This window comes from Mustela putorius, unplaced genomic scaffold, assembly GCF_011764305.1.
Source record: "Mustela putorius furo isolate JIRA1106 unplaced genomic scaffold, ASM1176430v1.1 tig00003846_pilon_pilon_pilon, whole genome shotgun sequence".
Lineage (NCBI taxonomy): Eukaryota > Metazoa > Chordata > Mammalia > Carnivora > Mustelidae > Mustela > Mustela putorius.
Genome location: NW_025421999.1, coordinates 6,782,401 through 6,926,579, shown reverse-complemented (window position 1 = coordinate 6,926,579; position 144,179 = coordinate 6,782,401). Strand labels below are relative to the sequence as shown.

The 144,179-nt window shown below is 35.9% G+C and overlaps 1 protein-coding gene across 1 annotated transcript; it reads left to right on the top strand.

The window, feature by feature from the left end:
* The first annotated feature begins 51,596 nt into the window (after positions 1 to 51,596).
* LOC101690996 (cyclic nucleotide-binding domain-containing protein 1) lies at positions 51,597 to 116,043 on the top strand. The gene is made up of 5 exons (XM_045063123.1): positions 51,597 to 51,721; positions 69,522 to 69,594; positions 98,031 to 98,141; positions 115,241 to 115,399; positions 115,746 to 116,043. The coding sequence occupies exons 1-5, from the start codon at positions 51,634 to 51,636 to the stop codon at positions 115,750 to 115,752; spliced, it is 438 nt and encodes a 145-aa protein (XP_044919058.1). The 5' UTR covers positions 51,597 to 51,633; the 3' UTR covers positions 115,753 to 116,043.
* Positions 116,044 to 144,179: the final 28,136 nt, after the last annotated feature.

The window sequence follows — 144,179 nt, the reverse complement described above, 5'->3', positions numbered from 1 at the left end:
TAAGAAACAAAACAAATGAACAAGGAATAAAAGAGACAAACAAACCAAAAAACCTCCAGACTTCTACATATAGAGAGCAAACAGATGGTAACTAGAGTGGAGGTGGGTGGGGGATGGGTGAGACAGGTAAAGGGGATTATGAGTACACTTACCATGGTAAGTGCTGGGTAAAATATAGAATTGTTGACCCAATATATCATATACCTGAAGCTAATATAAATTATATGTTAATTGTACTGAAATTAAAACTAAAAAATAAGTAAGAGTAAATTCCCTTCAAATGGGTTTCTAAAAATAATCTTTTGGAAATTTACCATGCCACATATATAACACTGTTTTTAAACCTGGACAAGAGAGGGCCCTTTCCTGCTCCCTTTTCTGTAGAGATCCTCTTCTGACTTTATAGCTCAACACTTGCCCAGAGATGTGTCTGGCTGGCACCTGCATCCCACCCCCACTTACCCATCAAGATTCTAGACTAGTTTCCAGCCTCCAATGTGATTAAGTCCAGAAACTGGGAGTAAATCTTTCAAAATTCTATGGCAATATGAAAGAGAAATTTTTTTTCTGTTTAATTTCATAATGAAAAAAACAATGGAATTATATTTATGTGTGTTTTTATTTCATTTTTCTAGGAATTTATTTATTACCTTATGTATACATAGTAGGCCCCTATAGTATTCCCTCTTAATTCTCTTTTTTCCAGGAGGAAAACAAAAACTATAACACCCCCCCCAAACTAAACCTACTCTTCTTTCTAATTTTAATGCACACTTGACTTCAATTTCAACCTCTCTCCATCCCCTGCAACATGGATTTCATTGCTCAACCACAACTAGCTGTCTATCTCTAAGCCAACTACAATTCCATTTTGTGCTTCTTAAAGTATGGTGGATAAAAAGGGCTAGTATTTTACAAGTTCTATCTGTTTGGTTATGTAACTCAAATTGTTTTGTGACTTCATTATTAACACCTCCTCCTACTAAAAAAGCTCAGCATTTTTATCTAGATGACAAGCCTGGTAAATATTTCACTATATTGGACTGATATCTTCCAGACATAATCTATAGTTCCTCCTATATTTCCTGGTGGTTTTATACCTGATAGTTTGGGTTTCATTAAATTTTAATATTGTATTAAAAATTGCTTGCCACAGAGCTAATCTGATCAGTAGATATATTTTTTTTTACTTAGTATTTGGGAAGAGCTGTGTTTCAAATAACTGAAAATTGCACATCGAAAATCTGAATTTGTGATTTCTTTTGACAAACTATCAATCCTAGGCCTGGATTCTCACATAGCAAAAACTGTCTGGGACCATCTTTTGCCCCCTTTAGAGAGAGCATAGGCTTTCCATGGATAAAGAAGATGTAGTATATAAATATAATGGAATAGTACTCAGCCAAAAGCAAAGAATGAAATCGCGCTATTCACAATAACATGGGTGAACCTAGAGGGTAGTATGCTAAAAGAAATAAGTTAGATGAAATAAGACAAATACCATATGATTTTACTTATACATGGAATCTAAAAAACAAAGCAAATTTACAAAACACAACAGAAACAGACTCATAAATATAAAGAACAAGCTGGTAGTTGCGGGGTAGGGGGTGCAGTGGGTGGTATAAACAGATGACAGATGGTAACTACATCTATCCTGGTGAGCACTTTGTAATATATGTAATTATTGAATTACTATGCTGTATACCTGAATCTAATATAATGTTTCATGTCAACTATAATTTTAAAAAATTGATTTCATGGATTTTGGCTCTGTTTCCCACTCCTTTATCCCAGTGGGTAAATATCTGTCATATATAATGTCAAGGAATGTGGAAAAAGTATTCAAATATTATAAAAATTTCTGGTATATTTAGGTATTTGTATCAAGTTAGAGAAAGATAAAAACTGTGTAGATTTTTGGTCCCAGAGATACTGATTCAGTAAATCACTTAGGGGGTCCAGAATTCTACATTTTAAAAAGTGGCCCAGGTAACTGTGATGCAAAAAGACACCATTTTGAAAAAATCAGGTTGATAGAGTCTGAACTGCAAATCAACAGTTATTAGGGAATTCTGAGAGAAACCATACTCTAAGCTTTTAGGTTCAAAGCAGAGAGAACAAAACATTTCTTCATGCCAGTATCATATACAGATTGTTGGAATGAATAGTCCAAGAACTGGGCAGTAAATAATTTCTTAACATTTGCCCTTTTTCAATATATGTTCATTCTTTTAAGTCACATTAAGAACCATATTTAGTCTATTTTAATTACCTCAACTCCAAGCATGGTTCATTGCTAACTATGTCAAATGTCAAACCACTAATAAACTCAACTCCAGTTCTTGATGGCTAGGTATGATTTTGCTACCAGTGAGTGAGTAGTACCCACCATCTTTAGTATCAGAGTCTCTGGGATCAAATTTATATTTGTTTTTCCAGTCTACCTTTTTTCTTTTTTTAAAAGATTTTATTTTTAAGTAATCTGTACACCCAACATGGTGAATAAGAATTTCATGCTCTACCAGCTGAGCCATCCAGGCACCCCTTTTCAGTTTACCTTTTAACTCTGTGGAGGCAAAAGTGTTTTCCAAAACAAGCCCAATCAAGCACTGTACAATTTCACTCTAGGCCTCTATTTCCAATGGGCTTCTATCTGGCAATGGATTCTAAGAAATTGTGTTTGGATTGAATACCTTAAGACTTATTGAGGAAGGACTAATAAATATACTATATATAAACTGATAATAACTAAGTTTCTATACTTATGTTGGTGGTAGTGGGAGAAACTAATGGAAGAAAAAGGGTTAAATTTCATAAAGACCTGATAGGTGAAGTCAAGAATGAAATATTAAGAACTTACATTTGGAGCACGATCTGGAGTCTCCAACTTCACCCCATCTTCAATTGTCAAGGTATCACAGCCTATCTTCAGATCAAATTCTTTGAAATTTATCTGGATAACCTAGCAGTGACCAGAAACAAACATATCAAATATATCACATTATAAATAAAAACAAAAGAAAGCAATGGCAGAAAACATTTAAAATGCACAATGCACATCAAACTATATATATCTACATATATATTATATTTGTACACCAAAGCAGTAAATGTCCGATTATTCCCAAATTTCAATCATTACTATAACTTAAATTTTACTAGCTGTATTGTACTTTCTGTAATGCTTTTCAATGAACTGCCATGGTTTCTATTTTAGGATGCTTTTATTTGAAGTATTTGAAGTAATTAATGTAAATTTACTTTAAGAAAGCTTTATAAAAATACATATAGGTGGACAGTGGTTCTCCATACACTGACATCAGGTATACGTTGTTTTATTGTGCTCTACATCATTATGCTTTGCAGATATTATGCTTTTAACAACTGAAGTTTTGTGGCAACCTGTGTCAAGCAGTAGAATTTTGGTAACAGCATTTGCTTACTTTGTGTCTCTGTGTCACATTTTGGTAATTCTCACAGTATTTCAAACTTTTTCATTATTATTATATTTGTTATGGTAACCTATGATGAGTAATCTTTGGTGTTTCTACTCTAATTGTTTTGTGGTGTTATAAACCATGCCCATGTAACAAAACAAGCAAAATTGATAAATGTTGTGTGTGTTCTGACTGCTCCAACAACTGGCTATTTCCCTGTCTCTGGCCCTCCTTATTCCATGAGACTCAACAATGTTGAAATTAGGCAGGTTAATAAACCTACAATATCCTCTAAGTGTTCAAGTGAAAGGGAGAGTCACATGTTTCTTACTTGAAATTGAACATTAGGAATAATTAGACTTAGTGAGAAAGACATGTTGAAAGCCAAGATAGGCTGAAAGCTAGACCTCCTGGGTCAGTTAGCCAAGTTGTTAATGCAAAGGTAAAGTTCTTGAAGGAAACTAAAAATGCTTCTCCAGTGAACACACGAATAATGATAAATCAACACAGGCTCATGACTAATATGGAGAAAGCTTAAGGGGTCTGGTTAGAAGATCAGAACAGCCATATTTCCTTAAACCACAGCCTAATCCAGAGCAGGCCCTAACTCTCTTCAATTTTAAGAAGTCTGAGAGAGGTAAGGAAGCTGCAGAAGAAAAGTGTGAATCTAGTAGAAGTTTGTGAGGTTTAAAGAAAGAAGCCATCTCCATAACCTAAAAGAGCAAGACGAAGGAGCAAGTGTTGATGGAGAAACTCAATCAAGTTATCAAGAAGATCTACTAAGATAATGAAAGTAGCACTCGAAACAACAGATTTTCAATTGTAGATAAAACAGCCATATATTAGAAGATGATGTCTGCAAGGACTTTTCATAACTAGAGAGGAGAAGTCAATGGCTAGCTTCAAATCCTTAAAGGGGAAGCTGACTTGTTAAGAGCTAAAGTGATGTGGCTAATTTCAGTGTTGTCTTAGTATAAATCATGCAACCTTCAGCAACCAGCATGCTGATCAGTCAGCAGCCATGAAGACTGAGACAAGACCCTCCACCAGCAAAAAGATTATAATTCAATGAAAGCTTAGATGACAGTTAACATTTATAACAATAAAGTGTTTTTTAATTAAGGCATGTACATTGTGTTTATACATAAATCTATTCACCACTTAATAATCTACAGTATAGTGTAAACATAACCTTTATATGCACTGGGAAACCAATTATTCATTTGACTTAATTCATCATAATATTTGCTTTTTGGGAGCTGATCTCACATGTCTCTGAGGAACTATAAAGAAATAACAAATGGGGATGCCTGGGTGTCTCAGTCGGTTGAGTGACTGCCTGTGGTTCAGGTCATGATGCCAGTGCCCTGGAATTGAGTCCCACATTGGGCTCCTTGCTCCACGGGAAGACTGCTTCTCCCTCTGCCTGCCACTCTGCCTGCCTGTACTCTATCTCTCTGACAAATAAATAAATAAAATCTTAAAAAAAAAAAAAAGAAATAACAAACAAACCCAAAGTTCGTAGAAGAAAATTAAAAAAAAAAAATCAGAGTGGAAATAAATGCAATAGAGGAAAAAAAATGTCACTGAAACTAAGACCTAGTTTTTTGAAAAGATAAACAAAATAGATAAACTTTTAGCTAGACTCACCAAGAAAAAAAAAGAAAGATGAACCAAATAAATAAAATCAGAAATGAAACAGGAGACATTAGTATTGGTATCAGAAATATAAAGAATCAGGTTGTAGAGGGTTGGTGAAATATGTGATGTGATTAAAGAGTACACTTAGCATGATAAAAAAATAGATAAAATAATATGAAAACTACACAGTATTCTTTGTCAATGAAATCTCAACAAAACTACAAAAACAAACAGAAAGAAATACAAAGAATTTTTATGAGAACTATGAACAATTATCTTACAACACCTTGGATAGCCTAGAGAAAATGGATAAAATCCTAGAAACATACAAGCTTCCAAAGTCAAAACGTGAAAAAAATTGACAACCTGAACAGATTGATTACTAGGAAGGAGATTAAATCAATTATCAAAAAACCTCCCAATAAGCAAAAGTCCAGGATCAGATAGTTTCACTGATGAATTCTACCAAACATTCAAAGGAGAATTAGTACCAATCCTTCTCAAACTCTTCCAAATATAGAAGAGGAGGGAAAATTTTCAAGCTCATTTTATGAAGCCAGCATTACACTGAAACCAAACCAGACAAGGACACCACAAGAAAAGAAAATTACAGGCCAACATCCCTGATGAACATAGTTGCAAAAATCCTCCACTAAATACTAGCAAATGAAATTCAACAATACATTGAAAGAATCATAGAGCATAATCAAGTGGGATTTATTCCAAGTGTGTAGGGCAAGTTCAACATCTGCAAATCAAAAATGTGCTAAATCATATAATGTATGACATTTTGCATCATACACAAATATTAACTCAAAATGCATTAAAGACTTGAATATGAGACCTGAAGCCATAAAATTTCTTGAAGAAAACATAGGCAGTAAGCTCCTTGACGTTAGTGTTGGCAATGGTTTTTGGATTTCAACCAAGAACAAAGGCAACAAAAACAAAAATAAACAAGTGGGGTCATGTCAAGCTAAACAAAGCTTCTGTGTAGCAAAGGAAACCTTCAATAAAATGAAATGGCAAATTATGGAATGGGAGAAAATATTTTCAAATCAGGTATCTGATAAGAGGTTAATATCCAAAAGATATAAAAGAACTCATACAAGTCAACAACAACAATAACAATAACAAAATAATCCAATAAAAAATGGGCAGAGTATCTGAATAGGCATTTTCTTTACTTTTTCTTTTAATTTTTTAGAGTAGATTTGACATGCAGTTACCTTAGTTTCAGGAGCACATCATATTGGTTCAGTTTCTCTATCCATTATGCTCTGCTCACCACAACTGTAGCTGCCATCTGTCACCATGTAATGTTATTACAATATCATTGACCATATTCCCTAGGCTGTGCCATTTATTCCTCTGACTTCTTCATTTCAAAACTGGAATTCTATATCGCCTACTCCCCTTTGGAAGTCTATATTTTCTTCTCCCCTTTTCCCATTTTGCCTGTCTTCTGACTCCCTCCCCTCTGGCAACCAATAGTTTGTTCTCTGTATTTGCAGCCGAATAGTCTTTTTTCTAAATATGACATAAAAATGGCCCACCAGTACATGAAAAGATGCTTAACATCACTAATCATCAAAGAACTACAAATTAAAACCCCAGTAGAGATCACTTCATACCTGTTGGAATGGCTATTATCAAAAAGACAAGAAATAACAAGTGTTGGTGAGGATATGGACAAAAGGGAGCACTTTTGCACTGTTCTTGGGAATGTAAATTGGAGCAGTCACTATGAAAAACAGAATGCGATTTCCTCAAAAAGTTAAAAATAGAATTACCATATGATCCAGCAATTCCACTCTGGATATTTATCTGACAAAAACCGAAAAAACTGATTTGAAAACATATATATATATATACTCCTATGTTCAGTGTAGCATTATTTACAATAGCCATGGAATGAAAACAACCTAAAATGCCCACTGATGAATGGATAAAGAAAACGTGTTTATATATATGTGATGGAATATTATTCAGCCATAAAAAAGAATGAAATATTGCCATTTGCAATAATATGGATGGACATGAAGTTATTATGCTAAATGACATATTTCAGACAGAAACAGATAAATACCATATGATCTCCCTTTTACATGGAAACTAAAAATAACCTCTGAGCTCATGGATATAGAGAAAAGATGGGTGGTTGCCTGAAGCAAGAGCATGTGAGTGGTTGAAACTAGTGAACTGAAGTAAAAGGTACAAATTTCCACTTATGAAATAAATAAGTAATGGGAACGTAATGTACAGTATGGTGACTATAGAACAGCACTGCATATTTGAAAGTTTCTAGGAGAGTGGATCTAGAAAGTTCTCATCACAAGAAAAAAAATTTAGTTGTGTATGGTGTTGGATGCTAACTGTATTTATGGTGGTGATCATTTTACAATATATACAAATATTGAATTATTATGTACATTTGAGACTAACATACTGTCACATCAGTTATACTTCAGTAAGTAAATAAAGGCAGCCGGAAATGGAAAAAAAAAAGAATTAAAAATAAAGATACTGATTTGCAAAAAAAAAAAAAAAGTAACCTGCTGTTTAAAAATAAGTTCACGTTAAGTTTTCCGGTGTTTTGGACATGCTTCCGAATGCTCAAATTAAAGGAATATTTTCCTTGATAAAAAGGGGGTGCAGGTTTGACTCAGGAACAGGAATGACCTCAGCATTATTGGGAGACTGAAACTATTTTCTGGATGCAAGGGGGAAGGTCTTTGCTTTACCTGAGGTCCTTACAAGTCTATGGTGGAGGCTTCTCTACAGCCCTGCAGTCCTTCCAGTCAGATTTGTACAGATGCCTGTAGTGAAACACACACACACACACACACACACTCACTTTGCCAAATTTAAATGTATCTTTCATGAGAAACCACCAAGTGAAGCAAGGATTGAATGGTTTAAAAGAAAAATTAAAAAAAAAAAAGAAAAAAGAACCTTTTGGATTTTGGCTTCGGCAAATTCCTTCTGTGTCTGAGGCGCTTCTATCACCTGGTACAGGATCCCCTCAAACCCGTCGGTGCTGTCCCCCATCTTCGAGGTCTTCAGGCGCAGCTCTTCACACTTGCTTTTCAGAAACAAAGACTTTTGTGTCGTTTCCACTGCTGTGGCCAAGTCCTGTGGCTGTATTGCCGCTTGTCCACCGTGAGTACCATGGGCAGCAGCAAACTTGTAGGCCTGAGAGCACACAAGGTTAGAGGACACACAGGACACAGGTACGTTTGAAGCTCGTAAGGGATCCAATTCCCAGAGCTTCGCCTCAGGAAAGTTCTTGAGGAAAGCGCTACCGCGTGGTGTGCAGTGCTTGTCTCGGGCACCACTGAGGCCTGTCTCTGAGCCCTGCCCTTCCGGAGCAGATTGACCTCGAGGTATAGAGACTGTTTCTTCAAAAGAGCCTCCTTAAACAAGAAGTCCCAAGGTGCTCCAGATAGTCTACCTCAGCCCCAGTGCCTAGAACTTTAGAGGGTTCTTTCTCCCTTAGGAGCACGGCAGGGGGAACCCTGCTGACAAGGCGGGGCTTTGGCTGAGCCTGCGCAGTGTGTGCGACTCTCCCGGGACCCGCTGGTGGGACCCCCAGCGCGGGAAGACTGGCGGGTCCCTCCTCTCCCGCCGCTGCCAAGGCACAGCAGCGGTCTGCACCCTGAAAGTATCATCCGCTGAGGCTCAAAGCACCGACTTGTGGAGAGGTGAGTCTTCTTCCTCCGCGGTCACCACACTCGTTTGGTCCGCCACAGGCCGCTCTGGGGGCGTCCTTGAGGCTCTGCTTCTCCACCACTTCCTGACAGATTCAAGTGTGGGCCATGCAGCTTGTCCCAGTGCTGGTTGTGAGATGCCCCGGGGAGCGGAAACGGGACCCTCTGCTGCCTCCTGGGTCGGGGGGGGGGAGGGGCCTTTCCCTGTGTGGCCTTTCATCCTGGGTGGGGCGAGGGAGGCCTTGAGTCTCTTTTGCAGTTTTCGTGATGGGGGTGGCTCTTTGCTGCCAGCGTGGTCAGAGAAATCAAATGCTAGGCTGATGGCCTGCGCCTTGAAGAGATGGCCATTTGGCTGTTGGCCCCTTTCTTCTGAGGACTTGGAGACGTGGCCCCTCAGTCCTTCAGAGGGTCCGCCTGGGCGGTGTTCCAGGACCAGAAGCGTCTTTGGGGCAGGTCTGCGTTCATTCTCTCTAGCTTGTTTTGGGACAGCACTGTCAGGCGCTCGGCCTAAGAAGTGGCCTCGGTCTAAGCATCAGAGACCTGGTGTGAACTTCCAGAAGCAGCCTGGTCAGGGTCCTCGGTTCTTGGGGCTCCAACCCCGGTAAGTTCTAATAGGATTCAGAAGGTGGATGTCAAGCTTTTCTCCAAGAAACGAGAACGACCTTTTCCTCCAAGCCTCGCTTAGGGCTGCAAGAGAGTTCCCTCGAGATGCCTCTTGGTTTTCAAGACTCCCCAGAGTCTGGGGAGAGCTTGAGGGTTCCAGGCCAGCCAGGAGAGCCCAAGGCAGGCCCACTGGAACCCTTGTCTTCAGAGGCCGGTCTTAACATCCCCTGGAGGGGTTCCGCATTGGTCACTGCTGGTTTCTAGAGAATTCCACTGATCCTTTTGGTGTGCACTTTTCTCTCCTTCTGGGTCCAGATTTGATGAGAGTTTTCTAATCCAGTGGTATCTTCCAGGGCAAACAGGCCTCAAGTTTTCTGTTTAAAATCCTGTGTTTTTTTACTGCTGCAGACATGTCTAAAGTTGTCTTCATCGCTTTGGCTATGTTCTTGGGTGGCACATTCTCTTTCTGCAATACAAGACCGTATTATCTTCTGGTGTGAGTGAGACTGAGAGAGAGAGATAGAGAGTGAGCCATGGAACATCAGAACAGGGGTCATAGGAGAGCAGGCATTCTGAGAGACCAGGTGGAAACTATGGTCTTCCCTGACAGAGCCTCAGAAACCACAGTTCCACTGCACTCTCTTGGTCAAAAACAGATCACGTAAGGAGTACAGATTCACAGAGGGGGCGATGGTAATTTGACTCCACCTCTTGATATGGGTGTGGCGAAGTGACATGTCAGAAGAATGGTGGTAGGGACGCCTGAGTGGCTCAGGTCATGATCCCAGCGTCCTGGGATGGAGTCCCACATCGGGCTCCTTGCTCAGCAGGGAGCCTGCTTCTCCCTCTGCCTCTGCCTGCTATTCTGTCTGCCTGTGCTCACTCTCCCCCCCCCTCTGATAAATAAATAAAATCTTAAAAAAAAAAAAAAAGAAGAATGGTGGTAGAAGGTGTTGTTGAAAAATTTAACTACATTCTGTCACCAGAGGCAACCAGCTAGTGAATATCCTTTAAAACGCTTACCAAAGAGACAATGCTGTATGTGCACTATGCTTCTTTTCCTTTACTGTTTAATCTTGGAAAACTCTTTTATGTTAACTGTAGATCAAATTCATTCTTTCTAATGATTTCAGGATGTTCTATTCCATGGATTACCATTATTATTTTGTTTATTAACATATGATATAGTATTTGTTTCAGGGGTACAGGTCTGTGATTTATCCTTCATACACAATTCACAGCACTGACCATAGTGCATATCCTCCCCAATGTCTATCACTCAGCCACCCCATCTCTCCCACCCTCCTCCATTATGTTAAAAACTACTTTCATACTTTTGGAAATTTAGCCTTTTCTTTTTCTTTTCTTTTCTTTTCTTTCTTTTTTCTTCTTTTTAGTTAATAGAACAGAATCTTGTGATGAATATCCTTTTAGATATTTTCACGAAATTTTTTAAGATCATCCTTTGGGTAAATTCTTTGAAATGAAATTGGTGAGTCAAAGCAAGCACATGCTGAAGTTTGTGATAGATGTTGCCAAATTTCCTCTCCAAAGGCCAAGCTAATTTACATTGTTATCAATAGTGAATGAAAGAACCTTGTTTCTCACAACTTGGGCTGTACTTGGTATCATGAAACTTTACATCTTTACTAATCTGACAGATGAAAAATAGTATCTCATTGTTATTTTGATTTCACTTTCTTTATATATGAATAAGGCTGAGCATTTTCTCATATTATTTCTTCTTAATAATATGAGCTTTTGAATATTAAAAATTGGTATTTTATCTGTCATGTATATTGCACACTTTCATCCATTTTTGTGATTTGTTAAGGTATTTATTTGTCATGATTTCAAAAGATTTTTCTGTGATTTAAGTGATTAATCTTATACTTTTTTTTTTGTTTTGTTTTGTTTTAAGATTTTATTTATTTATTTTAGAGAAAGACAGTGAGAGAGAGCATCAGCGAGGAGAAGGTCAGAGGGAGAAGCAGACTCCCCACGGAGCTGGGAGCCGGATGTGGGACTCGATCCTGCCTGGGACTCTAGGATCATGACCTGAGCCGAAGGCAGTTGTCCAAGCGTCCCAGTCTTATACATTTTGATGTATGGATTATAAAAACATAACTCTTACATTGCTAAATTAAAAACCCAACTCCATATGGTACATTTGATTGGCAAAATTTAGGTCATATGGTTATGCCTTAGGTATAAGGGATCCTGGGAATGCAGAAAATTTTCTGCTAGAAAATACTAGAATTTTCTAGCACACTATTGAGGTTAGAAAGTCCTCTCATGCCTTTTTATCAGGAGACAAAAAGGAACTTGAATACGGTAGTCCTCCTCTTATCTGTGGTTTCTCTTTCCATAGACTCACTTATGAGCAATCAACTGTAGACATATGGCCAAAAGGTCCGTAATAGCCTCATGCTTACATTCTTCACTTTACTACATCTACTGGGTGTCTTGAAACATATCTCCTAAAGATAAAGGGCAACTACTGTATATCTCTTGGTTTTGCCTCTAGTTTTCAGATGAGGTAAATATACTTATAGTAGAGAATTTTCAAGGTAAATAACTCAAGGTGAAATTGTGTTTTTAGAATTCAGCATAGACAGAGTTAATTCATGTATGATTTAGTTATTTTTATTCAAACCTAAATATTTGAAAACTTAGATCCAATTTAATACACCCTTGTTGAACATATATTATGAATAAGGCCCTATTCTGTTATCTATATTCATTGAAGTTAGAATTCTTTTATATTCTGTAATAACAATTTCAAGTTTTATAGCTAAGTGTTCAGGAAGAGGATAAGAAAATACAGTTGTTCATATTAAAAGCATCTAATTTTGGGGTGCCTGGGTTTCTCAGTGGGTTAAGCCTCTGCCTTCAGCTCAGCCTGCTTCCCCCTCTCTGCCTGCCTCTCTACCTACTTGTGATCTCTGTCTCTCTCTGTTAAATAAATAAATGGAATCTTTAAAGAAAAATTTAAAAAAATAAAAATATCTAATTTTGGCAACTTTTTGATGGACTTTTGAGCCAAAGTATATTTATTGCTGCCACAAAATAATTGAACACAGTCATAAAGAAAGAAATTATGTATATAAAATTAAGCATAAATGATTAATCTCTTAAAGCACCATAGTATATTGAATTAGTATTGACAGTACACTTACCAGCTTTAGACTGTACTTTACTTTGTGGTGCTGCTAAACATGAAATTTGGGGGAGATTTTGAGCCTCGCTAAGTCACAATTTAGACATTCATTTGGCTATATAAGATTTTTACTCTTAAATTTATTACCTTGACCACTTTTATTTATTCCTTTTATTACTTTCATTACATGAACAGACCTTGAAGAGCATCACATCCAGTTACTTGAAGACAGAAATAGTCTGTAATAGAAATACAATAAGAAATTCTTTTTTTTTTCAATTTTATTTATTTATTTGACAGAGAGAAATCACAAGTAGATGGAGAGGCAGGCAGAGAGAGAGAGAGAGGGAAGCAGGCTCCCTGCTGAGCAGAGAGCCCGATGCGGGACTCGATCCCAGGACCCTGAGATCATGACCTGAGCCGAAAGCAGCGGCTTAACCCACTGAGCCACCCAGGCGCCCCTACAATAAGAAATTCTAATTACTGTTCAACTTTTCTTAATTTTCATGGAAAATCTATTTTGAAATTGAATATCTTTTGACTAAAAAATAATTGTCATCAACTCTATTATCATATGTAACGTAAAGGTATTTTTAAGTGGGTGAAATAAAAAGTTAATCCACTTTTCTCCTCAATTATTAAGGGTATATATTTTTGTATGGGGGTCGTTTGGGGTAGGTCAGTTATGGTCAGGTGTACAACTAGGCTTCAGAGTCAATGCAGAGGAAAGGAAGTAGAGAAAACAGAAATAAGTTATGAAATATGACTTATAAAGACCACATACATCCTTTTTAAAAACATAGAATCATCATTTTAGTAAAAATTCAAAAGCCTTCAGAGTGTCACAAGTAGAAAGTTAATTCAGAAAAAGTAAAGCAGAGCTATGCATCTGTCCAGTCATTTATCCTATATTCCAGAAAAGTGTCATGGAATACACTTTATCAGTGTGGTGACTAAGGTTCTAGGATTACTAATATTTTTAATAAAATTACTTAAAAGGTATTGTCCTTTGTCCATAGCACAATGGTTGTGGCTGGGCTCTCATCAGATAGCCTCTCATGGAAGTATTCTGGACATTGAGAGTTTCTATGTTAAGTGACTAAGTGAAGAAAAAGGAGCAGACCATAGCTCACAATAGCTTAGTATGGAAGAATAGAAGACTAGGCTGGAACTGGATAGTTAAAATTGGATTGCATTTTAACTACCTCTTGTAGTAGTGATAATATGTAACTATAGTTAAAACTAACTAGTGCTTTGTAGCCAGCCTTTAGATGCATCTTATTATTCAACCTTCATCTTTATTCAACCTTCAGTAACCTTGTGAAAGTGGTGCTTTTATTATCCCTATTTAAGAGATGGGGAAACAAAATCTCTAAGAGTTTAAAAATATACCCAGTGTTATAGGGGCAGAAAATGACTGATCTAAGATTCAAATCCAATTTTATAAGACTGCAGAACTTCAAATCACTGAATTTTACTGCTCTTTCCATCACATCTTTATGTAATAAATATATCACCACTCTAGATCTCTTAAAGTGGGGGAAGAAATCAAGGAGAAACTTGTTCTACTTTCAAAATTAAAATTTTAGTCCCTAGGAGGAATAGACTACTCTAAATAAGATAGATCTAGCATTTATTTATTCATTTTAATTAACATTTATTGAACACCTACAAAAGCCAGGCCTCTGTATAGTTTCCCTCTTCCTAAAGATATTACAGTCTAATAGAGAGATTTAAAGACAAGTGTGATTGAATTTCAAGAGATTCCATAACACAGATCTGATCAGATAAATAAAGAAGCCAAAGGTAAAGAGTGTTTGTATCAGAATGTAAGTGGTAATGCTTGGAAGTGGGGTAAGAGTTTCCCGAGAAGGAAGTTTTTATGAGATAAGTTCTTGAATTGAGTGTTCACAGGAAAATATGTCTTTCCCAATCCATCTGAAGGTATGGGATAGGGTAGGATGAGGGTCGTTAGGTAGTGCTAGTCAAGGATACAGATGGGGTTAAGGAAAAAATTTTGGATAGAGGAAACTGTTAGAAAAGGTATGGGGACATGGAAGAGTGTTGACTGCTCTGGACACTGTAAAATCTAGGAACACCCTGTTTTAAAAGGAAGAAAAAGAAGATGAAGAAGGAGGAGGTGGTGGAGGAGGCAGCAGGGAGGAGGAAGGGGAAGGGGGAGGGAGATGGAAGGGAGTAGAGGGAAAAGAAGGAGGAAAGCCAGATGAAAAAGATGAAGAAGGAGTTGGAAAGAGTGAAAGATAAACCTGGAAAGCAAATCAAGAGTTTTGACTTTAATCTGTGTGATAAAAAGAGTTACTGATGAATTTTAAGTCATGAAAATAATCATCAAATTTATGTTTTGGAAATATCACTGATATATGAAAGAAGAATTTGAATTGTGGGGGAAGTGATATGGAGATTTAGCCTACAGAATAGAAGAGAGATAGAAGAAATATCTGTGAGGTATGAAAACAAGTTGATAACTCCCATCCCTATATTATGTAATCATTATAATTCCATACCTACAGGACTATATTTAATTAACACAGCACAATGTCTGGCAAATAACACATGCTCAATTCATATTTGGCTCAGAATTATGGCCTTGAGGCAATTTGAAGGAAAGAAATAATTGTTCAGTAGAAGGAATTATCAAATTATTTTAGGCAATCATGGGAACTTTAACACATTACTCTTCACAATTTTCATCACTTACTCTTGAGGAGTACCCCATTAAGGTGAAAGTGAACAACAAAAAAAAATGTATCATATTGGTGTTTCAAATGTCACTGTATGTGCCCAATAGGAGGGAATGGAAAGAGACTTAAAATTATCAATTTATGATTTTGTTTGCAAAAAATTCCCTTTGAAAATGGGCTTTTTAAATTACCTTCTAAAATCTCTAACCACTTTGGGAAATATGGTTTTCTGTTATAATACCACTTTTGGACCTGAAAGAAGTAAAAGGTTTAATGAGTCTTAGAATCATAGTTGCAGATCTTCATATTGTACTGGTTATACTCTCTAAAATGTATCCCCTCAGCTGTGTCAAATAATTTATTTGTTTTAACAGTGAAAAATGCTTCTGGATTAGAATGGCAAATCTTATTTCATTTCTCACTTATAACATCCACATATCCATTATTGTGCTGTTGTTGTTTATCAGTGCAATTGTGTAAAACTATTTCAGGGTTTTTAGTGAGTAAGTAACAGTTAAAAGATGATAGAGTTTGTGATACAGATTCAAATTATGTTAGAAATAATTATTGCTTCGAGGGAGTACGTGGCTCCCTCCCAAATCAAAGTGCATAGCCATTCAACAAGGAAGGCATGTCTGTAGACCCTCTTAGGTCTGTACACATGTAATGCATAATAGAACCATGAAGACTGGGCAGTACTCCTGTCTCAGTCCTCCTTGAAATCACCTCAACCTTCTAACAATTTACTATTTGAAAATAATGGCAGGTTTAGGCTGTGATCTTGTTTCTAGGTTGCAAGGAGACAAAAAAATTTTAAGGTACCAGAGATATTTCCAAAACAAAATAATGAATATATTTCTTCATAATTCATGTAGCCAGGCTGGAAGACATTTCCTTACTACTTACCAAGGTCATGATTTTCCTTTAGTACCTTATGTTAAAATATTGTAACCTTATGTTAAAATACTGCCATTTTGAATTTTCGTCTTTAATCATTCCCTCTTACTTGGCCTAGAAATATGCTCACATTTTGCATGTCTAAAAATTCTTTCCCTTCAGGGTTTTGAACACCTAAAATTAATATCCTTTCTCTTTCTATTTTTTCCTTGCTATAATAATTGCTAATAATAATATTAAAACAAGATATAATTTTATATTATATAACACTTATATAATATATAATGTATTAATATAATAATAATGATAATGTAAAACTACTACCACTAATAATAATATAATAATTCCCCAATCCCTTATTTCTGGGAGAAACAATAGTTTTCTTTCTTTCCTTTTTTTTTTTTAAGATTTTCTTTGTTTGACAGACAGAGATCACAAGTAGGCAGAGAAGCAGGCAGAGAGAGAGAGGGAAGCAGGCTCCCCGCTGAGCAGAGAGCCCGATGAGGGGCTCGATCCCAGGACACCAGGACCATGATCCTAGCCGAAAACAGAGGCCCTAACCCACTGAGCCACCCAGGCACCTGAAACAATAGTTTTCTATCTTTCAAACATCAAAACTGAGTCATTTCAACTCCTTTACCTTCAAAGTTCTCTTCCAATCAGACACATAATCTATAGATTTTTATCTATCAACCCCCCCCCCACAAGGAAATGTTCACAACGTCTTGTCTGAATTATTTTAATTGTCTTTGCTGGGGAGGAAAAATTTTACTATATCCTTCAAGCTTCTGGTTGGTCTAAGAATCAAATTGATATGAGACAGATGACAGGAGAAAATCGAATTTTATTTGTATGTATGGGAATTCCCATAAATATAAGATTCAAAAGATAGACGAAATGAGATATATATGTCATTCAGATCTAAGAAGATAGGGGTGTGGTCTGGGACTTCAAATAGAAGGAAAGCAATTCACAGGAAGATAAAAAGGAGTTCATGTTTGGTAAACAAATGTTTGCTGGGCCATACAGAAACAATGGGACATAGAGAGGAATTTTAACATAGACTTGGCTGAATTTTTTACTGTCTACTACCCTAGTTAATATTGTATTTATCTATGGTGATAGCTCTCTTCCTAGAGTAAGTTCTCCATCTAAATTCTTTTAGACAGTTGGGAGAAGGTCAAAGTTTCTTCCTGAGTCTTTTGGGCTTTTATTGTTTTCAGTTCAAAATAATCTGTATGCAAAAGTGACACATTTTGAGGTGACTGCTAACTCTTCAAACTGTTTTTTTCACTTGAGAACCCTCCCTTTGAGCTATTTTAAATAAAGCTGCAGGATTAATTCTCCTGACTATGCGCAATACTCATGCTAATACCAATACCAGTACCAATACCAACAACTACAAAATTCAATTGCTTCTCATTTTCTTCAGGATTCTTTGCCTAGCATCCATAACTCTTCCAATTCTGGAAGGTTTGAAACCTATTTTCACAGTTACATTTCTCACTTTTCCCTTTCATGCATCCTATTTGCTTTCTCATTTTATTCCCACTTTCCATCACCTCAGGCTTTCCATCCCCATGCTTTTTTTGTTTGTTCTTCTCTTTGTCAGAAATCCTGTGTTCTTCAGTTGAAATCTTATCTATCATTTAAGACTCATCCCAAATCCCATTTTCTCTGTATTTTTCCTCAAGTTCCTTGATAAGTTGTCTCTGTTCTATGAACTGAATTTTAAAAACAATTTTTGTTTTTGGTAGAAACACGTTATCTGGGCAGAAGTTTTCTTTTGATCTAATTATTTTCTTCTGCATAAGTTCTTTAACACAAGGAAATTCATAGAGATAGGCTGACTGCATTTGTTGGACTCAGAGAAAGCTTAGTTGTAAATGGAATATTTTGAGTATTATCATGATTCATCTACACAAGGCCCTCTCTTGTTTATTTATTCCCCTTATCACCATTCCTTTTTGCCATTTCCCTCTGCTCATGTAATAATTGCAAATAAATTGTGTCTATGTGTTCTTATAAAATGAGTACTGCTGGTACAAGTACATTTTATTTAAATGATTTTCTACTATGTACATAATTTTTTTTTTATTTTTTATCTATGTTGCAGTGTAACTATGTAGTTTACTTTTTCTAACCAATGCCTCATATTCCACATAGCTGTTTTTCAGATATACATGTGTATCTTCATAAAAGTTACTGAAATATAAAAAAGCCTTTATGTGGATTGATAAATAGCCTCTACTTAGGGTTTCCTGAGGGCTGTTTCACTGTATCTGTGGATCTGTCCACAATCCAGAATCTACAGGGTTAATATGGAACCCTCTTTTGGGGCAGGAATGTGGAAGTGGGAAGTCTCTAGGAAGCCACTCCACTGCTGAAGCTGGTACTCATTTTGACTGACTGGGGCTGCTGTTATGAAATTTGTTACATATTTTGAGCATCACCTTAACTGGTGTGAATCTATCATGTTTTGCTTACTTGTTCTTCCAATGACAGACAACTAGATTGTTTCCAATTTCCTGCTACCTCAAATAATGCTTGTGAACATCTTTATAATGTCCCCTCATGGACAGATGTGAGACTTTCTTGTGATATACTTTTCTTGTGATACAGAATTTCTGGATCATAGGTTTAAGCTGGGTTGTTGACTCATCATCATTTGCACAGGAGTGAGCAAACAAAGAAATCCCCAGAGAAGCAATCTCCTTCTAGGCAGTAAGGTGGGATTTTCATAAAATCTATTGTATAGAACTTAATCACATGGTCACAAGTAGCTGCGAGGAAAGATGGGAAATACTGTTTCTAATTGTCTTGCTATTTGCTCAGATAAAATTATTTCCATATAAGAAAAGGAGGTAGATTTTATATTACAATTAACAATCTGCCATGCAAGCAAGAAAGGGTTAATTTAGCAGGCCAGGATTGCTCAAATTCTGCACATCCTGAAGAAAAACTTGTCTTCAGGACTGACCCTTGATCACTTCTTGGGAGATGAGTTCTGAGTCCTTGGAATATTTTGCCTGATAAGTTTTTTTGTATGCCTGAGGCCTTAGTCCTTGAGATAACAGTTAGATCATTCAATTTATGTATACAGTGTGACAAGTGTATACACTTGTTTGTGCTTTGTGAGGCGCGAGACTCTAAGTAACTGAAGTCAGTCATGCAAGCAAGTACCACATGCCTTTGTTACTGCCCCCACTAAACTTGGATGCCAAGACACAGGTGAGTTTCCCTGGTTGACCGTGTTTGGCACACCTTTTCACACACTGTTGCTGGGAGAATTAAATGAATCCATGATTCCACTGAGAGAGGATACCTGGATACTTGTGTCTAGTTTCTCTTGTAGTTCGCACCATAAACCTTTTCCCTTTGCTGATTTCAGTCAACGTCTTTTTGCTGTAATGAACAAAATTTATTTTCTGAGTCTGATGATCTTTCTAGCAAATCATCAAGCCTATGTATGGTCTCAGGGATTCTTGACACAAACCCAAAGTTTATCCTAAAAATACTGAAAAAGAAGAAGTTGTAAGTACTTTAAGATACTTACAGCCTAATGCATAAATATATAAAATTTTTGGAATTTTTCTCCTCTCCCCCTATTCCCAATTTAAAGTTTCTGAGAATAAATTGAATATATGAAGCTGTATTAATTCTTTCAAATTACAGGGATACTCTGTGGCCCAGTAAATCTGATACTGAGTCACGTTAGAGAGTTATGCAGCATCAAATACATCCATAAAGGTCATTCAGAGTCAAACTGATCAGGTCTTTCCACTGAGGGTAGAGAACGGCAGGTATCTTCAAGTGCCAGTTTGCCACACTTGATTAGGTTCACTATTCACTGCTTGAGAGAGCTACCTTAAGGAAAGAATTGGAAAAACAACACCTTTTTACTAGTTATCATTTGAGTTGGCATGGAAACATTGTTATAATAACATGGCATGGTAACCATCTTCTTCATGATCCTGAAGAACCTGAAGAGTAGGGCTTGAAATTTTGGCGCACATTTTAGAAGTTTGCTAATCCCTGATACAACACAATACTTTTGTGATTTGGATTCCTATTTGTTCTTCTATTTATAGTTACATACTTTTCTTGAACAGAAATTCTTCTTGCTTATTATTCTGAATATATTACTCTAACTTGAACATCTAACACAATCACTTTGCATGATAATTGTCTTCAAAGTGATTCAATTTATTTATATACTGGTTGTAAAATTTTTTCCTCTTGGGCTAATGCTAATTTTTATTGGCCATATAGTCTATTTTCTATTCTCTATGTTTATTTTCACCTGTTAAAATGTACTCATTTTAATAATATCCAATATAAGACATGCCACAAAATTATTTTGTTTTGAGTCTTGCAGGTACCATAGAAATCCCAGTACTTAGGTAAAAGAAATAAAGGTGAATGCTTAGGGAAATAGAGGTTACTGCTGTCAAACACTCAATGCATACTCAGTTTGTGATATCTCTTATAAATTTGAGAAGAACGGTTATGGGAATAAAAAATGGAATGTAAGCTGCCTATGAACTCTCAGGATTTGATAATTTAATAGTTTATTTTTGTTTAGCCTAAGTTGTAGGTTGAATCATGTAAAATTGCCATTTTTTATAGGTGAAAAATGATTAACAATTAATAATTACATACAGTTCAAGTGAATATATTGACCTAATTTTTTCAGGGTATAGTAATAATAGTGTGATTCCAAAGCAATTGTGACTGTAAGTTTCTTAATGGGAGTATTCATATCTGGTTCATTCTTGACCTCTCTTCAGTTCTTTGAAGAAAAATTTGCCTACAATGTAATGCATATTTATGGGGAATATTTGTAACTTTCTGGCTGGTTAGCATTAGTTTCCTTTCCTAATGGCAGCCTGCCTTTGTTTTGTGGAATTTTCTGTCTTCTATCATGTGTATTCTTGGTGGGAATTAATACTGGTAATAGTCTTTCGCTATGAAGGCAAAAGTATTAAGGACCTCCCTCTTCCTGCTAAGTAATGGGCTTGTGAACATAAGCTAGGTTGATTGGGCACCTGGAGAACTTTAAAACATAAGCAAGTAATGCCAGAATGGGAAGAGTAGTTGAAGTAACTGTGGAGTAATCATCAGAATGTTTTATGCTCCCAACTGCTCTTTGGTTTTTGCTGCCTTTTCTCTGCTGCCTCTTAGCTCCTTCCCATTTCCTATTATGACCCTCCTAATACATATCTCATCAACTGCTTTTATTTTATTATTATATTTTTAAATATTTTATTTGTTTACTTGACAAAGAGAGAGAAAAACCGTGAGAGAGGGAACACAAGCAGGGGCTGTGAGAAAAGGAGAAGCCCAAAATGGGGCTCGATCCCAGGACTTTGGGATCATGACCTGAACTGAAGGCAGATGCTTAATGACTGAGCCACCCAGGTGCCCCAATTGCTTTTATTTTAAATTAGTATCTATTTCTATTGCTTATAACCAAGAACTCTACTAATGGACATTTGTTATTCAACTTATTGATTCATATTCATGAGTCATGAGTGGGTAAATATGGTAAATAATGAAATAGGTCATGTTCTCTGAAAAGTGAAGAAAGTACTCATTACCTAATAAGCCTCCAAAAATACGTAACTTACCCATAAAGCAAGTCTTACAGGAAAATTTTAGAGGAACAATCTACTACTCACATATGTTGAAGAATGATTTTTTCCTTCAGAATTTTTACAGCTGTCTTCTTTCTGATACTTATTTCAGTCAACTTCCAATGGACTAGAGAAGGACTAAATATAATTCCGAATAGCTGAATGATTAACTTCCTACTTCCTAGTATTCAATCATTTAATCAATCATTTGATCATTCAGTACACGTTTATTGAGTCCTTATTATGTCCCGGGCATTACGCTTTGCACTGTAGATACAAAGTTAAATAAACAATCGGTGATAATGACAGGGTACTTTTCCTAAGGAGAAATCAGTCTAGTACTGAAGCGAGAAGTATATATGATGAAATAGCCTAAGCTCTGTGTTGGAGTTTTGTGGAAATGCAATAGAAGTCTAATGAAGGAGACCTAAATGTCTGGGAAGGGTCTCATTCATGTCTTCTATTTTTTTCTCAAGCCGAGTGAGTATCCTTATGATGTTGCTTTAAATTCTCTATTAGGCATGTTACTTATTTCTCTTTCGTTTAGATCTCTGGCTGTGGCCTTATATCATTCTTTTATTTGGGATAAATATGTCTGTCTTGGAATTTTGTTTAAGTCTCTGACTTCTTCTTTCTGTTAGAAAAGCCAGTTATGTCTCCTGCTCCTGAAAGTAAAGGCCTTATGAAGAAGAGGTCATATAGTGCCTAAGGCCTGGCACTTCAGGGAGTGTCTCTGGTGTGTGCTGCTTGTGCTCTGTTATTGTGTTTTGGCTGTTCCATCCTTCAGGCCAGTGGTCTGCAGAGGCTCTCCTTGCCTGTTCTGGACAGTGTTTGGTCCCTAACTTGAATGTGGCTAGTTATAGCTAGGTGTGCTTTGGTCTGCTTGTAAAATGAGACCTGACACCAAGTCCACCAGAACTGAGGCCCTGCAGAACTCTCTGTTCAGAAGACATGGTATGGGCATTGGCTTATGCCAGTCTTCTGGGGGAGGGGCCCTACTGCATTGGGATTGAGGCAAGCTTGTCTGAGAAGGGCAGTTCTGTCAGAGCACAGGGGATTGGGGCTTGGTGTAAGCAAGTTAAGGGGCCAGTGTCAGTGTTCTGCTGCTTCCTGAAGGTGGCTCTATTTTTATGCTGAGGGGTAGATGAGGGAAAATGGCACCAGCCAGCCACTTTATTCCTGGAGGGGTATCTTCATGAATACTTCCATCTCAGGGATGCCCTCTGGAGAAGGAGAAGAGTGAATAATCTCCCCACTGTGTGCCCAGGCATTCTTCAGATCACTGCTTCCGTGCTGTCTCTGGGTTGTTTGCCTATCTGCTCTCCAGGAGCAAGGCAGTGCCCTCCAGGCTCTATCCCAGCCAAGTCTGCTGACCTTTAAAACTCCAGGCTTTAAGCCCTGCTGGTTGTAAGGACCCACAAAATTCAGCCCCTGTCATTTTCAAAGCCAGTGACTTTGGGGTAATGTATTCCTTCTATATTCCACTGTGTGTTCCTCTCTCTTTCTCTTTCTCTTTCACCCTTCTCTGCAACCATGGCTCCCTGCAGAGGAATGAATGGTGAACTAGAAGACAAAATGATGGAAAATAATGAAGCTGAATAGAGAGAAAGGAGAGTATGGAACATGAGAATAGACCTAGGGAATTCAGTGACTCCATAAAACATAATAACATTCATATTAAAGGGGTCCTAGGAAAAGATAGAGAAAAGAGGACAGGAAATTTATTTCAAGAAATAATAGCAGAAAATTTCCCTCATCTGGGGAAGGAAACAGACATCCAAATCCGGGAGGTACAGAGAGCTCCCATCAAAATCAACAGAAGAAGACCCACACTAAGATATATTGTAGTTAAATTTGCAAAATATGTTTATAAAGAAAAACTTTAAAAGCAGCAAGACAAAAGAAGTACTTAACTTACAAGGGGAAACCCATAAGGCTGGCTGGAGATTTCTCAACAGAAGCTTGGCAAGCCAGAAGGAAGTGGCCTATGCTGAATAGGAAGAATCTTCAGCCAAGGACACTCTGTCCAGCAAGGGAATCATTCAGAGTAGGAGTTTCCTGACAAACAAAAACTGAAGGTGTTCATAACTACTAAACCAGCCTTGTGAGAAATATTGAAGTGCAAAGGGGAGGCCAAAAATAACAAAAATAAGGAAGGATCAGGAAAAAAACCTCCAGAAACAATGACAAAACAAGTAATAAAATGGCAATAAATAACGTATCTACCAGTAATTACTTTGAATGTAAATGGACTAAATGCTCCAATCAAAAGACATAAAGTGTCAAAATGGGTAAAAAAACAAGACCCATCTATATGCCACTTACAAGAGACTCATTTTGGACCAGAAGATACCTGCAGATTAAGAATGATGGGGGTAGATGGGGTGCCTAGGTGGCTCAGTGGGTTAAGCCTCTGCCTTGGACTCAGGTCATGATCTCAGGAACCTGGGATCAAGCCCCGCTTTGGACTCTCTGTTCAGCAGGGAGCCTGCTTCCTCCTCTCTCTCTCTGCCTGCCTCTCTGCCTACTTGTGATCTTTGTCTGTCAAATAAATAAATAAAATTAAAAAAAAAAGTGATGGGGGTGAAGAAACATTTATCATGCAAATGGATGTCAAAAGAGTGCTGAAGCAGCAATGCTGAACAAACTAGACTTTTTGTTCTTGTGTTACTTTTATCCTGCTTTGGTGTCAGGTTAATACTGGTCTCATAGAATAATGTTGAATGGGTTCCCTCTGTTCTATTCTTTGTAAGATTTTGATAAAAATTGTCATTAGTTTTTTTTTCTTTTTAATGTTGGAATTCACCAAGGAAGTCATGTAATTTTGAGCGTTTCTGTGCTGGGAGATTTTGAGTCCTAATTCAACTATTTGTCTAAGAAGATTTCCTATTTCTTGGATTAAAGATTCATGATTCAGTTTTGGTAATTTAGGTGTTTTTAGGAATTATCTGGTTCCCCCCCCAAGTTATCTTATTTGTTAGTATATAATTGTTTGTAATAGTCTTTTATCACACTATCTATATCTGTAATTATCTGTTGGATTGTTTACTCTTTCATTTCTCATTTTGGATTTTAAATCTTCTCTCTTTTTTCTTTTCCTTAGTTAATGTAGTTAAATTTTGTTTATTTTTTTTGAAAAATTGGTTATTATTTTCAATGTTATGTTATTGTTTATTCAAGTCTTTATTTATTTCTGGTATTTCTTTATTATTTCCTTCCTCTACTAAATTCTAGCTAAGTTTCTTCTTTTTCTAGATCCTTGTGATATAATGTTATTTCAACTTTTTCCCTTAATACAAGCAATTATAGCATAAATTTCACTCTAGCATCTGCTTTTGCTGCTCCCTACAAAAAAGAATACATTAATTTGATAAGCACTGGGTAATGTATAGGATTATTAAATCATTATATTATACACTTGAAGCTAATATAATACTGTATGTTAATTATGTATCAATAAAATAAATAAAGTTAAAAATAATAAAAACAAGCAAGTAAATGTCTGGGAAGGAGGAAAATAAGTATGTTAAAGCAGAAAATGTGATAATCAGGTTCAGTATTGAATGAAGGAAAAGATTTTTACAAGTGGAAAGAACAGGAAGTAAGTGCATAAATTTGATTAGTCATAAAGGGAGGTATTATAGGTAATGGGCATATCATTGGTTAAAAAAAATCAGTGATTTAATACAAGTATTTTTTTCTAAAGATTTTATTTATTTGACAGACAGAGATCACAAGTAGGCAGAGAAGCAGGCAGAGAGAGGAGGAAGCAGGCTCCCTGCTGAGCAGAGAGCCCGATGTGGGGCTCGATCTCAGGACCCTGAGATCATGACCTGAGCCCAAGGCAGAGGCTTTAATGCACTGAGCTACCCAGGCGCCCCTTAATACAAGTATTTTAAAACAGATGAATAGATTGATAAATAACTGTGTAGGTTACACTGACATTTTGAATTAACTTTGATTTTTAAGGATTCTTACTCTCTCTTTTATTAATTCACATAGGTAAATTACAGATTCAAATTGAGAAATTTCCCTGGCTATGTTACATAAAAGCAATGTGAATATATCATAAATAAGCCTGGTATCTCTGCAGATTTTCTGTAGAAACTTAGAACTTTCCTTAACGTGAAAATGGAATTATCTGCAATGAACAAAATTGAATTTAAACACTAACCATATTATACTCTTCCTTCTCTATATGGGTAGGCATACTTCATTCCATAGTTCCAGCTTTTAGGGTAGATAATTTATCAATTTTATACGGCTATCCCTCTATCCAAATGACATAAAAGTACTAATAGTCTTAGCAAAAGAGGAGTTTTTTGCTGAGTACAGAAGCATTAAGAAAAAGAAAGTTTGGTTTGAAAAGGTCATAACGTGGTCTTTTGTGTAATAAACCATCAGAGGGGGTATATCTCTCAGCTTCCACATTTGCCTCCAGGGTGGAGCTTCATGTGTGTAATGTTACCCAAGGCAAATGTTTGGTGAGCATAGCCTAGTGAAAGGCAGCCAGAGTTTCAGTTATCCAGAGAACTTTTAGGCAAAGATCATCTGAATCCGTGTTTAGATGGATGCTGCTACCCTAGCCAACAGCAAAGACAAGAGGAGATGTTAGAGAAGTGATATGCTCTGGCCTTGACTGTATTTTTGGGAATAGGAGAGATATTAGAACTTTTCTATTTTGAACTAGGAGATACCTCTCTATTTTTCTTCTGGATCCATAAAACACTTTTTTGCTGAATATCTGACAGGGCTAGATAGAGAAAAACAACTCTTCAATAGATTGCCCAAAAGCTTCTTATGCAATGTTTCAATTTGTTCTGAAAATTAGATAAGCATATTCATACAGTGTTTTGGTAATATCTTCTTTTTGAACTTGAAATCAGAAAGAAACTAATATAAAAAGTTTAGTTTTTAAGTTTCTGGTCAAATAGTCTTGAAATTTTTACTTAAAGCTCAGTTCTTTAAATAGGTAATTTTTGATGTTTTGGTGCTCTTTTGCTTTTTTCATGTTGTAATAAAGAGTATAATATCAGGAAATTAGGTAGTTTTTGATAAATAGGATTTCTGTACCTTGAGTTAGCAAATAAATGGTCTCTTGTTCTGTACCTTGAGTTAGAAAATAAATGGTCTCTTGTTTTCTTCTCTCTTACTGATGTTTCTGGAAATCATATTATATATTCACATCTTGTTATTTTTTATTTTATATTAACATATAATGTACTATTAACCCCAGGGGTACAGGTCTGTGAATTGCCAGGTTTACACATGTCACAGCACTCACCATAGCACATACCCTTCTCAGTGTCTATAACCCCACCACCCTCTCCCGACTCTCCTCCCCCAAGACATTCCTCAGTTGTTTTGTGAGATTAAAAGTCTCTTATGGTTTGTCGCCCTCCCGAACCCATCTTGTTTCATTTATTCTTTTCCTACCCCCCAAATCCCCAACATTACCTCTCAACTTCCTCATATCAGGGAGATCATATGATAATTATCTTTCTCTGATTGACTTAATTCTCTAAGCATAATACCCTCTACTTCCATCCACAAATGGCAAGATTTCATTTCTTTTGATGGCTGCATAGTATTCCATTGTATATGTGTGTATATATACATATATATGTATATGTATATGTATATGTATATGTATATGTATATATATGTATGTGTGTATATATATACACAAAATCTTCTTTATCCATTCATCTTTTGATGGACATCTAGGTTCTTTCCATAGTTTGGCTATTGTGGACATTGCTGCTATAAACATTCAGGTGCATGTGCCCCTTCGGATCACTACATTTATATCTTTAGTAAATACCTAGTAGTGCAATTGCTGGGTCGTAGGGTAGCTCTATTTTCAACTTTTTGAGGAACCTCCATGCTGTTTTCAAGAGTGGTTGCACCAGCTTTCATTCCCACCAACAGTGTAGGAGGGTTCCCCTTTCTTCGCATCCTTGCCAGCATCTGTCATTTCCTGACTTGTTAATTTTAGCCATTCTGACTGGTGTCTGGTGGTATCTCATTGTGATTTTGATTTGTATTTCCCTGGTGCCGAGGGATATGGAGCAGTTTTTCATGTGTCTGTTGGCCATCTGGATGTCTTCTTTGCAGAAATGTCTGTTCATGTCCTCTGCCCATTTCTTGATTGGATTAGTTGTTCTTTGGGTGTTGATTTTGATAGTTTCTTTATATTTTGGATACTAGCCCTTTATCTGATATGTCGTTTGCAAATATCTTCTTCCGTTCTGTCAGTTGTCTTTTGGTTTTGTTAACTGTTTTCTTTGCTGTGCAAAAGCTTTTGATCTTGATGAAGTCCCAATAGTTCATTTTTGCCCTTGCTTCCCTTGCCTTTGGTGACATTCCTAGGAAGAAGTTGCTGGAATTGAGGTAGAACAGTTTGCTGCCTGTGTTCTCCTCAAGGATTTTGATGGATTCCTGTCTCACATTGAGGTCCTTCATCCATTTTGAGACTATTTTCATGTGTGGAGTAAGGAAATGGTCCAGTTTTATTTTTCTGCATGTGGCTGTCCAATTTTCCCAACACCATTTGTTGAAGAAGCTGTCTTTTTTCCATTGAATATTCTTTCCTGTCTTGTCGGAGATTAGTTGACCATAGAGTTGAGGGTCTATTTCTGGGCTCTCTATTCTGTTCCATTGATCTATGTGTCTGTTTTTGTGCCAGTACCATGCTGTCTTGATGATGACAGCTTTGTAATAGAGCTTGAAGTCCAGAATTGTGATGCCACCAACTTTGGCTTTCTTTTTCAATATTCCTTTGGCTATTTGAGGTCTTTCTGGTTCCATATAAATTTTAGGATTATTTGTTCCATTTCTTTGAAAAAAATGGATGGGATTTTGATAGGGATTGCATTAAATGTGTAGATTGCTTTAGGTTGCATGGGCATTTTCACAATATTTGTTCTTCCAATCCATGAGTATGGAACATTTTTCCATTTCTTTGTGTCTTCCTCAATTTCTTTCATGAGTACTTTATAGTACTGAGTATAGAATATAGTATAGATCTGAGTATAGATTCTTTGCCTCTTTGGCTAGGTTTATTCCTAGGTATCTTATGCTTTGGGTGCAATTGTAAATGGGATTGACTCCTTAATTTCTCTTTCTTCTGTCCTGTTGTTTGTATAAAGAACTGCAACTGATTTCTGTGCATTGATTTTATATCATGACACGTTACTGAATTCCTGTACAAGTTCTAGCAGATTTGGAATGGAGTCTTTTGGGTTTTCCACATAGAGTATCATATAATCTGCAAAGAGTGATAGCTTGACTTCTTCTTTGCCAATTTGGATGCCTTTAATTTCTTTTTGTTGTCTGATTGCTGAGGCTAGGATTTCTAGTATTATATTGAAAAGCAGTGGTGATAGTGGACATCCCTGCCGTGTTTCTGACCTTAGCGGAAAAGCTCTGTTTTTTTTCCATTGACAATGATATTTGCAGTGGGTTTTTCATAGATGGCTTTGATTATATTGAGGTATGTGCCCTCTGTTCCTACATTTTGAAGAGTCTTGATCAGGAAGGGATGCTGTACTTTGTCAAATGCTTTTTCAGCATCTATTGAGAGTATCATATGGTTCTTATTCTTTCTTTTATTAATGTGTTGTATCACATTGATTGATTTGCGGATGTTGAACCAACCTTGCAGCCCTGGAATAAATCCCACTTGGTCGTGGTGACTAATCCTTTTAATGTACTGTTGGATCCTATTGGCTACTATTCTGGTGAGAATTTTCGCATCTGTATCCATCAAGGATATTGGTCTGTAAGTCTCTTTTTTGATGGGATCCTTGTCTGGTTTTGGGATCAAGGTAATTCAGGCCTCATAAGATGAGTTTGGAAGTTTTCCTTCCATTTCTATTTTTTGGAACAGTTTCAGGAGAATAAGAATAATTCTTCTTTAAATGTTTGGTAGAATTCCCCTGGGAAGCCGTCTGGCCCTGGGCTCTCGTTTGTTGGGAGATTTTTGATGACTGTTTCAATCTTCTTACTGGTTATTGATCTGTTCAAGTTTTCTATTTCTTCCTGGTTCAGTTGTGGTAGTTTATACATCTCTAGGAATGCATCCATTTCTTCCAGATTGTCAAATTTATTGGCGTAGAGTTGCTCATAATATGTTCTTATAATTGTTTGTATTTCTTTCGTGTTGGTTGTGATCTCTCCTCTTTCATTCATGATTTTATTTATTTGGGTCATTTCTCTCTCTTTTTTTTTTTTTTTGATAAGTCTGGCCAGGAGTTTATCAATCTTACTAATTCTTTCAAAGAACCCAGCTCCTGGTTTTGTTGATTTGTTCTATTGTTTTTTTGGTTTCTATTTCATTGATTTCCTCTCTGATCTTTATTATTTCTCTTCTCCTGCTGGGTTTAGGCTTTCTTTGTTGTTCTTTCTCCAGCTCCTTTAGGTGTAGGGTTAGGTTGTGTATTTGAGACCATTCTTATTTCTTGAGAAAGGCTTGTATCACTATATATTTTCCTCCCAGGACTGCCTTTGCTGTGTCCCACAGATTTTGAACCATTGTGTTTTCATTATCACTTGTTCCCATGAACTTTTTCAATTCTTCTTTAATTTCCTGGTTGACCCATTCATTTTTTAGAAGGATGCTATTTAGTATCCATGTATTTGGGTTCTTTCCAAATTTCCTCTGTGATTGGGTTCTAGCTTCAGAGCATTGCGGTCTCAAAACATGCAGGGAATGATCCCAATCTTTTGATACCAGTTGAGACCTGATTTATGGTCCAGGATGTGATCTATTCTGGAGAATGTTACATGAGCACTAGAGAAGAATGTGTATTCTGTTTCTTTGGGATGAATGTTTTAAATGTATCTGTGATGTCCATCTGGTCCAGTGTGTCATTTAAGGCCTTTATTTCCTTGTTGATCCTTTGCTTGGATGATCTGTCTATTTCAGTGAGGGGAGTGTTCAAGTCCCCTACTATTATTGTAATCTTGTCGATGTATTTCTTTGATTTTGTTATTAATTGGTGCATATTGTTGGCTGCTCCCATGTTAGGGGCATAGATATTTAAAATTGTTAGATCTTCTTGTCAGACAGACCTTTTGAGTATGATATAGTGTCCTTCCTCATCTTTTATTATAGTCTTAGGTTTAAAATAGAATTGATCTGATATAAGGATTGCCACCCCAGCTTTCTTTTGATGTCCATTAGCATGGTAAATTGTTTTCCACCCCCTCAGTTTAAATCTGGAGGTGTCCTTGGGTCTAAAATGAGTTTCTTATAGACAGCGTATTGATTGGTTTTGTTTTTTCATCCATTCTGATACCCTGTGTCTTTTGATTGGGGCATTTAGCCCATTAACATTGAGATATGAATTTAGTGCCATTTGTATTGCCTGTAAGGTGACTACTGTTACTGTATATTGTCTCTGTTCCTTTCTGATCTAGTACTTTTAGGCTCCCTCTTTGCTTAGAGGACCCCTTTCAATATTTCCTGTAAAGCTGGTTTGGTGTTTACAAATTCTTTTAGTTTTTGTTTGTCCTGGAAGCTTTTTATCTTTCCTTCTATTTTCAATGATAGCCTAGCTGGATATAGTATTCTTGGCTGCATGTTTTTCTTATTTAGTGCTCTGAATATATCATGCTGGTTCTTTCTGGCCTTCCAGGTCTCTGTGGATAAGACTGCTGCCAATCTAATATTTTTACCATTGTGTGTTACAGACTTCTTGTCCTGGGCTGTTTTCAGGATTTTCTCTTTGTGACTAAGACTTGTAAATTTTACTATTAGGTGATGGGGTGTGGACTTATTCTTATTGATTTTGAGGGGTTTCTCTTTGCCTCCTGGATTTTGATGCTTGTTCCCTTTGCCATATTATGGAAATTCTCTACAATAATTCTCTCCAATATACCTTCTGCTCCCCTCTCTCTTTCTTCTTCTGGAATCCCAATTATTCTAATGTTGTTTCGTCTTATGATATCACTTATCTCTTGAATTCTTCCCTGGTGGTTAAGTAGTTGTTTGTCCCTCTTTTGTTCAGCTTCTTTATTCTCTGTCATTTGTCTTCTATATCACTAATTCTCTCTTCTCCCTCCTTTATCCTAGCAGTAAGAGCCTCCATTTTTTATTGCACCTCATTCATAGCTTTTTTGATTTCAATTTGGTTATATTTTAGTTCTTTTATTTCCCCAGAAAGGGCTTTTACTTCTCCTGACAGGGCTTCTCTAATATCTTCCATGCCTTTTTCAAGCCCAGCTAGCACCTTGAGCATCGTCATTCTGATCTCTAGATCTGACATATTACCAATGTCTGTATTGATTAGGTCCCTAGCCTTCGGTACTGCCTCTTGTTCTGTGTGTGTGTGTGTGTTGAGTTTTTCCTTCTCGTCATTTTATCCAGATAAGAATATATGAATGGGAGAATAAAATGCTAAAAGTGTGGTAAAGACCCAGGAAAATGTGATTTAACCAAATCATAAGAGACCCCAAATCTTGGGGGGAAGGAAGGGGATACAAAGAAGTTCAGAAAAAAAAATTAAAAAAAGAAAAAAATAAAGAAAAAATATAAAAAAATATATATTTATATTAGGGTGGTGAATAGAGCAGAGTCACCCCCCTTAATTTTGGGAATATTTTGGTCTCTTAGAAGAAACTACCTTCCAGAATTTTAAAGAATGAAAATACACACGGACACACACACTCATATACACACACAATAAGGGTAAACATGATGAAGAGATGGAATATGACTATAAAGGTGAAAGTTTTTTTAAAAAATTTCTTAAAAAGGTGATAATAAGAGAAGTTGGTTGGGAGAATAAAGAAAAAGAAAGTGGAGAGAATTTGCTCAGGCTGGATACTAGAACAAAGCCCTGGGCTAGATTTAGGGTATATTTTGATCTATTAGAAGAAGTTGTATCCCAAAATTTTGTAGAAGAAAAACTCTTTGTGTTTACAAAAAATAGATAGAATGAAGGATAAAATATGACTATAATAATGAAGTTTCAAAAAGATTTTTTCTTTATGAAAGGTATTGTTAAGATAAACTAGTTTAAAAAACGTTAAAAGAGGAAAGAGTAAAAGTTAAAAAAATTAGCTAAAAAAAGTAAAATTAAAGAAAATTAGTTAACTTTGCAAGATTAAAGAATCATGGGGAGAAATCCGTGAATTCCATGCTTTGCTTTCTCCTCCTCTTGAATTCTGCTGTTCTCCTTGGTAAGTGAACTTGGTCTTGGCTGGATTTCTTTCTGATCTTCTGGGGGAGAGGCCTGTTGTAGTCATTCTCAAGTGTCTTTGCCCAAGGTGGAATTGCACCGCCCTTACCAGGAGCTAGGCTAAGTAATCTGCTCGGGTTTGCTTTTGGTAGCTTTTGTTCCCTGAATGCTTTCTGTAGAGTTCTGGAGGATGGGAATGAAAATGGCAGCCTCCCAATCTTTGGCCCAGAGGAGCCAAGAGCTCAGGTCCCCACTCCTCAGTATGCCCTCGGAGAGAAGTGCTCAGTCACTCCCATCTCTCTGGCCTTTAGCTGAACTCTGAGCTTACCCAACCATGTACCTCTGTTTCTAGCACAGAGTCCTGCCTGGAATCTCCAAACCCAGCAGATTCCTGCACTCTTCCAGAGGGGTCTCTCCAGATCTTGTGGGGTCCCTCCTCAAAGAGCAGTGGTCTGACTGTGCCATAGATCACAGTTTAAGGTAATCCAGAGTTGAGAGCTTACTCCTTGGCTCCGTCACTGTAGCCAGCTTCCTTGCTCTAATACCTGTGAGTTCTGTGACACTCAGCCACCCCCGATCCTTCTGTGACCCTGCGGGACCTGAGTTCATCCTGTCCCCGCGTGGGCTTCACCCTGGCTTAGCCTCTGGTGTGATGTCCCTTAGTGGAGCAGACTTTTAAAAGTTCTGATTTTGTGCTTTGTTGCTCCACTGCTTGCTGGGAGCTGGCCCTTCCCGCCAGGGTCTGTCTTCCTGTTGCTTTGGATTCACTTTTCTGCAGGTTCTACCTTTTGGAAAGTGGTTGATTTTCTGTTTCTAGAATTTCTGCTCTTCTTCTCTTTGATCTCCTGTTGGATATGTAGGTGTTCGGAATTGGTTGATAAACTATCTAGCTGATCTCTATGCTACCTGATGTCATCTCAGCTTGCTACTCCTCCGCCATCTTGACTCCTCCCCCCACATCTTGTTTTTTTTAATCCTAGATTAAGTTAATGTCTTTTATTTTACTCGTTGACTCTTTTTAGAAAATTCCTATATTCAGTTAATATTCTATTTCCATTTGCTAAACATCTTATTTGCACTCTGCCATGTATTTCATATTGGGCTGAAGATGTCCCAATGTGTGAGAACTTACAGGAGGTTGGATATATGCTTTCCTTTCTCAGCCACCAGAATCAGATAGTCAGTGGAATTTTTTCTAACTTCAAACATCTGAGATCTACCACGGGAGAACTGCACTTAGAACCAACACCTCTAATTTCTAATTCCAGTTTCTCTACTTAGTCTAAATCAGTTGAAAGTCACTCCTTCTTTCTGAGAGTCAGTTTTTCACATCAATGGGATGATCATTATATTTAATATTTACTTCAGAATGGCTGTGAAGGTCAAATGAAGTAATATTGATTAGACTGTTTCACAAACTATAAAGTGTTATATATGCATTATATGCTATTGCTTTATTTGCTAATAAAGCAGGCTTTCCGCTGAGCAGGGAGCCCAAGGTGGTGTTCGATTCCAGGACCCAGTTTTGAACCCTTGAAGATATAGATAACCTCTAATGAGTTCTGGATGTGATAAGTAAAAATATTTATTGTTTATTATTTGCCAGGCACTGTTTTATGGACTGGGGACAGAACAGACAATAAAATATATTCTTTGAAATTTTGGCAAGATTATGTGGCCCTAAGTGCCTTTAAAGGATTGGAAATTACTCTCTTGTCCCTTAGGGATCCTTTGGAAAAAGAGTGGATCAGTCTAATTAGGTATAGGCCTCCAAAGATAAAGGTCATGGACCCTCCTCATCATTTCAGAATGACTGTTCTCATAGAGAACAAGCTTTTTTTTTTTTTTTCCTCCTACATTTTTCCTGTGACTCATTTTGTACCTGCCCTGGTTCTTTGGGTTGTAATGAATTCTGTTCTTTTAACTTTAATACCAGTTTTTTCTCCATGCCTTATCTGCTTTTGACTCTTTTTGATTTCAGTTGTGTGCTTTTATCTACTAATTGTTTGAATTCAGGTAGCAACTAGGTTAGCCATTTGTTCTAACACCATTGTTGAATTTCACAATCATGACCTACTCCACTAAACTCAAGGACCTAGTCTGTTTCCAATTTTGAAGTAATAAGATGATTGTAAATTCACTATCACATCTTTCTTAGGGGTGTTTATTTTAGCAGTTCAATTATTGGCAAAACACCAGATCACCTAAAGAACAATTTTAATTGTGGTGATTATATACACTCATGTGTTTAGGAGGATGTAGTGGTGACTTCTGGAAAATTCAGTCATGATTTAATTTTCTCTATTTTTCTGTAAAAGTGTGTATGATTATAATTTTAAAAAGCACAGATATTAACAGGGGCTAAGATTATCTATGGGAAATTTATATCTTTTATTTAATCACATTATTCTGAAAACTCAGGTGCTTATTTATGTTTCTCTGTGTTTATATTCACCTATGAAAGCAATCATATAGTAATTGGCTTAAGAAATACTTCCCTTATCTGATTCTTTGGGGACATCCTTAACTGTGCATGAATAATACCTTCTCTATTTTAACGAAGTTATGCTGGACCTTTACTCCTGTGTAAAGAATATTGTGTGGAATTACTTTGTCTTCTAAGATCAGAACTGTATGTTGCAAGCACTGAAAAGGATACAAAAGAAGAGAGTTCACATAGTTAAAGTGATGTATATAACTGATACCCAGAGGTAATTCGAGCTATCACTCTCTTAGATCTTTTCATTTATTCCAATAGTAGCCATAGATGATATCATAAAATAAAATATTTTTCAGTATTACGTTTGCACAAAGGATCAGAAATAATGTCAATGTGTGAGCCTTCCCCAGTTCTACTTGCGTTTAAATATACAGAGACCAGTGTGAACTTGGTTGTAAGAAGTTTCTTCGGAAGTCTTGGGTCCCTTTTTGCTGTAAGTGCCTTATACTGGTTAATAATTCTCTTTGACTTGCTTGAATCTTTGTTGTGGAGGCTCTTATTTGAGTTCCCGTTCTCTTGTGGCCTGCCTATTTTGCAAGTTCTCTGGTTCCTCCATTTCACTCAGTAGGTAGGATTTCTGATGACTATTCTGCTCCTTTCTTCAGCACTGTCATTCTATAATGCTCCCTGAATTGAATTGACCTGGGGAAAAGAAAATGACTTATCAGATTTAATATTTAGTTCCTCTCCATGTAGTTTCAAATCTAAGTTAAGTGCTTCTTAAGTACATCTTAATACTTGAAATATTCTGGTGATGAAGAGCACTGCAATGCCTCTTATATCAATTGGTCCATAAATCATAATTCTAAGCCTGTAAATCTCATGAGCTATCTCTTATGACTTAAAATTGTATATTGGTTTAATTCTTTGTTGTCTCAGATATCTGTTCTAACATTTTCAACTCATTCTGAAATTTGCTTTTATTGTAGAGTGCGATTTAGACACTTCACTAAAATGGTAAATGCTCATAGGAAAGAAAAAATATACAGTGACTTTTCTTTGATGAGAACTCAAATTCAAAGGCCAAAGTTTATTGGTAGTTTTTTTTTTTTGATTTTGTGGTTTTTTTGTTTGTTTGTTTTTTGACTTTTCATGAATAGAGAGATATAGCTGGGACCTAACAGTAATTCCAGACAGATTTGACAATTTACTAGGAGACTACAGAATGACTTTGATGCTTTTGAAAATATGGCTGAGAACAGATATCTCAACTAGGGTCATCATCAGTTAGCTGTTTAGCTTGACAGTCTTTGTCAATATTTAGTCAAGGCTGCACTGGAGTATTTTTTTTTTTTTCTTTGAAGAATCTTCATGATATTTTCCCTAGAGTATCTGCTTTTAAAACTTAAAAATAGATATGACATTCTAAATTTGGGGCTCAAACATGTTTTAGACTTGACTTTAGTTCAATAAGTGTAATTTAATATGAAATAAGCAAGTATAATATTGAAGATTTTAAAAAGATTTTTAAATGATTCATATTCTGCTTATAGATTCTTAGCAATGACTGATAATAATACAACCTCATTTATTCTCTCCTTGCCATGGAGCTCTTTCAAAATACTAATGACCATCATTATCATTATCATCATGCTCAAAACCTTTAGAACCTAATTACATGCAATTGTATGTAGAAAATTTAAAAGCAAGTGATCTATTTTTTTGAGTAGTTGACTAAGAAAAGTACTACTGTGAAGGTTATTTCAAAACATTTTCATTGCAATAGGATAATAGTGATAGGTGTCATGTCTCTTACTCCATTTCATCCTGAAGCCACAGCATGCCCAAGTAAAAAGACAGCAAGTTTTCGGTACACAATTCATTTTAATTGCCCAAGAAAGATGTACACTCAAGTTTAGAAATAAATTCCATAACCCCAGTGACTAACTGAAAAGACATAATAGAAAATTATATAACTAAGTATACCTGGGTGGTTTAGTCACTAAGCATCTGCCTTTGGCTCAGGTCATGATCTCAGGGTCCTGGGATCAAGCCCCACATTGGGCTTCCTGCTCAGTGGGGAATCTGCTTCATTCTGTCCCTCTGTCCACCCCCCCCCCACTTCTGTGTGTGTGTGTGTGTGTGTGTGTGTGTGTGTTCTCTCTCTCTCTTGCTCTTTCTCTTGCTTTTGCTCTCCACTCATGCTCTCTCTCTTAAATATATAAATAAAATCCTTGTTTATTTATTTATTTGACAGAGAGAAGGAGAGAGTGCACAAATATGCAGAATAGCAGGCAGAGGGAGGGGAAGAAGCAGGCTTTCTGCGGAGCAGAGAACCCTATATGGCATTCAATCCCAGGGCTTTGGGATCATGTCCTGAGCCAAAGGCAGGCACTTAACCTATGGAGCTGCCAAGGCACCCCTATAAATAAAATCTTTAAAAAGAAGGAAAAAATAACTCAGTCGAATTTCCTAAGAAACAGCTGACACAAAACTCCAATTGTAATGAAATCCTTTTAATTAAATTGCCAGTTAAGTCAAAAGCAAAATTAATTCTTATTTAATCAAGGAGCAGCACATTTATATAAATCATTAATAACTAAATAACTAGCAAAAATCATTAATAACTAAAAACAATAAAGTATGTGAGACGGTGGTCTTAGGATTTTAGAAAAATAACATGGTATATTCAGAATTCAGTTGTAATGTTTGGAAAAGATAGGTTTCATCAAATATAATGAATAAGAGTTTTGATATTTCAGGATGCTTAGGCAAACTCTTTTCTGAAATAACCAACCAATGATGTATCATCTCTCTTTCTCACACATGTTCATCTATCTGTCTATCTATCTGTCATTGGATATGAGCTCCAATGGAAAGGAGGCACCCGTGGGAGAGGCTGCTTTCTCTATAGCTGAGACTAAACCTGCTGCTGGGGCCAGTTTAACTGATATTCTTGGACAGTGATGGTTGGGAGGAACAAATTAAAGGGGAAAAGTTGCCACAGTAACAGATGCCAGAAATTACTGACAGGAAACTTTTAAAAATGTTAAAATAAAAAAAATTCTCTGAAGTTATTTAATAGGTTCGGATAGAATTATATACCCTAACAGTTTCTAAAGATACTATTATAATATGATTGATGGTCTTAATCATAATTCTGAATCAATAAGCCAAAAACTATTCATCAGTTTCTGTTATTTTGTCTGTCTGTCTGTCTGTCTCTCCATCCATCCTTTGGGAACAAGATGGTGAAAAATTAAAAAAAAAATGTTTTGCTGCTTAGGAGTATAAGTTCAGTTATCTAGAAAATTTTTATTAGTCTACCTGATGATACCCAGTTATCTTATGATACTATTTTCTGATCTGGCTGTGGGCAAAGTGAGAGGTGCAACAATGTGTGCTGTTCATAGAATCAGTGGAACACTTTGTGTGGCATGTTCTTGAGAGAGGGAATGAGGACAGAGTTGAGGGAGAAAGAGTCCAGAATTGAGCTGCTTATGAAGGAAGCCAAGTTGAAGTTGGGAACAAATTTGGAAAAAAAAAAAGAGGAGGAGTTGAACTGATGAACAATGGTTATTGGAGCACACATGAAAGATAAGCCTGAGGGAATACGCGAGGCTGAGGATGGGTGCTGATGGGGGTTTTTAGTGCACTTTGCACAACAGCCTGAAGTGGGTGGCACAGGATGAAGAATACATTTGTTTTTTGTTTGTTTGTTTTGTTTTTGTTTTTAAAGTTGGTGTAAGACCAAATTATGTGCTATGCTCTGTGATGAAGCATGGTTAGTGCATTAGTTTCCTAGGGCTGCTGTAATAAAGACCAAAAACCGGGTGGCTTAAAATGACAGAAATTTATTGCCTCACAGAGACTAGAGGTCCAAAATCAAGTATTGGTGGGGCTGTGCCCTCTCTGATGTCACTAGTGGAGGATCCTTCCTTGTCTCTTCTAGCTTCCTGCAATCCTTGGCCTTCTTTGGTTTGCAGATGCATCATTCCAGTCAAATGGTTCCTTGTGTTTTCTCGTTGTCTCTTCTCTCTGAATGTTCAAAAGCCACTTTTTTTTTTTTTATAAGAGCACCAGTCATACAAGATTAGAACCCACCCTGATGACCTCATCTTGACTTGATCATCTCTGTAAAGACAAATAAGGGCATTTACAAATAAGGCCACATTTTGAGGTACTGGGAAGTGAGATTTAATTGAAATACATTTCTAGGCTCTGGTTGAGGCTCACATCAGCAAACTGAAACTTAGATAACTCACATTTCTGTAAATGCTCTGCTTTACCAGAAATACAGTATATCCAACAAGCCAATCCCTGGTTGATTGCCAAGAATCGGTAATGATTTCCTGTTCTAAATAAGGTCAGATATGCAGCTCCAGCCAATCAGCTAAAGCCAAATACTATTTCCTTGTTCCCTGATTGCTTTCTTCTATAAAAACTGCAGCCTTGTTCCTTATTTTGCAGTTCTCTGGACTTTTGAGAGTGGAGACTGCTTGGTTCATGAAGTGTGAAATAAAATTTGCTTAGATCAACTAAATTGTTCTTTTTGATTATCATAACAGACTTAAACATATCATTTGGGGTGGACATATTTTAACCCATTACAGATAGATTTTCATCAGTTCTACTCCATATGCTTTAAAATTTCATAGAGTTCTTCCAGATTTTGTCATTATGGTATCTATCACTTTTAAGTTCCAGTATTACACATTTTGTCTTTTATGGAACTTTTTTGACTAGTTTATTGAAAGCTCAGAAGAACTATCTTAGAGTTGGTATCTATATACCATTTTGAACCATACTGTTGCTCTGTTTTCTTGAATGTATCTTGCATGGTGATTTGGTAGTTTCGCTTAATACTTCTAGGAGACTGTTTAGAGGAAAAATGGAAATCAGATAAGTTAAAAGATGAGCAGTGAGTTGATGAGATGGATTTATATTGTGTTATTGTGTAAGCTCAAATCTCTATAATAAATCCCTTATTTCATATATTTTCTAATAGTTCTGCTTTTCTGATCAAATGCTGACTGATGCAGTTTTAGAGGAAAGAGCTGATCAAACTCTGAAAAACTTGTAGGATTTTTTTTTGATCCAGCCCATCAAAAAAGTGAATCATGCACAATTTTGAAGGGCAATTTGATATATCACAGAAAACAGATAAAGCATCAGAATTGATGTGAGCCAAAGCCGTGTTTCAGCCAGCTTTTGCTGCATAGTTGCTCTTCTCTTGTATTTGACCTAGTAAAGTCTTGGATTTGCTTCAACTAAGCCATTTGTCATTGCCTATAAATCTGTACTGTTTGTCACAGATATTATGTAACAAAGTAATGATTAATAAAAATATTCAAATGGGCGTCAGCGATCTTTCATGTGAACTACTGTTTAGTAACATACGAATGCGTATTTTTTTGTTCAAAGATATTGTGTCTAGTAAACACTAAAGTGTTGTTTTAAACAATAGCAGCCACCAAACAACAGCAAAAAAAAAAAAAAAAAACCAACCAAAAAACAAAAAACAAAACTTGGAAATATATGACTGGTAACAGGCTTTCTTTCTGAACAATAAAATGTGACTAATAGTTCTCTAGAGAAAAAATGCATAACAATGGATATTTACCTAAGTTACATTTTATGCCAAAATAGCACAATGATTTATAATATTATAGGCCATTTCACAAGTTGCTACAGGACACCTCATGCAGAGAGTGTACCGTGTGGTGCAAATTATAGTGATTTGTGGAAGTGTAGATTGGAAGACTGGAGCAATAAAGAAAAAAGAATAATGTTCTTCTTTGAATCACTGGAGAAAAGCACAGCTCAGCACCTGTCCCCAGGCAACTTTGAATAGTACAGCACATTGAAGTTCAAGTCTCTAAAATGTCAAACCTAAATGACAATGAGATTACATTAGAAAAAAAATCAAAATGACTAGTGGCTCATTTGATGTTGTGAATGGTACCTTCATAAAAGCCACTTTTGGTGTGGTAAACTGAGAAGAATACAAGTTATTGAGCAAAGAGGGAAATAATATTCACTTCTTAAAAACCGAGGGAAGGGACACCAGTCAGGAGGGAGAATTTAACTAGGCAAAATCTGTGATCTGGGCTTCAGTCGTGACTCCCTTTATGATTCATTATGTAGCCTTTAGAATGTTGAACCTAGATTAGATGAAGTAGTGAGTCCAGTTCTGTTTGCTGCACAAATGAAAAGCAGAGTCATATGTTCAGGAAACAGAAGGTGTATAGTAAGTTCACCTCAAGAAGGAGACAATGCTTCATGCTGTTCACAGGCTCTATAAATGTTGCCATGTCCCTATTTTACTTCTCTGGCCTCGTAATCTCACAAGCTAGAAAGTGAGGCTGTGTAAGGAATAGGCAGGATTGGACAAGGAATCTTGTGCCATACACACCTGTTTGACCTTTCTAGATGTTCTTCTAGGCGGGTGTGAATATAGCCAAGTTAATCTTTGAGAATATCAAAGTCATACTAAAGAAAATGCCAGAAAGAAAGAAAGAGAAAGAGGCATTATTATTATTATTATTATTTTTGCTTTTAGATAAGGGAGACATGGTTTATGTCCTCCTGCATTTAAACTAGATACTGAATTTATACATTTAAATGAATTTTGAGCATCTGCAGGGCAAAATGTTGTGAATTCAATCTAATGTACCTGGAGAAAAGTCAAGAGAACGAATAGATTGTGCAGCTAAGAAACTATGCCAGTGAGTATTCACAGCATGTAAGGAAAACTGGGTAATGCACATCTTTGTTAAGAACAGTTACTTGCTTAAATAGGGGCTTCCTTTTAACAAGAGACATTCATATTTAAAATAGGTTGGGGGGGTGGCGGCTATGAGACATGTCTGGGTGGCACAGTCTATTAAGCCTCTGACTCTTGGTTCCCCCTCAGGTCATGTTCTCACCTTCTTGAGATGAAGCCCTTCCTTGGGCTCTATGCTCGGCATGGTGCCTCCTTCCTATTCTCTCTCCCTCTCCCTCTACTCCTTCTGCCTATGCTCGCTCTATAAAATAAACAAGTCTTTAAAAAATATAAAAGAGGTCTGGGAAAGTGATTGTTGGTCATGTTTTCCCTTCCTTGAGTGGTTGCTGAAACTATCAGTTGAAGTCAGCCAGAGAGTGAATCCTGAGATGCATTTCCATGGCTGGAAGACCTGGGAAATTATTTATTGGCACCAAGACTTTGTTTCCAAATCTGTAAAATGGGAATAGTATCCGTTTCTGCCTCATAGACTTTCACAAGATGGAATTGAATAGAAAATAATGCACGGAAATCACTTAGCTTGGCAATTGGAATATAGTCCACAGATGTTTTCAGTCATTTAATTCTTACTCTTGTGAGAATAGAAATATGAACAGAAATGCTTTGAGTTAGCTTTGATTCACCATATTATTGAGGTTAACTTTGATCAAATAAACTCAAAGAATTTTGTAGTAAGTGGAACACAAATGGATTTGTGGCTTCAGAGTGAATTTTGAACAGACATTAAAATACTAGGGCACTTCATAATCTAGTAAAGTGAATATCTTAACATGCTACTCTGGTTAAAATTCTTAGTAATGTAAAATTTTTGTACCCTTTATTCTATTTAGGAAAAATCTATCTTCAATAAGGAGACTCCATCTGTTTGTGACTGCCTATAAAGGGAAAAGATTTTAAAGTCAGTAAGATAAGATCTTTTTAAAGTTTTGTGATATAAATAATTTTATTTAAAAGCCATATTGGGAATTGTTAATAGCAATTAAGTCTGAGAAGGATTTCTGATCTCAGTAGTTTTCCAGACTACATAGTTATTATAATGTTTATTTCCTTGAACAGTTGACCTCATTTAAGATATATTTCGTTTATAATAATCAACAGTCGATAACATCTTGATCATTTTAAACAGTTATCCCTCAATATTAAGATCTCTGCTTTTTTGTGGAATATTTGTATTTCTTATAAAAAGGGATGGCTTGAAGTCTTACTTTGGTCCTGTTGGTTAAGACGATTAAGAGTCATTTATGACAGGGTGCCTGGGTGGCACAGTGGGTTAAAGCCTCTGCCTTTGGCTCAGGTCATGATCTCAGGGTCCTGGGATGGAGCTCCACGTTGAGCTCTCTGCTCAGCAGGGAACCTGCTTCCCCCTCTTTCTCTGCCTGCTGCTCTGCCTACTTGTGATCTCTCACTCTCTCTGTCAAATAAATAAATAAAATCTAAAAAAAAGTCATTTCAGACAAATAGTTACTATGTATTTTTTTACTTTTATTTTATTTTACTTTTTAAAAAATTTTTAATTTTTTATAAACATATAATGTATTATTAGCCCTAGGGGTACATGTCTGTGAATCGCCAGGTTATGTATGTTTTAAGAAAACATTTGTTATTATCATATTTGTTGAGAAATATCTTCTGTTTTAAAAAATCAGATTGCATTTGGATTCATCTTCATAGTGATTTCTATATTAAAATGACATTCTTTTTTCTAAATGAGATCTCAGTATTCTATAGTTATTTTTGAAAGGAAATAGACTGAGGAAATAATTGTTAGGTTTCCTGGATAAAATCAGGTTAATAATTTTGAGAAAGGAGAGAGGAACAGGTATCCCGTGTCTTACCTTTTCCTAACTTGCTCATTCTTTCACAAAGTAAGAATCCCTTTTCAGTTCCAGCCTCTCAGGTTCTTTTGCTATAGGTTAAAAGTAAGACCTGCTCTGCCCTTTATGACCTTCTTAAACTCCTCCATGTACCTCACTTTTCTTATCTATAAGATAGGCCTAATAAATTGTATCTACCTCATGGGGTTGTGAGGGATAAATGTGTGGAGTGTCCAAATTGATGCCTTGTAAGAAAGTGCCCATTAAATGTTGACTATGTTATTATTATTTTTATCATATCATCGTCATCATCATATCTTTTGGCCTCTGTTTGGATTAGTGTAGTTGCATCTACCCCAACATGAAATGTGCATCCTAGAACTTCAGTCACTCATTCTTCTCTCCAGCCTCTATTGCTCATCAGCCATTCTCTTTTCCTTCTCTGTTGTCTTGCCTTAGTTTAAACCTTCATCATTACAAATCCAGTAGCTCCTTACCTAGTCCCCTTCCCTCATCTTGTCTTCTTCTTTTTATGTTCCAGTAGCTTCAGAGTTCCAGCCCTGAAACAGACCTGATTAAGATTCCCAGTGACTTGCAGCTGTGTAGTTTTGGACAAATCACTTATCCTCGCTATTCCCCAGTTTCCTCACTTAAAAATAACTACTTGCCTTTCTCATGTGGAAATGTTATGGTGCTCAAATAGATGCAGAACCCTTTGACTGTATAAAGCATGATGTGACATGAGTTATTATTAAGATGTAAACTAGAAGAAGCCTATACTAGAAGAGATGTAAGTAACTATGAGATGTAATTGGGTTTATCCTTTTATTTTCAACATGATTTATATAAGATTGGGCTACATATACGAAAAAGAATGTGTCAGGAATGTGCAAATCACTCAATGAATTATTATTATTATATGCCAGTATTAGCCAGAACCAAGGACACAAAGCTAAGGAGCTCAAAGTGACTGTTTTGTTTTAATATTAGTATAAAGATGGTATACTCGAATTGGCACTCAAATTAGGTAGTGGATTCTACCTAAAATAACAGCAGATTTATTAGTTGAAGGAATGAATACTGCTATTGTTGCTGCCTTGGTTGCTACTGATAATACCTAATCACATCTATCACTTATTGGGTACTTAAATGTTTAAGGCACAGTGTTAAGGATTGTAAAATGTTATATCCAGGAATCATGTTACTTCACTCATATGTGAAATTTGGGAGACAGAGCAAATGAGCAAAAGGAAAAAAGAAAAAAGAGAGAGAGAGGTGAATCGAGAAACAGACTATTGGCTATAGAGAACAAACTGGTGGTTACCAGAGGTGAGGTGGGTGTGGGGATGGGTTATATAGGTGATGGAGGTTAAGGAGTATATTTGTTGTGATGAGCACTGGATATTGTATGGGTGTTGAATCACTATATTGTACACCTGAAACTACTATTACACTGTATGTTAACTAACTGGAATTTAAATAAAAAATTAAAAAAATTATCTCATTTAATCCTTACAATGATTGAGCTAATATGGTCACTAAACAGTAATATAAATATATAGATAGAGAGAACAACTAGAAAATTTAAGAGCTAACATTAGTTGGATGACTGCTATACCAGCTCGTGTTAGGTGATCTCTATTTTTTTTCTCTCTCAAAATAATGCTACAGATAGATATCTTTCCATTTTACAGGAAGCTAAAGCATATAAATAACTTTTCCCATATGGCAGAGCAATGTAGTGGCTGAGCTGGCATCTGAGCTTGTGTCTACCTGATCCTTCATATGATAATAATGTAAAAGCACATTGTGGTTTACTATAATTGATTCATTTCTCTATATTGGTTACTGATGAAACTCTTAACACTTAGGAGTGGCTAGTGTATTTTTTGTCCTTCTTATCCTTCTTTGTTCTTGGTTTCTAGTTTCTGAGTCAAATGCTGATCCACTTTCCCCATGTTTGGAGGTCATTTTCTATATGGTTGTTCAGATTTTTGCTTATTACCTTTCTAGGTTTTCACATTTTATAGAGTTACATGCCTGATCTAAGGGGTTACAGCAGCATTGGAATTGTGACTAATTAACATTCATCCAGTAAAGCTATTTGAATATAGCATATTTTATACTTGGGAATCTCTAGATCAACAGGGGAATTGTTTTGGTAAATCTTCTGAGATCTATTAAATTATGCAACTTTATCCTAATTCGACATATTTTTTCTAATGAATTAAGTTACAAATACATTATACTGGAAAGAAACATTGAAAATAGGTCTTAGTTCACAAGTGTAGTGATTAGTGCTGTTCTGGACAAACTATCTTAACTCTAGAGAAACAAATTATACAAATGTGTGTGGCTACATCTGTTGAGAAACTTGGTCCCCTCCTTCAGGTAAATAAATAACTCATTCAAATGGAAAATCTTTTGTTGTCTGTGTGATTTAAATTCAATATGTATTTAAAAGAATACATATATCTGTGGCAAGTGCCATGAATATTTGTATATGAATATACTATTACTTAGGCCACATGTGGTAAAAGACTTATATGAATCAAAAATAGGAAGATTTTTTGATTATAGGTAGTGTATTATTTATGTATTACAGACAGATAATCAAATGTATATACACCAATATATCATTGTCTATTGGATCTGGAAAATTGATTTATTTCTTTAATAACATTGATAAATTGGAGTTTAAGTTGTTCATAAATTAATCTCACAATAAAACCATTTGGGAGGACATAAAACATACTTCAAAGCAATTTAGAATAAATGAAACAGAAAAAAATTTGTTTAAGTCAGAAGTTAATGACAGTATTTTTGCATTGTTCATTTTCTATTACCAACTTTGACATACATGGAACTGAGCAGTGCAAATTACCATCTAATGTGGTATATGTATACAATGAAATATTATGCAGCCATCAAAAAGTGAAATCTTGCCATTTGTAATGATGTGGATGGAACTAAAGGGTATTATGCTAAACGAAATAAGTCAGTCAGAGAAAGATTATATCAAATATATCAAATATCATATGATCTCATTGATATGCAGAATTTGAGAAATAAGACCGAAGATCATGGGGGAAGGGAGGGAAAAATGAAACAAGATGGGACTGGGGAGGGAGACAAACCATTAAAAAAATTCTTAATATCAGGGTTACTGAGTGTTACTGGAAGGGAGGTGGGTGGGAGGGATGGGATGGCTGGGTGAGGGACATTGGGAAGGGTGTGTGCTATGGTGAATGCTATGAATTGTGTAAGACTGGTGAATCACAGACCTGTACTCCTGAAACAAATCAACATTAAATGTTAATATATTAAAATAAATGAAACAAGATGGGATTGGGAGGGAGACAAACCATAAGTGACTCTTGATCTCACAAAACAAACTGAGGGTTGCTGGGGGGAGGGGGTTTGGGAGAAGGGGATGGGATTATGGACATTGGGGAGGGTATGTGCTTTGGTGAGTGCTGTGAAGTGTCTAAACCTGGTGATTCACAGACCTGTACCCCTGGGGATAAAAATATATATTTATAAAAAATAAAAAATTATAATAAAATTTCAGCTATGAAAAAAAAAATCCCGAAAAACCAAATTACCATCTAAATTTCATTTCCATATATGTATAAATAAATAAATAAATAAATAAATAAATAAATATTGTGCTTTATTCATTACTTTATAAACCTTTATTTATATAAAATTATATGTAGATTATGTACATTTTGGTTAATTTGGATATTATTATTATATATAGCACATATTATTATATTATATAATCTATATTACATATAGATTATGTATATTTTTATTAATTTGGATATTATTATTACCTTTTTTTTTAAAAGAGAGAATGCATGCAAATGGGTGGGGCATTTGGAGGGCAGGTGGGGAGGACGGGCAGAGGGAGAAACAATCTTAGGCATGTTCCATCTTCAGAGTAGAGAAGGTGTGAAGTTTGATCTCTCAATCCTGAGATCATGACCTGAGCGAAATCAAGAGTTAGATGCTTGACTGACTGAGCCACCCAAGTGCCCCAATTTGGATATGATTTTTAACTATTTATGTGAATATGTATGTAATACATATATAATTTACTTTGATTTGGAGTCATTTTAGGCACGTGTACTTGTAATTTAAGGACTGTCCTTTCAAAGAACAGTGGCCAATGATGTAATATGTAGCACTCTATTTTATATAAGTGAGTTTTGATCTAATCAGTTTTAATTTATATAAATGTTTTGATAATTACATAATTTTAATTAATTAATAAAAACATTTTTATTGGAGTATAGTAATGTAACATAACACACAATGTTACATTAGTTTTAGATGGACAGTGTGGTGATTCAACATCTCTATATGCTCACCATAAGTGTAGCTACCATCTGTTACCATACAATGCTATTACTGTGGAGGTTCAGAAAAATTAAGGCCATCCCACCTCGGGTTTAGTCTTAGCATAAGTACAGCCATCTTAGACCCCTATGCCCCTATGAAGTTTCCCCTACTTTACTTTAGTTCTAGGAAGCCCCACCCTGCTTTAGTTCCAGGACACCCTGCTTTGGGTCCAGAGACCCCCATCCTGCGTTAGTAAACCCCCCCCATGCCGCAGCCTCTTAAAATGACCCATAAATACCCTTGCCTTAACTAAGCTCGGGGTCCAAGTCCCTACCCACTGCATCAAGTATACTTGGGCCCAAGCTTAAGCTTGTCAAATAAACCCTCATGTGATTGCATCAGTGCTTGGTAACTTGGTGGTCTCTCAGACGTGAAAACTTGGGCATAACAATTACAATTGATGATTATATTTTTAAATATAAATATGTGAATTAAAACAATTGTTTTAGGGCGCCTGGGTGGCTCAGTGGGTTAAGCCTCTGCCTTCGGCTCAGGTCATGATCCCAGAGTCCTGGGGTCCAGTCCCGCATCGGGCTCTCTGCTCAGCAGGGAACCTGCTTCCCCCCGCCCTCCCCCGTCTGTCTCTCTGCCTGCTTGTGATCTCTCTGTCAAATAAATAAATAAAATCTTTAAAAAAAATTTGTTTTAATTTTAATTGAAGCATTGTTTTTACGAACTAATTTATTTGGGAATGTTAGGTATGTATAGAAAATTTTCATGGTAAATTTGGTTATTATTATTACTGTTTTTTATGATACAGAAACAATACCTAAGGTATATCTTGGACAGTAAATTGTGATATACTACTGCTGACTATGTAAAAGGAGTGAGTGTGACCCATATGAAAACTATCATTAAGAAAAAATATTTAGGGCCACCTGGTGGCTCAGGGGGTTGAGCCTCTGCCTTCGGCTCAGGTCATTATCTCAGGGTCCTGGGATTGAGTCCCGCATCAGGCTCCCTGCTCAGTGGGGAGCCTGCTTCCCCCCTCTCTTTCTGCCTGCTCTTTGCCTGCTTGTGATCTCTGTCAAATAAATAAAATATTTTTTAAAAAGGGAAAAGAAAAAGTATTTAAAGTATGTAAAAAATACTTAATCCATGTGAATTTCTCAAGTTTACCTCAGAAAAATTATTACTAATCAAAATTATAATTGAATAATTACTATATTTAGAAGCTGTGCTAGGATCTTTAGATTCACTTTTAATATAATTTTAATAATATTTGTATGGTACATTATTATATACGTAGACTGCATGTATTGTAAAGTTTGCACTAATCTAAGTATCATTATATATATGATTGTGTTATATGTATAGATGAGGATATTGAAGCTAAGGCAAATTAAGTGACTTGACCAAGATAATTTTACAAATAAGTGTTTGAGAAGTGATCAGATTTATGAAGAATTCTCAGACATTGACAAACAACTTAATACATCTTTACATCAAATACAAATCATGTGACTATGTGATCATATTATTGTTCATAGAATGAATCTTAAGAGGACTCAGAATACATTGGAAGTAGTAATGGAAAACATTTGGAAGAACTGCATTTGTGATTTGATGGATTCTTTCTGGACATATATGGGCAGATACTAGCAAATATACAAAATCATGAAGATTATGTAAACTTAGATAAAATTAATTGAGATTTTTTAAACTGCTTTTCTGTATCCACCTTAATGTTCTTATTTCCTTGCACTGTCAACTTTGCATATTTTCTTTTGTTTTAAAGAGTTTTCAAGCAAGGTTGAGTTTGATGTGAAATTACTATGATATGTAGGTTTCATTGTATGTGTTTTTTAATATAGGAAATACAGAAGAAAAAAGAAAAGCTGAAAATTTAGAAAAGAAATTTTAAAAACTTAGAAAATAAATAAACAAAAATAAGAATTGATGAAATTGGAATCAGAGGAAATTGATCATTATAAAGTTAGGGCCTTTGAAAACTTCCTTTCTTTGATTTGTTTGATCAAAACTACTTGTCAGAGGAAAAAAATAATCTGTAGAGTCCCATCTATTCAAAATCCATGAAATATACAAAAGCACTTTGTGATTAACTTTTATAAAGAAGTCCTTGGTTCTTTGAGTTTTAAATGTGAGACTGGGAAGAGAATAGATCTGGGATAGTTCATCAAATGAAGGTTGTAGGAATTATCAAGGGGATACAGTAGGGATGGCAAGGTACCATTCTGTGATAGGATGATTAATATAAAGGAAACACAAAAGGAAAAGCAATGATAAGACTCAACAGATTTGAGTCTCCAGTAAATCCAGAGTTTATAAAACTGGGCACAGGAAAATATATACAATTGAAAAATTATGGGGAAGTAAGTTTTATTATGCAGATAGTATTTATTTATTTATTTAGAGCAGATACAATTTAATAGGAACTGTTGCAAGATAAATGTTACTTTTGTAGTACAACTAAAGCTTTCAATTCTGGTTATTGTTTTCTAGATGAGGTTGATCAATAAATGGTTACCATTCTAGCAGTCAGTTGCAGTCCTTTCGCATATTGCTTATTATAGTTATGACACCAGGAAAATATTTTTAAAGGCTTGGGAGATAACATAGAATCAAAAGATACATTAATTAAGACTCTAAACCCTAGTCATTGTACTGAGCCTTAAGTACTGTGAAGCAGCAGAAAATAACCAAAACATATACCAGACTCCAGTAGAATATGGTTACATATAAGCGGGGGGTGAGTTTATTGATATATAATTAGAAGAGGTATTTTACCCTATATATGTAGTAATGGAGAGCAGTATAAATACCCTGTTGGTGCTGCTGCAAATCAGGTCTCTAATAGCTCATGTAAACATTTAGTAGGCAGAAAAAAAAGGCTCTAGACTACGGATGACGTAAGAAATGAAATCTTTCATTTTATCTGGACTGGTGCGCTATTGAATCTGCTGTATCTGCCCTGTGGAATTTCCTTCTTCATTCTTAATACTCTCTATAGGTAGTAAAACCCCCTTCATAAATTCCCCGGGACTAGGACCAAGATATAGCTTTTCCTGGTCTATATTTAACTCTTGGAAATGCTGTGCACTCTACAAGAACTGTGAATATGAAGATTCCGTAGTACTCAGCCTATCAAGGAGTACCTTGAGGGTTCTGCTTTATGATGCCTCAAGGCAAAGAGGGATCATTCATTTGCCTCTCAAGTAGCCTTTGATCAGCTGCCCTTGAACCATCAAGATGCCTTTGTCTTCCCATCCAGCAGCTATTTTGTCTCACATGATAGCTGTAAACAATGTGCCTCCTCCCCAGCTCCACAGTTCACCAAGTGAGTGAGGATTATGTCAAGGGTTTGTCATTGTTTTTAGTAGTATTTAAACCAGATATAAGAAACAGGGCCCTTGTGAGTTGGGAGAGATGGGGGAATCCTTTTGATAGAGTAGTGAGATGGAAAAAACATAGATGGGCAAATCCTGCTTTGTCCCCCTGACATCGTTTCAATTCTCTAGATTTTTAAAGAGAAAAGGAAACAGGCTTATAAAATCCTATGGCTCAGGATTGATCAAACCCCTTGTTTCTGGGAGGTCTTCTAGTGCCTACCCAGTTAGTCTTACTGCCCTGCCCTTTGTGAGCTAATTAATACATAATTTTCACTAGGAGAATTCTCATTTAAATTTTCAAGGACAGAAAAGGGGGAGATAATGCCTGTTACTCTTTCTCTGAAATTTATTCCTATTCCATTTCATTTTTATTTTGTAGTATTTGATTTATAATATCATAGGAATTACAGAGTTAAATATTTTGAAGTTTATACAATTGACAGTATTTTCGTACTTTTATATAGTCAGTCTCTACCTGGAACATTTTTCTCAAGACTTCTTGTCATAACTGTCAAATTTACAGATCTATTATTTGATCACCCATAAACTAATAATATGGAAGATATTTGAGATTTTAAAAAGTCTTCTGAGTAACAAAGATAATAATCTTGATTTTTTTCAACTTCAATAAAACATTTACTTTGTGTTTTAAATATTTATTGGGTAATTTGTTGTATGATTTGGAAAAGCTAACCTGTATATTCTTTTATCTTCCTGTGATCGTTAACTCTTTCAATTTTTTTGAATTAGTGATCACAGTTCCCAGGGGAAAGGGTGCCAGAGGCAGCAGTTGATACTTTTTGAAGGGGTATACTTATGTCTTGAACAGTTTTAGACAAAGTCCTTATGTTAAATCAAACTAATTCTTATATATGCTAATTTTATGTTTTTATTATTACTGTGAAAAAATTCTTGAATGTAGTCACAGTTTTGTATTTCTAGGTGAATTGAAATAAATATTAAATGTAATTTTGCCAAAACCGCAGCTTCTACAGGACAGGTTTTATTTGTGCAAAAGAAAAAAAAGTCACCCTAAGACAATTTCTGTAGCTGCCTAGGAAGCACAGTAGCTGGGAGTTAAAAGATCAAATTAATTTATAATCAATGGGATGAAATATGTGCCACCCTCTCTAGTGTCTCCCAAGGACACTTAACTTGTATGAAGTGATAATAAGATGAAAAATCGGCAACAATTCAGACCTCAGAACAGAATAGAGTATTATGGAAAACAGTGGAGTTCCCAGTTTTGCCTTTAGAGGTTCTTACTTGATGTTGTATGTCTGTGACTTCTCTTTGGAGACGTGTCCTGCTTGCTTAGTAACTGTGTCTTTGTGCTAACTCTAGCCAATTGACAATTTCCCTTAGCAAACTCTGTCTCTGCTGAAACAATGATCTCATGAAAGCACATGTGAGGATGCTTTCAATCGATAATATGACTGAATCTGAATTATAAAGAAGATATAAATGGGAATGATTCAAAATGCAATGGGCATAAATAGGAAGGTTCAGTTAAGGACCTTAAAAAAATTCAGCTAAAATTGTCTCCATTTGCAGATGACATGATTTTATATATAGAAAACCCTAAAGACTCAACCAAAAAACTGTTAGAACTAATCAAGGAATTCAGTAAAGTTGCAGGATACAAAATTAACATATAAAAATTGGTATTTCTATACATTAACAATGAATTTTCTGAGAAAGAAAGAAATCAATCTCATTTAAATAGCATCAAAAGCAATAAAATACTTAGGAATAAATTTAAACAAGGCAGTGAAAGATCACCTCTGAAAATCACAAGATATTGATAAAAGAAATCAAAGAAGACATAAATAAATGGAAAGTTATTTTGTGTTTATGGAATGGAAAAAATAATATTGTTAAAATGTCAAAATAGTTCCAGTGACATTTGTTACAGAAATAGAAAAAACATTCCTAAAATTTATATGGAACCACAAGACTCCAAACAGCCAAAAATATTTTGAGAGAGAAGAACAAAGCAGAAGGCATCACACTTCCTGATTTTAAAGTATACTACAAGGCTATAGTCATTAAGACAGTTAGTGCCGGTATAAAAACAAATAGACCAATTGAACAGAATTGAGAGTTCAGAAGTAAACCTAAGCACAAACAGTCAACTAGAATTTGACAATGCAGCCAAGAATACCCAATTGAGAAGACAGTCTCTTCAGTAAATCATGCTGGGAAAACTGGATATTCAAAAATAAGAGAATAAAACTTGGCCACTATCTAACATTCACAAATATTAACTCAAAATGTATTAAAGACTGAAATATAAGACCTGAAACCATAAAGCTCCTAGAAGAACTCTTGGCATGGGTCTTGGTAATGCTTTATTAGATATGACACCTAAAATTTAGATATTAGATATAACACCTAAAATTTAAAATAAAATTTTAAAAAAGTGAGACTATGTCAAATTAAAAAGGTTCTACATTGCAAAAGAAACCACCAGCAAAGTGAAAAGACAACCTACACAATGGTAAAAGATATTTGCAAACTATATATCTGATAAGGGATTAATATTTAAAATATATAAAATATATAAAGAACTCATACAACTCAGTAGCAAAAAAATTAATAATTCAAAATAATTAAAAAAAATTCAAAAATGCCCCCAAATGGCCAAAGAATCTAATTAGACATTTCTTTACAGAATATATACAAAAGGCTAACAGATACTTGGAAAGATGCTCATAATCCCTAGTCATAAGGGAAAGGCAAAGTGAAACTACAATATCACATTTTAGAATGGTCATTATCAAAAAGACAAGAGATAACAAATGCTGGTATGGATGTGGAGAAAAGGGAACCCCTGTGCACTCTTGGTAGGATTGTAAATTGGTATAGCTACTATGGAAAACAGTATGGAGTATAGAACTACCATATGATCCAGCAATTTCACTTTTGGAATTTCCAAAGGTAATGAAAACATTAGCTTAAAAAGTTGCATCCTTATGTTCATAGAAACATTATTTATAATAGGCAGTGCATGGAAACACCTAAGTGTTCATTGATGCATGAATGGATAAAGAAGTTGTGGTATGTATACACAACTGAGTATCATTCAGCCATTTAAAAAAAAAAAAAAAAAAAAAAGGAAATCCATTTGCAACAAATGGATGAACCCTAAAGGCATTATGCTGAATGAAATAAGTGAGACAAAGACAATTATTTTATGATCTCACTTACATACAGAATCTTAAAAAAAGAGATTAGATTTGTGGTTACCAGAGGTGGGGGTGGAGTGGGAGTAGGAGAAATTGGAGAAACGTCATCAAAAGGTACAAACTTCCAGTTGTAAGATAAATACACACTAAGGATATGATGTATTATATGATGGCTATAGTTAACACTGCTGTATGATAGAGAAGTTGTTAAGAGAGTAGATCATAAGAGTTCTCATCACAAGGATGATTTTTTAAATTTTCTTTTTATATCTACATGAGATAATGGATGTTAGCCATACCTATTATAATCATTTCACAGTATATGTAAATCAAACAATATGCTGTACACCTTAAACTTATACAGTGATATATGTCAATTATTTCTCATTAACCCGGAAAAAAATCCAGCAATTATATATATCGTTGCTTGTTTTGGGTGAGGTTAGTTAGGTTATCTTTAGTGTCTTCCCTATCTATAAATTTTGTATGTGAATATTTGAGGGCTTTTTATAGGCAGTGTGTAAGCATTATTCATGTTTTATTGTTAAATTTATTTCTCACAAGATATTTATGAGGTCTGTAGTAAGCAAAATAATGGTCTCCAATGATATGCATATCCTAATCCTCAGAACCTATGAATAAACTATGCTAAATGGCTAGAGAAACTAAGGTTGTGGATGGAATTAAGGTTGCTCATCAACTGACCTTGAAACAGGAGAAGATTCTGGATTTTGTAGTGGGCCCACTGTAATCAAAGGGTCCTTTGTAAAGGGGAGAGAGAGGCACATGACTTACAGTCAGTGAGATTCAGAATGAAAAAGGCTCAACTGGCCATTTGACTTTGAAGATGGAAGGGGGACATGGGCCACAGAATTAGGGCAGCCTCTACAGGCAGGACAAGGCAAAGAAAGAGTCTCTCCTGGAGCTTCCAGCAGAAATGCAGCCCTGCTGACAACTTGATTTCAGTATAGTGAGATTTGTTTCAGACTTCTGACTTTCAGAGCTGTAAGATCATACATTTGTGTTTTAAGCTGATACATTTATAGTAATTTGTTTCACCAGTGATACAAAATTAACATATGGTCCATTTTACAGTTAAGGGTAGTGAGGCTTGGGTTTCATACCAAGGTTTACACAGTTGTCAAGTGGTAGAGAATTTTCAAAGTATCATTCATAAGAATTTTCTCAAAAAACACGTCAGTAGCAGTATAGTTTTCTCCTACCCAGCACCCTGAAATCCCCTCCACATTTTACAAGTTGAATGATATAAATGCATTTGTTGCATTTTGCCATTTTGACCATTGAGACACTCTTAATTTAAGGGAGAGAACATAACTTGCATCTTTAAACACCCCTCTAATATTCTCTCATGAACTTTGAAATCCAGATTCACTGGCACTCCCAGTAGTGAAGCTTGAATCCCTTATACAGTTTTTTTTTTTTTCCTTAAAACTCTCCAGTCTTCTTCTATAGTCTTTTTGATTGTGTCTCAGGATTGTTCAGAGCTTGCTAACCCAGAAGGAGTTGGTTGTTCTCAAAAGCAAAAAGTCATGCCACTTTTTATTCTGAATGAGAATTGTTATAAAACCTTACAGTTAGCAAAATCTACAGTAGTTTTACCACCTGGGTGAAATAGCATCTGAGTCTAGATACTCACATGACCTGTTATTATTAGAAGCTGATATTCTGAAGAGACAAAGGGAAGAAAAATATCTATTTTTTTTTTTTTTTTTAAATAGAAGGCTGGGAGCTGTCCTTTAGCTTATAACTGGAGAAAACGCCTCCCACACTTATCATTAGGAGTTTGTTCTAGTTGGCTACCTTTGGGTTGATATGCTGTGCTATTTTTTTCATGCTTAATAGGCTTATCCTTTTGAAAAGGATAAGTTGAAATATACACTTTACATTTTAACTACTGGTTTATCTGGGAGAAAGAATTTCTGTACTTTAACAAAAGGGTTTTTTTTTGTTTGTTTGTTTGTTTGTGTTTGTTCCAATAACAAAAAAGTGTTTCAGGTTCCCAAGATATTTGTAAGTACATCTTGCTTTTTCCAACATAGGAAAACATCGAAGGAAAAAAATGGCATTCAAGAGAAGACCAGATATAAGTTCAAGGAATTTAGAAACAAGATAGTACTCCTAAATGAATGTTTTCCTTGCCTTTTTTTTTTTTTAATGATGTACATTTACAGAAAACCTGAAAAAACTGTGTCATTATTCCTAACACTTCAAGGACATTTCCTGTAATTTGAGAGACTTTCAGTTTTTTAGTAGCTAAAGATGAAAGGAGTTTCAAGATATATATTTATCTAGAAAAGTAACTATTGCTCCATTTTAAAGTTTTAAACCATTCAAATCCTAGGAGTGCAAGTAAGAAAAAGGGTAGGCCTGTCAGTGGAGGAGAGAGACAGACTTGTGTACCATACAAGAAAACAAGGTTGAAAAACAGAGGTAAAAGATGAGAATGGATGTTCCAAGAAGGAATAAAAGATGGAAAGGGGGTTTGTCTCTGTGTTTATATAATCAATAATAGTCCCTGTGGAAAACGCCACTTGATTATTTTGGGAAAGAAGTATCAGAAAATTATTTTCTCAACTTTATTTTTCATTGTAAAGGTCACTTTTTTTAAAATCCAAAAGTAGAAAAGAGGAATGTTTTATTGAAAAAAAAACCAAACATTTATTATTTTTTTCTTTACTACTCATAACTATTTCAATGTACTTGCACTTTTTTGTCAGAAAATCTCGAGTGACCTTTAGAAGTTAAGTAATGGCAACTTAAACTTGAGCTCAAATCGTTTCTGGGTGTTCAGATAGGAAAAACCCTGCAGTAAGCTACGTGCATTGTAAATAAGATCTCTCCACTAGGTCACACCTCTTATTTCAGGCTATTGCTCTGTTCTAGGCAGTCTATCTCAGAAAACCTTTTGCATTAGTCCTCTGTTCCTTCAGCCACCTGGACTGGATATCCATTACCTTTGACTGAACTGATCTCTGAACTTCCTTCCAACGTATATTATGGACCAGATTCCTTTTTTATTTTTATTTTTTTAAATATGACGACTTACAAGGGAATTTGATCATGTTGACTGTCCACTCGAAAGCTGTCAAGGTTTTACTGTCTTCCAAAACTTAGATTACAATCCATTTTCTTCAATCTGGCATTTAAATTTGCATGCTTTGGCTAAAATCTGTTTCTCATGTTCTAGACTTTACAGTTCCGTTGGTAGAACTCTCCACTATAGCTAAAACTCTTTGACTGATGTTCTTGAAACCCATCTGCAGTGCTGCTCAGGGGGACAGGAGGGCTTTCTAAGTTCAAAGCAACATTCAGATGACCACTTACCCTCAGAAATAACTATCATGAAAAAACATTTTTTCTTGAAATTTTCCATGCATATTCAGGTATGTAAATATATATGCACAGATGTGTGTATCTTTTTGATATGAAAATATATTTTATATTTTCAATACATATGGTAGGGTATTTTTATTACTCTATATTGTACCTTTATTTTTCACTTAATAATATTATGTTTTATGAAGGCCTTTTCATACCCAAATGTAGATATGTACCTTATTCATTTTTGATGAATATTATATTATATTATATTTCATTGTTTGAACATACCAAAATACTACTAATGGATGTGCTATTTAATATATAGTGACTCACGTTAAAACCCACCCTTCTATTGTTGTGCCCAAAGACGACCACCAGAATCCAGAGTCAGAGCCAAATAGCAAGGGTCGTTTATTACGAGTTCCAACCCGGACCTCCGCGCACTCGTTGCCAGTGATGCTAAGAGGTCCCGAGCTCAGGATCACACCACTTTTTATATACTATTTTTGGGGAGGCAGGGACTTAGCATACATTATAGTATCTTGTAACAAATTGCCACATACCGCGGGAAAATCAAAAAGGAACTCTATAATATGACTGGCGCGCTATAGAGCGGGGAAAGGCTGGGAACAGATTATTGGTTAGGTCAAAGTGCTGTCATTCTTCAAACTGCTGAGTTGGCACCGCTAGGGTATGTGTCACCTCAGGATTGACCCGGGTCTTCCTGTCATGCCGCCGGGCGCCAGATGGTTGTTATCTCTCAGCCCAGGGCCGGATGGGGGGTCTGGGAGCAGTCACTTTGTCACGTCCAATTCCGGGTGGGGGTTACTCTGGCGTCAGATGGCTGTAAACTCTCGGCCCAGAGCCGGGTGGCGGCGGAGGGTCCAGGAGCAGCCATTCTGTCAGGTTCAATTCTGGGTGGGGGATGTGTGGTTACAGAGTGTCCATAGAAAGTCTGCTGGTGTTTTTCCATCTCCTCATGGGTTAGCAAGCGAAGGTACAGAAGCAGAAATAGCAGTAATGGTTATAATTTAGGCATCTCACTATATATTCTGCTTTATGATGCTGAGGCTGGGGCTCAGCAAACCAGTTTTTCCCAGAAATCCAGCTGGCTTCCCATTAGGATCTGTCGATAACAGGTGTTAGAGGGAGATTGGAAGGCAGGAGCAAAGATAAAGGAAGTGTTTATACTTTTGTTTTCTATTTCTGGTTTGCTTCCTTGTGTAGTTTGCTTCCTTCAGCAGTGTCTTTTTCATCCAAGCAGTGGCTGTTCATTCCAGCAGCAGCAGTTAATTTCATTTGCAGTTTTCCCAGTGTTCCCAGAAATAGCTTCATTGTACCCCCTCAACAATTCAACTCCAGCTGCTGGTGCTCTGTCCTCAGAGGTCGGAATCTCAGCTTATTTAGGACCACTGCTCTTCACTTCTAAGTTTTAGTAATTCAACCTCTTCCCTTGGCTTCATCAGCATAAATAGTGGTGGTAGATGCCTTCTGCATATTTGCTGCTTCCTTTTTGTGGCTCCAGTTCTGACTAACACTTCTTTGTATCTTTTTTTTTTTTTTCCATTGAAATTACTGGTGTGGTTTCAGTCTCCTGATAGCTGGATCCTTACTAATTTAGTGGGAATTTGTTTCGAGGTAGTTTTGATGTTAAACTCAAATAAACATTTTGAACTATGTTCTTTTTTTGCTAAGCAAGTGTATTAACAGAACTGCTAGGCCAAAGGATATGTGCATTTTAAATTTTGATAACTATTTACAAATTGTCTTCCAAAGGGGTGGCGCTGATTTCTGCTCTCACCATCAGTATATGCATGTTTCTATGTTACAATATTTATACTAATATCATGCATTATAAAACAAACATTTTGCTACTAAATTGGTTGGAAATAGTTTTAGTTGCTCTGTAAGTTTGTATTTCTTTAAGAAGGAGGATTAGAATCTTCTCATATATTTGTGGTCATGTGTATTTATGAGAACAGCCTATTTATATGTCCCTTGCCCATTCATTGAATTTTATTTTTCCCTTTATTTGAAAGAAATCTTCATATATAAAAGAAATTAGCCCTTTGGCATATACTTTATAGGAATTTTTCTCAGTTTGCATTTTTTTCATGTTTATGATTTTTATGTCATATATTTTAGATTGTGTAGTTTTTGTCCTGTTATTCTTGCTTAGAATGCCATTCTTCATGCGAAGATTTAAAAATAATTCTTCCATGTTTTCTTTTATTATATAGTTTTATTTTTAATATTAAGCTTATTAAATGTTTGGTGCATCTGGAATTTATTTTTGAATAATTTTCTTTAGAATAGTGATGTATGGCTGCACCTTAATATTTTTTCCAAATGACCAGTCAACTGTTTTAACACTATTTGTTGAGTAATCTATCTTTTTCCTACTAATTTGAAATGCCAGTTTTTATTGAATGCTAAATTTTCGTATGCATTCTGGATCTATTTTTGGAAACTATGATTTACTTTTTCACTTATCTCTTTTCTGTTTATGCATTTGTGTTGAATTGTTATAATTTTTGAAACATTATGTTGTATTTCAATATCTGGTAAGATTAACCTTTACTGATTACTCTTTTTTAAAAGACTTTTTCAGGCTTTTCTTCTAAGTTCATGTTTCCGTATGACCTTTAGAAATAACTGGGCTTTTTAAAATAAATAAACGTGGGTGTGTTAGTTGGAAATGTCTTAAACTTAAAAGATTCATTTATGGAAAATTGATGTCTTTATGATACTGAATATTCCCACTCAAGAACTTGTACTTTTGTAATATTCAGCCTTCCTATTTCCAATTTTTGCACATGTCCTTTTATGCCACAGTAAAATTTATTTTTGGACATATTATCTTTTTTCTTATTATTATGAATGATGACTTTTTCTCATATTTTCTAACTATAGAAGTCATAGATACTAAATTTTTGAAAATAAATTTTAAAAAGTTTGAAACTACAATCTTACAGAAATCTTGTAAGTTTAATGTAAAGAAACTTATTTTTTCAGAGCCATTTGATACTCCATTTTCCTTAAATATTTTAGTACGTATTTCTTAAAAACAAGGAAATACTTTTATCACATAATCAGAACACATCCATCAAAATAAAAAAATTAACATAGATACAGTTACTATAATCTAATTCCTAGACTCCTCCTATTTGAATTTAGCCAATTGTTCTGATAATGATTTTTATAGTAAAAAAATCCAATTCAAAATCTCGTGTTGCATTTCGTTTTCTTGTCTAGACTGAAGTAAGTTTCTCCATTTTCCTTGCCTTTCATGACCTTAATGCTGGGAGATTATAAACAAGGTATTTAGGAAAATATACTTCAGCTTGGTTTCTCTGATCTTTCCTCATGATTAGCATATCTTTGGCAGAACTGTCATAGAAGTGATTCTAGGTTCTTTTTCCATCTTATCAGGTGACATGTGATCTCATCAATCAGTTGATTAAGGTGATTATGTGGAGAACTCTCTGCAGTGAATTCACCTTTCCCTTTTGTAATTAAGTATTTTGTGAAGAGGTATTTTGAAAGTATAGAAATATTAAATTTTCATAAAATATTAAATAAATAAATGTAAAATTATGATTTCCTAATTTGTTCATAGGGTTTTAAAGATTTTATTTATTTATTTGAGAGAGAGAGCACAAGCAGGGAAGAGACAGAGGCAAAGCAGACTCCCTGCTGAGCAGGGAGCCTGACATGGGGCTTGATCCCAGGACTCCAGGATCATGACCTGAGCTGAAGGCAGACACTTAACCAACCCACCCACCCTTTTCCAAGCATTTTAATTAGTTATCATTATATATTTTGATGCCTGGATTGTTCAGTCTGAACACTGGAAATACCTTTATATTGGTGTAGCCATTTCCTTGCTTTCTAGCACAGTAAGATTTTTTAGGCTCATCTTGTGCTTTCCCCATCTGAGCCCTAGAACCAGCTCTCTTGAGTTTACTTTTCTACAGTTTTTCCTGCTTTATAAGCCCATTAATTTTTGATTTTCTATTTTCTCCCTTGAATTTCTCTTGTTTTAACTTTCTTTTCCTAAGTTTTTTATTCAAAATGCTTAATTCTTTTTGTTTTATTTTTCTCTCTTTTCTCGTAATATAAATATTTTGGGGAATACATTTTCTATAGAGAAAGACTAATTATATTCCTTAGGTTTATGAAAATATTCACTATTTTTACCTGCTTGATATTTTATAGTTTCAGGTGTGATAATACTCTTTAAGAATAAATTTGATATATGTTTAATATAGCTTGTTAATTATGTAATTTATATTTCTATCCCCAGTGATTTAATAACTTGTTTTGTAGGTAAGAAGGAAAGAAGGTTACTGTGGAGGTTATCCTGTCTCCATTTATTCCTGAAATTTTTGCTTTATGAATTTTAAGGCCATACAATTTGGGACACAAAAATATTTAATGGATTCCATACCTAAATGTATACTTCTTGAGTTATCGACTTTAGACAATGAACATTCACAACCTAATATAAAATGAGAAAAATTTCCCTCTTCACAGCATGCTTTGATTAGTAAGAATATTATTGTCTAAGTCTTTGACTAGTTGCATTCATACCTTCAAATATTATTATTAAGGTCCCATTATTTTAAAATATTCTTTAAATTTTAAATATTAATTATTTACTATGTGAATATAAAAATATATTTTATGCTTTCACTTCTCTGCTGAAACTTCCAAGTTGTTACTCATTACTATTTATACCCTTTTTAATAGCATCTATGAAGAATTTATTATTTGTGTTAAGGCTTACAGAATTTACCTACCCCTTACTATATGGTGTCCGTACTATTTAACCTTCAGTTGTATGTTTATCAAATTGTATTTTTCAAAGAGATTTTATGGTATTTTATATTCTCTGAGGTCTTATATTTGTTTATTACCTTTATAGTTATTGGAGAATAAAACTCATGATATATCCCTCCACCCCCATTTGTCTTACTATTTGCCAAGACTTTGCTATAGAGAAGACTAAGACCACACTGAGTTTTGGCTGGGTGCTAATAAAATAATTGTTTATCTTCAAAACATAGTAACATTTAATTATTCACCCACTCCAGAATATCTGGTCTCTTTGTAAATTATGTATTATGCCTTCTCTTTCCCTTTCTGGATCATGGTATTAAATTCTTCATATTCAAGTCTTTGTATGAGAAAAGTGTTCTTATGTGTTTGAGCACTTTTTCCCTATACCATTATTTCTGTTTCTTATTCAGGAAAAGTTTTCATATGTAATATCAGTTTCATTTATTATTTTCTCTTTTTCTTTTCTCTATTTGAATGTGTTAGCCTTTATGTTCTGATTATATTAAATATTGTCATTTTTGCTATTTCTAACATAAATTTTGTCATAATGTTATCTTTCTCTTTTTCCTGAATTTAGCCTGTTTGTAATATCTTTCTATTGTCTTAACTATATTTAATGTCATGTAGCTCTTTGTTTTTCTTTTATAAGAGGTGTGTGTGTGTGTGTGTGTGTGTGTGTAATTGTGAGAGCTTTCTTCCCACTTCCACTGTTTCTTCTGATGCATATTATTTGACTTTTATTTGGAAAATTAATTGTTTCACATTATTCTTCACACCTTCCCTTAGGGTATGTTTTGCCTTGGTACCCAGATTATTGAATGGTGGTTATTGTTTGAAGATAGGTAACTTGCTTGAAAAAAGATAGCAGTAGTACAGCAGACAGAATGAGTTTTCTTGTGTGTTAACGTTGAATGCTTTCTTTGAATACTTTGAATACTTTCTTATCAACTCTGTTCTGTACTCTTCCTTAAATGATATATTGCTAATTAGTACTGTCATAATTTATATTCCAAAGGTTTCTTGATAGTGACTTGACATCTATTTTTGAACATAGTTGACACATAATATTAAATTAGTTTTGGGTGTATGACTTAGGGGTTTGACAAGTTTATACATTATGATGTGCTCACCACAAGTGTAGCTACCATCTGTCCCGGTACATCGCTATTACAATACCATTGACTGTATTTCTTATGCTGTTTCTTTGGCCTCTCTTTCTCTTCACTGACTGAGACAAGCTGCTTCTTTGTTGTTTGGCACTTAACATTTGTCATTCTACCACTACAACAACCTGATTCTTAAAAAATATGGTTATTTGTGGAATCCTTGCTCAGCTCTACATTCCATATATGTCATAGGCTTCAGATTCCCGTTAGTCTGTCTAAGTCTCAAGAACTTCCCATTTCAAGTAAGATTTCATTAGTTATATTCTTTAGGTTTATACAACCTTCCCCTAAAGAACTCTGCTTATTTTCTCAAGCGAGATAAACTTTTGTACCTCTTAAAATTTATTGAAACTACACTATTTAGCTGATATTTTTCAGTTTGTAGTTTGGAAATATGGTAAATACTTAGTATTTTTTCCTTTTTCAAGTTTTTATTTAAATTCCAGTTAGTTAATATACAATGTAACATTGGTTTCAGCTGTATAATTGAGTGATTCGTCACTTATATCTAACACCCAGTGCTCATCATCAGTGCCCTTCTTTTTTTTTTTTTTTAAGATTTTATTTATTTTTTTGACAGAGATACAAGCAGGCAGAGAGAGAGAGAGAAGAGGAAGCAGGGCCCCTGCTGAGCAGAGAGCCCAACGCGGGGCTCCATCCCAGGACCCTGGGATCATGACCCGAGCTGAAGGCAGAGGCTTTAACCCACTGAGCCACCCAGGCACCCCCATCAGTGCCTTTCTTAAGACCCATCACCCATAAACCCCATTCCCCCACTCACCTCCTTTCCAGCAACCCACAGTTTGTTCTCTATAGGTTAGAGTCTCATAAATACTCAGTTTTAATGAAGACCAAAATTACTTCCTCTTTTCACACTTTGTTATTTAGTGGGCACTTTGCCATGGTGATATTTTTAATGCCCCAAACGACATTGATGTGATCTTCAACCTTCTGTAGGAGAGAGGTAATATGATTAAAATTTGATAACCTGCGAGGGGCAGGAAGTGTGTTGTGTGTGTGTGTGTGAGAGAGAGAGAGAGAGAGAGAGAAATTTTAAGTAAAGTTTCTGTTATCTTGAAATTGATTTTCAAGGATGATGTTCATGTGAGTATTAGTGGAGTACAGGTTAGAGTTTTGTGCTGGAGAGATTGATTCAAGGACCATAAGTGTATGTAAAATAAGTGCAGGTAAGATCATGGAGGAAGAGGATCTAAGCTGAAAAGACAGAGGGATCGAGAATGGATTCATGGACAAGGGAAATGAGCCAGGACAGCAGTCTAGTGAGGAAGAAGCAAGCAGGGAGAGAATAGTGTCACAGAAGCCTAGTAGGGAGGCTTCACCAGGGCCAGATGTCACACAGAATTTAGTGTAAGGAAGACTGAAAAGGTTTTTGGACTTGAAACTCTAGGATTTCCTATATTCTTAATGAAACAAATTTTAATGAATAATGAAAGTGGAAGATAAATTATAGTGAGTGGAGAAGTGAATTTGAGTTGAAGAAGTAAAGATGAATGTAGATTACTTTTCCAAAGTTGTTGGATATAAAGGGAAGTTATTTTGATAATTTGTTGCATAATATTCCCCTCTTCTCTTCCTTTCTCAGGTAATATATGTATATTTTAACATCATAGCCTACTTATACAAGGGACAGGAACAACATAAACCTACTTGTGTAATTGTCTATGTTGTACATCAGCTTTTAGTTATAGAAGTCCTTGATTAGGCTGTATTCCTTTGCCTCTTGAAGGTTTATTTCATTGACATTTTTCAGGTCTCTTATGTTCATTCAGTGTTATTTTGAAGGAGAATTTACTTGGGTATTTTAGAAAACAAAATTAGTTGAAGGGAAACAAAGACACTATTTTTTTTTTTTAAAGATTATTTGTTTGAGAGAAAGAGAGCACTCAGGGAGAGGGGCAAAGGGAGAGCGAGAAACTTAAGCAGACTCTGTGGTGAGAATGGAGCCTGGTGTAGGGCTCAATCTCACGATCCTGAGATCAAGACCGGATCTGAAACAAGAGTTAGATGCTTAACCAACTGTGCCACCTACATGCCCTGAAACAAATGCAATATTAATCATCAAAGTAGGAATGTTTAATTCTCTACTATTATACAAATCTAGACTTACTTAAAAGCATTGAACTGGATCACTTATCCACGTATATAGAAAGAATTAGTCATGCTTATAGTGTCTAATGGATCATTTATTTTTTCTGTGTTCTATACTTCAGTCCTATGTTAGATTTCACCACCTGCTTATTTGTAGAAGTACTGCTATTCTTACCATAAAAAAATTATTGATAACGTTTCTGTTGCTATTGCTGCTGAACCGTTTCTTTGTGCTCTGAATTTTGCATTAAACAAAGTTATCAGTGTATTAGTTACTAGAGTGTAACTTCAAAGTACTTTTGAAGAGGTCTCAGCTTTCTGTTTTCCAGATAACCATACCCTGACAATTCCACATGGTCACTGTCACATTTTCTCTTTGGCTGTGCTGTCCATCTCTTTTATGTTACCCAGTAGCCACTCCAATAATCCTAATTTCCCAGTAAATAGTAGTTTTGCATTTATACTTATTCTTAGCTTTTAAACCCCCCCTTTTTTTAAAAGATTTTATTTATTTATTTGTCATAGAGAGAGAAGCGAGAGCAAGCACAGGCAGACAGAGTGGCAGGCAGAGGCAGAGGGAGAAGCAGGCTCCCCGCCAAGCAAGGAGCCTGATGTGGGACTCGATCCCAGGACGCTGGGATCATGACCTGAGCCGAAGGCAGCCGCTTAACCAACTGAGCCACCCAGGCGTCCCGCTTTTAAACCCTTTTAAAGGAAAGTTTATTGGAGAAAAATAGTTTAATTTTATTTTAACACTCACAAGACCCATTTTAAAAAATTTATATAACCCCCACAAAAAACATACATAATTGATTCTATTGCACAAATATAAAAATACATATCTACCTCTGGACAGACATTAATGCATATAAACAAAAGATCACCAATGTATCACTCAGGTAAAACATTGGATTTTAGTTTCTTTATTTCAGTAATATACAGTGAACACTCTATCTGTAAAGAAAATTGTTTTTTTAATTGTGCCATGAATTTCTTGTTCTTTGTCTCTAGTTTAGGATTACTTTTTAACCATCCTTTTGTATCAGCTTCTAATCTTCTTTCAAACAAACTGTGGTCAATAATCTGTGATTTCCCATCAAAGGGTTAAGCCCCCTCTGCTTCTGTCAAAAGCCCAGCTAAAATATATTCATGAGGGAAAACAAGATTAGAAAACAAATGTAAACTTAGTCCCTCTGAAACTCCTTAAGCTTTATCCTGGTATTAAATTTGATCACCAGAAAAGCTCAACTTCCAGTCTCTACAAAGTTACAATTTCATGTTGGAATCTATTGAGTTTTTATTTTTAATGAAACTGCTTCAAAGACAAGATTCATTATATTATTCAACACCCTGTATGTAAAGTTCCTTGTCACAAATACCTCCTGAAATGAGAATCAGCAAAGAAATTTTTTGGTGAATTGTAAGATGTCCTTCTAGGCTGTGCATACTTAGTATACAGGCTATTCTGGTTTTGAGTTTACTTGGCTGTGCCAATTTTAGGGCAAAGCCTTTACCATCAAGTGCTATAGCTTTTTACAGGCAAGTTGATGTCTCAATTTTTCTGTTCTCTGCTAGCAATTCTTGGTCTTATAATATCCATCCTGTGATTTCTTTTTTGTAAGCTGTTTTAACTGAAGGATGAAGATATTTACTTTTTAAAATCCCCCCTTGAAGCCAGAATTTCTCAAACCTTGAACTTTTTTTTTGGAAATATCTATGGCAACCATCCCCTTTTCCTGTCCATACCAGATATCAGGGCTATTTCTGATTCTATTTTTAAACTGGGTTGGGAAATTGTACTAAACTAATATTTCATAGAAGTCTTTTCTTAACCCATAATCTAAAAATCTACCATGATTAGGATTTTATACAGTATCCTGTATTAGAAATATAAGTATACTTAAAAGTATTTTTGATAAAATGTAGCTATAACTTGGATTAATTAAAATAATTATTCCATATGTTGCTAAAATGCTATTAGGTAAGTTTCTGATTCTTAAGCCTTAACTAAGTAATATAGTAAGAAAATACCTAAATCATGTAATTAGTATTTTCAAGTTTATTAAATGGTTATGGTTTATGTGGGTAGCAACTAGTTTTCTGTTTAAATTTATTTTATTCCAGTTTCATTTTTAAAAAGTATATGTTATTGGTTATTAATTTTAGATCACAGAAGGCTTAAACAAAATGCCAAATTTTGTAATTCAATAATTTGAAATTAAAAATTGATAAGTTGGACATGTCAAATTCTACTGGGATGTGGTCAGTCAGTACATTTTAAAAAGTTTAGAAGTGTGTTAAGCTGCTGATTTTCTCAATACTTTTTCACTAAGGGAAGGAATAATGTGCATGTTGGTATTACTGTTTTCTGTTTTACAACATTTCTAACAGCATGCATTCTCCTGGAGAAAGAGGAGGACCTGTGATGTGAGTGATGGTCATTGTAATGATGCTTATCACATTCAGTACTCCATCTTCCTTTTCATCTCCTTTGAAGGATGTCAGTTCTTTCTGGCACTGAAGGAGAATTGCAATTATTTTGCTTCTTGGCTATGACCTTGGCTATCTTCCTGCTCTTAAGGGATATTGTGTGATTTGCTTACACATTAACTTCAGATGGAATTGCAAACTGAACCCAGAAATTGGAAGGTGCTTTGAAGAGGGGCTAGTGAAAAATGGGGGCCTGAATGGATGAAATAAAACTTTGTAGTATTCCAGAGAGAGAGACAGAGACAGAGACAGAGAGACAGGAACCTCAAGAACACTCTTCTTTGAATTGTCATGGTATTGTCAATTCACATTCTAAAGGTACAGGATGGGGATTCTAAAAGGCTTTCTCCCAGAGGAGAAACCTATAAACTCCTATAAACTCCCAACAAACAAATGTCAGACCAGATTTGACATCAATGAAAAACATTACATTCTTTGTGTTATTTAATCACCTTATTCAATTCTGCTTTTATATCAAGGACTGATAATACTTCACTTCCATGGTCACTGAATTCTTTTACTATAATGAATGTTTGGAATTAAATTCTATTTATAATCTTGGTTAATAAGATTATAGAAAATTACTCCGATTTCTAATTGATTTTTTTCAGGGTTGAAAATGTCTAAGTACATTGATTATGGCCAGTTGAATGCATTGTGCCACATAAGGGGACTGCAATCCAGGTAAGTTATTCACGTGTGGTTTCTTTTTCTTTCATTCAAATGAATATGAACATGTCTGTTTTATGTATTAAAGTATAGTTTTATGAATTTAAAGTATAAACTATAGTAAACTATTGTTGACTCCATATGTACTTAATTTACCACATAGATAAAAAAAATTTGAAAAACTGGAGGTTATTTCTCCAGGTTAAAGGGGCAGAAGATGTGTTATATTTTGAGGAAACAATTGAGTGTGAAGCAATTCATGCCTGTAAAGAAAGGACAGTTAATTCATGTCCTTTCTAAGACTTAAAATTTTAGTCATAAAGGGTGAAAGCTTTAAATGGTTGAAAACACATTTCTGGAATGAAATAAGTACTTTAGCTGTGCATGGGAGATACCTGGTTGAAAGATGGAGCCAAAGAATTAGGAAATACTAGGGCTTAAAGCTCAGGAATCCTAAGGTACGTGATACTTGAAGATATAATTTGAAAAAAAAATTATTGTCTTGCCAACTCTGTTTCCCAGGTTGTGTTTTTGAAATTATAAAGCTAGTTAGTTTTTTACGTATCAGTCAGTATCTATCCACTCTTCCACTTTCCCTTATTAAGAGAGGACCTTACTTCATCTTTAATGGGACTGCTGAGAAAATGCCCCTATATATTCTGTTGTATTGTATTGTATTGTATTGTATTCTGTTCTATTCTGTGGTTTATGATAAGTGCCCTTCTTAATCCCCCAGGCTCCATCCACTTCTCCTCTGGTAACCATCAGTTTATTCTCTATAGTTAAGACTGTTTCTTGGATTCTCTCTCTCTCTCTCTCTCTCTCTCGTTTTCCCCTTTGCTCATTTGTTTTGTTTCTTAAATTCCACACATCTGTAAGATTGGATGGTATTTGTCTTTCTCTGACTGACTTATTTCACTTAGCATTATACTCTCTAGCTCTATCCACTTTATGGCAAATGGCAAGATTTCATTCTTTTTATGGCTGAATAATACTCCTCTGTGTGTGTGTGTGTGTGTGTGTGTGTGTGCCATATCTTCTTCTTCCATTTATCCATGATGGACATTTTGGGGGCTTCCATAGTTTGGCTATTGTAAACAATGCTGCAATAAGCATAGGTGTACATGTATCCTTTTGAATTTATGTTTTTGTATTTTTGGGGTAAATACCTATGGATCATAGGTAGTACTATTGTTACTTTTTGAGGAACTGTTCCATACTGTTTTCCACAGTTTGTATTCCCACAAATAGTGTAGCAGTGTTCCTTTTTCTCTACATCCTTACCAACACTTGTTTCTGGTATTTTTGATATTCTTGTATTTCTGATTTCAAATTATTTCTATATCTTCACCAATCCTGTCATTTCTTCTTTTTTTCAGAGAAAGGGAGGAGGATGTCCTTCTTTTTCGGATTTCTCCTAAGAAAGATTCTTTTTCTTAGGCACTTACTCCTTCTCACTCTCAGTGCCTTTCTGCAGAGGAAGAATCAACATGCACTCCCAAGTTATGCCACTTGGCTTCAAACTTGGCTCAGGCACTTGCAAAATGTGTGACTTTGGATTGGTTACTTAATTTCTCTTTACTTCAGTTTTCTTATTTTTAAAATGGAGATAATAATAGTACTATTTTACAGAGTTATTGGGATGACTAAATGAGCTAAACATATGTAGAGTAAACAGGGTCTGGCACATAGTGAGAGTTATGTGTTATTTTAAAATGATTATTGCTATTCAAAAAGGCTCATCCAAGTTTTTAGGTGTTGAATATATTTTATATGCTGGACCCTTTTCTAACACCTAAGAAGCTAGTTCAGGTTTTGGAGCTGAATGCCTTTTGTCCTGTCATTTCCTTTTGCTTTTTTGCCCAGACATAAAAAACAAAAAACAAAAGAACCAAACATGGGGCACCTGGGTGGCTCAGTCTTTAAGCATCTGCCTTCTGCTCAGGTCATGATCTTGGGGTCCTGGGATTGAGTCCCGCATCTGGTCTCTGCTCAGCGGGAAGCCTGCTTCTCCCTGTCCCACTCCCCTTGCTTGTGTTCCCTCCCTGGCTGGCTGTCATTAAATAAATTCTATTCATTAAATAGAATCTTTAAAAAGCAGACAAACAAATAAAGCGTGTTTCTAGACCTCTCCTTCTACTCACCTTGGGTGATCATAGTAAGAGAGATTGAATCATCTAGATGTGGAACTGCCGAAGTATCCATTTTACATAAATCTTATACCTTTTCGTCTTCCTGGTTCGATTATCCCTTCTAAGTAGAGTTCTGTCACAATCAGCTGCTCCAAGCCCAGTCTGGTTGTCCTGCTTGACTTCCTTCTATTAAAGTCTTATATTTATTGTGCCTTTCCTTAGACACCAAATCCTGTGAATTTCTTGGGTGTTTTCTTTTGACACTTTGGTATACACCAGGGATCTGGGAGAGGGCATGTTTTGGGTGCCTGTATATATATATATTTTGGGGGGGGGGTTTAGGGTTTAGGTTTAGGTTTTAGGGCTTAGGTTTTAGAAAAAGAATATATGATTACAAATGCAAATATAGATTTGAAAATGAATATCTTTTTAGAATAAAATAATAAATTACAACAAAATGATGGTCTGGCAATACAGGTCCTTTTCCCACTAAGATTTCTTTCTACAGATTATCAGAAATATATACATTGAGTTCTCCAGAATTACAAAGCTTTCAGTTGATTTTCCATATTTATTTATTCTTTATCTATTATATGTTAAAAATGACCAATGAAATATTCTTCTATAATAAAAAAAGAAAAGCTAAGAATTAAATGACTCAAGGATTGACATTTTTGAACATGAAAACTACCGAGGGTTTGATTATATTATATATATGTGTTTGTATATAAACCCTACCAAGGATTTGATGATATATATTTGTAATATATATAATATTTACATATTTTATATACATATACATATTAACTACATATATATAATATCTTCTTTGTCATTGTCCTTCCTTTGGCCCATGGTGGAAGGATAAAGGAGAGGCGGCTACTCTCTACCACTTTCTGTGTGCCTCCACCCTGTACTCGGTCCCAGCTGTTGAAGCTACTCCTGTCCCCTACCTAGGCGTATGAGAACTCTTCTCACTGGATTTTATACCCTTGTGCCTGTGTGTTTGTATATGCATAAACTTTGTACAAAAAGCAAGCCCCAGTGTGTGGTGGCTGCACCCAAATGCATGTAGTCAGCCAGTTGGTGTCTGTCTGATGTTTCTTCTCCTCTGAGAATAAAGGCAATATATTAGTATGTTATTCTGGAATTTTTCAAGTAAAAGAAAAAGTGTGTAACGAAGAGGAATGATGTCACTTTGGATTTCTAAATTCTTGGATGTAAGACTTCTCATCTCTAGCAGACTATATATTCCATGAGGGCAGAAGATTTGTTCATCTTATTGCTTCCTACCCCCAGACATTTGGCATAGAGTTCAATGTTTTGAATTGAGTTACATTCTAATGTTGAGAGAACTAATTATCTTCTTGGTGCTTTAAAAATGTATAAGGGTTTTCTACGTGTCAGTTAGGAGGAAAGCTGTGTATTTATAGTGTGATTATTTATTTATTTATTTACTTACTTAAAAGATTTTATTTATTTGAGAGAGAGAGAGAGCGAGTGAGTGCATAGGGGAAGCTGCAGAGGGAGAGAGAGAAGCAGGGAGTCAGATGTCGACCTGGATGCCAGGACCTGGGATCATGATCTGAGCCGGTGGTACTTGCCTAACTGACTGAGCCACCCAGGTGCTCTTTTATTTATTTTGGTACTGTTGTCTAGAGAGCTAATCATTTTTAAATATTTTTTTAAAAGCACCTTCTGTTGGTTTGACATTTCATGCTTTGGAGATTTTTTTCCTTTTAGTCAAAGTACTTGATGATCAGTCAGCTCTTACGGTTAAAGTTCAGTTTACATAGTAATAAACAGAGTAATATGGTTTAAAAGGAAATGTGTGTTCTCCTAAGTTTCAAATAAACAAACAAACAAACATGAGGCTACCTGTTTGCAAATGCATTTTCTTATGTGGCCTATTATTCTTGTAATTTCATGCAAAAACATTTAAACATGTCTAAATTTGGAAATATAAAAGATAAACAGTGATGATGCATATACATTTGTACATTTGTGTAAGAGTGGTGCTTGTCAGTTAGCTTTGTGACTGGGATATAGAGTTCAGTACTTATTAGTGATTAATATTACTAATACATAGCCACTTAACCTCAAATACAGAGGACTATATATATATATTGTGCTGACTATATATTTTTTATATTTACAGAGATTATAACTCATAAATGGGTTTTACTCCAAAGTCCATTTTTAAGTTGACTATCTAGCATCATTTCCTCATACACACAATATTATAGAGTCAGAAGATTGTAGTCAGAAGTCATCTAGTGGAAAGTCCTCAATTTAAAGATGATTAATTTTGCCTCATTTTCCCAAACTGTATCTTTTATTTTGTACTTTTACATTAGAAAAGATGAAAATGATATCATTAAAATTATAGTAATTAATTAAAATATTAAAAATGGCATTCAGTAATTGTTTCTCATTGCATTAGGTTAAGGTAAAGTACACTAAGTTACTAGACTATTTTAGAGGTTGATGGAGACAATAGAAATTATTTTAAGGAGGCTCCTGGATCAGTTTAAGGCTCTTAGGGTCTATTGATAATGGTTGGCTCTTCATGATAACTATGTATATTGCAAAATATATTATCTTTTTCTTAGTGAGGGTGTTTTGCTAATTCTATTAGTGTATCAGGCAAAAGCAAACTTTTTCATGTAAAAACTAAGATAAAAAGTGATAGGTGATTTTTATTTTTAAGGAAATAAAGTGTAGAAGAGAAAGGAGACAAGAAGATCTTTGAAAATAGTTCTTATGATTGGAGCATTTAGTCCATTTACATTCAGTGAGAATCCTGAAAGATACGAATTTAATGATATCATGCTGTCTGTAGAGTTGCTGTTTCTGGTGATGTTCTGTAGTCCTTTTTAGTCTTTGTCACTTTTGGTCTTTTCTTCTCACTCAAAGAATCTACTTTAATATTTTTTGCATGGCTGGTTTACTGGTCTCGAACTCCTTTAGTTTTCTTTTCCTGTCTGGGAAACCCTTCTTCTCTCCTGTTCTGAGTTATAGCCTTGCTGGGTAGAGTATACTTGACTGCATATTTTTCCCCTTCAACATGTTGAATATATCATTGCCACTCTCTTCTGGCTTGCTAACTTTCTGTGGAGAGATCTGCAGCTGCAGAGATTTGTAAGTTAAGGACTTCTTTTAATGTTTGCTTTTTGGATTTTTTCTTTACCACTATATTTTGCAAATTTAAATACAGTATGTCTTGGTGTTGGCCTGCTTTGTTGATTTTAATAGGAGTTTTCTGTGTCTCCTGGATTTGGATGTCTATTTCCTTCCCCAGATTAGGGAAGTTTACAGGTATTATTTCCTCAAATAAACCTTCTATTCCTTTTTCTCTCTTTCTCTGAGACTTCTTTGATATGAATATTATGTGTGATGGAGTCACTGAGTTCCCTGTCTACTTTCTTGATCCATCATTCTTCTTTTTCTCTTTTGTACAGATACATCATTTTCCATAATTCTATCTTCTGTATCACTTGTTCATTCCTCTGCTTCTTCTATCCTTGTGGTCTGTCTGGTTTTGAATCACAGTTACTGCATTCTTCATTTTGGGCTGATTGTTTTTTAGCTCTTTTATATCTGCAGTAAGGTTCTCCCTGATGTCTTCCACGTTCCTCTCAAGCCCAGCTAATATTCTTATCACTATTGCTTTAAATTCTGGATCAGGCCTATTTCTTATATCTGTTTCAATTAGATTTCCGGCCATTATTTTTTCTTGTTCTTTCTTTTGGGATGACTTCCTGTCTTGGAATTTTGTCTAGGTCTCATCTTCTGTGTGGTAGAAATCCTGTTATGTTTCCTGCTTCTGAGAGTAATGGTTTTATGAAGAAGAGATTATATAGTGTCTAGAGTCTGGTGCTTCAGGGAGGGTCTGTAGTGTGTGCTTTGTGCACTCTGCTGCTGTGTTTTGCTGTTCTGTCACTCAGGTTAGTCATTGGAAGAGGTTCTCCTTGCCTGCAATGGACAGTGTTTGAACCTCGGCCAGAGTATGGTGGGTTTTAACTAATTGTGTTCTGATCTACTTGTTAAATGAGACCTAATGCCACTTTCACTAGAACTGAAGCTTTGCAGAGCTCTATGGTTGGTCAGTAGACATGGTGCATATGGGGGGTTTTGCTGCTTTTTTGGGGGAAGGGACTTGCTGAACTGGTCCTTAGGAACACTTAGCCTGAGAAAAGCAGTACTAGCGAAGCCTAGGGGTAAAGATTTGGTGTAGGCAGCCAGTGTTGGTGCTGTGCTGTTTTATTTAAGTTGGTTTATGCTGAGGTTTATGGGGAGGGACATGGTGCCAGCTAGCTCCTTTGTCCCCGGAGATGGGACTCTGTGCTTCCTGCTCTTAGGGAAACACTTTCTGTGTACAGTACTATAAATGTACACAGTACTATAATGTACTATAAATGTATTTTCCTACATTTTTTCCCCTTTAGTTTACTTTATTGTAAATATACAGCATATACACGTCTGACATAAAGTTATGTATTAATTGGCTTTTGTTATCAGTAAGGCTTCTGGCAAACAGTAGGCTGTTAGTTAAGTTTGGGGACATCAAACGTTCTACATGGATTTTCAACTGCAAAGGGGGTTGTTTGGGGGGTGGGGAGTGCCCCTAACTTTGCTATGAGCCTCTGTAGCAAATTAATCAAACCTTAACTTGGAAAGAGTCATGGAAATCTGCCCCTGTGACCAAATTGAACAGAGTTGTTCATAATCTGGGGTTCTGCTACATGTGATTGGCATCTGAAGTGAGATGGGAACAGTCTCGTGGAACTGAACCCTTAATCTGTGAGATCTAGCACTACCTCCAGGCAGTGTAAGAACTGAGTTAAATTCTCAGATACCTTAGTGGTATCCCCAGAATTGCTTGGTATTTTGTGGAGGGACCCCCCACCCCAAATACACATTGGAATTTGCTCCAGGAACCCATAATCCCCTTCTTCTCTTAATTTCTTGTCCTCTTAAGGAACTTTGTTCTAGAGGATGTTTTCTTAGATAGGCCTTCTCAAGTTAGAGAAGCTATAAGTGATCTCTAAGATGTGATTAACCCTCAAATATGTCCCTGTATCTTGATTTAAGAAACAAACTCATATTCTTATGAAAACTTGCTTCTCATCTCCATTCCTTATAATATTATCACAATTAGATTCTGAATTCCCAGAGGGAAACAATCATATGAGTTTGGTTCACCACGGTATTTTCTTTCTTTCTTTTTTTTTTTTTTTTAAATTTTATTTATTTATTTGACAGAGAGAAATCACAAGTAGATGGAGAGGCAGGCAGAGAGAGAGGGAAGCTGGCTCCCTGCTGAGCAGAGAGCCCGGTGCGGGACCCGATCCCAGGACCCTGAGATCATGACCTGAGCTGAAGGCAGCAGCTTAACCCACTGAGCCACCCAGGCGCCCCTCTTTTTTATTTATTTTTTTTAAGATTTTATTTATTTGACAGAGATCACAAGTAGATGGAGAGGTAGGCAGAGAGAGAGAGAGAGAGAAAGAGAGAGAGAGAAGCAGGCTCCCCGCTGAACAGAGAGCCCAATGTGGGACTCAATCCTGGGACCCTGAGATCATGACCTGAGCCGAAGGTAGCAGCTTAACCCGCTGAGCCACCCAGGCACCCCACCACTGTATTTTCATTGCCTATTTCAGTTCAAGGAACATAGCTGGTATTCAAAAGATATTTGCTGAGTGCCTACCATTTACCTAGTAATTGAAGCATGAAAATCTTGTAGGCATGTTTTATACACTTGTTTCTTTATTTTTCCATATGTTATACTTAGATTTCACTGTTCCTTTGTATTTCTAATACTTGCTACTTATTTTTTTATCCAGTACTCAATTCTAGTTACTTGTCTAGTTACCTGTCTAGTTACCTGTCTCCAGGACTACTACATTTACAATTAAAGTTCCATTCTCAAGTCTCTTCTTATCTTAATTCCTCATTGTGTACTACAACAAAGTAAATATGTTTATTTCATTCATATTTAAAAATTTTTTTTAAAGGTTTTATTATTTATTTGATAGACAGAGATCACAAGTAGACAGAGAGGCAGGCAGAGAGAGGGGGGGAAAGCAGGCTCCCTTGCTGAGCAGAGAGCTGGAACGGGGTTTGATCCCAGAACTCTGGGATTGTAACCTGAGCCGAAGACAGAGGCTTTAAACCACTGAGCCACCCAGGTGCCCCATTATTCATATATTTGTAATAGACTTTATTTTTTGAGCAGTTTTATGTTTGCAGAAAAATTGAGCAGAAAGTAGAGTTTCCAAATACCCTTTACTCTCTTAGTTTCCCGTATTATTAACATCTTGCATAAGTGTGGTATATTTGTTGCAACTAATTAATCAATATGGTATATTACTATTGACTAAAGTCTATAACAGGTTCACTGTGTTGCACATGCTAGGGTTTTTGACAAATGTATAAGGACATGTATTCACCATCACAGTATCATAGAATATTTACTGCTCTAAACATTCCTTGTGTTTCACCTGCTCTTCCCTTCTTCCTTAATCTCTGGTAACCACCAATCTTATTTCTATAGTTTTACTCTTTCCAAAATGTTACATACTTGAAAAAATACAGTTATTAGCTATTTAAAATTGATTTCTTTCTCTTAGCAATGGTACATTTAAGATTCCTTCATCTTTTTTCATGACATGGTAGCTCATTTCCTTTTGTCACTGAATAATACTCATTATATGGATGTACTTCAGTTTATCTATTCAACTGAAGAATAGTTGCTTCCAAGTTTTCGCAATTATGAATAAACCTGCTATAAATATTCATGTACAGGTTTTTGTGTGAATGTTAAGTTACCAACTTGGGAAATACCAAAGAGTGCAATTGCTGTATTGCATGGTAAGAGTATGTTTAGTTTTGTAAGAAACCACCAAACTGGCCTCCAAAGTGTGAGTACCACCACCTTTCCACCAGCCATCACTGAGAGTTTTTGTTGCTCCATTCATTGACAGCAATTTGTGTTGTCAGTGTTCTGAATTTCAGCCATTCTAATAGGTGTGTTGTGGTATCTCATGTTTTTCTTTTTTGTTTTGTTTTGTTTTGTTTTTTAGAGAGAGAGACATACACAAGTGGGGGTAGACACAGAGGGAGAGGAAAAGAATCTTGAGGAGGGTCTACGCTCAATGCAGAGCTCTACCTGGGGCTCAATCTCAGGACCCTTTGATCTTGACCTGAGCTGAAATCAGGAGTCAGACACTTACCCGAGCTACCCACACGCCCCTGATACCTTGTTATTTTAATTCGCTTGTCCCTGATGATCTGTAATGTGGAGCATCTTTTTATATATTAATTTTCCATCTGTATTTCTTCCTTGTGAGGTGTTTGTTCATATCTTTTACTGATTTTTTTAATTAGGTTGTTTGTTTTCTTATTGTTGAGTTTTAAAAGTTATTTTTATATTTTGGATATCAGCCCTTTATCAAATAGGTGTTTTGCAAATATTTTTTCCCAGTATGTGTATTATCTGTTCATTCTCACAGTAGTGTCTTGCAAGCAGAAGTTTTAAATGCTAATAAAGTTTAACTTATTAATTTTTCCTTTCATGAATGATGTTTGTGGTGTTTTTTTTTTTTTTTTTTTTTTTTTTTTTTTTTTTTTTTTTTTTTTTTTTTTTTTTTTAATTTTTTTATTTTTATAAACATATATTTTTATCCCCAGGGGTACAGGTCTGTGAATCACCAGGTTTACACACTTCACAGCACTCACCAAATCACATACCCTCCCCAATGTCCATAATCCCACCCCCTTCTCCCAAACCCCCTCCCCCCGGCAACCCTCAGTTTGTTTTGTGAGATTAAGAGTCACTTATGGTTTGTCTCCCTCCCAATCCCATCTTGTTTCATTTATTCTTCTACCCACTTAAGCCTCCATGTTGCATCACCACTTCCTCATATCAGGGAGATCATATGATAGTTGTCTTTCTCTGCTTGACTTATTTCGCTAAGCATGATACGCTCTAGTTCCATCCATGTTGTTGCAAATGGCAAGATTTCATTTCTTTTGATGGCTGCATAGTATTCCATTGTGTATATATACCACATCTTCTTGATCCATTCATCTGTTGATGGACATCTAGGTTCTTTCCATAGTTTGGCTATTGTGGACATTGCTGCTATAAACATTCGGGTGCATGTGTCCCTTTGGATCACTACATTTGTATCTTTAGGGTAAATACCCAATAGTGCAATTGCTGGGTCATAGGGCAGTTCTATTTTCAACATTTTGAGGAACCTCCATGCTGTTTTTCCAGAGTGGCTGGACCAGCTTGCATTCCCACCAACAGTGGAGGAGGGTTCCCCTTTCTCCGCATCCTCGCCAGCATCTGTCATTTCCTGACTTGTTGATTTTAGCCATTCTGACTGGTGTGAGGTGATATCTCATTGTGGTTTTGATTTGTATTTCCCTGATGCCGAGTGATATGGAGCACTTTTTCATGTGTCTGTGTGGCCATCTGGATGTCTTCTTTGCAGAAATGTCTGTTCATGTCTTCTGCCCATTTCTTGATTGGATTATTTGTTCTTTGGGTGTTGAGTTTGCTAAGTTCTTTATAGATTCTGGACACTAGTCCTTTATCTGATATGTCGTTTGCAAATATCTTCTCCCATTCTGTCAGTTGTCTTTTGATTTTGTTAACTGTTTCCTTTGCTGTGCAAAAGCTTTTGATCTTGATGAAATCCCAGTAGTTCATTTTTTCCCTTGCTTCCCTTGCCTTTTGCGTTGTTCCTAGGAGGATGTTGCTGCGGCAGAGGTCGAAGAGGTTGCTGCCCGTGTTCTCAAGGATTTTGATGGATTCCTTTCGTACATTGAGGTCCTTCATCCATTTTGAGTCTATTTTTGTGTGTGGTGTAAGGAAATGGTCCAATTTCATTTTTCTGCATGTGGCTGTCCAATTTTCCCAGCACCATTTATTGAAAAGGCTGTCTTTTTTCCATTGGACATTCTTTCCTGCTTTGTCGAAGATTAGTTGACCATAGATTTGAGGGTCTATTTCTGGGCTCTCTATTCTGTTCCATTGATCTATGTGTCTGTTTTTGTGCCAGTACCATGCTGTCTTGATGATGACAGCTTTGTAATAGAGCTTGAAGTCCGGAATTGTGATGCCACCAACGTTGGCTTTCTTTTTCAATATCCCTTTGGCTATTCGAGGTCTTTTCTGGTTCCATATAAATTTTAGAATTATTTGTTCCATTTCTTTGAAAAAGATGGATGGTACTTTGATAGGAATTGCATTAAATGCGTAGATTGCTTTAGGTAGCATAGACATTTTCACAATATTTATTCTTCCAATCCAGGAGCATGGAACATTTTTCCATTTCTTTGTGTCTTCCTCAATTTCTTTCATGAGTACTTTATAGTTTTCTGAGTATAGATTCTGTGTCTCTTTGGTTAGGTTTATTCCTAGGTATCTTATGGTTTTGGATGCAATTGTAAATGGGATTGACTCCTTAATATCTCTTTCTTCTGTCTTGCTGTTGGTGTAGAGAAATGCAACTGATTTCTGTGCATTGATTTTATATCCTGACACTTTACTGAATTCCTGTATAAGTTCTAGCAGTTTTGGAGTGGAGTCTTTTGGGTTTTCCACATATAGTATCATATCATCTGCGAAGAGTGATAATTTGACTTCTTCTTTGCCGATTTGGATGCCTTTAATTTCCTTTTGTTGTCTGATTGCTGAGGCTAGGACCTCTAGTACAATGTTGAATAGCAGTGGTGATAATGGACATCCCTGCCGTGTTCCTGACCTTAGCGGAAAAGCTTTCAGTTTTTCTCCATTGAGAATGATATTTGCGGTGGGTTTTTCATAGATGGCTTTGATGATATTGAGGTATGTGCCCTCTATCCCTACACTTTGAAGAGTTTTGATCAGGAAGGGATGTTGTACTTTGTCAAATGCTTTTTCAGCATCTATTGAGAGTATCATATGGTTCTTGTTCTTTCTTTTATTGATGTGTTGTATCACATTGACTGATTTGCGGATGTTGAACCAACCTTGCAGCCCTGGAATAAATCCCACTTGGTCGTGGTGAATAATCTTTTTAATGTACTGTTGAATCCTATTGGCTAGTATTTTGTTGAGTATTTTCGCATCTGTGTTCATCAAGGATATCGGTCTATAGCTCTCTTTTTTGGTGGGATCCTTGTCTGGTTTGGGGATCAAGGTGATGCTGGCCTCATAAAATGAGTTTGGAAGTTTTCCTTCCATTTCTATTTTTTGGAACAGTTTCAGGAGAATAGGAATTAGTTCTTCTTTAAATGTTTGGTAGAATTCCCCCGGAAAGCCGTCTGGCCCTGGGCTTTTGTTTGTTTGGAGATTTTTAATGACTGTTTCAATCTCCTTACTGGTTATGGGTCTGTTCAGGCTTTCTATTTCTTCCTGGTTCAGTTGTGGTAGTTTATATGTTTCTAGGAATGCATCCATTTCTTCCAGATTGTCAAATTTATTGCCGTAGAGTTGCTCATAGTATGTTCTTATAATAGTTTGTATTTCTTTGGTGTTAGTTGTGATCTCTCCTCTTTCATTCATGATTTTATTTATTTGGGTCCTTTCTCTTTTCTTTTTGATAAGTCGGGCCAGGGGTTTATCAATTTTATTAATTCTTTCAAAGAACCAGCTCCTAGTTTCGTTGATTTGTTCTATTGTTTTTTTGGTTTCTATTTCATTGATTTCTGCTCTGATCTTTATGATTTCTCTTCTCCTGCTGGGCTTAGGGTTTCTTTCTTGTTCTTTCTCCAGCTCCTTTAGGTGTAGGGTTAGGTTGTGTACCTGAGACCTTTCTTGTTTCTTGAGAAAGGCTTGTACCGCTATATATTTTCCTCTCAGGACTGCCTTTGTTGTGTCCCACAGATTTTGAACCGTTGTGTTTTCATTATCATTTGTTTCCATGATTTTTTTCAATTCTTCTTTAATTTCCCGGTTGACCCATTCATTCTTTAGAAGGATACTGTTTAGTCTCCATGTATTTGGGTTCTTTCCAAACTTCCTTTTGTGGTTGAGTTCTAGCTTTAGAGCATTGTGGTCTGAAAATATGCAGGGAATGATCCCAATCTTTTGATACCGGTTGAGTCCTGATTTAGGACCGAGGATGTGATCTATTCTGGAGAATGTTCCATGTGCACTAGAGAAGAATGTGTATTCTGTTGCTTTGGGATGAAATATTCTGAATATATCTGTGATGTCCATCTGGTCCAGTGTGTCATTTAAGGCCTTTATATCCTTGCTGATCTTTTGCTTGGATGACCTGTCCATTTCAGTGAGGGGAGTGTTAAAGTCCCCTACTATCATTGTATTATTGTTGATGTGTTTCTTTGATTTTGTTATTAATTGGTTTATATAGTTGGCTGCTCCCACATTGGGGGCATAGATATTTAAAATTGTTAAATCTTCTTGTTGGACAGACCCTTTGAGTATGATATAGTGTCCTTCCTCTCATCTCTATTATAGTCTTTGGCTTAAAATCTAATTGATCTGATATAAGGATTGCCACTCCTGCTTTCTTCTGATGTCCATTAGCATGGTAAATTCTTTTCCACCCCCTCACTTTAAATCTGGAGGTGTCTTCGGGCTTAAAATGTGTTTCTTGGAGGCAACATATAGATGGGTTTTGTTTTTTTATCCATTCTGATACCCTGTGTCTTTTGACAGGGGCATTTAGCCCATTCACATTCAGGGTAACTATTGAGAGATATGAATTTAGTGCCATTGTATTGCCTGTAAGGTGACTGTTACTGTATATGGTCTCTGTTCCTTTCTGATCTACCACTTGTAGGCTCTCTCTTTGCTTAGAGGACCCCTTTCAAGATTTCCTGTAGAGCTGGTTTGGTATTTGCAAATTCTTTCAGTTGTTGTTTGTCCTGGAAGCTTTTAATCTCTCCTTCTATTTTCAATGATAGCCTAGCTGGATATAGTATTCTTGGCTCCATGTTTTTCTCGTTTAGTGCTCTGAAAATATCATGCCAGCTCTTTCTGGCCTGCCAGGTCTCTGTGGATAAGTCAGCTGCCAATCTAATATTTTTACCATTGTATGTTACAGACTTCTTTTCCCGGGCTGCTTTCAGGATTTTCTCTTTGTCATTGAGACTTGTAAATTTTACTATTAGGTGACGAGGTGTGGGGCCTATTCTTATTGATTTTGAGGGGCATTCTCTGAACCTCCTGAATTTTGATGCTCGTTCCCTTTGCCATATTGGGGAAATTCTCCCCAATAATTCTCTCCAGTATACCTTCTGCTCCCCTCTCACTTTCTTCTTCTTCTGGAATCCCAATTATTCTAATGTTGTTTCGTCTTATGGTGTCACTTATCTCTCGAATTCTCCCCTCGTGGTCCAGTAGCTGTTTGTCCCTCTTTTGATCAGCTTCTTTATTCTCTGTCATTTGGTCTTCTATATCACTAATTCTGTCTTCTGCCTCATTTATCCTAGCAGTGAGAGCCTCCATTTTTGATTGCACCTCATTAATAGCTTTTTTGATTTCACCTTGGTTAGATTTTAGTTCTTTTATTTCTCCAGAAAGGGCTTTTATATCTCTCGAGAGGGTTTCTCTAATATCTTCCATGCCTTTTTCGAGCCCGGCTAGAACCTTGAGAATTGTCATTCTGAACTCTAGATCTGACATATTACCGATGTCTGTATTGATTAGGTCCCTAGCCTTCGGTACTGCCTCTTGTTCTTTTTTTTTGTGTTGAATTTTTCCGTCTTGTCATTTTGTCCAGATAAGAGTAAATGAAGGGGCAAGTAAAATACTAAAAGGGTGGCAACAACCCCAGGAAAATATGCTTTAAACCAAATTAGAAGAGATCCAAAATCGTGAGTGGGGAGAAAGGGGATAAAAAGAGGTTCAAAAAGGAAGAGAGAAAAAAAAAGAAAAAGAAAAAAAAAAAAAAAAAAAAAAAAAAAAAAAAAAAGAAAAGAATTTTAAAAAAGAAAACACCTAAGAAAAATGTAAAAAAAATATATATATATATATATTAGATAAACTAGTAAAAAAATCGTTAAAAAAGAAAAAGGTAACAGTTAAAAAAAATAAAATTTTACCCGAAGGCGAGAAAAAAAAAAAAAAAATGAAAAAGAAAAAATTAAATTAACTGCAAGACTAAAAAAAATCACAGGAAAAAAGCCATGAGTTCCGTGCTTGGCTTTCTCCTCCTCTGGAATTCTGCTGCTCTCCTTGGTATTGAAACCGCACTCCTTGGTAGGTGAACTTGGTCTCGGCTGGATTTCTTGTTGTTCTTCTGGGGGAGGGGCCTGTTGTAGTGATTCTCAAGTGTCTTTGCCCCAGGCGGAATTACACCGCCCTTACCCGGGGCCGGGGTGAGTAATCCGCTCGGGTTTGCTTTCAGGAGCTTTTGTTCCCTGAGCGCTTTCCGTAGAGTTCCAGAGGACGGGAATACAAATGGCGGCCTCCTGGTCTCCGGCCCGGAGGAGCCGAGAGCCCAGGGCCCCACTCCTCAGTGCGCCCTCAGAGAACAGCGCCCCAGTTACTCCCGTCTGCCTGACCTCCGGCCGCGCTCCGAGCTCACCGAGCCTGCGACCGGTTCAAGGTAACACGGAGCTGCGAGATTACTGTCGGCTCTGTCTCTGTAGCCGGCTTTCCCGTTCCAATACCCGCAAGCTCTGCGACACTCAGACACCCCCGATCCTTCTGTGACCCTGCGGGACCTGAGGCCACGCTGACCCCGCGTGGGCTTCGCCCCGGTTTAGCCTCTGGAGCGATGTCCCTCAGCGGAACAGACTTTTAAAAGTCCTGATTTTGTGCGCGGTTGCTCCGCCGCTTGCCGGGAGCCGGCCCCTCCCCCCGGGGTCTATCTTCCCGTCGCTTTGGATTCACTTCTCCGCTGGTCCTACCTTTCAGAAAGTGGCTGATTTTCTGTTTCCAGAATTGCTGTTCTTCTTCTCTTCGATCTGCCGATGGATTTTCAGGTGTTTGCAATCTTTAGATAAGCTATCTAGCTGATCTCCGGCTAGCTGAAGCAGTCTCAGCTTGCTACTTCTCCGCCATCTTGACTCCTCCTGTTTGTGGTGTTTAATCTAAGAAGTCATCACCACACTGAAGGTCACTTAGATTATTTTCCAGTTTTTTTTCCCTGCAAGTTATAAAATTATGGCTTTTACATTTAGGTCTGTCATCTATTTAGAGATAATTTTGTGCAGGGTGTAAAGTCTGTGTACCCATGCATTTTTTTTTTCCCAGAGAGATGTCCAGTTGTTATAATACCATTTTTGGAAAAAAATATCCTTTCTGTATTGAGCTGCCTTTGCTCTTTCGATTTGATCATGTGATTGTATACATGTGGATCTATTTCTGGGCTTACTGTTCTGTTTCATTGATCTTTTTTTTTTTTTTTAAGATTTTATTTATTTATTTGGCAGAGAGAAATTACAAGTACACTGAGAGGCAGGCAGAGAGAGAGAGAAGGAAGCAGGCTCCCTGCTGAGCAGAGAGCTCGATGCAGGACTCGATCCCAGGACCCTGAGATCATGACCTGAGCCGAAGGCAGCAGCTTAACCCACTGAGCCACCCAGGCGCCCTCATTGATCTTTTTGTCTACACTTTTTTGCCCATATTATTTCTCTGATGTGTTTGTGAATTTCTACAGATATATCTTCAAATTTAATTTCTTATTCAACTCTCTCTAATTTGATCTTTGTCCTTTTCATTGTGTTTTTAATTTTAATAATTATAATTTTCATTCTGAGATGTTCCACCAAGTTCTTTTTTCAAATTTGTCTGGTCATTCCTGATAGTCTTTTGTTATTGATCATCACTGTTATTCTATCTTTTATTTCTACAAATATCTTATACCATTCTATACCCTATATCTAACATACATATAGTCTTTAGGAGTATAATTCTAATGCTCCACTCATGGTAACTTGTCTTTGCAGATAATCTTTCTGTGAAAGATTTGCTTATTCTCAACATATAATAACATGTGACCTAAATTGTGGATACTTTCCCCCAGGGAGAATTTATAACTTTCTCTTCCTAGAACCAGGATATATGAAGAAGCTGACATTCTTTCATTCTCCTTCAAGAATCTCTCTCTAAATCAAGGTCCTCAGGCTGGGCTCCCCTCCTTTTTCCTGGGTCAAGTTGCATTTTCCTCCCATTGCCCTCCTCAAAATCCTACCCCTCCTGTCTACTTCTTGTTCACATCTCAGGTATCCACTCACTTTCATTTCCTTTTTGTTGCAATATGGTGCTCCTCAGAGACATCACTTCCTCCTTGTCAGATGAATAATGTAACAGAAAGTTCTTTTGCATGATATGTGCAAGAACAGAGTTCTTTAGAGAATCAAGACTGTCATGATTTAGAAACTGTGAAGATCTTTTTTCTAAGGTGTGATGTTCTACACTACAAGACAATGGGTGCCAGATATTTTCTTTTTAATAGTTCTATTACAACAATGAAAATTTCCCTTAGACTCATTGTGTAGGTCCTTTAAATAAAGAAGTAGAGTTTATATCTCTACACTTAAAAAAAAATACTTATCTGTTTTAAAGAGAGAGAGCACAAGCAGCAGGGGCAGAAGGAGAGGGGGAGAAAATCTTAAGCAGACTCTATACTGAGCATGGAGCCTGATGTGGGGCTGGATCTCAGGACCCTGAGGCCATAAATTGAGCTGAAACCAACAGTTAGATGCAAAACTGACTGAGCCACTGGGCCACCCCTCTATCTCTACATTTTTAAAAATTGAAGAATTTGTTACTGTATGCATATATTCTGTACCTTGGTTTGTAGTAATAGTTATTATTTTTACATGCCTAATATATTATAAATGGTGGGTCAAAGCTTTGCTTTTATTACTTCTAACTAGTACAACAGTCCCAAAGGTAGATATTCCTTTTCTAAAGATAAATAAATGAGAAGTTGGAATTGTTTATAAGAGACAAAGCACAACTTCAGTTTATATGCTAATTGAGTATTTATTCTGGAAAAATTTTATGACAGGTCAATATCCCTATAAAAGGTTTAGTTTGGGTCTTCAAGTCATATCTTTACAGTTGGCTTTGTCAAAACATATCTTTTAATTTTTTTTCCAGAAACTTTATGAAAATAAAAAGTATAGGGATTAATCTTTATGATTAATGTATCTACTAATCAACTGTAGTGGCATAGGAGTAGAGCTCCTTTGAAAAAATAATCAAATAATTTTGAAGCCATGAAGTCATTGGAGGTGAGCTGTATCCGTAGATAAGGAAGCTGATCAAATGTACTCATAACTAGATACTAACATTTCAAAAAATTTCAGAAGTTAAGTCAGAAGAAACTGAATAGAATGACACTTTATAGTGGCATTATCTGAAGATTGCTGATTGATTGATCTTTCCATTTAGTAGCTAGGGTATGTTAAATACATTGACCTTATAACAGAACATTTTTTTCTTTAAATTACTAGTGTAATAAAATAATGAAATCCATTATATACAATGTAATATATAATAAATAAAAGAAAACATAAATCCATTTTATATAATGTATAATATATTATCTCTTTCTCTCTCTGTGTGTGTGTATATATATATATATATATATATATATATAAAGTGAACTTAATTTGTATTAAATTACAACTGCACCTTCTTCTAGTGCAGAAGAATAACATTTATATTCTTTTTAGTTTTCATCAAATAAATGTATAGATGCTATAATATATAAAAGAAAAATTCAGGAGGAAAAAATCTATAAGAGGTTGAATAGATTCAACTTTTTATGACTTGTTTTAATTAATTTAAAATGAAAAAATGTAAATTGCCTTAGGGAAATCACATAAATATAATTCATCAATAAGTATTTTATTAAAAGTGTATTTATTATTCCCAAATTTGTAAGCAGAACTAAACAGAATGCAGAAGATACATGCAGAAGATATAAGTTGTTAGGGTATATAAGTTGTTAACAACTTATAAGATATGAGTTGTTAGCAGTTATAGACAAACCCTAAATCTCAGTGGTTTAACATAATAGAAGTTTTTTTGTTTCTCAGCTCAAACCTTATAGGTTGATTGGTAGGCTGTTCCCATTTTGTTCTCCCATCTTTCTGTGTGGTTTTCACATCTACCCTACTCATTTGCTTCAAGTTGGAAGGGAAAAAGACATGGAGAATCTTAGGTAGGAAGGTTTTTTGGTGAGGTTGGGAGCAGATTTTGATGGGCCTGGTCTGGAATGGTGCATATTACTTTCACCCTCTCTTCCATGTTCCATTGGCTAGAACTCAGCCATGAGACTACATCTAAGTGCAAGAAAGGTTGGGAAATGTACTTTTTAGCTCTGTGCCCAGGAAGAAAAAGACATGTTTTTTTGCAACATAGAGAAATTTTTGAGATGGATATAAAATCATTGTATATTAAAAATTGAATTGTTATTTAGACATGTATCTATTAATTGATATATAAGGAACTGAGGCATATAAAGGATAAATGACCTGCTTAAGTTTATATAAAGTAGAAAAATTAATGTACAAATTTAGATCATTTTGAGCCCACGACTAAGATTCTTTTATTTCTTATCATAGGCACAACCTAGTAGAGAACGCAAGAAGTAACTACGTGTCATGTAGTTAGGAACACCATCAAAGCTATTAACTGGGGCTCCTTCTTTGGCCTGAGATAGTATAATTGGTGTACAGCCTGAAGATTATTTTGATTGATTCACACAGTAATTTAAAACTTTTTAAAAAGTAAGTTATGGTCTTAGGCTGCTTAGGCTGCCATAACATAAAACCATAGATTGTCTTAAATACCGGAATATACCAGGCCTTCATGTGTACATGTGGAGAGAGAGAGGTCTTTCTCTTCTTCTTAGAAGACTACCAGTCCTATCGGATTAGGTCCCTACCCTCATGATCTCATTTAACTTTATATTCTTTTTTTTTTCTTTTTTAAAAAAATTTATTTATTTTCAGCATAACAGTATTCATTATTTTTTCACCACACCCAGTGCTCCATGCAATCCGTGCCCTCTATAATACCCACCACCTGGTACCCCAACCTCCCACCCCCCTGCCACTTCAAACCCCTCAGATTCTTTTTCAGAGTCCTTAGTCTCTCATGATTCACCTCCCCTTCCAATTTACCACAACTCCCTTCTCCTCTCTAACACCCCTTGTCTTCCATGATATTTGTTATGCTCCACAAATAAGTGAAACCATATGATAATTGACTCTCTCTGCTTGACTTATTTCACTCAGCATAATCTCTTCCAGTCCCATCCATGTTGATACAAAAGTTGGGTATTCATCCTATCTGATGGAGGCATAATACTCCATAGTGTATATGGACCACATTTTCTTTATCCATTCGTCCGTTGTAGGACATTTTGGTTCTTTCCGTAGTTTGGCGACCGTGGCCATTGCTGCTATAAACATTGGGGTACAGATGGCCCTTCTTTTTACGACATCTGTATCTTTGGGGTAAATACCTAGGAGTGCAATTGCAGGGTCATAGGGAAGCTCTGTTTTTAATTTCTTGAGGAATCTCCACACTGTTCTCCAAAGAGGCTGCACCAACTTGCATTCCCACCAACAGTGTAAGAAGGTTCCCCTTTCTCCACATCCCCTCCAACACATGTTGTTTCCTGTCTTGCTAATTTTGGCCATTCTAACTGGTGTAAAGTGATATCTCAATGTGGTTTTAATTTGAATCTCCCTGAGGGCTAGCGATGATGAACATTTTTTCATGTGTCTGATAGCCATTTGTATGTCTTTATTGGAGAAATGTCTGTCCATATCTTCTGCCCATTTTTTGATATGATTGTCTGTTTTATGTGTGTTGAGTTTGAAGAGTTCATTATAGATCCTGGATATCAACCTTTTGTCTGTACTGTCAATTGCAAATATCTTCTCCCATTCTGTGGGTTGCCTCTTTGTTTTCTCGACCGTTTCTTTGCTGTGCACAAGCTTTTGATTTTGATGAAGTCCCAAAAGTTCATCTTCGCTTTTGTTTCCTTTGCCTTTGGAGACATATCTTGAAAGAAGTTGCTGTGGCTGATATCGAAGAGATTACTGCCTATGTTCTCCGCTAGGATTCTGATGGATTCCTGTCTCATGTTGAGGTCTTTTATCCATTTTGAGTTTATCTTTGTGTACGGTGTAAGAGAATGGTCGAGTTCCATTCTTCTACATATAGCTGCCCAGTTTTCCCAGCACCATATTCTAAAAGCTTCATCTCCAAATACAATTGCATTAGGGGCTGGGACTTCGACATATGAATTTTGGGGGGACAAATTCAACCTACAGCAGTTACTAATATTTAAAAATAAAAATTTCACATGAAACTTCAGACTTCTGGCTTCTGTAAAAGCAAATTAAACAAAACAAAAACAAAACAAAAGCCTGCAGAGTCTGCACTTTGGACTTTTCTTAATACGTGATAAAAATGAGAAAACAACAGCAGAGAGAGAGGAGGGTTGTGGCTTTATGGGCATTCTTTCCAGTTTAGCGTAGTCCCCACCTTTTAATATGTGCTTGGCTATTATAAGCATTTAATTTTGTGACCTTTGGATATAGAGCACCCTGAAAGTGTTCTAGAGCTCTTGTGAGTAAATCTATAGGTTTTGGATGTATCTCCCCTTCATCTGCTTGAGGAAATTGAAGTTCTTTTTTTGTAGGGGAGTTTCCTTGCAGGTGAGCATCAATAAGGTAATGAACTTTGTCAATAGACAGTGTTTACTCATAGCCTAGGAAATTATGAAAGTTATTTTGTGGACAGTATTCAAGTGTCAAATAGCTATTTGGATCCATAGTCATCCTTGCCATAATTCTTAATCTTTCTGTGTTCCTGGCTGTCTAATTATATTTATATCATTTCTCTTAATCTATTCTGCTATCCATATTTAGAAGCAATTATTTGCAGACATTACATAGTTTTAGACAATAATACATACCTACTGAATGCAGAGAACTATATGTTTTTATTTCAAAAGAGATACAGAAATAGGAATATGCTGTCAAGTTACTTTTTGTGATGTAGAATATACATCATAGCATCATAGGGCACTTAGGGCCTCATTCTGAAAATTGTACCATTCCTAGTTCTAACATTTGATTCTTCCACTTTAACGTTTCACATCTTTTGCTTCTTGATGATACTACTTTGGAGACAGATCAGAAGCACTGGCCCATGTACACCAGCCACCAAATCTTGAAAATTCTCAGCATTAGTGAAGCAAGCAACTCAGTCATACATATAGAAAATGACAACAGTGAAGGTCTTAGCATTTTGGTGTAAACTTCTCAGTTACTCCAAAGATGATATATCCAGATCACAGATTGGGGTAAGTTTCCAAGTCTTGTAGAATAGACTCCATGTAGACAAAGGAAAGAGGTCCGACTTTAGTATTTCTTGGCTCTCAATTACTTTTTCTACAAAATGGGGATGATAAGAATATCAGCTAATATAGTTGTATAAGGATAAATTATCTGAAACATGTAAACTGCCTAGAATAATGGCTGTCACTTAGTAAGAACTAACATGTTTTATTATTTTGGGGGTGCAGTATATCCAAAAGGTTAAGACAATTTTTTTTAAAGATTGTTTTATCTACCTACCTACCTATCTATCTTATTTAGAGAAAGAATGTGAGAGAGGGCTCATAAGGGGAGGGGCAAAGAGAAAGGGAGAGAGAGAATTCTTTTTTTTTTTTTTTTTTTTTTTTTTTTTTTTTTTAATTTTTTATTTTTTATAAACATATATTTTTATCCCCAGGGGTACAGGTCTGTGAATCACCAGGTTTACACACTTCACAGCACTCACCAAATCACATACCCTCCCCAAGGGAGAGAGAGAATTCTTAAGCAGACTCCCTGCTGAGCATGGAGTCCGACCCAGGGCTCCATTGCAGGATCTGGTGATCATGACCTGAACCAAAACCAGGAGGCACCCTGAGAATGGATTTTCAAGTCAATTTAGTTTTCCTTTGTATTCTGTGTCCTCTACTTCCTAGTTATATTAATCAAGTTTGCAGTTTCTTTATGTGTAAAATGGGCAGTAAAGAATAGCAACCTTGTCAGGTTATATAAATATATAATGAGACAAATCATGTAAAGATCTTAGTCTAATGTTTTGCATATAATAAGTACTCGACATATTACAAGTAGATGTGTAAAATAAATGATTGTAAAATGCTAGTTCCAAATGGGGAGAAAAAAAAGATCTTGGAAAAGCTTCTAATGATATCAGTGACTAGATTTTAAAAAGAGTGGATTCTAGGGGTGCCTGGGTGGCTCAGTTAGTTAAGCGTCTGCCTTCAGCTTGGGTCATGATCCCAGGGCCCTGGGATCGAGCCCAACATCAGGCTCCCTGTTCAAATGAAGCTTGCTTCTCCCTCCTCCCTGCTCCTGCTCTCTCTTGCTATCTTGTCCCTCTCTCTCTTAAATAAATAGATAAAAACTTTTTTTTTTTTTTTTTTTTTTTTTTTTTTAAAGAGTGGATTCTTGGGACGCCTGGCTGGCTCAGTTGGTTAAGCAGCTGCCTTTGGCTCAGGTCATGATCCCAACGTCCTGGGATCGAGTCCCACATCGGGCTCCTTGCTCTGTAGGGAGCCTGCTTCTCCCTCTAACTCTGCCTTCCACTCTGTCTGCCTGTGCTTGCTCTCACTCACTCTCTCTCTGACAAATAAATAAATAAAATCTTTAAAAAAAAAAAAGAGTGGATTCTTGTTCTGTGTATCTCTGTAGTGTGAGATTAGGCATGAAAATACCTAATGTCATATTAAATCAAATCCACATTGCATTATGTGAATCAATTAACTTACATAACATTCTTAAAGTATGGAATATTTGTTTTATGTAAAGAATTAATATTATGTTTTAGGAAACTTTGGCCAGGAGGAAATAAGCTATTATAAATATTTTATAGTGTGTTGATATTATTTATATTGGCAGTGAAACAAGAAAAGCCTTCTTGAGGATTTTTATATTCATTGCCATGTGGCAAATATTGACTAAGTTGTTTGTCAGTGTTCATTTTTAAGTATTATCATTTTTTCCCCATTTTATTTTATTTTATTTTTCAGTGTTCCAAAATTCACTGTTTATGCACCACACTCAGTGCTCCATGCAATACGTGCCCTCCATAATACCCACCACCAGGCTCACCCAACCCCCAACCCCTCCCCTCCAAAACCCTGTTTGTTTCACAGAGTCCACAGTCTCTCATAGTTTGTCTCCCCCAACTTACTTCTCCTCTCCATCTACCAATGTCCTCCGTGTTATTCCTTATGCTCCACAAGTAAGTGAAACCATATGATAATTTTTTTAAATTAATTTATTTATTTTCAGCATAACAGTATTCATTATTTTTTCACCACACCCAGTGCTCCATGCAATCTGTGCCCTCTATAATACCCACCACCTGGTACCCCAACCTCCCACCCCCCTGCCACTTCAAACCCTTCAGATTGTTTTTCAGAGTCCATAGAAACCATATGATAATTGACTCCTCTGCTTGACTTATAATCTCTTCTAGTTCTGTCCATGTTGATATAAAAGATGGGTATTCGTCCTTTCTGATGGAGGCATAATACTCCATTGTATATACGGACCATATCTTCTTTATCCACTTGTCTGTCGAAGGGCATCTTGGTTCTTTCCACAGTTTGGTGACTGTGGTCATTGCTGCTATGAACATTGGGGTACAGATGGCCCTTCTTTTCACTACATCTGTATCTTTGGAGTAAATACCCAGGAGTGCAATTGCAGGGTCATAGGGAAGCTCTATTTTTAATTTCTTAAGGAATCTCTACACTGTTTTCCAAAGTGGCTGCACCAACTTGTATTCCCACCAACAGTGTAAGAGGATTCCCTTTCTCCACCTCCTCTCCAACACTTGTTATTTACTGTCTTATTAATTTTGGACATTGTAACTGGTGTAAGGTGGTATCTCAATGTGGTTTTGATTTGAATCTCCCTGATGGCTAATGATGCTGAAAATTTTTTTATGTGCCTGTTAGCCATTTCTATGTCATCTTTGGAGGAGTGTCTGTTCATGTCTTCTGCCCATTTTTTGACATGATTATCTGTTTTGTGTGTGTTGAGTGTGAGGGGTTCTTTATGGATCTTGGATATCAGCCCTTTGTCTATAGTGTCATTTGCAAATGTCTTTTCCCATTCTGTGGGTTGCCTTTTTGTTTTGTTGACTGTTTCCTTTGCTGTGCAGAAACATTTGGTCTCGATGAAGTCCCAAAAGTTCATTTTCACTTTTCTTTCCTTTGCCTTTGGAGACATTATCTAGAAAGAAGTTGCTGTGGCCAATGTCAAAGAGATTGCTGCCTATGTTCTCCTCTCTGATTTTGATAGATTCCAGCCTCATGTTGAGGTCTTTTATCCATTTCATGTTTATCTTTATGTATGGTGTAAGAGAATGGTTGAGTTTCATTCTTCTACATATTGCTATCCCATTTTCCAAGCACCATTTATTGAAGAGACTGTCTTTTTTCCACTGTATATTTTTTTCCTGCTTTTTCAAAGATTATTTGACCATAAAGTTGAGGGTCCATATCTGGGCTCTCTGCTCTATTCCACTGGTCTATGTGTCTGTTTTTGTGCCAGTACCATGCTGTCTTGGTGATCACTGCTTTGTAGTAAAGCTTAAAATCAGGCAACACGATGCCCCCAGTTTTGTTCTTCTTTATCAACATTTCCTTAGCAACTCGAGAACCTTCTGGTTCCATACAAATTTTGGGATTGTTTGTTCCAGCTCTTTGAAAAATACCTGTGGGATTTTGATTGGGATGGCATTGAAAGTATCAATTGCTCTAGGCAGTATAGACATTTTAACAATGTTTATTTTCTGATCCATGAGCATAAAATACTCTTCCATATTTTTGTGTCTTCTTCAATTTCCTTTATGAGTGTTCTGTAGTTCCTCGAGTATAGATCCTTTACTCTTTGGTGAGGTTTATTCCCAGGTATCTTATGGTTCTTGGTGCCATAGTAAATGGAATCGATTCTCTAATTTCCCTTTCTATATTTTCATTGTTAGTGTATAAAAAAGCAACTAATTTCTGTACATTGATTTTGTATCCTGCCACATTACTGAATTGCTATATAGTTCTAGTAGTTTGGGGGTGGAGTCTTTTGGGTTTTCCATATAAAGTATCATGTCATCTGCCAAGACTGAGAGTTTGACTTCTTCTTTGCCAATTTGAATACCTTTTATTTGTTTTTTTATTTCCTTTTATTTCTGATTGCTGTTGCTAGGACTTCTAGTACTGTGTTGAACAACAGTGGCAAGAGTGGACATCCTTGTCGTGTTCCTGGTATCAAAGGGAAGGCTGTCAGCTTTTTCCCATTGAGGATGATATTCACTATGGGTTTTTCATAGATAGATTTTATGAATTTGAGGAATGTTCCCTCTATCCCTATACTTTGAAGATTTTAATCAGGAATGGGTGCTGTATCTTGTCAAAAGCTTTTTTTTTTTTTTTTTTTTTTTTTTTTTAATTTTTTATTTTTTATAAACATATATTTTTATCCCCAGGGGTACAGGTCTGTGAATCACCAGGTTTACCATGTGGTTCTTCTGTCTTCTCTTATTGATTTGTTCTGTTACATTGATTGATTTGAGAATGTTGAACCACCTTTGTGTCCCATGGATAAATCCCACCTGATCATGTGGATAATTTTTTTTAAGATTTTATTTATTTATTTGAGAGACAGAGATCACAAGTAGGCAGAGAGGCAGGCAGAGAGAGAGGAGGAAGCAGGCTCCCTGCTGAGCAGAGAGCCCGATGCAAGGCTTGATCACAGGACCCTGAGATCATGACCTGAGCTGAAGGCAGAGGCTTAACCCGCTGAGCTACCCAGGTGCCCCGTGGATAATTTTTTTAATGTACTATTGGATCCTATTAGCTAGGATCTTGTTGAGAATCTTGGCATCCATGTTCATCAGGGATATTGGTCTGAAATTCTCCTTTTTGGTGGAATCTTTGCCTGGGTTGGGGATCAGGGTAATGCTGGCTTCATAAAAAGAGTCTGGAAGTTTTCCTTCTGTTTCTATTTTTTTGAAATAGCTTCAGAAGAATAGGGATTATTTCTTCTTTGAATGTTTGATAGAATTCTCCAGGGAATCCATCAGGTCCTGGGCTCTTGTTTCTTGGGAGGTTTTTGATCACTGCTTCAATCTTGTTACTAGATATTGGTCTATTCAGGTTGTTAATTTCTTCCTGATTCAGTTTTAGAAGTTTATAGGTTTCCAGGAATGCATCCATTTCAGCTTCCTTAACTCATTGACATATTAAGTGTGATCATTTTTGATAATTATTGAAAAAAGCTGTTAAGATGAATGCTTAACATTTAAAAACAGTTGACCAACTATTCATGGTGGTTGTCAATTAAAAATGGAATGAAGCACATTTTCCAGAAATATAAGTCATTATGTGACACTGAGTGATAATTTACTATATCCAGTGGATCTTGCTATTGGCATTTTTAGTATTTGCCATGGATTGCAAAACTGGCTACAATTAAGAATCACCTGGAGAAGGAAATTTATTTATTTATTTATTTGACAGAAAGAGAGGTAAAGAGAGAGCATAAACAGAGGGAGCGGCAGGCAGAGGAAGAGTTAGAAGCAGACTCCCCACTGAGCAGGGAGACAGATGATGCTGGGCTTGATCCCAGGATGCTGGGATCATGACCTGAGAGGAAGGCAGACACTTAACCAAGTGAGCCATTTAGGTCCATTGTGGAGTAGGATATCTAAAATAGAGAAGTCCACACTGACTTCCATCTTTGGAGATCTTGTTTCCTCAGGAAAAGGATCAGAAATCTGTACTTAAAAGAAGCATCCCAATGATTCCAGTGATCTTCTGGATTGGGAAGTTCTGATCTTTTGCTCTAACACATCATTATTCCGGTCCTAAAAATACAGTGCATGAGATTTTCATAAATCATCACAAAGATTCAGATAAATATACTTTTTGGTAATGTATATGTGAACTCTATTTGAATCATTTTGGAGGAATTTAATTATGTGGCATATTTTATGTAAAGGCTTTCATCAATTACAGAAATAAAATTTTTAAGAAGGCTCAACTTAAAATTAAATTTTTGGAATTGACATTCCCATAAATCTGATGTTCATAAAATATTTCTTACTGAGGCACACTATGGACAATTTTTATAGTGGATAATTTTAAAGCATAGAGTATTTAGGTTTCATACTTTTTTATTTGCTTTTTAGGGTAAATAGTTGTATGTCTGAAGTTAAAAATCTTTTTCTCGGAAACTATTATCTGATGATATCTAAACTTTAATTTTTCTCTCTTTATATTTTTAAAACAGGAGTTCTAGCAGTGTGTTCTCAGCTCACACTATGTTTATAAAGCAATATCCTAAAATATTCCTGCAGAAAAAACCCAGACTGCCTAAACTTTTCAAACTGGAGGAAAAAAGGTAATGATATCTTCTTTTGGAAGCAAGATTGGTGTGTGTGCACATTAAAGAACAAATGAAACTCAAATAATGAAAGTATTTGATCTGTTTCCAGCATTCCGTGCTAGGGAACTCCCAGGCAAATGGAGTTTGATAGGAAAGAATAAATTCACACAGTTGTTTTGAAGGAATTTTAATTATATGGTATGATAATTAGTACTAATAAATGTATGTTGCTCCTTTAGTTTTATCATTAAAATAAATAAGCAACTAGCCCTATATAATAAACATAATAAAAGAAAATACTATTAAGAATGTGAAAGATAATACAGTAAATGATACAGAAAACTAAGAAAATTATAAATTATGATAGAATACCTTATATAGCTTGAGGCTAATTTGATAATCTAGATTTTATTGGTTAATTTTCTAAAAAACTGTGGTACTGAATTTATTCAAGAAGATAAAAATTAAAAAATTATTACAGTATAAATAGAAATTGTGCAAAGCATTCTTCAAAAGTATTTTTTGAAGCAAAAAAGAACAAAAGCAAAAGTTAAAAACCCATAACCCAAGTGATATCACTAGAAGTTCTTTTCAAATGTCCAAGGAAAGGTAATTTCTGTGCAATTTAATTTTCCTATAGTGTTGAAAATAAAAAATAGTTTGTGAATTTGCCATGTATGTATAACTCTGATATCAAAATTTAACAGGAGTGGTTACAGTAATAAAGAAGAAATACCAATTTTTATTATGAGTATATAGGCAAACATACACAAAATTTAGCACAATAGTGTATTAGATTTATATATCATGTTTAAATTGGCTTCATCTCATGAGTGTAAAGAAGGTTCATTATTAGAAAAGCTATTATTATAACTTTATAATATGATTAGCTCAAGGAGAAACTGTATGATCTATCAGTGCATAAAGGTATTTGATGTAATTCAGTATCTATGTCTCATTGTAAAATAAAATCATGCTTTTACGTGTAATGTGTATAGTAGGTGGCTATTAAATAGTACAAAACATTTATTTTTTCATCCAGAAAGAAACTACTCTAAAGTAGCAATAAAAACACCTTAAGCTGAATTAAAATAAAATTTCATAAAATGTATTAAGAAATTATAAATCTCTAAGCTTAGCTTACACTGGTCCTTCATGTAATGTGAGAAACCCATATATGCCTGGACGATGGGACTAGAGCTTGGGTGATTCAGAGAAGCTTTCGGCAGAATATAATTGATGAGGAAACATGAATCTTGGCAGACACTAAATACCTACGCTATTAAAAGTATTCATCAGTAGCTTTTACCTATTATCATTATTGCTGTATTCAACACTCTATAATTCATTTAACATAAATGTCATGTGAACACAAATGTCATGTGACAGATACAATAGTAAGACTTTGAAGTATGGCATGTGCCTGATTGTGAACGTCTGGTGAGAATGCCTGATGGCAGGCATTTGCTAAATATTGAAGAGCGGGAGAGTAGAAGAAATGCTTCATACAACCATTAAATTCGCTTGGAGCAATGCCACATTAATGAAAATAAATGGAAAACCTGGCTGAGACATAGGGAAACAGTTCTACCTGAGCAAAAAATGTGAATACAGAGAAAAAATGAGATCAAGGACTGGTCAGAACTATAATGATTATCTAAAATTTATTTTATTTATGAATTAAGTAGAGGGAAGGTAAATTTTTGGTAGATTCACAGATACAGAATATCAAATAGACAGCATTTCTTTTAAAAAAGCACTGAATTTTCACCCAAATGTCTTGGATTTGAATTTCTGTTTTGTCCAATTGTGGCAGCATGAATTTGGGATAGTTTCTGAATATCGACTGCTCTGTTTTAAGTCAGGAAGAGAAGATAATATCCTCCTTCAGAGTTATGCATGGAACAAACTTTTTAATTGTACTAACTCTTATTATTCTCATGGACTTATAGATATAGGCAGTGATGTTTTATATAGATTTATACCAACTGTCAAGAAATTCTGCCTCTTTTCAAATGAGTTTATCAACAATGACAATAATGAATTAATACATATAATACATAACAAATCACTGCATTCTTCACTTCAATAGGTTTAATACTTACCCTTTTTTAAACAAAAAAAGACAGACTTAAAAAATCTTCCTAATTAAAATATGCTTGGCATACAATATTATATTAGTTTCAGGTATAAAACAGTGATTCAGCAAAACTGTACATTTTGCTATGCTCACAAGTGTATCTACCAACTGTCACCATACAATGGTATTATGGTACCACTGACTATATGCTCTAGGCTGTGCCTATCATCCCTGTCCCTTAGTCATTCCATAACTGGAAGCCTGTATCCCCCACTCTCCTTCACCCATTTTGCCCTCCCTCCCAATCGGGAAACCACTAATTTGCTCTTTGACTTATGGGTCTCTTTCTGCTTTTATTTGTTTATGTATTTGTTTTATTTTTTAGATTCCTTATACGGTATTTGCCTTTCTCTGCCTGAGTTATTTCATTTAACATAACACCCTCTGGGGCCATCCATGTTGTTACAAATATGGCAAGATCTCATTCTTTTCTTATGGCTAAGTAATATTCCATTGTATATATACCACATCATCTTTATCCATTCATCAATGGACATTTTGGGTTGCTTCTTTATCTTGTCTGTTATAAATAATGCTTCAATAAACAGTAATGCATATATCTTTTTTAGTTAGTGTTTTCATTTCTTTTGGGTAACTGTCCATTAGTGAAATTATTAACTTGTATTTCTATTTTCAATTTTTGGAGGAAACTCTATACTGCTATCCACAGTAGCTGTACAAATTTTTATTCCCATCGACAGTGCATGAGGGTTCTTTTTTCTTCACATCACCACCAACACTTGTTATTTCTTAGAAAAGACATAGACTTTATTATTTTTTTTTAAGAGTTTATCCATCTACTTGACAGACAGAGATTACAAGTAGGCAGAGAGGCAGGCAGAGAGAGAGAGAGAGAGAGAGAGAGGAAGAAGCAGGGTCCCCGCTAAGCAGATAGCCCGATGTGGGGCTCAATCCCAGGACCCTGGGATTCTGACCTGAGTTGAAGGCAGAGGCTTTATTAACCCACTGAGCCACCCAGGTGCTCCAAAAAGACATAGACTTTAATCAGTACACCTGCATATCAGCTCATTTCTGGAGTAAAAGAAGTTTAAGGAAGTGATAGCAACTGAGAAAACAATAAGCATCACAGAATGTGTTAATCTTTGTTGAAGATATATTTATCAAATAAGTAATGTTTTAGGAGGTTAAGAATTCATGTATTTATAAGGAAGCTTGTATTCTTATTTGAGTTTTATAAATCTTTTGACTTACCTTTTTGGATAGTAAGGTTTTTTTTTTTTTCTTTTAGAGAATGAAAAATAAGTGTCTAAGCTGCAACTTTTATACTGGGAAAATTTAGTCCACAGTTTTAACCATTTTTCATTTGTCTGTGGGCTTATTTTAATGTTAAACTACAAAGTTGTGTATGGGCTTTGGTTATAATGTACTCATCTCATCAAATTTAGCATCAAATCAGAAATTGCACTTAATATGCAGAGTGTGGCATTTTAGAGTTTTTTGATACATTTTTACTCCACATTTTAATGAAGTCCAGTCAGTATCTATTATTTAAAAAATTTAATTCTCATTAGACATAGGATCAAATAAGGACAAAGAAAAAGGAGTAACTTGCTATGTTTAGAAGGAGTTTCAGGTTTATAACTAATAACAGGTTATAACAGGTTTATAACCAGATAATGGTAAAATTCAGTAAAACCATTTTAACTTAGCTTGTGTTATATAACTTACAACTGAATAATTTGATTTGGGAAGAGTAAAAGGATTTTAGTAGCATGCCATATTGTGGTTCCTGCCCATCAACCCCAGGATTTTACTAAGAGTATTTTTTCAACGTGCTAGAGGCATCCTGACTAGAAGAGGTCTGCTGGGATGCTTCTCATGGGCCCAGAAGTCTGGCCATGCTCAGTTGGACAAATTACTAATTAGTCCAAAAGCTGTCAAAGCATGTTTTGTATAAGGAATTAATGCCTCAGTTTGGACTTCAGATTCTAAAGAGACTAGGATATCTCAGCTGCTTGAATTGAAACTCAAAATTTTACTTCTAGTTCTAAAAGCAGCAGTAACATGTACCTTTGATCTGGGTCAAAATGATGTGGAACTTTTCTGTAATAAATACATTTTTTCCAAACACATTTTAAAACAGCCATTTGGCATAGTACACATACTACCTTGATGGATTATAAATTCTCTCTGAAACTGTAAGTGCAGAAAATGCTGGAAAACAAAGATGAATATCTGGAAATGAAGCAACTGAAAACCTATAGCAAATGGATTCTGATAGTCTGACTCAAAAAAAAAATCTCTGCAAAATTACTTTCTTAGCTTGTGGTTTTCTTTTGAGATTTGGACTTCATTTCATTCCCTAACATTGTGAAAATTATCCATGTGCTACAGCTACATCTAAGTAGTGCTTATTTCATGCTAGCTTGAATCTGGCCTCAGGGTAATTAAACATAGGGTATTTGAAAAATGTGTATTTAACATTAGAACAAATGGAACTCTCCTTTTTATGATTATAAACCCCCTATTTTCTCTGAAGTTCTGAAGTCTATCGAATGAGATGTTTCCTGTGTCTTCTTAAAGTCAGAACTATCATAATTCTGTTGTATTATTTTTCTCTAAAAAGAAAAGCAAAAATTTACATTATCTGGAAGAAACCTTACGATAATATTTTATCATTTGTTTATTCATTTAAATAATATCTACTGAGTACTGACCGTATCTTAAGTATAAGTGACACGAGGTCTGTACTCAGAAGATATGGCTTCGTAGCACTGGCAGGCACAAAGAGGTAACAAAAAAAAAATATATATATATATATAAGTATCAGAAGTGACAGAGGTGATTGGGAGGTGGTTTCCACTCAGAGTACTTACGTTAAGTGCAGACAATGTACTGGAAGATCAGCGCAAGGATCCTTGAGGAAGTGTTGTTGAAGTTCAGGGTTAAGTAAGAGTTGGCTAGGAGAAGATAAATGGTCCCTGAGACAAAAACAAAAGAAAACAAAGCAAAACCAAAACACCCAAGTGCATGTGGTGGTCTTCACACTGTTTATTATATAAATGCTGGTGAAGCTATTTTTCTCGTATACTAATTGCCTAGTTTAGTAGTTGCCACCAGAAAGTTGTTGAAAAAAATTTTTTTTAAAAATCTTTAGTCAATTTCTTCCATATATATCAAGATGGGGGTGCTGGTGGCTGAGAGTGCAGGTAGAGAAGATAGGAGGAAAGAAAACAGAAGGAAGGAAGGAAAGAAGGAAGGAACGAAGAAAGAAGAAAGGAAGAAAAAGGAAAGGAAAAGAGAAAGAAAGAAGGAAGGAAAGAGAAAAGGAAGGGGAAAAGGAAAGAGGAAGAAAGGGAGAAAGGCAAGGGAGAAATGAAGGGCTGTGATGCTAGCTCATGAGAGCAATATTTGGACCTTTTAGAGAATTCTATGAAGGAAAGGGGAGGGAAGTTTATAGAAATCAAACTAAGCCTCACCCATGTTCTGATGTCTTTTGTGGCCCAAATCAAAGCCTTTACTGTGGCAGTATCGTAGCAAAGTGGGGTAGGATTTTCCTGCATTAGAGTGGACTGTTAGAAGGAAGTTTCAAGTCTGAGTTTAAAGAAACCTACCATCCATGTTTACAACTGCCACTGAGGAATGGCTGATTATGCTAAAAGGTAGGCCCTTTTGTCACACTTCCTTCCTGATCATTTTGGTTAGAATTGTCTAACTAAATTTGACAATTTGGTTAGATTTAGATCGTTTTGGTTAGAATTATGGGAATATCTGCTGAGGAAGGTTGAATGGCTCTGCCTGGGGGAGAGGCATTTTAACTTGGAGTTGTGGAGCTATCCAGGAGAAAGGAAAGGTAGAGAAAACAAGGGGCAGACAAGAAGCAAGAGGAGCCAGGAAAAAATTGGAGAAGTGTGTACAGAGTAAGGAGAAACCATTGATCCTAGGCATTGGATTGAGGACATTTAAGAAAGCCCTATTTATGAATTTCAAGTGTGCTGTGCTATATGTGATACAACATCTCTTTAGGATAACCCCAGTGTTTGATGAAATCTATTAAACTTACAAATTCTCTAAATATTTGGTTTAGTTTAGTTTTGTTGAGGAAATATAGTCAGAGCTGGTTTTATTTCTGGATAAATAAGACATGGAGTAAAGAGTATTTAAGGAAGAAATAGTACAGTCTGGGGAAATATTTAAATCTTGAGAGCTTTGTTCTTCTGTGGATTTGCATGGGACTTTATCTAGATTTTAAGAGGCCAGTAGAATACACCTTTCATAATTTGTATTGCATGAAATTCCTGACCAATATCCTGATAATGGAAAAATGTGATATCATCAGTTAAGAGACAGGTAGTAGACGTGGTACAATTATGAGTTCAGCTGGAGGAGTATTGTAAATGTTGATGTATTTTCTTATAAATCCCATTCATCAAAGACTATATGCAACTAAGGGGGAAAGCCATCTTTGATTCAAGTGGAGTCTTTTCTATGCTTTAAAAGGCTATAGTTGAATGTTTGGATCTTCTTCCACATTATGTACTATTGGTGGAGGAAATTTGCCTCCCTGTGCTTCCAAATTGGCCTTTCCGTTCTTCAAAACTAGATGCTTCATTCATTACTTAAAGTAGCCATATGAGGCTGAGATTTCTTCAAAGAGATTACTTTATCTCTTTGGTTAGGTTTATTCCTAGGTATCTTATGGTTTTGGGTGCAATTATAAATGGGATTGACTCCTTAATTTCCCTTTCTTCTGTCTTGCTGTTGGTGTAGAGAAATGCAACTGATTTCTGTGCATTGATTTTATATCCTGACACTTTACTGAATTCCTGTATAAGTTCTAGCAGTTTTGGAGTGGAGTCTTTTGGGTTTTCTACATATAGTATCATATCATCTGTGAAGAGTGATAATTTGACTTCTTCTTTGCCGATTTGGATGCCTTTAATTTCCTTTTGTTGTCTGATTGCTGAGGCTAGGACCTCTGTGCTGGGAAAATTGGACAGCCACATGCAGAAAAATGAAATTGGACCATTTCCTTACACCACACACGAAAATAGACTCAAAATGGATGAAGGACCTCAATGTGCGAAAGGAATCCATCAAAATCCTTGAGGAGAACACAGGCAGCAACCTCTTCGACCTCAGCCGCAGCAACATCTTCCTAGGAACAACGCCAAAGGCAAGGGAAGCAAGGGCAAAAATGAACTATTGGGATTTCATCAAGATCAAAAGCTTTTTCACAGCAAAGGAAACAGTTAACAAAATCAAAAGACAACTGACAGAATGGGAGAAGATATTTGCAAACGACATATCAGATAAAGGACTAGTGTCCAGAATCTATAAAGAACTTAGCAAACTCAACACCCAAAGAACAAATAACCCAATCAAGAAATGGGCAGAGGACATGAACAGACATTTCTGCAAAGAAGACATCCAGATGGCCAACAGACACATGAAAAAGTGCTCCATATCACTCAGCATCAGGGAAATACAAATCAAAACCACGACGCGATATCACCTCACACCAGTCAGAACGGCTAAAATCAACAAGTCAGGAAATGACAGATGCTGGCGGGGTTGCGGAGAAAGGGGAACCCTCCTACACTGTTGGTGGGAATGCAAGCTGGTGCAACCTCTCTGGAAAACAGCATGGAGGTTCCTCAAAATGTTGAAAATAGAACTGCCCTATGACCCAGCAATTGCACTACTAGGTATTTACCCTAAAGATACAAACGTAGTGATCCAAAGGGGCACGTGTACTCGAATGTTTATAGCAGCAATGTCCACAATAGCCAAACTATGGAAAGAACGTAGATGTCCATCAACAGATGAATGGATCAAGAAGATGTGGTATATATACACAATGGAATACTATGCAGCCATCAAAAGAAATGAAATCTTGCCATTTGCGACAACATGGATGGAACTAGAGCGTATCATGCTTAGCGAAATAAGTCAAGCGGAGAAAGACAACTATCATATGATCTCCCTGATATGAGGAAGTGGTGATGCAACATGGGGGCTTAAGTGGGTACGAGAAGAATAAATGAAAGAAGATGGGATTGGGGGGGAGACAAACCATAAGTGACTCTTAATCTCACAAAACAAACTGAGGGTTGCTGGGGGGAGGGGGTTTGGGAGAAGGGGGTGGTATTATGGACATTGGGGAGGGTATGTGTTTTGGTGAGTGCTGTGAAGTGTGTAAACCTGGTGTTTCACAGACCTGTACCCCTGGGGATAAAAATATATGTTTATAAAAAATAAAAATTATATTAAAATCTTAAAAAAAAATAAAATAAAATAAAACCTAAAAAAAAGAGAGAGATTACTTTAAAAAGAGGAATAGAAATTCTAGAAATTTACTGGATACATTTTCTCTGCATTTTAGTTTTCTCTTCAATAAATTAAGTCTAGGGTGAATGACAGTATTGCTGAATGGTTATACTGTGTTTTATCATTGTTTCTCAACAGTCAGTAATCATTAATTCCTATACAGAAGTCAGGTAGAGAGCCTTGGTACTGAAACAATGTTTTCTATAGAATGTGGAAATGAGATTAGAAAAGAAACTTGATAAAAGCCACTGAAGGGATGTGTAAGAGCTTAACAAAGCTAATTTGAGAATGCTGAGAATAATTAAGGATCAGGAAAATCAGATAATGTAGATTTGTAATCACCAAGTGTGTTACCAGTTCATCAATGTTCTGTGGGTGGAAAAAGTAGGGTGATTAAAAAGGAAAAATTAAAATGATATATACCTGGGAACTGAGAGAGTGAACAAAATAAAAGCTTCTTTGTTTGGGTTTGGAGGTTAGCAAATGTTTGTTGAATTGGATTGTGAATACAGGGAGTTTAGGTTATAAGTGAAGACAGAGTATGGTATTTGATTACACTTATAAATATATTTTAATATATTGTTAGATTAAAGGTTGTCTTTAGACATCCCACATTTTAAAATCTGAGCTTATTAATTTCAACCAATCCTTTGTAAGCAAATAAGCTTTTTGAAATAATTTCACTTTCTTGCATTTTCGTATGGCTTGTCATATATTATGGAAAATGTATTGCTGTTTTATTACATAGAGTACATGTTAAGTCCAGCTGTTCACATTTAACTGTGGATTTTCTATTGCTCTTTGGAAACGAAAAGAGGAGACTGAGTTTGGCATAGACATTTTTTTAGTAGAAACTAGGGAAATATTGCTTACCTCTGTCTAATCTTAAAATATTCTTTCTTATATTATCAGAGATGACAGGATTCCAATGTTTGCTGTCAAGAGTACATAATGGAACTTGCCTTTGAATCCTCAGTTGTAACTTTGGATATGTTGGCAACGTGTAGGACAAAGTCAGCACTATTATACAGCATAAGACAAAGCTTGCAATTTATGAACTTGTATCTTGGGGATGGCATTTACCCATAATTATTTCCCTGGTTTGTCATTAGTGATAATTAAGCTAAGCTTAATAAATGGAGTATACATAGTACACTTAAAGTGACTGTATTTATTTGTATTTTTATGAGTCAGGCTGACCTTATTTATAAAAAAAAAAAAAAAGGATCCGAGAATCCTCATATTTTACTCTGGCTCTAACTACTGCCTAGTAAAATTTATAAGATTTACAGAAAAGTGGGGGATGGAGTTACAGATTTGGGGAAATGATTTTTTTTTTGATTTAATTTATTTATTTCACAGAGAGAGATCACAAGTAGGCAGAGAGGCAAGCAAAGAGAGAGGGGAGGAAGCAGGCTCCTGCCGAATAGAAAGCCTGATGCGGGGCTCTATCCTAGGACCCTGAGATCATGACCTGAGCTGAAAGCAGAGGCCTAACCCACTGAGCCACCCAGGCGCCCTGGGAAATGATTTTTAAAAAAAGTTTGTAAGACCTATAATGCAAGAATACACAGATTGCAATGTGTTGTTCTGATGGCCTTTGGACTACTCACATCTGGGTTTGTTGTTCTGCAATTTGGCAATTGCGTTGCCTTAGCAAGATTACCTAAAACTTTGACTGTTAGTCTCTTCATCTAAAATGGAGACAATTAATACGTACTCTATAGTCATGTTGGAGGACTGACTGAGATAATGTATACTAAATGTTATTTTATTTTGCTTGGTGGTGGTGCTAAATCCCAGTCACCTGTATTTATTGAGGCCTTTTTTTTTTTTTTTGGTCTTTAATATGGCCAATTTAAAAACATTGATAGCTACAAAAACTATGATGTTGCATAAAACTATTATTTTACTAGTGCATGATTGTGGAATATGCACTGGCCATTTAGAAAACATTGGTTCACTGGGTTATACAGATCTTAAAAATGTTGACATGTTTATGCAATATATGAAGATCACAGTTTTTTTTTTTTTTTTTAATTTTTTATTTTTTATAAACATATATTTTTATCCCCAGGGGTACAGGTCTGTGAATCACCAGGTTTACACACTTCACAGCACTCACCAAATCACATACCCTCCCCAATGTCTATAATCCCACTACCTTCTCCCAAACCCCCTCCCCCCGGCAACCCTCAGTTTGTTTTGTGAGATTAAGAGTCACTTATGGTTTGTCTCCCTCCCAATCCCATCTTGCTAGCGAAATAAGTCAAGCAGAGAAAGACAACTATCATATGATCTCCCTGATATGAGGAAGTGGTGATGCAACATGGAGGCTTAAGTGGGTAGAAGAAGAATAAATGAAGATCACAGTTTTTAATAACATCACTAATCATCAGAAAAGGCTGAAGTGTTAGGAATTTGTCAAGTTTACAGACGTGGATACAAGTTTTCCAAAAATCAAATTTTACTTGAAAGCTTGAATTTTATCATAAGTGACAGATACTGTATATTTGAAGTGACAACTGTACTTTACTCATTTTTGAGAAAATATATTCCAAACATCAAAGTCATTTATTATCATTTGTTTTTTGGCTATTCTTTCAAGTAAATATGAAGTGCAGTGAAAAAAGTGGATAGTTTAGCCTACAAATCAGGTAATAGCTCACTTTTGAGAAAATAATCCATTTGAAATGCTGCAAAAATTCTTTATTCTTTTCATTTCGTCACACAGAATATCACAAAAAAAGTGTACTCAGGGTTAGAGGATTGAGTTTTAATAAAATTAATATTTTTTCTGGCTTTTTAAAGATTGCAAGTGTGTGGCAGTGAAGAATTCAGTGACTTCTAATATAGTTTGATCTCATTACTCTGAATCATGTTTAGTTGCAAATAGTTTTACCCATCATTATTTTTGCATGATTAAACTTCAACACAGCAAAAAGAGGGAAATCATATCTTAGTGATATTTTGATCTTTTTAAATAATATTTTTTCTCTTTACAGTTACTGAGGAATTAAATAACAGTGATTTCCTATGGTCTATATAACTTAATAAATGCAGGAAACATGATTAATATTTTACAATTAGATTCACAAAAGTCAAAAATTTAATAATATCATGGTGGCAGTGAGAATGTAGAGCAACTGAAATTACACCTGGACTACTGTTTTAGCCATTTTAGAAAATAATTTGTCTAATTATTAATATAATTGAGGATGAATACATTATGACTTAAACATTCTAATCCTGGGTCTAGTCCCTGGAAAAGTTGTGTATATACAAGACTAGTAATGGTAGGCAAGTTTGTATAAAGCAAGCAAACCAACAGAAAGCAAAACAAACCTGGAAACAAAATTTCAGTTGCCCACAGATGAGAAAATGGGAATAGAAAATCCCCTTTGTGATATATAAACATAACGAAATCTTAGATAGCAGTAAAATGAGTGAAAGATAGTCATTAAGTCTCATAAACACAGTGCTGAACAATAACAACAAAAAAGCGAGTTGCAGAATGCTTAAGAATTCGTTTATATCAAGTGCAAAAATAAATATGCAAAATTAAAATTAAGTTTTTAAAGGGATGCATACATTTTTGATTAATCTGTATAATGAAGACCAAGGAACAAAATTCAGGGTAGTGGTTATCTCTGGAGTGAGTGCTACATCTGTCCATGGAGAAGTAGTTGTATAGTGCCACAGGTACTTTATAAAGATCTGAGTGGGTACACTAACACTGTTTTATTGTTATTTTTAAAAGTACAATGTATTATGTATTTTTTAACTTAATAATCAATAGAGAAAATGCCAAAACTTTAAAAAGTTAATAGCAGAGAAATGAATAGAATTGCCTAATTATTGGCTCATTATGGTTACTATCCAATTCTATAGATAATTTCATGCATCCCTATCATTTACCTTGAGTAAAAATTAATTCAGAAATAATTAGATGTAATGATTACAAAAATATGGAAAGATTACTAGAAGATATTAATCTGTCTTATAGTGTCTATGTCTATTTGACATGGTCAATAGATTTTTGAGTTGAATTTAGCATCTTTAGAAATTTCTTCGGCAGGAAAATTCCATGTACGTCCTTGTTTAAAAAAGGAATATTCTTTTTGTAACTCTTTTCATCTTGAATGTCTCAGTTTAAATCTCTCTGTGAGAGACATTATCTTTTCCTACATGTTTACATTCTTATAAGAACCCTGTGATTGTTTTTCACAACATATATAAATTCTTTATATCACTTTTATTAGCTTTCAATAACATATTTAGAGACTGATTATACTATTAGTGCCTTCCTGCATTGGGTAGTAAGGAACATATTGGCTAAGCCAGACTGTCCTGAGACCTAGTTGCCCAGGAGATACCTGGCTGGCCCTGTCCAATGATGGCCAATATTACATGTTGCATCAGAAGTTGCATGGGTGAAGTCCTGATCATGGTAGGACTTTCCAAGACATGATAGGACCTTATCTTAAGTAGGTGTATGACCGTCATTATAAGCCAAGTATGTGTCCTGTGAGGAAATGGGGGAGACTTTTGAAACCATGCTCACTGATGACTGATGATATCATGTGTTCCCTGCTGAAATATGTATACATTGACTTTATTGCAATAAAATGGAGTAAGTGGCATTAAGAAAAAAAAACGGTAGTAAGGAACATAACGGCAGAAATACAATTGTTTGTCTAATGAACTTTTCCCTAGCAACCTCACTAAGTTCTCTTATGAAATTTGTAGATTCTAGAATAGTGATAATGCCATGTCATTAATAATAATGTCATTAATAATTATAATGTTATCTGACAAAAAAATAACAGTTTTACTGATACATTCTGGTTCTTACACTTTTTACTTGTATTTTAATGCCCAACACCTCCATTATTGTATTGAATAGGTTAAAGCAGGATAAATGCCTTATTTCTAATTCCAGAGGCAAAGCTGGAATTAATAATTTTGTCATATTAAGAAAGTTCATTATTTCTAGTTTTGTAGGATTTTATATTACACATAAATATTATATCATATGAAGTGTTTAGATAATCATAATTTTTCTTATTCCATTAATGTATTGAATTACATATCTGAAATAATATTCCTGGTATAGTGTCAAGTAGGCTATGCTTTACTTTCTTTTAAAATTATTATTGGATTCTGTTTATTCTTATTTTGCTTAGAATTTTTGCATCTATATTGTGATATTGGCTTATAATTTTCTTTTCTTGTAATATCCTTGCCAGGTGTTGATATTAAGGCTATGTTGGCTTCCTAAAACTAGCTGGAAGGTATAACTGTCTTTTGTATTTTCTAAAAGTATTTGGCTTTATTTATTTATTAAGAGTTTTGGAGCACCTAGGTGGCTCAGTTGTTAAGCATCTGCCTTTGGCTTGGGTCATGATCCCAGGGTCCTGAGATCGAGCTCCACATCAAGCTCCTGCTCAGTAGAAGCCTGCTTTCTCCCTCTTCCACTCGCCCTGCTTGTGTTCCCTCTCTCGCTATGTCTCTCTCTCAAATAAATAAATAAATAAATAAAATCTTAAAAAAAAAGATTGAATTCATCATTAAGACCATTTTGATCAGGAGTTTCTTTGCAGAAATAGTTTTACTTATTAGTTATATTCTTTTTTTTAAGGTTTTGTTTATTTATTTGAAAGAGACACAGTGAGATAGGGGAACACAAGCAGTGGGGGTTGGAGAGGGAGAAGTAGGTTTTCCACTGAGCAGGGTATGGGGCTCAGTCCCAGGACCTGGGGATCATGGCCTAAGCCAAGAGCAGACACTTGACTGAGTCACCCAGGTGCCCCTTATTAGTTATATTCTTTAAAATATTTAGAACAATTAAAATTTCTATTTCTTGTATCAGTTTGGTAATTTGCACTTTTACAGTGATTTATCTCATTCTAAGCTTACAGATTTATTAGTGTGAAATTATCCATAATATGATAATTTTATATCTGAGATCTGTGATGAAATCTCCTTTTTCATTCCTGATATTTATTTCTACTTTCTCTCTTTTTGTTCTTGAACAATTTTTTGCTAAGTGCAGTAGATCTGATTTTTCCAAGTTTGTTAGATTTTTAAATAACCAAGTTTTGGTATTGTTTATTACTCTGCTTTAAGAGATATTTTTCTTTCTTTATTGTATACTTCTACTTATTTTGGATATACCTTGCTCTTTTTTTCTCCCTTCTTGAGGTGGGTCCTTAGCTCATTGATTATCAATTAAAAAAATACATCCACTTGGGGCGCCTGGGTGGCTCAGTGGGCTAAGCCGCTGCCTTCGGCTCAGGTCGTGATCTCAGAGTCCTGGGATCGAGTCCCGCATCGGGCTCTCTGCTCAGCGGAGAGCCTGCTTCCCTCTCTCTCTGTCTGCCTCTCCATCTACTTGTGATTTCTCTCTGTCAAATAAATAAATAAAATCTTAAAAAAAAAATACATCCACTTAAAGCAGTATGTTTCTTTCTAAATAGTTTTATATATACCTTTTTAGTCTAATGCCTGAAGAATCCTTAAGATGATCAATTGAAGAAAGACCAGTAAAGCAGCTAATCATTGAGGAAAAAGGGACAAATCTTTGTGTACAATCCCAATGAATTGTCAAATTAGATTAGAGGGTAAAAGAATCCTAAACATATTAGATACAGAAGCATTGTATTTTACACACACACACACACACACACAACATAGTTATACAAATAGTGCATGTCTTGGCATAATCTTAACATATAATGACTAAGACATTATGAAAAAAAAAATCTTTAGAGGCCTGAGAATAACACAAAGGATTCAGTTTTCAAGTTAAACCCATGAGTATCAGAGACTTTACCCCATATTAAACTTTGCTTAAAAAATTTAAAGGTACAGGTTATCATGGAATATAGAGAGATGCAGAAGACTGAGATCACCAACATAGCTCTCCAGAAAAAAAGCTGAATCACGTCCGTGGCCTTCCATACTCTCACTTGCCTTGTCTTCTTGTACAATTTATTAACTTTTCATGAAATGATTTTTGCATTTTGTATGACTGATTTTTTTAGATTATATATATTGTATTATTACTAGTTGTACTATATAATGGTGAGGATAATTTTCTACCATTTCCTGAAGAGCATAGAGCACAATTTAATCAATTAATCAATTAATGTGTATGGCCACATATTTGTTCCTATTGCTTTTGTTGGTTTAGTAGCTCCTGGTTAATTTTAAGAAGCTTAAATGTCACTGGGGGCTATTGTGAATCCTATGGCTGCCTTGAGATTTCCAACACAAAGTAGGAAATTAGGAGTCATGTGACTTGGACAAATAAGATGAACTTGGACTGGAAGAATACTAAGTCCAATGGAGACTCACTTCCCACATTCCTGCCACAAAGTCGGCCATATCTGCCTCTCACTTTTCCTCCAGTCCATGGACCTCTCTTCTCCAGAATATAAAAACTTCATTCTTTTTGCATTTTAGCATCCAGGCTGGGTGGAGGAAAGCCAATTGCTTTGTACCTGAATTCTTATCATTGTTGAGTTTTACTGTGCTTACTATTTATGGGAGTAACTAGGGATAGAGTTTTAAGTGGTGTTCCAGGTCTGGAGGAATATTTGAGTTTCTGCAAAAGGAATGGAAGAGAAATGGATTTTGACTTTTAATTTTATCTTTGTAAGTTATGCTAGGCTATCTCATTTCTGTATACATCAAGCAAGTAAGTTTTACTACTGATATTTTAATATCTGCAAACTTTAGAGATATTAAGGAAACTCTAGCTCTACTAGTTATGAGTGGTAAGAGAAATTATATAAACCCTTTAACCTGAAATTTCCTTATCATATCAATAAGGAATAATATTGCTTATTTCACATAGTTAATATTGATATGTATATATAATGTTTAGCAAAACAACTAGCATAAAAACTCAAGTATGCATTAGACATAATGTGATTATTTACTGTTATTATTATTCCAATTAATTTTTATCTTATATTTAAGTATGATTTTTATATTCTCTTGTATATAATACAGGTCAGTAATCTATGATAATTTTGGCTTTTATCATCTCCTGCACATTGTTTTTTTTCTTAAGGATAGACAGCATTTGTTAGTTTTTGCTCTTAGAGTTTTTAGTGACTTTTTGATAGGAATGCGTGGAGCTAAAAAAATGAATGGAGAATGGTCATTCAATTATACATCTCCTGGGGACTTGGGTGTATGACATACTATAGCATAAGAATAAAGAAAAATGGCTGCTTTCCAAGATGTTCATAATTTACTAGTTGGAAACAAAAGTTTTTAAAAAGCACTTTTATTGTTGGTATTAAGTTTACACCAAAAAACAAGTATATAGCTATAAAGACAAGGATGTTAACCATTGACTTCAAATATTTCCTTAAAGTATGTACACTTAGTTACAAAACATGTTCCAATCACTTCAGACAGTTATAATATGTATAACCAAGTTCTGTATGTAGAAAATATTTTATGTATGTCAGTGTTGAGGCTTAACAATGATGTATTTAACTGTACCGCTGATGATTGGGGGAAAAAAAGTAAGGCATTGAAAAGGCATACACTATTAAAATGCCAAATTATCTTACAACAGTGCCTTTGTAGTCTTGACAGTAAAGAGTTCATGTCAACCATTTTGTACAATATGCAACACCATAATCTGTTATGTTCCTTTGTTCAGAAAATCTATTGAAGAGACAGTAGAATATGAACCCCCAAAACGTGATGATTCTCACAGTATAGCTATCCATGTTAAAATAGCACGTGGTGGTCTTACTTTATATGAGCCCAAAAAATTTGAAGAAGAGATTGTAGAATTCCTGGATATTTTAAAGAAATTGTAAGTATTTTTAATATATTACTTCTTGTAGTTGAATAATAGTTTTGAATAGCTCTACTTTTTTTTTTTTTAAAGTTAGCTGCTTTTGGGTAAGTGTGCTTTAATTGTATTCTACCATTAGTGATTGATTCAGGAGAGGTAGAAATACTGAAGACAGTTTCTAGATGAATGGAGTCTTCATCAATTCCATCTTCATGGCATATCATGGATACATTGGTAATATATCCAACTGTGGCACATTTTAATTTTATGTTGCAAGCAAAATAGGTGTTATTTACTGATTGTGTTAAATCAAAATTATGTTTAAGATTTCATCAGCTTATGGTTACTTGTCATCTTTTCACAGCATTTAAACTATCTTCTCCATCACAGAGGATTTAAGATAAACTTACCTCATACTCTTTTTAATTTCTCGGAAGACATTGTACTATGATTGGGACACATTCCTGAAGGAAGAGGAGGAGAAGGAGAAAGGAGGGCTTAAATTTAGGTGGAGGCTGGTTTCCAGGGTTGGTATTGCATTTGTAAGTAAAATTAAAGTTGAAATGAGACGAGAAGAAACTGTGATAATAGAATAAAATGAAGAGAAAGTGTCAAGACTAGAATTGTGCCCCAAATAAAAACCAGTAGCATGGAATGAGAAACCAAAAATCTGGCATTTATGTTTGGTGGAATACACTAAGAATTCTATACTAGAAGCACTCTTCTTCAAAATTGTCATTTCAGGGCCACCTGGGTGGCTCAGTCGGTTAAATAGCTGACTCTTGATTTCAGCTCAAGTTTTGATCTCATGGTCCTGAAATCATGCCCAGCGTGGAGCCTACCTGAAAAAAAAATTAACACTGCAAATTTGAGAAAATATGGTCAGAACTTCCAGGAAATTCAAGAATAGTCAGATTTCTGATACTTTTATTTAGAACAACATCAATGAAATAAACACAGCAAATACAGACCCCTTATAAGAAGGGAGTTGTGAGGGAATTATAGAGAAGGAAATCATAACCACCTGTCATACAGGGGTATAATTAAACTGGTAAGCTGCAGAAATAGAAGATTTAATGAGAATGGGTTCAGTCATTATGCTAAAAATATACTTTGGTAGAAAATCACTAAAGCACTGAAAGTTACTGGAGCTATAGCCACTTGCATTCCATTAAAACATAATGTTGACAAAAATGGCATTGATTAAATATTTTAAGTGTCTGGAAACCCGTGAATCACCCACTGCTGATTTCAGATTGTGTTGGGCTGCAGGATTTTCAGTGGGGTAATCTCTGTCTTTCTGAAAATAACAAGTGGCACTTCCCAGATGACATAGGTTCTGTCTAAAATGCAGGAGGAGCTCAAGTGATACGATTCTCTGGCAAGGTGTTAAAATCCTAAGAAGTAAATGTAGGCTGAAGGTAGGATAGAAATTAGAAATGGATAAAAACCCAGTACTATGTTAGCAAGACTGAGCAGGAACTATGGTAGAAGGCTATCCAAACACAAGATGGAATAGACAAAGAATCTACCGCCGCATCCTTAAGTGGACCTCCATGAAGTCCACTTAACAATAAAACTACAAATACCCTACACAGTAGATGTTGGGAGAGTGGCAATTTCCAGAACCCACTCCCTCCCTCACATGTGAGAGAATGTGTGGGTAGGTAGAGGAGATCTTGAAGTACTCCAGGCTCCTACTTGCAGTGGCTCAGAATTGGCCACGTATGACTTTTCAAAATGAAGGTGGCAGGTCTTGACAGCTACCAATGGGTGGGACTGTGTCACTCACTGAGTTACAAGGGCAGAGTATATGAGAGGGGAACTCACTTTTATGTTTAATGTTCACAAAGGCTTTAATTTTTATACATAAAAATTCTGATTCATTCTCATATTAGTGCTTTGAAGTCGATATAATAAACTAGTCAGTAAAAGCAGTGCATGTGCTTAGTCCATAATCTATATTTATTCTTCTGCAGATATGTTTTTATCCTCTTGTCTTCTTGGTGCACTAGTGTATTCATTTTCCATTACTGTATAACAGATTATCATAACCATAGTGACTTAAAACAACATCCATTTATCATCTTTATGGGCAAGGCTTAGTTGGGTCCTTTGCTCTTATCTCAAAAGGTTTCTTTTTTTTATTAACATATAATGTATTACTTGTTTCAGTGGTACAGGTCTGTGATTCATCAGCTTTACACAATACATAGCACTCTCCACAATACATACAACACATATCCTCCCCAATGTCCATCACCCAGCCACCCCATCCATTCTGCCACCCCCACCCCCCAACTCCAGCAACTCTCACAAGGTTTCAATTAAGGTGTTTGTGGAGCTCCATTCCTTTCTGGAGCACGAGGTCCTCTTCCAAGCTCGTAAGTGTTGGCAGAATTTGCTCCTTGTAGTTGTAGGGCTGAGGTCTCTACTTCCTTCCTGCCTCTCAGATAGGCACCCATTTCATCTCCTAAAGACCTGCAGATCCTTGCTGAATCACCATCCCTCAGACCTTCCCACAACATGGAAGCTTACATATTCAAAAGCCAGCAAGGGAGATTCTCTCTTTCTCCTATTCTGCTAAGATGAATTTTTATATAACCTAATCAAGGACATGTATATTCCATCACCTTTGTCATATTATATTGGCTAGAAATTAATGTTGGTTTTGCCCCCATCCCTAAAAAACTCAGGTGGGGGGGATGAGTAGAGGGTCTTAGGATATGTTAGCCATATTTAGTAACATCATAAGTCTCTGTGACTCAATCACATATGCAGTGGGGCTGTGTGCTTTATGTACTCAGATAAAGTACTTTAACTAAAATTATGTTTATTGATGGATAAGTTGTCACCTCTGTAGCCCACTTTATCTCTAACTGAACCATGATCAGATTGATGGGCTTCCTTCCTGAAGTGATTTAACACATTTTTAAAAGTAGCTATCTACTTTCTAAAATTCTTCAGTTTGTTATCCTGACTAAAATTTTAACAAATAAATTTTGAGTAATAGTAGCCTCTTTTTAAAGAAATGCAAATATGCATTGGAAGATTAAAAAGCTTTTGCTTAGGGGTACCGGGGTGGCTCTATTGGCTGAGCATCTGACTTGTGATTTTTGCTGGGATCATGATCTTGGGGGGTTGGAATCAAGCCTCTTATTGGGCTCTTTATTATGAGTGTGGAGGCTGCTTGAGGATTCTTTCTCTCCCTCTCTTTCTCTCTGCCCCTCTTAAACACCACCCCGCATACACATGCTCACACACATAACACTCTCTCTCTCTCTCAAAAAGAAGCAGCTATTGCTTATTGGTAACTTGGTGAAATTTGGTTTAATCATATTGATTACTTACCTTCCATTTTAATTCAGCAGCTTTGAGTAAACAGTGCTGTGTGAGAGGAAGGATAAATGATTTTGAAACATTAAAATCATTAGAAATGGCAAGTCTGGGAGATGTCTTCAGCGAGGTGGGGGTTTGAGTAACTAAAAGATGCTGTGTAATTAGGAAGTGTGTGTGAAGAACAGACTGAGAGGGAAAGATAAGAGATAGAAAAAAGAGTTGGGAGACTTTCTGTTAAATTTTTTGTTTTAAGTTGTATTGGATTGAATATAAGCCTGTAATGTTTATTGGTTAAGGTTTTGGATTTTAACCAACAGAAATCAATTCTGGTTAAAACAAACAAACAAACAACAAAAGACGGGGGAAAGACAGGAAACCTATAGAAGAATATTGGGTAGTTCCCCAAATAGAAAAACTACGAGATACTGGAGATGATATGAGCTAGAGCACCTCTGAATGTCTCTTCAAGATGCAACACTGGACTTGGGGCACCTGGTGGCTCAGTCAATTAAGTGTCTGTCTTTGGCCTAGGTCATGACCTTGAAGTCCTGGGATTGAGCCTCCTAGTGGGCTCCTTTGCTCAGTGGGGAGTCTTCTTGTTCCTTTCCCTCTGTTCCTCCCCCAGCTTGTGCTCTCTTTCTCTCTCACACAAATAAATAAAGAAAATCTTAAAAAAATATACTACACTGGACTCATTCATCTACGAGTATTTTTGATTGGGAGTTTTTAGGTTCACACTGTAGTTCAGGGATAAGAAGTCAGATTGTTGTAATTTGTTTTTGTACCCACCCCTTGGATAAATACTGAAGGGGCAGTGCACTTTTATTGATAGTTTTACTGAGTTTATATTCAATTGGTAAGTGATAGCCTTTCTAAAGGGATAGCATTTCAAAAGAGAAACTACTTTAGAAGGAGGGGGAGATGGATTATGAATAAACATCAAAAGTTATGAACTAAAACATGACTTAGAATTTTAATTTATAAGTAAATTTACTGATTTAATATTTTGTTTCTGGCAATGTTCTTGGTATTGGGACTTGACGGGTGAACACACAATATATTTGCCCTCAGGGGAGCTTATATTCTAATGTGAGAGAGAGAGAGATAATAAGACATATTATTATGTCAGTGAGTGATAAATGCTAGGAAGAAAACTAATGCAGAATTGGGGGATAGGGTATGATGAAAATGATCAGAAAATCTTTTTTGAAAGGTGACATTGATTAGATAATTTCATGAAATAAGAGAGAGCTAGGCAATCAAGTATCTTGGAGAAGTGCATTCCAGGCAATGCAAGAGCCCAGGATGGCAACATGTTTTGTAAATTGAAAAAGAAAATTTTAGCAAGGAGGCCAGTACTATGAAAATGCATGAGTGAAGGGAAAAGTTGGAAATGAGACTTTGGAGGTAGCCGGGAATCAGATCATTACCTAAAGTCCTGTAGGCCATTGTAGGTTTTGAATCTTGATGTAACTAACAAAATGGGAGTGACACATTGTGATTTAAATAGTAATAGGTCACGTGTGGAGAGCGGACTGTGAGTGTAGGAGTTTTAGGGTGACCTTAGGAGGCTGTATGGAATTGGTCTTGGTGAGAGATGACTGTAGCCTGAATTCTGTGTTAGGGAGTTTGGTTTGACATATAGAACTTGATTTTATTTATTTTTTTAAGACACGAGTTTTCTTTTCTTTTTTTTTTTAAAGATTTTATTTATTTATTTGACAGACAGAGATCACAAGTAGGCAGAGAGGCAGGCAGAGGGAGAGGGTGAAGCAGGCTTCCTGCTGAGCCAAGAGCCCGAAGCAGGTCTCGATCCCAGGACCCTGAGATCATGACCTGAGCCAAAGGCAGAAGCTTAACCTACTGAGCCACCCAGGTGCCCCAAGATATGAGCAGTTTTCAGTTGATAGTACTGGAAGCACATCAGATTCTTTGCTCAACTTGACCACTAACAGTCAGTATCCTGGACAAATGATCTAATACTCTCACATGTTTGTATTTGATTACACTGCCTATAACAGTGACCAGCTTTTAAAATGCAATTATGGATTGCTTTGTTAAGAATAATTGGTTTCTTTATAAATGACTAATTTCCGAAAAGAAAAGTAACATGCATGTATATTTGTGAGGGTCTTGGAAAGGGTAGGAGAAGAGACAAACTTATAAATGAGCTGTGAAAAGCAGTTTAAGATCCTCTGAGGAAACTTGGCCCAATTGTGTTTTCTCCTACTTTCTCCGATTAAAGATGCTTCCTTTGAGGGAATGAGGCATCAGAAGATCATTATGTTTCAGTGGAGCGGTGATGCAAAGCCCTTCTCAGGAATGACTCAGAGGAATTGCTCCCTGGAAGGACATGAGGATTTTTGCTTTTTTAGATTCAGGCTGCTTAAAATCCAAATACAATATGGTTCCTACACTGTTGTTTTCCAGTGAAATGGCATATAAGATGAGAAATTGTAATCTTAAATTATATTTTAAGGCTGTATGCTGATGAGAGAAAAATACTTTGTGGGGTTAATTCTGTTAAAAATACAGAGTTTGGATAAAAATTGACTTATGGAACATAGGTTAATAAAGAATGGTGTGAATATTACAAGTAATTTAAATTTTTGACAGAAAACAATCATCATTTAGGATATAAGATTGGAATTAAATGAAGAGAGTTATTTGTGTTTAAGAGATGAGTTAGCAAAAGACAGAAATTAAAGACTCCTTGACAGTAGATTGATATAATAGAAGAGTAAGGCACTGAATCTTAGTCTATCAGGGTAAAAGTCAAGGTCACATTGGAATACACATATTGTGAAACCCCTGAAGTTTGTAGTCTGCAAGACCTGCGTTCTAAACTGGACTCCTCTAATTACTGGTTGTATGATCTTGGGAAAACTTCTATCTCTTGATATACAATTTACTCATCTATAACATGGGTACAATTAGATTAAGAAGTGCACTTGTTGTGATGAGCAGTGGGTAATGTATGGAACTGTTGAATCACTATATTGCACACTTGAAACTAATGTACACTTATGTTAAACTAATATACTGGAATTAAAATTAAATTTAAAGAATAAAATAAAATGGGCACAATGATTAACCTCATAGGATCATTGTTGTGAAGCCTAAATAGAGTTAAAAATCTAAATTCCCGAAGACATCCAGATGGCCAACAGACACATGAAAAAGTGCTCCATATTACTTAATCTGTCCTATGTGGTACATTGTATAAGTCAATCTTCCCTTTGCCAAATGATCTTAGATCTTATGTATTTTGATAGGCTCTCATACAAAAGATTTTACTATGTACTTGCTACATTTGAATATAAAAGGATTCCTAATATCTCAGAATAACAATGCATTCCATTTTTTATTTCTTCAAGAAAGAATATGCAAATTTCTTACAGTTTTTTAATAAATAATGCCTATTAACTATCATATATTTACATTAGTTTACAAATTTGCCAGTAATATTTTCATACTGAAGTTTCAGAAACTAGTATTTGGTCACAAATTAACTAGTACTTTAAAAAGTTATATTTTTATGCTATGCCATTATTTGAAAATAAGCAAATATCTCCTATTGCAATGTTTCTTGCAAAATTTTTTTTCACTATGCAGATGTCTTAGTTCATTTGGGTTGTTATAACAAAAATACAATAGGCTATGGCTTAAACAATAGAAATCTATTTCTCACAATTCTGGAGACCAGAAAATCTAAGATCAAGGCAGATTCTGTGTCTGGTGAGGTCCCTCTTCTTGGTTCATAGATGGCTCTTTTGCGGTGTCCTCACATGAAGGAAGGAGTTCGAGTTCTTTGGGGTCTCTTTTTAAGAGTATTAAGTTAGGTATTCTGAGACTCAGTTTCCAATGTGTAGAGTTGTGGGGGTTCCCACACCAACCAGCAAGGTGTTCAAGAATTCAACTCAATTCTGACACTCTCCAGACAAAGCATTGGGTTTAGTGTTCACTCCTACAAAACTGCATCTCCCCATCCCTAATAAGCCCCACAATTACCTGCCCTTCTAACCAACTGACTAGAAATCACAGATTTCTATGACTCCATTTTTGGGTTTGATTAATTTGGTAGAATGGTTCACAGAACTCAGAGAAGCATGCTACTTACCTGATCACTTATAAAAAAGATAGAACAGGAAACACCAGACAAAAGAGGTGCATAGGACAAGGTGTATGGGAAGGGTGTGAAGTTTCTATGCCCTCTCAGGGTGTGCCACCATTCTCCCCAAATCTCCTCTTGTTCGCCAACTTGGAAGTTCTCCAGAACCTGTTCTTTTTGATTTTCTGGAGGTTTCATTACAAAGTAATGACTGTTAAAATCATTGGCCACTGGTGATTGATTCTATCTCCATGCCCTCTCCCTCCCTGGATGGAAGGGATGGGAGTATGGGGCGTGTCTGTGGAATGAAAGTTCCAACTTTTTAATCATGTAGTTGGTTGATTAACCAGCCCTTATTCTCAGGTGGGGTCCAAAAGTCACCTCATTAATAACTAGGGACACCTTTGTCAATCTTAACATTAAGAAAATTCCAAGGGTTTTGGGAGCAGTGAGCCAGGAACTATGGATATATACTCAGACCAGATTTATACTCAGATGACCAAATTTATATTTCTTAGAAATGACAGTATCACAGACACTCTCGTCACCTCTCGTACACTCTTGTCACCTCTCGTCCACTCTCGTCACCTACTCATCTCCCAAAGGGCCCACATCCTAACACTATAACTTTGAGGTTTAGGATTTTAGCATATGAATTTGTGGATGACACAAACATTATATCCATAATAAAATGTATATTATTTACCATAGATGTGAATGTCAAAGCTGTGACTTCTTGCCTTGGGTGATTATTTCATTTTGTACTTCAAGTTAGAATTTTTTTTATGGAAATATTTTACTAAGTATTTGGTGTAAGTACTTTTTATTATATTAGATTTGTAAGTGTAATAGAAAGCAGAGATTGTATACAGAGAGATCAGAATGGAATGACTAATGGCTTTTTAAATTATGTGTTATATTATAGATATAATAAGACAATGGGATATAAGGACTTTAAAAATATTTCTTGTAACAATTGTTCTCTTAAATTTCTGCAAAAATGCAAGTTTTTATTAAAAATTTTATGTATGGCTTTACAAGGGACATTACTTGCTTTCTTAATGTAATTACTTACTCACAAAGTCATCTTGAAAGTTAGTTCTAACTTTACCAAGCGAGATGTCTTAGCTTTCTATGTATAAAATTGTGCATTATATGTATGTGCAGAATGCTTTTGTACTCTGGGATTTGTTATCTACTGACATAAAGAACTGTTTTGGAGAGACTTAGGAAATCAAGTCTAGGCCCAAGTAGTACTGTATCTAGAAACTCTTTGAAAGATTTGATTGTTTCTAGTAGACTGTAGGTCTGCATTGACGGTCACTGTGGTCTAAATGTCAAATCTTGGGTTTAATTGCAGAGAGGTCTTTAAAAGCTTGAAACATGATTCCTTATTTCTCTTTCCTGTCTCATCCATTAAACACTTACTCTTGCAAACAGTGGTTTAATTGGTTTCCTTAATATTCAGGGTTGACCTGATAAGTGTGTGGCTTGCACATACCTTGATTTGGCTAAAGAGAGTGTGGTAAGTATTCTGTAATGTGTTTGCAACTTTCACTTATGGTTCTCAGTGGATTTGAGACTCTACCTCCTATCTCATGGTCTGCATGGAGTTTAGTTTCAAAATGAGCCATTACATTGGGTTTGCTGTACAGCAAGTTATTCCATCAGCATATGGTTCAATGCTCTTTCTTTTTTATTAGATCCTATCAACAGGCCTGGCTTGGCAAAAATTTTTCTTTGAAACATTTATTTTCTGTATGTTTAAAGGTAATTATTGTGGCTAAAATTTTAACACATTACTTCTCTACTATTTGCTACTCGATGTTACAAATCTAATAATTTTAGATTTAGCGCCTATTGGTTTTCAATTTTTTTGAAGTTAGAATTCTTATTTGAAAGCAATAGAACCTGATTTTTGAGTTAAGAAAAATTATTAAATTTCTGGTTATTTATGATGTTTTCCTTCAAATGGGATATGTATATAAAAGAGTACAGATAATATAAGTACTCTTGATATTTTTAGCCACATTTATTTTTGGAAAGAAGGAGCTAATTGATATTGCCCCTAGCAAGGAACATTCACTTTAAAAAAAAATTCAGTTTCATAAAACAATGACAAAAGATGTAACATAATTATTTTAATTTGCATATCTTTGCTTCCTTTTTGAGCTGAATTTTTCTTCATCCATTTATTGGTTATTTGTATTTATTTGTGTTGGTGTGAGCTAACTGATCATCGTCTTTATCCATGTTTCCTATTGTACTTTAATGATATATTGTTGATATAAAGAGGTTTCTATGTATTATAGATATAATATGGACATAGTACCATTTATAGAATGGAGAATAAATGCTTCAAAAAAGGATTTTTTGGGGCGCCTTGGTGGTTCAGTCATTAAGCATCTGCCTTCGACTCAGGTCATGATCCCAGGGTCCTGGGATCAAGCCCTGCATCAGGCTCCTTGCTCAAAGGGGAGCCTCCTCTCCCTCTCCCACTCCCTCTGCTTGTGTTCCCTCTCTCGCTGTCTCTCTCTGTCAAATGAAGAATAAAATCTTTAAAAAGAAAAAGGATTTTGTCCAACATATATACTTCTCCAATATATATTTGCAGGTCATGCTAGATTTTGACAACTGTCAAATGAAGATATATAGCATATCTGATTAACAGCTTTATTGAAGCATAATTTACATACAATAAAATGCACATTTTATTTTTATTTTTTTTTTAAAGATTTTATTTATTCATTTGACAGAGAGAAATCACAAGTAGATGGAGAGGCAGGCAGAGAGAGAGAGAGAGAGAGAGGGAAGCAGGCTCCCTGCTGAGCAGAGAGCCCGATGCGGGACTCGATCCCAAGATCCTGAGATCATGACCTGAGCCGAAGGCAGCGGCTTAACCCACTGAGCCACCCAGGTGCCCCTAAAATGCACATTTTAAATTACACTATTTGATATGTCTTGGCACATGTATACATCTATGAAACCATCACCACAATTAAATAATGAACATATCCATCATTCCCAAGGGTTTCCTTGTACACCTTTGTATTCCTTTTTTCTTCCCCAACCTGTCCTCAAGCAACCACCTAACTGCTTTCTTTCACTATAGATTAGTTTAATTTCCTGGAATTTTGTATAAATGGAATCACACAGTACATACTATTTTTTAGTTTGGCTCTTTCACCTAGCACAGATATTTGGAGATTTATCCATGTTGTTTTGTTTATCAGTAGTTCATTCTTTTTTTTTTTCCCTCGTCCTGAGTCGTAATGTGTTATATGAATACACCACAGTTTATCTATTCATCTATTTATGGACATTTGGATTGTTTTAAGCTATTACACAGAGCTGCTGTAAACATTCATCTACAAATCTTAGTATGGGTGTTTGTCTTCAGTTAAATAAACACCTAGAAGTAGAGCATCTTGATCATGTGGTTAGTGTATGTTAAACTTTTTAAGAATTTGCCAAACTGTTTTCCAAATTTCTTGGGCCACTAGACATTCTCACCATCAGCTTGTGAGAATTCCAGTTTCTCTACATTCTTGCTAAACACTTCCTAAGTACAGCATCAAAAGCATGATTCATAAAAGAAAAACTCATAAATTAGAGTTCGTAAAAATGAAGTATTTCTGCTTTTTTTTTTTAATATTTTATCTATTTATTTGACAGACAGATCACAAGTAGGCAGAGAGTCAGGCAGAGAGAGAGGAGGAAGCAGGTTCCCTGCTGAGCAGAGAGCCCGATGTGGGGCTCGATCCCAGGATCCTGGGATCATGACCTGAGCCAAAAGCAGAGGCTTAACCAACTGAGCCACCCAGGCACCTGTATTTCTGCTTTTTGAAACACTCTGGTACGAGAATGAAAATACAAGCCCAAAACTGAGAAAATATTTCCCAAACATGCATCTAATAAAGGCTTTTTCACAGAATATGAAGAAACCTCAATATCTGTGCAACTGTTTTCCCATTTTTCTCTTAAAATGTGCAAAATATCTGCACAAATATTTCACCAAAGAATATATATGAATGATAAGTAAGTACATGAAAATATCAATATTAGAGTTATTAGAGAAGTGTAAATTAAAACCATGATATATCACCACATACCTAATAGAATGGCTAAAATTTTAGAGTGACCTCTGTGTAAGTTTAAGATATATAGCATAATGACTTGGCTTACATGTATTGTGCAGTGATAACCACAATAAGTTTAGCTAATATCTTTCATCTCAAGTAGATACAAAAAATGAGTTTTTCTTTGTTTCGGGAAGTTTTAGGATCTACTGGCTTAGCAACTTTTAAATCATTGTATTTTCTAACCAACTACGGTTTAGTATATGTGAAAGCTATTTAATAAGGTATATATATATATATATATATATATATATTTGGACTGGCTGCCTTATTGAACTCATCTTCATTCCAACATATTTCAAATTAACTTTCTTTTAATTATTTTTAAGTGCCATGATACTATCCAGGAATAATGATCATTTATCTGCTTTCAAAGAGATATATATTTTTTTCCTTTATCATCTTAATGCATTAAAATACATTATAGTAGTATTGAATACATAGTTGTGGGAATAGTGAGCAGTTTTTTCATGTATTTTGTTTTAATAGTATGCCTCTAGTGATTTACCATTTCATGTGATATTGGATCTTGGTTAAAGGGAGAAAACATATTTTAGAGTAGAAGCATTCTTGTCAAAACATATTGAGTTGAAAATCTGGCTTGCAACTTGCTAGATAAGTGATCATAAATAATTTGTCTAACCTGAGTTTCTTTAAAAAAAAAAAGTGGTAAAATATCTAGTTCCCAGGTTTTTATGAAGCTCAAAGAGAGTGCACACAAAGTGTATAAATTATAGTGTTTTGCACATAGTAGGTGAGATACACACATGTCATATGCACACACTCTCCTTCATTCTTTTCCACACTGCTCTATGTGCCAGCAGGATGATCTTTATAAACTCTCAGCTGCTCTTCCTGGACATCTTTTCTGGTTGTATCTAGTACAATGGGAGATGCTAGAAGGTAAAAATAGATGGAAGCAGACTGTGGACTGTTACTCCTTTGGATCCTTTCTTCCCAAATAGATAGACTGGCTGTGTCCTTCTACCAAATGCTGTAGTACCCCACTTCGACAACTATAGCCCTTTCAGGATATCAAGGATCCCTCCTTTCCCAAGTGCCATCAGGCCGATCATGGTTAACAACTTCCTGCTGTATGTGTCCCCAGTTCTAGCTACTGGTCTTTCACCCCCTGTAGACTTCCCTCAACTCTATCTATATTTCTGTAAATAATCCCTTCATTAAAATTCCCTTAATGATCTCTTTGAGTGTGTAATCTCCTTCCTCTTTGTTGCAATATGTACATTGTTCTATGTAAATACATATAACATTTCCAAATTCTCCAGAATGCTGTACCCAGATCCTTACTATTTGGCCCCTTTCTACCCTATATTGTGCTATAAACCCCATTTATGCCTGATCCGTACTTTTCTGACTGGGCTACGGTTTCATGTGCTTATGCTAATGCTCTTCCCTCTACTTTGAACCTGTCTCTTCCCATTCACTTTTCAACTTTCTCTGTGAAGCCTTTTTGTACCAGGTAAAAATCTTCAATTATTTGTTTGAGCCTCTATGAGCAGAGATCTATATAAACTCTTGTCGTAGTACCAGAATAGTTTATTTGCATAGCCAAATGTTAAACTTTTGTTATTAAACTCTAATCTCCCTAAAGGTGGGAATTTGTCTCCTAATCATTATTTATTCCATGTGTAGCATATAGTTTCTAGCATATGATAGGTATTGAAGAAATTTTTACAGAATAAATGAACCCAGTTATTATTATGAGGAGTTAATTCATATAATCTATATTAGACTTGTAATGTTGTGGAGAAGATTGTAAGCTACCGTGATTCAGAAGTTATGTGTACTCACTGAATGAGTGAGCTGTCCAGTCCAAGTTGAAACCTTTCGGGGATGCAGTGAATGGGGTGGGGTTGGAGAGTGTTTTATGCTATACTCGCTGTAAACATTTCTTCATTTCCTTAGTAGTGGAGTGAAAATAAATCTCATATGTTTCCACTGCCCTAACATGTTTTTCTTTCTGAGTTGACGCTTAACCAACTGAGCCCCCCAGGCGTCCCTATCCTAAATTTCTCTACTTCCTTAGTGAATGTCTAACTCAACTGCCCAACATTTGTATCTCACTGTGGGCTTATTTTCAGATTTTAAATACATTTTGAAGAACTATAAAAAGTTCATTAATTTAGATACAACCACAATCGTGGTTCCATAAACACAAATTGTTCAATTTTTTTCTATTTTATATGATTTCGATACATATAAGCTCTAAAAGGTAGATTTATCAACAGCTTTCAAGTATTTGCCATTATTTTCTCCTGTGATTACCTTTTTCGAGTTGTCTTCACACTTGAGACTAGAATTTGTAACAGCTGGAAATTTATCACTTTAAAGAATGAGACAAATCAAACAATGTGTCAAGAAGAATTACTTCTGGGATAGTATGGTGAGTAGTTCCCTGACCCTCAAGTTGATTATTCCCCTGACTGTAAGCAGTGTTGCTTGCTGCTAGCTCTCAGCTGCCAGCTCTGAGCAAGCGAGCTACCCAGCCCAAGCTATGCCCTGTCTCTGGCATGCAATGATGGGACAGTGATGGAGAGTATTTTTTGTCCTATTTGCTTTATTTTTCTTAAGGCTTTTTATTTATTTGACACAGAGATAGAGAATACAAGTAGGCAGAGCAGAGGGAGAGAGAGAAGCAGGCTCTCTGCTGAGCAGGGAGCCCAAAGTGTGACTCCATCCCAGGACCCTGGGATCATGACCTGAGCTGAAGGCAACTGCTTAACCAACTGAGCCCCCCAGGCGTCCCTATCCTAAATTTCTCTACTTCCTTAGTGAATGTCTAACTCAACTGCCCAACATTTGTATCTCACTGTGGGCTTATTTTCAGATTTTAAATACATTTTGAAGAACTATAAAAAGTTCATTAATTTAGATACAACACCAAAGACATGATCCAAGAAAGAAACTTCTGCTTTGAAAAAGACAATGAAACTGGACAGCTGCATGCAAAAGAATGAAACTGGACCACTTTCTTATACCATACACAAAAATAAAGTGGATTAAAGACCTAAATGTGAGACCTGAAACCATAAACTCCTGGAAGAAAATACTGGCCTTAGCAACATTTTTCTAGATAGGTTTTCTGAAGCAAGGGAAACAAAAGCAAAAATAAATTATTAGGACTAGGGAGTCTGGGTGGCTCAGTTGGTTGAGTGACTGCCTTCGGCTCAGGTCATAATCCTGAAGTCCCACATCAGGCTCCCAACTCCGTGGGGAGTCTGCCTCTCCCTCTGACCTTCTCTCCTCTCATGTTCTCTTTCACTTTCAAATAAATAAAATCTTTAAAGAATATTATTAGGACTACACCAAAATAAAAAGCTTTTGCACAGCAAAGAAAACGATCAACAAAATGAAAAGGCAACGTGCTGATTGAGAGAAGGTATTTGCAAATGATATATCCAGAAAGGATTTAATATGTATATTATACAAAGAATTTAGACAATTTAGCACCAAAAAGCAATTTGATTAAAAACTGGGCAAAGGGGGCGCCTGGGTGGCTCAGTGGGTTAAGCCTCTGCCTTTAGCTCAGGTCATGATCCCAGGGTTTTGGGATTGAGTCCCACATCAGGCTCTCTGCTCAGCAGGGAGCCTGCTTCCTCCTCTCTCTTTCTCTCTGCCTACTTGTGATCTCTTTCTGTCAAATAAATAAATAAAATCTTTAAAAAAAATGGGCAAAGGATTTGAATATACGTTTTTCCAAAGAAGACATACAATTAACCAATAGACGCATGAAAAGGTGATCAACATCACTAATAATCAGGGAAATGCAAATCAAAACCATAATGAAATATCACTTTATCTGTCAGAATGGCTAGAATCAAAAAGACAAGAAGTAACAAGTGTTGGGGAGGATGTGGAGAAAAGGAATCCTTGTGCACTGTTAATTGGAATGTTAATTGGTGCAGTCACTGTTGAAATAGTATGAATAAATTATGGTACATCCAGACAATGGAAAATTATTCAGTCCTAAAATGAAATGAGGTATCAAGCCATGAAAAGACATGGAGAAAACTTAAATGTAGATTACTAAGTAAAAAATCAAACCTGAAATCCTGCACACTGTGTGATTCCAGCTATATAGGATTCTGGAATATAGAACCAAGGAGAGAGTAAAACGATCAGTCATTGCCAAGGGTTGGGCGATGGGGAGGGGTTAACAGATGGAGCACAGGGGATTTTTAGGGCTGTGAAAATACTCTGTATGGTACTATAGTAATGAATACGTATCATGATGTATTTGTCCAAACTCATAATGTATACCGAGAGTGGACTCTAATATATAGCATGGATTTTGGGTGATTATGATGTATCAGTGTAGGTTCAGTAATTTTAATGATATACCACTGTGGTGGGGGATGTTGATAATGTTTAGAGACAAGGGTAATATGGAGAATCTCTGCACTTTCCTGTTAATTTTGCTGTGAACCTAAAACTGCTCTAAAAAAAGTCTCTAAAAAAAATTAACCAGGTGAATACACAGTTAACATGTTATAGTAAATTAAAATTAATATATGGTAGAGTTTATTTTAGAGGTAAAATTTATTTTAATAGCTTTTTGAATGACTTCTATCATACATATGATGGAATCTTTAAGAGCCTGAAGGGATTTCTTAGATTTTTTTGTTACACTTTACTGTTTCATGGAGCAAATTGTTTGCTGTAGTGTTGTTATGGGTTTTGAAAAGATCTCGGGATAGAGGCTAATAATAAAATTTGACATTTACTGAGCTTTACATTTGCTATTGCTTTTGATATTCACAACAATCGAATTAGGTGAGAATTTTTATTTCCCCCATTTTAACAGATGAGGAAAGTGGGGTTTGGATCTGGGGCTTGGTATGGGGACTTAGATTTGGAACTCACATTCAGAATAGTCTGACAGCAAAGACTCTCTTCACTGCAGTATGTATGCTTGAATGTTAGTGATTGCAGATCTTTTATATATAAAAACTGTTTTCTCCTGTAGAAGTAGGGGTAAGTCCCTGATTCCTGATTGCCTCTCCTCAGGCCAGCGTGATGGGGCTTGTGTTGAGCAAATGGGGACAGCAGGTGTGTTTTAATATGACCTTTACTGTAATAAACTATATTACAAGGTCCCCAAGGTTCCCCAAGGGGTCACAGCTGGGAGGGTTTATAGTTAATCTCCCAGCTTATTTAAACTCCTGACTCAGAAGTTTCCCCTCAGACCCAGGGGTGGCTATTCTCTAAATAGGTCCTAATTTTTCTTGGTGGGGAAGTTGTGATTGCATTCCAATATGGCACCTCCACCACAAGCAGGTCCTATGATTAAGAGCAGCTCAGGAGCAAAAGTGGGTAATAGGGGCACCTGGGTGGCTCAGTGGGTTGGGGCCTCTGCCTTTGGCTCGTGTCATGATCTCGGGGTCCTGGGATTGAGCCCCGCATCAGGCTCTCTGCTCAGCAGGGAGTCTGCTTCCTCCCCTCTCTCTCTCTGCCTGCCTCTCTGCCTACTTGTGATCTGTCAAATAAATAAATAAAATCTTAAGAAAGAAAAAAAAACGGATGATAGAGTTTAATGTTCCTTGTTAAGCACATTGCTTTTCCTCAAGTGCTGAGAGTAAGCCCAGATTCAAGATTCCTTTCCTACACATTCACATTATAGCACAAAGGCAAATATATTTCATAAATACTGAGAAAATACAGTTGATCATTGTTACCTATGATAATTATGATCTGCAGTCGCTGCCAATACTGACCATTGCTCATATGGGAATATAGGGTCCTTATACTTGCACGCATGCAATCACATGTTCTTCTGCTGATCAGTACATAGCCTTGTCTTACATGGGATACTTTAAGAGACATTTTATTTAATATATATTGTTGATTCATTAACACTGAACTTGTGGCCATCAGCACTCTAACTTATGCCTGAATGAAGCTTTATCGAACACATGTATTTTCTCTGTCAGGCATATCACAGCCTTTACACTTAGGAACACCAGACAGCACTTTGGCATTGTGTCTGGGGCCATTTCACACCATGAAATCACCAATAAAAAGCACAAAAAATTTGGAGAACATGACACTAAATAAACCCTGCGAAGGACACTTTCTTATAAATGTGAAAGCTGAAGAAAGCAGAATGTTGCTTTGTTCGATTTCACCTGGGGTCATGTGTATTGGGAGACTCAGGTTTTTGCCTTTTTATGTGTCTATGAATCTTGTTGTGAAAGCACAACAAGTATTGTTTTTGGGGTTACAAATAAATTTTAGTGAGTAGGTGAATTAAAAAATACAGAACCATAAATGAAGAGAGTCAACTATTACTGTCACCATGCTTAATTTTGTTATTACTGTATTTTAAACCCTCTGAATGAATTGCAAGTGTACGTTTTTGGAGCTGCTCAATACTGAAATATATCAACCAGTGTGGGACTTTCCCAACCAATTTTTATACCCTTTCACCTATTCCTAGGCAAATTTCTATTTGCAAATGAGTCTTTCTTTGTCCTGGATCCTCAAAGCTTCCCACAGTCCACCCCTGTGTAACTGTTTTGGATTGGAGTACAATTTGATGAATCTGTAAAATGTAAAGCAGCTTCCCCATCCCATTCCTAGCATTTATGCCCACTATATGGAGACTGCAGTCATTTTTAATCACGAGAGCTGTCTTCTTTCAATAACAAAATGTCCCTGTCATTGAAATAATCAGCTCTCTGAGCTTCATTCCCAATCTTAACTCCTGTCTGATTCCCTTCTAAGGGTCTTCTCACTGTATGGAAAAAAAAAAAAATCATGTTCTTTCTTTTTTAAGGTCTTAATTTTAATTCCAGTAGAGTTAACATATGGTGTCGTAGTACTTTCAGGTATACAATATAGTGATTCAACACTTCCATGTATCACTGGTGCTCATGATAACAATGTGTTTTTTAAATCTATTTAACCCATCCCCCCACCCACCTTCCCTCTGGTAACCATCAGTTTGTTCGCCATAGTTAAGTCTGTCTCTTATTTTATTCTCTTTCTCTCCCCTTCCTTACTCATTTGTTTCTTAAATTCTACATGAGTGAGATCATATAGTGTTTGTCTTTCTCTGACTGACTTATTTCACTTAGCACAATATTCTCTAGCTCCATCCATGTTGCTGAAAATGGCAAGATTTCATTCTTTTCTATGGCTGAATAACATTCTATTATAGATATATACCACATTTTCTTTATCTATTCATCAATTGATGGACACTTGGGCTGCTTCCATATCTTGGTTATTGTAAATAATGCTACTATAAACATAGGGGTGCATGTATCCCTTTGAATTAGTGTTTTTGTATTCTTTGGGTAATCACCCAGTAACGTGATTACTGGATTGTAGGGTAGTTATATTTTTAACTTTTGAGGAACCTCCATACTGTTTTTTGAGTCATTGCACCAGAAAAATCACGTGTTCTTTATTTCAAAACATGGCTTACTCTGCAAAATAATTTGGTCTCTTTGCCTTTGCCCTGGCCCCAGATTGATATCCTAGCCTCTTGCTTTTAGGTTTCTTAAGCACATATCAGAGACCAATCCCTTATTTCCCCAAACTTCAAAAGACAAATATAAAACTCTCATTGGATCTTTTGAAGTCCTTTTCAATTGGCTTGAGCTGAAAGTGAATATTTTCTCCCCTTACCCATGGTGGGGAAAAAGGTGCAAATACTCAGTGATGTTCTTCAAAGCATCTGTTTCATTTTGTTACTGATTATACATGGACATTCGCCCACAGTGTGAGAATCACAGCACAATTACTTAACATGTTCTGTCAGTTGTACTACATTGCTTTGCAAGGTGGCACCTATTATTTTGTTAGCTTTAGGCTGAATTTTATCTTTTTGGTTTTCATTTTTATTTACTAGGAAAAGCTCATGGGTGCTGTAGCCATCAAGTATTTCTTTAAGTTCTTTATTTATTTTATAAGGGTGATAGTATAGTTAATGTGTGGTCTTTGAAGCAAGACAGTCTAGATTCAAGTAGGTCTAGATTCAAGTGAGACATTGAGCAATTTTATAATCTCATGATGTATTAGTTTTCTCATGTGCGAAGTTGGGTGAATGATAGGAACTTCCTCATGATGTTGTTGTGAAGATAAATTGACACTTGAAAACATTTAGAACAGGCTTGTCACATAGTAGACACCCAATAAATAGTAGTTATGCTCAAGTGTATTTTCCAATTGCTTTTTAAAAAATTTTTATTTTATTTTTTTTCAGGGTTCCAAATTTCATTTTTTTATGCACCATACCCAGTGCTCCATGCAATACGTGCACTCCATAATACCCACCACCAGGCTCACCCAACCCCCCACCACCTCCCTCCAAAACCATCAGTTTCTTTCTCAGAGTCCACAGTCTCTCATAGTTTGTCTCTCCCTCCAATTTCCCCCAACTCATTTCTCTTCTCTATCTCCCGATGTCTTCTGTGTTATTCCTTATGCTCCACAAGTAGGTGCAACCATATGATAACTGACTCTCTGCTTGACTTATTTCACTCAGCATAATCTCGTCCAGTCCCATCCATGTTGCTACAAAAGTTGGGTATTCATCCTTTCTGATGGAGGCATAATACTCCACTGTATATATGGATCATATATGGACCATATCTTCTTTATCCATTCATTCGTTGAAGGGCATCTTGGTTCTTTCCACAGTTTGACAACTGCTGCCATTGCTGCTATGAACATTGGGGTACAGATGGCTCTCCTTTTCACTACATCTGTATCTTTGGGGTAAATACTCAGTAGTGCAATTGCAGGGTCACAGGGAAGCTCTATTTTTAATTTCTTAAGGAATCTCCACACTGTTTTCCAAAGTGGCTGCACCAACGTGCTTTCCCACCAACAGTGTAAGAGGATTCCCCTTTCTCCACAACTCCTCCAACACTTGTTGTTTACTGTCTTGTTAATTTTGGCCGTTCTAACTGGTGTAAGGTGGTGTCTCAATGTGGTTTTGATTTGAATCTCCCTGATTGGAAAGATGATGAACATTTTTTCATGTGCCTGTTAGCCATTTGTATGTCTTCTTTGGAGGTATCTGTTCATGTCTTCTGCCCATTTTTTGACACGATTATCTGTTTTGTGTGTGTTGAGTTTGAGGGGTTCTTTATAGATCTTAGATATCAGCCCTTTGTCTGCAGTGTCATTTGTGAATATCTTCTCCCATTTTGTGGGTTGCCTTTTTGTTTTGTTGACTGTTTCCTTTGCTGTGCAGAAGTTTTGATCTTGATGAAGTTCCAAAAGTTCATCTTCACTTTTGTTTCCTTTGCCTTTGGAGACATATCTTGAAAGAAGTTGCTGGAAAAAGTATACAGAGGAAAAAAGGCAGTCTCTTCAATAAATGGTGCTGAGAAAATTGGACAGCTATGTATTGAATAAAATTCAACCATTCTCTTACACCATACACAAAGATAAACTCGAAATGTTAAATGACCTCAATGTGAGGCAGGAATCTATCAAAATCCTAAAGGAGAACACAGGCAGTACCTCTTTAACATCAGCCACAGCAACTTCTTTCAAGGTATGTCTCCAATTGCTTTTATATTTGAATAACATCTTGGCTGGTATAATAATTTTGGATCTCACTTTCATTTTTTAGAACTTTTTAATATTGTTCCATCATCTTATGTCATTAATATTTCTCTGTAGAAATTCAATGTTGCCGTGTTTATTTTTCTCTTGGTGTAATTTGTTCTTCCTGCCTATATTCTAGAATGATTCTTTATCTTTGAAGTTCTTTAATATAACTAGGTTATTTCTCAACATTGGATGTTTATTTATTTAATTATGTTTTATTTATTTATTTGACAGCGAGAGAGTGCAAGCAGGGGGAGTGGCAGAGGGAGAAGGAGAAACAGGTTCCCCTTTGAGCAGGGAGCTCAATGTGGGTCTCAGTCCCCGGACCCTGAGATCATAACCCGAGCTGAAGGCAGATGCTTAACCTACTGAGCCACCCAGCCACAATATTGGACATTTCAAAATCAAATTTTCTTATAATCTGTATGTATTAGGGTTCTCTAGAAGAAGACCACCAACTGGATCTATAGAAAGAGATTTGCTACAAGGAATTGTTTTAGGCAGTTATGGAGACTGAGCAGTCCCATGATCTGTGTCTGCAAGCTGAAGAACGAAGAAGGCCAGTGGCGTAATTCAGTGTCGGTCTGATGGCCAGAGAAACAGGAGCATCCAGAGAAGATCAGTGTCCCAGCTCAAGCAGTCACTTGAGAAGGGGGGATTCCTCATCCCTCTGCTTTTTGTTTTATTCAGACCTTGAACAGATTAAATGATGCCCACCCAAACTGGGGAAGGCAATGAACTGAATTCCATAGATTCAAGTGTTAATTCCATCTAGAGACACTCACAGACATACCCAGAAAGAATAGTTAATCTGGGTACCCTGTGGTTAGTCCAGGTGACATGTAGAATGAACTATCACACTGCTGTTCTTTCAATCTTCATAATTAATACATTTTAAGAAATTTTTTTTTTGCATTTTATCTGTTTCTTATGTTATGTCATTTTTCTGGTTGGCTTATTCATAGTTCTTTAGTTTTTACCTTTTCTTTTTGGGGAGAGGAGAATTTGTAGCTCTACACTGCCTGTGTAAGTGCCATGCTGTTTCTTTTCATCTTGATCTTGTGTGAGCAGATCAGATAAAGTGGTATATTTGTGTTCTGCTGCAGTCTGTATGATTTATTTTTGTTGTTGTTGTTCTTTTCATACAGTACCTAAAGCCAGTTGTTCTTTCCAATGAACTAAAGTTGGTTATTTTATTTTATTTTATTTTATTGATATACACTTTTTCTATAGACTGGGAACATATACAAGTAGGGATAAGCTCAGCTGAGGGAATGTTTAGTGTCCTTGATAGAATACTTTTTTCTTTAAACTTAGAATCTGTTTTACATTCTGGGATTTTTTTGAATGTCTTTTAACTGTAGTTCAGTTTATTTGCTTGGGGAGACATTTCCAATTCCCACTATAGAGTATATCAAGGTTCCCCCTATGACTTGCCCCTCCAGGTTTTACTTTAATGACTCTTGATGAAATTTCGGTTCCTTAAGAAGTCACCTCCACTTTTCATTCTGTTTTAACTTTTTTTTTTTTTTTAAGATTTTATTTATTTATTTATGAGAGAGGGAGGCGGCAGGGAGAGAGAGGGAGATAGAATCTCCAGCAGAACTCTGTGCTGATCTAGAATACCACAAGGGGCTCTGTCCCACAACCCTGAGAGCACCACCTGAGCTGAAACCAAGAGCTGGATGCTCAACTGACTGAGCCACCCAGGTGCCCCATGTTCTGTTGTTCTAAGTGATCATTTATAAATGTCCTTTGTAAGAAGTAAAAGAAGATATCCTCTCAGTTTATTTATCCCAATATTTGGAGTAATAGTAGAATTCTCCAAATTTTGTCATTTGTTGATAAATGGGTTATGGAAAGTAGAGTCAGAAGTAAGAACTTGCAGTATGTGTGAATGCACTTCATTCTGCTGCTAGAGATTTCATTTAATTTGATGGAATTCACATATAAATTATCTAGTACTCTTTTTATTTCTCATACTTTACATCTAATCCAATAGGAAATCCTGCTGAAATGAGCTTTAAAATAAAGTATGTCTAGAATTCAATCCAACCACTTTCCTTTAATTCTACCCACAATGAATGGGTCAGAGCCATGGTCATCTCTCTCCTGGTTCATTGTCATAGCCTCCTAACTGATCTTGGCTTCTAGATTTCATTTTTTATAGTCTGGTCTTAACTACTGTAGCAAAAATTGTTCTTTAAAAATTGTGTTTTGTTTTTGTTTTTGTTTTTTTTCTGCTGCAAATCCTGTGTGGTAAAAGCCAGAGTCTTTTCAATATCCCACAAAGTGGTATGTGGTTTTCCTCCCCCCGCATCACATCAAATGCTATCCCTTAGTAATACTTCCACTATTCATTCTATCCCAGTCACCTGGTCCTCTTGCTGTTTCTCAAAATGCCAAATATATTCTCTGCTTTGCCTTGATTTTTACCTGTCCTGAAACCCCGTCTGTCTGATGTCCTTCTGCTAACTCCTCATTCAAACTTTTGCTCAAATTGAGTCACCTTTTCAGTAAAGCCTGTCCTAGTTATCTAATTTAAATTTACAACCTATTCTCACTCTTCTTTCCTCATCTTTCTTATGTTGATGTATTTTTTCTTTATCCATATCATTTTTACCATCTAACATACTATGCAATTTGTTTCATTATGTTTATTGTCTGTCTGTCTCCTCTCTCTAAAATGGAAGTTCCATGAAGACAAACATCTGTGACTATCTCGTTTGCTATTGTATTCCAAGTGCCTAGAAATGTGCCCACCAGGTATTACGTGTGCAGGAAAATATTTATTGACTATTTTAAGGGGTTAATCATCTCTTTCTTAGATGATAAGAAGGGAGATTCAAACACCTTTTTCCTTTGAAGCAATTACTAGTTCACGCCCATGCAACTTGGCTGAGGGCAAAACTCTCTCCTTTTCTGAACTTCATTCTGGATGGAGTCCTGATTTTTTTAAATGTTTGAAAAGAAAAGAATATTTAACATCAGAGATTGGAACAATGTAAAAAGAATCTCATTACTTAATATTGTCTTGTGCAAAAATACAGAGATATGTTGAAAAACACTGCATGATTGTTCCATGTTCTGTGACTCTTGCTATTTTAAAATACTTGTCTCACAGCTGTCAAAAATAAATAATTAACTGATTAAAAAGGTGTGTGGAACACCTGGTTGGCTCAGTCAGTAGAGCATGCAACTCTTGCTTTTGAGGTCATGAGTTCGAGCCCTACATGAGGCATAGAGTTTTCTTAAAAAAAAAAAAAAAAAAGGAGGGGGAGGAAGTGATTACTTATTTTGCAATATCTTAAAATACCTAAATTATCACAATATGACATTATTTTATTATTTTATCATAGTATTGATTAAAGAAGAGTCTGTGTAGTATGGTAAGTGCAATTTAGGTGTTGGGTAGATCCTAGTAGAAATTGTCATTCTGCTGCCACTTATTATGTGTGACCTTTGGCAAATTACTTAAACATTGAATTTTTGTGGTCTTTATTTGCCTTGTAGCATCTAATAAAACATGAGTTAAAAGAAAAACAGAAATCGTTTTGTCTGGAAAGGAGAAATTCCTTTATTAAAAAAAAAATAGAAGGAGTTTAATTTAAGGCATCGGTAACATAGGTCCTAGATGAGATTAAATGTTAAGCAAGGAAAAACTAAGCAACCCAGAAGTTATGCCAACAGGAAGGACAAAAGGAAAAAGAGGAAATAGGGCCTATAAACTAGGGTCATCCAGTTTCAGTGATACCAGTGGTCTGGATCAGAGGGGCTGAAGTCAAGTAGGAGACCCAACAGCTGTAGGAGATGGTACATAAATTAGAAATTGGGGGAAAATACTCTGGTTTCTCTATTCCATGCATCTTCTAATCTCCTGCCAGTGTCTTTCAAAGGCCAAATTTAGCTGTAAGCCAGCAGACAAAAGATTAGAAGAGCAAGGAATGAGTCCACGAACAGATATACCAAGAATTGGCAAAAAATACTTGAAAATTCAATGTGATACACTATATATATAAAGAATCTATTGTGCTTTGCATATAGTAAATTTTCAATAAATTGTAACTATTCGTGTAATGAGGCATAAATTAATGCATTTTCCTTTCCTTTGTGTTTGGCTGGGTCAACTTTAAAAAGAGGATAACAAAAATATAACTTATTTATAAAATTTCTCATTATAAACCTTTTGTATTATTCATTATTGCTACTCTTGGACTTATTTTTTCCTGGTTAATTCTATTTTTGCAAATTATTTTTCTAAAAAAATGGAATTCTTTTTTTTAAAGATTTTATTTTTTTATTTGACAGACAAAGATCACAAATAGGCAGAGAGGCAGGCAGAGAGAGAGGGGGAAGCAGGCTCCCTGCTGAGCAGAGAGCCCAATGTGGGGATCCATCCCAGGACCCTGAGATCATGACCTGACTGAAGGCAGAGGCTTTAACCCACTGAGCCACCCAGGCACCCCTCAAAAACTGGAATTCTTAACTCAAAAAACACAAGGATCTAAATGCTCATTTTGTTATACATACATTTATATTGATGATCACATCTTTACCCTATTTAGGAACCTCTGATAATTACTTACTGTCTTCAGCATAATGTTCAGTTTCTTTGTCTGGAAACCAAAATTCTTCTCAATATAGCTACACCTATCTTGCCAGTGATTTTCAGCCTACAACAGACTTCTCACTTTTCTCTGATCACAGCCTTGGCCAGTTCATCTCCTTCTCCTTTACCAACCCAGACTTCAGTGATTCTATCAAAAGAATGCCTCTTCAGCTTCCATATCAGATGCAAGGGGGGAGATATTTTGTTTAAAGCAATAGACTGGACAGGCAATTGTAGAGCCCCAAGACCAGGGGGGACTCCCAGCCTTTTGAAAATAGGCAGGACTCAGCAAGAGACTAAGAATAAACAGTGAAATTGGAGGAAAGCAGTGTGGTATGATGGAAGCCAAGTGAAGAAAATGTTTCAATGAGAAGGGAGTAATCATTGGTGCCAAAGATCTGCTGGGAGGGTAGTGACATGAAGACAGATAGTTGATCATTGGATTTAACAAGATAGAGGTCATAGCAGTCTTTGTGGTTGTGTTTTCAATGGTGTAATGAAGAAAAAACTCCATTGGCTTGGCTTCAAGAGATGGTCAGAAATAAGAAAGATGTTTGTTGAATGGGTGAAGTATTAGGTAAATGAAGAAATGATGTCTGAGAGAGGGTTTCACGATTGGTCAGGATCCAAAATAGAATAATTGTTCTGAAGTCTTAGAGACGCTTAAAAATTTTCCAAATAGAAGCAAGGATGCCACCTTGTGGTGCAAAGCTTTTCTTGAGTGAAGGTAATTCAGAGTAGGCTTACCAAGCATTCGTCTAGAAAGGGTTCTGTATGAGCCCTAATAGTGTATCAAATATATTTGAAGACTCAATGTTGAGAACTCATCTATGCATTACAGCAACATATGTGCAGGATAAAGATGCTATCTAGTAGACATTTCTGGCATAAAAATACCAGATGTTACAATGAAGGGTGAGAAGGAACCTAAAACTAAGAACATACCAGTATTAATTCAAACAACATGATGAACTGTGTTACACGATATTTAAACAAATCTGCTCTTTGTAATATATTCTACCTTCAAGACAGACTTTTGAAATTTGAACTACTCATTTGTTGAATTTCAGTATATTAAAATAAAACTAAAGTTTTTTGTTTGTTTGTTTTTTAGTGGGTGGTTATAAAATAACATGTTTCATTTGCACAGGTGTCACAAAAATTATCTTGGAAAGACCCAACCTAAGACAGATTTGAAATATAATAGTTTGTTCTTTGATATAATTCATTTATATCATCATATTACAATGTTTATAGAAATATTTTACAAGATATTAAAAAATATTTTACAAGATATTAAAAGATATTAGAAATATTTTACAAGATATTAAAAAATTTACAAGATATTAAAATATTTTACAAGATATTAAAAAACAAGATATTTACCCAAAACTGTAAAATCCTAGGAGAAAGAATAGGGAAAATCTTTTTGCTATTGGCTTTGGCAATAATTTCTTGGATGTGATACCAAAGAACAGGCAACACAAGCAACTCAAACAAGTGGGGGCACATCAAACTAAAAAAGCTTCTGTGCATAAAAGGAAACCATTAACAAAATGAAAAGGCAATCCGCAGAACAAGAGAAAATATTTGCAAGCCTATATCTGATGAGGGGTTAATAACCAAAATATATAGGGAACTTACACATTTTTGTCAATAGCAAAAAACAGTTAAAAATGGGCAAAGGAACTGAATAGACATTTTTTCTGAAGACATAAAAATGGTCAACTAGTACATGAAAAGATGCTTAGCATCAGTAATCATGAGGGAAATGCAAATCAAAAGCACAATGAAACAATGAGATATCACTGCACACCTGTTAGGATGGCTATTATAATGGAACTAAAGATAACAAGTGTTGAGGTTTTGGAGAAAGGGGAACTTTTCTATACTGTTGGTAGCAATGTAAGTTGGTGTACCTGCTATGGAAAAATGTTTGGAGATTTCTCAAAAAATTAAAAAATTAACATGATACAGCAATCTGTCACTTCTTGGTATATATTTATAGGAAACAAAATCAGTATTTCAAAGGGTATCTTCATTCCCATCTTCACTGCAGTATTATTCACAATAGTCAAGATATTGAAACAACTCAAATCTTCATCAATATTCACTTCTGCAAGCTAAATAAGGCCTAGAAATCTACAGTACAGCATGGGGAACATAGTTAATACTGTATTTGTTGAAAGTAGATCTTATATTAAATGTTCTTATCAAAAAAAAAAGGAGGGAGGGAGGAAATTTTCGAGGTGATGTTAAATTTACTGTATTGTACATGGCGATGGGTGTATACTTCATGGGTGTATAATTTCAAACTTATTAGGATATATACATTAAATGTGTACAACTATTTATATGTCAATTATAACTCAAAAAACCCTATAGCTCTCAAATATTGAAAAAGAAAGGCTTGGGCCACCAAAGTGATACCTTGTGATAATAAGAAGGAATATTTGATTATTGGGGAGAATTTCCCCAATATGGCAAAGGGAACGAGCATCAAAATTCAGGAAGTTCAGAGAACGCCCCTCAAAATCAATAAGAATAGGCCCACACCCCGTCACCTAATAGTAAAATTTACAAGTCTCAGTGACAAAGAGAAAATCCTGAAAGCAGCCCGGGAAAAGAAGTCTGTAACATACAATGGTAAAAATATTAGATTGGCAGCTGACTTATCCACAGAGACCTGGCAGGCCAGAAAGAGCTGGCATGATATTTTCAGAGCACTAAATGAGAAAAACATGCAGCCCAGAATACTATATCCAGCTAGGCTATCATTGAAAATAGAAGGAGAGATTAAAAGCTTCCAGGACAAACAAAAACTGAAAGAATTTGCAAACACCAAACCAGCTCTACAGGAAATCTTGAAAGGGGTCCTCTAAGCAAAGAGAGAGCCTACAAGTGGTAGATCAGAAAGGAACAGAGACCATATACAGCAACAGTCACCTTACAGGCAAAACAATGGCGCTAAACTCATATCTCTCAATAGTTACCCTGAATGTTAATGGGCTA

Bases quoted from the DNA above. Each gene is read 5' to 3' on its own strand.
- LOC101690996 (XM_045063123.1), top strand. From the start codon at position 51,634: ATGCCTTTGTCTTCCCATCCAGCAGCTATTTTGTCTCACATGATAGCT. The intron at 51,722-69,521 runs GTGAGTGAGGAT...GATTTTTTTCAG, and splicing joins CCAGCTCCACAGTTCACCAA to GGTTGAAAATGTCTAAGTAC. The intron at 98,142-115,240 runs GTAATGATATCT...TCCTTTGTTCAG, and splicing joins TTCAAACTGGAGGAAAAAAG to AAAATCTATTGAAGAGACAG.